Below are 144,179 nucleotides of genomic sequence, written 5' to 3' on the forward strand. Positions count from 1 at the left end.
ACACCTGTGCAAGACTGAAGGGGAGGCCGGAGGTTATAAATAATCTATATACAGTACTGTGTTCATTATGCAGTAAAAGAAAAGCATTAAGAAAAGTCCAGCCTCACAAACCTGATAGCCATTGGCTTCCATAGAACTAGTATTACTTCCAACAGGCTTTGCTTCTAGAAGCCACCCAATGAAAAACAACCAACAGACAGAAATCTTTCACATAAAATGTCATTTTTATTCCTCACAATATATCCTTTTAAATTTTTTTATTTTATATTAAATCTCAATCATTTCATTATTGACAATTTATATAAATATATATGTTTTCAGTACAAGAATCAGAACATTAAACAATCAGGAGGACCATTACAATGTAAACATGACCGGCACTTAAAAAATTTTTGGATTAAAAAAAAAAAATAGCATGTTGTCAAAAATACCCCTCTTGTATCTTTTCACAGAAACATAAAAAAAGTCAAAATTTAAAAAGTAAAAAAATTAAATTAAAAAAAATAAAGTTGGCATCCCAGAGGAGAAAGGTGTCACTGTGCGGTGAGGATGGCGTCTCTGCTGCGCAGGAGGGTGGCCTGCTTGTCCATGAGTTTACTGAACAGTCCGTCTTTGTTTTTCAGCAGCTGCTCGTGTTTACCGCACTCCACCACCCGGCCCTGGTCAATCACTGCCACCGCGTCCGCGTTCTGGATGGTGGAGAGGCGGTGGGCGATGATGAGGACCGTCCGTCCATCCATCAGCCGGTCCAGGGCTTCCTGAACCAGGAATTCGTTTTCTGCATCCAATGCGCTGAAAAAAAGAAAATATGTGAAAATAAATACAATTTTTTTTTTTTTTTTTTTTTCCAAGAGGATTTACTCCTCCACTTTGGGAATGCCCAAAAACCAATAATATGAAAACAGAGTCAGAAACTGGGACAGGAAAGATCTCACCACTCTCCAACATTGAAGGTGTTGACAGTGAATGGAAAAGAGCCTACAAAACTCCCCCTATAACTGGAACAGTGTTTCTCAACTCCGGTCCTCAAGGCGCCCCAACAGATCATGTTTTCAGGATTTCCCTCAGATGAAACAGCTGTGGTAATTACTAAGGCAGTGAAACTGATCAAATCACCTGTGCAAAATAATGGAAAGCCTGAAAACATGACCTGTTGGGGCGCCTTGAGGACTGGAGTTGAGAAACACTGAACTGGAATGTCACTTTTGGGTGGAGTGGCCATCATGAGAAAAACGTTGATTGACTACGTGCACACGACCTGGCAGCATATTCCATACTAGACATGTGCACTGACAAAAAAAAATTGTTTTCGTTTCATTTGTTTTTTGGCTTTTTTCGGAAATTCGGAAAACTGAAAATTCGGATTTTCAAATTTCCGAATTTCGGATTTCTGAATCTTTGGAATTTGAAAATTCAAAAATCCGAAAAAAAAGAAAGAAAATCAGTAAAATTCGAAATAACTATTAAATTATAGGTATTGGAATTTCCTTTCAAATTTGGCTATTTGTGAAGGTAAGGAATACAAATTTATAAGTTACGAACTATCTGAAATAATGAATGCTCTATCTAAACAAATGGAATGGAACAAATTAATAAAAATTATAAAAAGGTTTTATTATTATTGTTATTATTACTAGATCATTACGCTCCATTCATTTAGATACGGCATTCGTTATTTCAGATAATTCGTAACTTCGGATAAATTCGTACTCGTTACGTACACTAACAGCCAAATTTGAAAGGAAATCCCAATACCTATCATTTAATAGTTATTATTAGTTAGTTATTTCAGATTTTCGGGTTTTCAAATTTTCAGATTTTCATTCTCATTCTTGGATTTTCAAAATTTCCGAATTTTGAAATTTATGAAATTTCCGAATTCGAATTTCCAAAATGTTCCAATTTCCGAGTTTTTGGAAATGTGAAAATTCGGAAATTAAAAAAATTTGAAATTTTGAAATTTCGGAATTAACGAATTTGGCAAAATTGGTTAAAAAACTAATTCGGAACTAAAACGAATTGCACATGTCTATTCCATACAGGAGTGACTCACGTAAAGCTCCTGACACTCAAATAGAGCATGTTCTTCTCACCATGGGTGACTCTAGTCCAGTGGTAGCTGGTGATTAACTTTTTTGGGGGGCGGTGGCAAACAAATCCCCACCCTCAGGTCCGCACTCACCTCTCCATGGTGGGGGCACCATGGGTTTCTAGGCTTCTCCTCCCGACCAACCCAATCCACCTCCTGTTCTGATTGGCCAGGAGGAGAAGCCGTAAGCCAATAGTGAATTTTCATTCGCTAGTGTCAGAATTGGGTGGGTTCCCAGCCTTTTTCAAGCTAATGTGGCTTAAAAAAAATACCACAAAAAAAACGCGCACACACACACACACACAATCTCGCAGTGCATTATGGGGCGTTCCATGGCGCTCGAATTTGCCACGAACGCCCCATACGTTTGAATCGTTTGCGAGCAAACAAACACCTGATGTTCGACTCAAACATCGGGCTCATCCCTAATGAGGATGCTCTACCCTGCTCCTTCTGACCCATTTCACCTGCTACAGGTATATCTACAATTAAAGCCTCGTACACACGATCAGATTTTCCACAGACAAAGCGCCCGACTTTTGTCTGAAGGGCGTTGGCCAGGAACTTGTCTTGCATACAAACGGCACACAATTGTCGGCCAAAACAAACACGAACATAGTGACATACTACGTGGTTTTTCATCTTATTAGCGCCACCCTTTGGGCTCCTTCTGCTAATGTTGTGTTTGGCGAGCATTGATTCCGAGACTTTTGTCCGACGGACTTTGTGTACACACGCTCGGAAAATCCCACAACAGACCGTTGTCCGTGGAAAATTTTAAAGGCAACCATCCAACATTTGTCCGCAGAAAATCCAACACCTATTGTCCGATGGAGTGTACAAATGGTCGGATTTTCTACCAACAGGCTGTCATCACACAATTCCGATCGTGTGTACGAAGCTTAAAGGCCTAAAGCAAATGAGTGGGAAAGAAGAGCTAGGTGGATTATTCTCAATAACACTACAAAAGATAAAGTTGTTTTTCTACCAACAGAACAGCAGTGTGCAACTTTCTATTATGGCAGGAGGACTAGTTTGGGAGAAGCAGATCCTGAAGATGGGAGCCCTCATTGCTGGAGGTGGTGACAGCGAGGGACCTTCGAGTAGTACTGGGAACACAGTGAGCCCAATAACATGGGATACTTCCCCGATGGTGTTTGGACCTCTTTACCAGTCTACGAGAAGAGCGGATCAACTGGTTCACGTGAACTCTTGTTTGGAGAGAATTAGACTGATCCACAACGTATCACATGTGGAATACTGCCCACTACTTTAACAGTGTATTGGGGTGGCAATCAAAATGGATGGCACATTGGTGTGCATGCTGCCATGTCTTGCAGTAATGTTCATTTTAACCAGTACTACAGCAATGCTCAAAATGTGAGCTGACGCGTTTTCTTGCTTAGCACTATGGAGACTTTCTATGTACATCACTTTGCTTTATGCAAGAAAGATTTCTCCAGAATATGAAGGGGTTGTGATGTTTGGACTCTGGATATAGATCAGCTGAATCTCAGGCTGTTGTAATTCTAAATCCTTTTTTTTTTATTTTTTACAAAGCCGATATAAGATTATTACCTTGTTGCTTCATCCAGGAGGAGAATTCTGGGATCCTATGTAGAAGAAGAATACTAAGTTATAGTACACAGTGAGACAACTAGTGAGGAGCTCAACACATTTGGGTGAACATGAGAAAAGTTCAGGTGTCCAATCCAAACCCTACTGAAGTCAATAGGAACTAAATGTTAAAAAAACAGTTCTGCCATGTTCTCGGCCAGTGATGGCAAACCTTGGCACTCCAGATGTTTTGAAACTACACTGTAGAGGGCAAGAGCATCATGGGAAATGTAGTTCCAAAACATCTGGGGTGCCAAGGTTCACCATCACTGTTCTAGGCTAATAGGTAAGGGATTGTCAAACAAATGGAATGAGGAAGGGTGAAGGTGGTCTGCGGAACAAGTAACAAAGCAAAACACATTTTTACAAAATTTTGTTTGGCGGTCAGCAACAATTATAGTAATACTTAAAGTAAAAAAAAAAACATTAAAAATGAAAAACGATTAAAATAGCATGCTTGGGGGATTCCCTGGCCCTGCTTTATTAAGTGGTACATCTGTACAATGTATACAACCTACTAGAGCAACATCAACATTTACACAGAAAATAAACGTGCTTAAAGCGGGGTTCCACCCAAATTTTTAACATTATCTCTATGCATTCTCTTCCTTGCCTAGATGCTGACATGTTGTGTAAAAAAATTTAAATCGCCGTAATTACTTTTTTTTTTTCTAATCTTCTTAACACTTCCTGGTTTTCCTCCCATGGGAGTAGGCGTGTATCTAGCCTCTCCCAGACCTCCCACAGTCCCCTGGGAGCTAGTCTCAGGCTTCCCAGCATGCATTGTGCAACAGCGTCATCACAACATCTCGGTGAATGCTGGGAGCACAGCATTCACCGCATCCAGGAAATACATGCTTGTAGGCTTCAAATGCCCATAATAAAGATGGAAACCGCCTTCAGTGAATTTTATAAGTTATTCTTTACAACTAAATCGGACACAGGCGGACTTATTACACAGAACATGTGAGTAGATAATCATGAGAAGAAAAGTTTGTGAATGAACTCAAAAAAAAAAAAAAAAAACGATAGATAGGCGGACCCCCGCTTTAAATTGCTACCATTATGATTGTTCCTGACCTCTTCAAGAGGTTGTAAACCTCAAAAAAAAAAAAAAAAAAAAAAAATTCCTGCAAGACAAAAAGCATAATGAGCTAATATGTATCGCATACTAGCTCATTATGAAATACTTACCTTAGAACGAAGATGTTGCAGCGGTCCCCGCACACTGCTGTGACGGCTGACATGTTTCTCGGAGCTTCTTCTGGGTTTGCGGGCTTCCTGCGCTGTGATTGGCCAGAGCTGCGATGGCGTCACTCCTGCGCATGTGCACAGGAGCGGCCAATCATGGTAGGGGCCCTGAAGAAATGGCACCAGCGGGCCGTTTCTTCAGTGAGCATGCACCGATGACGTCGGCACGAGCGAATACCGTGAATATCTGTTATATCCATCTATAAAACTGTGCAAGTTTAGGAGCTATTCGCAGTACCTACAGGTAAGCCTTATTATAGGCTTACCCGTAGGTACAAGTGGTATAACAGGATTTACAACCACTTTCATTCTGTTTGTAAACCAAGCAACCAGGGTTTAAAAATGACCCTTGCCCTAGATGATTAAAGGCCTGATGGCCAAAACGCATTGGATTTGTTGATATAAGATGATGTTGTAGCCGACTTCCATGGCACATGACTTCCATGGCACTCTCTCCCTTTTTTTGCAGGGTTTCCCTTTATCTATTCCAGACCCTTGCCCTAGATGAGGGTCTGGTATAGATATTAATGGGGGACCCCCACAAAAAAACAAAAACACACACACAGGTTCCTTCTCTAATGCATACCAGGCCCTTTAGGTCTGGTATGATTTTTTTGGGGGGACCCAATGCAAACTCCAAAAAAAAAAAAAAAAAAAGGGAAGAAGAAGAAAGAAGAAGAAAGAAGAAGAAAGAAGAAGAAAGAAGAAGAAAGAAGAAGAAAGAAGAAGAAAGAAGAAGAAAGAAGAAGAAAGAAGAAGAAAGAAGAAACACAGCTTATGGTCTTTTCCAAATGGATTTCATCAGGGAACCCCACAAAAAAAAAAATACACATAGGGTATCCTTCTCTAATTCATACCAGGTCCTTCAAGCCTTGTGTATGTTTTATGGTGGGCCCAATGCAACTCCTCCAACCAAACAAACAGCTTGAGGTTCTCTCCAAATAGATTTTATTAGGGAAACCCCCCCCCCCCAAAAAAAAAAAAACACACACACGTGGTTCCTTCTTTAATGCATACCAAGCAATTCAGGTCTGGTATGAATTTCTTGAAGTCCTCGTCAAGTGGATTTTATTGGGGAACCCAAAAAATAAATAAAAAATAAATAACAAACAAGGGGGTTACTTCTTTAATCCAATGCCCTCAAGGTCTGGTATGAATTTTTGGGGGAATCAATGCAAAAAACACCCCTTTCAAAAAAGCATACCACACCCTTGTCATGCAACCAGGCAGGCCAGGAAGGGAGGGGGCACGAGTGTGCTCCTTCTCTCCTTAACCACATGAACCAAAAATAAATGGTTATCCGGATGCTCATACAGCCAAAGTTCTCTCCCAACTTGTGTTCAGAATAAACCTCAATCTCTTCTCTATTGACAGTTGAGCTGTGTAAGGTGGAAAGGTGAGGTGGTGAAGTCATGATCCTCACCTTATCCAATCAGATAACACCTTATATTCATTAAAAAAAACCAAAAAAAACACAAGACGTTTTATGAATGACAGCAGTGCCCAGCGACTGACCCCATGTGTTCAAAATGCAGAAGGGTAGCATCTTGGCACAGGACCCAGAAGACCACAGCAATTCTCTACTTCCACAGCTGTCCCACAGGTAAAGAATGTGTGTATATATACATACACAATATATATATATTCTCACACATACAGTATGTTTACAGCCATATATAGACTGTGCATTGGTCCAAGCCAGACCAATGTTTCCATGCAATAGAAACAATACATGGAGTTCAGCTTTAAGAATGTCCTCTTAAGGCATCCAGGTGTCCAGAGGTGAACAGGTATGGGTACCCACAATAAAAGTCAGCCAATGGTGTCAGCGACAGAGTAGTCCTACTTTGATCCTTTCCTCTAATCCACAGCATAGGAAGAATAGAATATAAAGTTGTATGGCACCAACTTGAACTGTACCATTGCCTTAACCTAATGGGATCTATAAACTGTTGAAGAACAGCGCCTCCTAGGGATCACAGACTGTAGCGCATTTTAGTTTACCTTAAGAAGTGCTCGGGCGATGGCTATTCGTTGTTTCTGACCACCTACAAATTGAAGAAAACACAGAAGTTCAGGAGAACAGTGCAGGAAAAAATAATATCTGTGTGCAGTGGCGTCGCTAGGGGGTGGCTTTTGGGGCTATAGCCCTGAATCTGGGGCCCATAGCCCCGAGTCTCTGCAGGGGTCCCCAAGGGGAGGGGAGGTTCTCTGGGGAAACTGATGTAAGGGGGGGCTCTCTGGGGACCCTGATGCATGGGGGGCTCTCTGGGGACCCTGATTTTAAGGGGGAGGCTCTCTGGGGTCCCCAATGTAAGGGGGGTCTCTGGGGACCCTGATGCAAGGGGGAGGCTCTCTGGGGATATATACACATGCACACACGTATATTACTGCTGTCCCAGATTATTTCCGAGGCTCTCCGGCGCCCCCCACCTCTGGCCACATGTGGTACTGCATGCAATAGAAGTCAAAGCGGAACTAATTATTTTCGTTTCCATTGACTTCTATGGGGAAACTCGCTTTGATATACGAGTGCTTTGGATTACAAGCGATCTCCTGGAACAAATTATGCTCGTAATCCAAGGTTCCACTGTACTTTTGGAGAGGTTGGGTGATTTCACTGCTTGATTTACAACAGGAAGTGGCAAGAAAACTCTCCAATTGTGAGGGAAACTCCCCTCTTAGACAGTTGTCACTGAAACAAAGTGCACTCATTTCAATGTTTTTCTAGATCTCCTGTGCTGGGGTCGACTATATACATGACAGGAGCTCTAACCCTTCCCTACTCCATTCAAAATGAAACATTTTGTTTAGAGATATATTTTAAGCTAGTGGTTCTCAATCTTTTCGAGACCAGGGTCTGGTAAAACATTCCAACTGTAAAAAAAAAAATTGTTTGTTCTCAAGCAATAAAAGAATGGGAATAAAAACTATGTATTGAAATGCTGGAAGGGGATGGGGCTGGGTGTCACTGTGGGAGGATGGAGGGGAGGTTGTGGGGTGGGTTAGGAAACTGCAGCAAACCTGGTGACCCTGTAGATTATGAGATCTATGGAGGAAAATGAAAATCACTGTGGATCACTGTTGGAGGTTGGGGGTACTATGGAGGACTGGAGGCTCTGCAGCAGGCTGGGGGGGGCATTGTGGGAGGCACTATGGGGGCCGAGGGCTTTTAAGGGGGCCCTATGGGAGGTACTATGGGAGCTGGGAAGCATTGGGGTGGGTTAAGGGATCTGCAGCAGACTGGAGGCCTGGGAGAAGGGAGGTCATGGCCTGGTAGTGTGCCACAGGCTGGTGGCTTATTGTGGCTGGGGGGGCATTGTGGGAGGCACTATGGGAGCTGGGAAGCATTTAGGTGGGTTAAGGGATCTGCAGCAGACTGGAGGCCTGGGAAAAGGGAGGTCATGGCCTGGTAGTGTGCCACAGGCTGGTGGCTTATTGTGGCTGGGGGGGGCATCGTGGGAGGCACTATGGGGCCGAGGGCTTTTAAGAGGGCCCTATGGGAGGCACTATGGGAGGCACTATGGGAGATGGGAAGCATTGGGGTAGGTTAAGGGATCTGCAGCAGACTGGAGGCCTGGGAGAAGGGAGGTCATGACCTGGCAGTGTGCCACAGGCTGGTGGCTGAGGCTGGGGGCTTATTGCGGCAAGCTGCCTGGCCCTGTGAAGGCTGATGGCTCTCAGAGGGTCCTATGGGAAGTACTATAGGAGCTAAGAGGTACTGTGGGAGGTTAAGAGATCTTCAGCAGACTGGAGGCCTAGGAGAAGGGAAGTCATGGCCTGGCAGTGGGCCACAAAACTGGTGGATGAGACGGAGGGGTTATTGTGGGAGGTTAGGTGGCACTATGGAGGCTGAGGGGGCACTATAGGAGCTGGGAGGCACTGAGGGAGGTTAAGTAATCTGAAGTGGGCTGGAGGCCTGGGAGAAAAGGAGGTCACGGCCCGGCAGTGGGCCACAGGCTGGTGGCCGAGAACCACTGTTTTTAGCTATGCTTAGGCTTTTTACAGGCTACAGAATCATCTCATCTCACTGCACAAAAAGCTTGTTAGACAATATAAAGCTGACAACCAAATATGGAAGAATGTGTTTGCAGGGCAATTGCTTGGAGTTTTGTTATGACAGGGCCTCTTTACAAAGTAAGTCACAAATCTACCTGACAGCAAGACGCCTTTCTCTCCAACCACCGTATCAAAGCCTTTCGGAAAGTTTTCTACAAAGCTCAAAGCATTGGCGATGTCAGCGACCCGCCGGATCTCCTCTTGGGTGACGGAGGATGGGTCTTCTGCCCCATATGCAATGTTCTCCGAGATGGAGCAAGAAAAGAGGACTGGTTCCTGCAACAAGAATATAGGAAATAGAAGACCGTTATTGTTAACTTATGTGTTGTCCAAACATTGATTAGCAAAAGGACCCCGACGGCCTTAATTTAGGAATCCTGATTTTTTTTTTGTAATGAGAGATTGTTACCCTCGATTTATTTTTTGCTACAGCCACTTTATTGTAAATAAACTTGGATATTCTCAATTATGAATTAACCTGATCAGCAAGGAAATGAAAGTGAGGTAGAATAGTAGGATAGAGTAAAGCCAAGGTTCCTCTTGGACTTGTTCCAGAATTTTTACGACTGCTCTGCAGAGCAATGTACCAGCCATATGACAATGCTTCCATTGTGGGATTATGGGAAGGAAGACATTGGACAATCGGGTGAAAATCAGATCCCAGAGGTGGTTGCTACATTTGTTCTCTGTACAGAGCAATTTTGCAAAAATGGAAAATTAACAAAATTGCCTTTAAAATGTAATTGAACTTGGACTTAAAAACTTTCACATGAGGAATTCTTATGCCCCGTACACACGAGCGGAATTCCCATCTGTAAAATCTTGGATGGCTTTTCCGAGGGAACTCCGCTCAAGCTTGGCTTGCATACACACGGTCACACACCGAAAAATAGAGAACCTGCTCTCAATCTTTTGCTGGCTGGAATTCTGCCAGAAAAAGTCCGATGGAGCGTACACATGGTCGCAATTTCCGACCAAAAGTTCTCATTGGACTTTTGCTGGCAGAATTTCCGCTCGTGTGTACGGGACATTGGACAAAATTTTTCTAAAGGGAAGATTATATGACTTTTTTTTCAAATGCCAGCAAGATTATCGCATGGCTTTGTCAATAAACAAAGTCGTGTCATACAGTTAAAAAAAAAAAACAACTGGTTGACAAGTAAATTAACAAATAAATTCACTGAGGCCAGTTCCCCAGTTTTCTCCATTGCAAATAATGAACTATACCAAAAATGTGGTGGTATTGGCACTGGTTTTGGTGAAAGTGAGCAGTAAATAGTTATCCAAAAACTTTCTGTAAAACAGATTTGTTTTTGACTGGCTGGTTTTAAAGGTTTAGGACTGGTCTGCCAATCACGGACTATGCGTTTTTTTACTGTTAAGAGCGATAAGGATGTGGAACCCGCATTGACAATTGGTGGTGTTGGCAGCGAGTGTTAATAATTTAAAGAAAATCATTTTTTTTGGATGATCATATTAGTGATCGCAAGAGATACAGGGATATTGGAAATGGTATTGAGATAAAAGACACATCCACACCCTCACAGGGTGAACTGGATGGACTGGTGGCTTTATTCAACCTTGACCAACTATGTACTGAAACTATGTAACAGTGTCTTGACACTTCATTGGCTGCATGCTTAGGGACTGAATAGGTAGTAAAGCAAGGATGTCCATGACAGCCCTGGAGATGGCAACTTCAAGAAAGTAGGCAATATCATACTCCCTATTCCTGTCCTGATATGTTGCGGTGTAACCAGTGGGAGCTGTTTTTTTTTTTTTTTGGGTTAGGGAGGGGGCAGCAAACAATGCACCCACAGCCACCTCCCCCCTCGTCAGTCGGGTCAACCACACGACCCCCCCGTGGGTCGGTTGGGTCAATTGCAACTCTACCCCCTCCTCCTGGTCGGTCAGCCCCTTCTATGGCACAGACAGCGCTTCCTTCCTCCCTCCTGGGCGGCAGCTTCCCGTGTCTCCTCATCGCGGTAGCCACACGTCTCCTCCCTCCTCCTGGGCCAATAGGATCACTTTTGGCCAATCAGGAAACGGGTCTCAAGACCCTCTTCCTGATTGGCTGGGAGAAGAATCACTGTCAATTCACTCGCTATTGTCACACAACTGGGTGGGCTCGGGGAGCAGAGCCCATCCTTTTTTTAAGCCTATTAAAGCCTCTGGCTCTAATCATGCTTCAAAAAAAAAAAAATACAAACACTCATTGGAATCCATGCGTCCAGCGCCCTGCATGTAGATTAGGGGGCCGGGCGCATGGATAGCTAGGCGGTGCCCCTAATGGAGCAGCCGCCACTGATTGCAACATTGATTTCGCTCTACAGTAAAACAGACACCATAATTCTGAAACATGTAGCGAAATTCTTCTGTGCATTTCCTGGTTATGGCCACTAGCTGTCTTGCTGCAAAGTCTCCTTCTTGCCTACTACAACGTGAGAACATTTTCAGTTCCTCCTTCTGCATTCATTGTTTTCTTTTACAGTCATATGACCAGGGCTTTTTTTTTCCTCGGAGAATAGGTTCAGGAACTCCCCCCATCTGAGTCACCCCTTGTCTCCACCCCCTACCCACCTCTGACCGTCCCTTGATTCCACCCCCTACCCACCTACCAGTACTGCTCCTTTTAGAGAATACTGAACCAAGTATCATTTTGTGGGGCTAAATCATTTGTATGGAACATGTTAATGATAAAAAGAAAAAGCAGTAAAATAGATCCCCTGCAGCCAGGAATAGAATCCCAGTAATAGATTCCCACACAATAATAGACTCCCACAGCAAAAATGGACCCCACCCCAACAATAGATTCCCTGCAGAAACAGTGAACTACCCACAACAAAATATCACACCCAGTAACAAAACATCCACCCAAGCAACTTTAGACCCCCCCAGTAGCAACAACAGATCTCCCAGCAGCCAGCATCAATAGATCCTCCAGCAGCCAGTAAAAATAGACCTCTCCCTCAACAGTAGATCCCTTCCAGTAACATAAGACCCCCCCCAGCAACAATAGATTCCCCATCAGCAACAATAGACCTTCACACAAAATCAGATCCCCACCAGTGACAATAGATCCCCCAGCAGCCAACATCAATAGACCCTCCAGCACACCCCACGCTATTACATACATTCAGTGCTGGAGGTTCCCACTGAAAAAAAGCCCTGCATATGACAGTCACCAGTCTTTCAACATTCATAAAGCTTCTGGAAACTAACATCAAAGGCCTCTTTAGGAATCAATCACAGAACCGCAGTCATACATTCTTGGATTGCTGCCACATACTCAAAATGTGCGCCTTTCAGGACACTCTTCAGTCAGGGAAACAGAAAGAAGTCTGCAAGCACCAGATCAGGAGAGTGCAGTGAATGAGAGAACAGGCACGCTGCACAGAGTCAAGCATTGGACCACACAGATCGCACAGTACGCAGGCATGCAATTGTGAAGCAACATTCACTGCCTAGTCCTGTGCAACTCTGGCCGAACACTGCGGATAAGTCATAGCAACCATTTCAAAACTTCCTCATAGAATGTGTTCATGGTTTGATCCACAGGAATAAATTCCTTATGGATGATGCCATCGTTGTCAAAGAAGGCCATCAACATTGTCTTGACCATGGACTTTTGCAGGGGACTCTTTTTGGGTCACGGGAAAGACAGTGAACGCCATTCCATTGATTTCCGCTTTGATTCCGGATTGATCTCGGAGCACCAAGTCTCATCCCCTGTGATGATGGTTCGCAGAAAGGATGCATTCCTGGTCACACATGGCAATTAAATCTCCAGAGGTTTCCACCAGTTTTGCGCTCGATCTTATGCTTACCCAAATCTTCGCAGGTGATGGTGCACATCATGTCCTTGCTAATGCCCAATTCCTCCAACATCAATCGTAGAGTCAGTCGCCGATCTCGTGCCATCATTTATCATGCTCGATCAGGTCTGGGGTTCTGCTTGTCAACGGCCGGCTCAAACGTGGCTCATCCTCAGTCATTTCCTTCCCATCGTGAAAGCATTTGAACCAGTGAAACATTTCCTGCTCACAACTTCTGTCCCCTACACCAACATTTCATGCATCTCTCCCTCACCGGTTTCCCCAATTTGTAGCAGAATTTGATGTACACTTGTTGCTCCATTGCACTGTGACCCTACCTCACAATGACTACATTCGCAGCAGGTTTATCCTGATTCTCACATGTACTCCACGCTAGGTGACCCTTTGACATTCCCGGGATAACCATGTGCATTCGCAGCCACATGCCCCATGTTGCCATTGAGATATTGGAACCACTGTACTTTTTAGACACACCCCGTAGAAGTGATAGGTCTCACCTGGCTGACTGTCCCGATCTTGGAGCGTAACCAGAGTGGATTCAAGTGGCGCACATCATGACCGTCAATGTGGATAGACCCTAAAAGAAAAGCCAATATATAAAAAAAGTTGTATGATGTAGACAATAGGGTTTACGGAAGAAGGTGACCCAATCTAAAGATTACCATCTAAGCCTAGACTTGTATGAATTTTCTAAAATGGAATAATTGACCTGTGGTTGTGAGCTAAGTGACAGCCAATCACAGTGGTCAAGTGATCACGCAGTTCTTCCCATCACCCTGGACGCAAGGACCCAGTTAAAGGGACATCAGGGCTTAATATCAAGTGATTAAAGTGAGTCTGTTCTTTATGAGGCAAAGTGGCAGGTTCAAAAATGTCATATCTCTACCCTGTCCATATTTACACCCCTTTACACTTCTGTCACCATGAATGCCAGTGGCAATGAAGAGAGGGACCCCAGTGTAAGTTCCAAGTCATCCCGATTTAAGATTGTTCCCCCACCCAAATGTGACAGCACTGGGTGCCCAAGCCGCCAATCTCCAAAGCGTAATTATGTAGAAGTAGAATTATACACACATGGGCAGGGCTTATGGTCCAAAGTGGGGACCCTCAGGAACATGTTTACAAATGCCCGGGATGCAGCCATGGTCATGTGAGCATCAGCATTAAGGCAGCATTCTACATAGAAGCAAGCCATTCACCTTACACAGTTCCATATTAAGCTCTTTACTATGAAGCGCTCTTCCCATGGCACTGTACATCTTTACTTTCTCAATGCAGCATTTTGAGGGGGCGCCACAAAGTCTGTGTCCCGCTCCACCAGCACAACCTTGATTGCCACCTCACTCCCAGTGACCATCTGTTTGTGCAGCAAACTATTAAACATTAGTGGATCTACTTCTTACTCTCCTCTTCTTCTCGTACCTCCAGACCAAGTGCATAAATTCTTCATGCTGTGATATCGGTCCTGAGTGTGGGGTATCGGCCACAAGGGAGGGTGTCAGCTCACCGACCCCCTTGCTACCAGGGTTACCATCACCCAGGCCAAGTACTAACTCCAACTGGCTGGCTGCAATAGCACTCTCCACCACTAGATCTTGGCAATGGCATGTTAGCCAAGTCTTCCGCCAACTCCTGTGCACACTGATCCCCTGTACAGTGGCCTTCTCTCCTTCATCCCCTTTCAGTTGTACAAGCCCTGGTTCTTTGGATACGACATTACATAGAACTTCAGACCAGGCACCATTGAGTTAAAGTGGCTCTAAAAGGTAAAAGGTTTTTTACCTTAAAGTGATTGTAAAGTCTTGTTTTTTTTTCTATAAAAATAACAAACATGTGCTATACTTAGCTACCCTGTGTAATGGTTTTGCATATGGCAGCCCGGATCCTCCACTTATCAGGTTTCTAGCTGGAGGTCCTGGCCCCTCCCTCCTGTCGAGTGCCCCCACAGCAAGCAGCTTGCTATGGGGGCACCCGAGCCGCCGCTCTGTGTATCCATTCATGACACAGAGCTGCTGTTTGCCCCCCCTCCTAATTGGCTAACTGAGTTTGATTGACAGCAACGGGAGCCAGTGGCGCCGCTGCTGTGTCTCAGCCAATCAGGAGGGAGAGTCCCGGAAGGCCGAGGCACTTGTGGACATCAAATAGATATAATAAGAGAAGCCGCGCTAAATTAGTCCCAATTATTGCAAAAGGACCCTTGATTGAATATTGTAACCCCCACCTCTGTAACCCCCCTGCTCATCTGCCCCACCTCTGTAACCCCCCTGCTCATCTGCCCCACCTCTGTAACCCCCCTGCTCATCTGCCCCACCTCTGTAACCCCCCTGCTCATCTGCCCCACCTCTGTAACCCCCCTGCTCATCTGCCCCACCTCTGTAACCCCCCTGCTCATCTGCCCCACCTCTGTAACCCCCCTGCTCATCTGCCCCACCTCTGTAACCCCCCTGCTCATCTGCCCCACCTCTGTAACCCCCCTGCTCATCTGCCCCACCTCTGTAACCCCTCTGCTCATCTGCCCCACCTCTGTAACCCCCCTGCTCTTCTGTCTCATCACTGTAACACCACTGCTCATCTGCCCCACCATTGTAACCTCCCTGCACATCTGCCCCACCACTGTAACCTCCCTGCACCTTTGGCCCACCACTGTAACCCCACTGCTCATCTGCCCCACCTCTGTAACCCCACTGCTCATCTGCCCCACCTCTGTAACCCCATGCTCTTCTGTCCCATCACTGTAACCCCCTGTACATCTGCCCCACCACTGTACCACCCTGCTCTTCTGCCGCACCACTGTACCCCCTGCACATCTGCCCCACCACTGTACCCCCTTGCTATTCTGTCCCACCACTGTAACCCCCCCTCATCTGCCCCAGCATTGTACCTCCCTGCACATCTGCTCCACTGTAGTATCTCTATGCTCTTCTGTCTCTCCACTGAACCATCTGCTCATCTGTCCTAACACTGAACCCATCTGCTCACTGTAACCCGCTTTCTCATCTGCCTTACCAATGTACCTCCTGCACATTGGTCTCACCTCTATACCCCCCTGTTCTTCTCCCCCACCTCTGTTCCTCCGCTCTCCTGCCCCACAACTGTACTCCCCTGCTCTTCTGTCCCACTGCTGAACACCCTCTCATCTCTTCCACCACTGTACCTCCCTGCACATCTGCCCCACCACTGTACCTTCCTGCACATCTGCCCCACCACTGTACCCGCTTCTCATCTCTGATATGTGTGATATGCAGAGTGGTGAAAGGAAGCTGAGATGAGACACATCTACCTGTCCTGGAACACTCATCCTCCTGATCCACCTCTCACATCCAGACCACGTGCTTGTATAGAATGTATGGGACGAATGGGATGTCCCATACAAGCATATGGAATGGATGCACAATAATGAGCTCAGCTCAGGGGCATGGAAGCAGTGGACAGGTGTACAGGATCATAAGTTGGGCCCCCGCAAAAAAAAGTTTCTGCACTGCAGCAAAAGTTGGGTGTGATTTTTATTGCGCTGAATACTGGCTGTGGCTTAAAAGGGACAGTATTAAGTGATGCAAATGTTCAGGAATATTGTCACCTAATTGGGGTTTTCTCAATCACAGTGAAATCCCTTCTTTCTGAGATTGGTAGTGGCAACAAAACGAGTCATCTTCCTCTAGATGGTGGGCGGGGCTAGCAGGATTGATTGGCTTTAGCAGTGGCCAATGACAGTCCTCCTGAAAATAGGGTCCGCCCCCCCTCCCTAGCAGAACTGCACCCAATCTCTTCCCCATCACCAAAGCTGACAATCGCAGCTACAAAGTTAGAGAACCAAACAGTGTTTCCCATCTTTTACAATGTGTGGGGGCGCAGTGCCTCCCCCTCAGTTCAGGTGCCCTCAGTTCAGGTGCGGTGTGGGGAACTCTGAGATTGAAATGCATTCGTGTCTCACTGAAACTTTCCTGTGCTACATTAAATTCACACTTCCCATGAGCACCTGCTTACACACGTAATACTATGCCAAGCCAAGGGTGATAGAGCGCTGAGGCTTTTCCTCCTGGAGAAACAGGAAGTGTGTCCTGAGACCCTATTGGCTTCCTGATTGGCCGGGAGGAAAAGCAAGAAGACAATAGTGAATATTGATGTGCTATTGTCACACAACTGGGTGGGCGCAGTGCTCTGGACCCTGAGCCCACCCTTTTTTGAAGCCAGTTAGAGCCCCAGACTCTAATCATGTGCTTCCAAAAAAAATAAAATAATAATAATTATATAAAAAACACACTATAGAAATCCATGCGTCTGGCACCCTGGCACCCACAAGGGCCAGGTGCATGAATTATGGGGGGGCGGAGCCCCTTATTGACAGGCCGCCACTGACAACACTACTAAGCATGTGTCTATCAGTGGTGGCCAATGATTGTGCTTTACTGACCCCTCTTCTGCGTCAGCTTAACCTTGACCATTAGAGTACTTCCTATGCAAGCAATCTGTAAAACTTTGACTTGGTTTTAGAACTATAATGGGGAGAAAGACAAGGCTAGGCACCCCTCTGTTTAATAGACTATTAATTAGGTACTGGCTAATGGTTTGTACTTCAAAGACCCAGACTAAAAAGGTAAGCAATAGTATGACCTCCTAATAGAAAAAGAGCAATGTATATAGGTTTGTGGGCTTTTATAACATGAAGACCCTTAAAGTGCTAGTTGGGCAGGTCTAGTCTAGTCTAAAATGAAAACCAAATAGGAATCATAATTACCACTTACCAGAATTAGGATCGTACAGTCTCAGCAACAAAGAAACCAATGTGGATTTGCCAGAACCGCTTGGACCAACCACAGCCATCACAGAGCCAGAGGGAATGGTGAGCTCGAGATTCTGGAAGATGGCAGCCTCAGGGCGGCTCGGGTACATGAAGGTGACATTGCGAAACTCCAGGGCACCTCTGAACTTCTCTGGAGCCAATATCTCCCCCTCTAGAAGGACACAGAACATTGAACCAGTCACATCAGTCTCTGCACCAGAAGAGCTTACACTCCAATGTCCCTACGCAGTCACACTATTATTATTATTATTATAGATTTATATAGCTCTGACATATACCGCAGTGCTGTACAGAGATCACTGAGCCAGTCAAATCAGTCTCTGGAGCTTACACTCTAATGTCCGCCCCCCCAGTCACACACTAATATTATTATACATTTATATAGCTCTGACATATACCACAGTGCTGCACAGAGAACACTGAGCCAGTCACATCAGTCTCTGGAGCTTACACTCTAATGTCCCCCCACAGTCACATACTAAGGATGAGCTCGATGTTCGGGTTGATCATCGGGTGTTCACCCATTCGCAGAACAGCTAATATGGAGCGTTCCTGGAAAATTCGAGCACCGCGGAATGTCCCATAATGCACTGCAATCTTGCAGTGCATTGCTGTATGATGATTGGCCAAAGCATGCACCTGACCTGCATGCTTTGGCCAATCACAGTGCTGAGAGAGCCATAATTGGCCAAAGGCAGTTAGTGGCAGTGTATTTGAGAACATATATCTCTCTGCATCCAGTGTAGCCTATCTCTACAGTGCATTCTGTGGTGTACTGTTTCTAATACAGTGCAGGCAGTATACACAGTATCTAATACAGTGTGTACAATTTCTACTACACTTCTGGTGGTGTACACAGTATACAATACAGTGCAGCCATTGTACAGTTTCTGATACAGTGCAGGCGTTGTACACAGTATCTAATACAGTGTGTACAGTTCCCAATACACTTCAGGTGGTGTACACATTATCTAATACAGTGTAGCGTGGTGTTGAAAAACAAAATATGCATCATGTCCGGAAGGCCACCAAGGAGAGGCAGACGCTCACAGGCCACTAAAAGAGGGCAGCCAGCCTCTGTGTCTACAGTCAACAGTGGGGGTCATGAACATGAGGCATCCTCTGCAGGTGGCCATGGAGCACGCTTGTCCTTTTTTTCTGCTGCTGGCAATGTTATTGAGCCAGAACATGCAGAAGAGTTGGTGGTGAGTGACAAGGAGGGAGGGGGATGATGAGGTTACTGACTGTACTTAGTGGAGGAGAGAAGAGAGGAGGAGGCACAACTCCAACGAGGCAGGATGTGCTCTAGGGGGCAGCTTAAGGGCAGCCACCCTATAGCATCACACCGCAGAGCTCTGCAGGTGCAGGGCACTGACTCCCTGCTGACTTTAAAAGTTCCTTGGTGTGGGCCTTTTTCGACACGTGTGCAGCAAATCACACCATTGCTATCTGCAACCTATGTCTGAAGCGGATCAAGCATGGCCAGAACAGAAGCCGCTTGGGCAACACATGCTTGACTAGACATATGACGACCTGCCATGCAGTCTGTTGGCAACAGCAACTGCAGTAAAGTTAATATTACTGCTGACTCATGGTCCAGCAGGCATGGGCAGGGACGTTACCTTTCCTTCACGGCACACAGGGTAACTCTGCTGAGAGCTGGGAAGGATGCAAAACAGGGTTCAGTGTTGTTGGAGCTTGTTCGGCCACCACGCCTCCAAAATGAGGGGGAGGAGGATTGTGTCAGCATTGATGTAGAGGATAACACTTAGCAGCAGTCTTCAAGGGATGGTTTTCAGTCCCCAGAAACCTAAGGCCAGAACTTGCTCAATATGCAATTGAGCTACTGGCCTGTCCTGCATCCAGCGTGCTTTCTGAATGCACATTCAGTACTGCTGGAGGGTTTGTAATGGATCAAAGAGTGTGCCTGTCCACAGACTCCATTGATAGGCTCACATTCATAAAAATGAATCAGTCTTGGATCAGCAGCCATCAAGCACCTGATGCGGATGTAACTGATTGAATTTTCTATGAATGTGGTATCCCTTGAAGACTGCCTATGCTGACTATCCTATTCCCCCTTAATCTTGATAATGCTAACTTCCAACAATATTTTTGGTTTAGGGCACCACCACCCAAGGCCCAATTTTTCTGTCCCTGTTTAACAGGGGCATGCATTTACAATTTTTGATCTAGTATTTAACAGCAGGGCCCGTTCCTGTGCCCAACAAGAGTAACTGTGAGGGGTTACAGTGTTCTGGTACCACCAACACCTAAGGCCCAATTTTATACAGAGTATATAGGGCAAGCTGTATAGTATATAGTGCCTGGGGGACCCCCCGCCATTTTTTTTATTTTGGTGCAGGGTTCCCCCAATTTCCATACCATACCTAAAGGGCCTTGTATGGATTTTTTTTTTTTTTTTGGGGGGGGGGGGGGGGGGGGCATCCACTCCATTCTTTTTGGTATTTTTATCTACATTTCCGGGATCCGACAATACATTACAGGCGCAAGCAGTTTTAAAATTACAATTTTTCCTTTAGAAATTTCATTTTGCTGTGGCACTGTTATTAACATGAAAGATGTGCTACTTTACAGGCATACTAAGGACACCCCCCAGGCATGATATTTAAAAGGAATATTAAATTTGTATTGTTTCACTTTAAGCATTATTAAAATCACTGCAAACGTCAGTTTTTAAAACTTTTTTTTTGCATTGATACATGTCCCCTGGGGTAGGACCCTGGTCCTCACACACTTTTTATGGCAATAACTTGCATATAAACACTTTTGATTTTTCACGTCCCATAGACTTAAACGGTGTTTGTGCATTTTTTGCCTGTTCGCATGTTCTGCTGCTAACCAAACCGGTGGGTGTTCGGCTCGTCCCTATCACACACTATTAATATACAATTTATCTCTGAACTAGGAGGAGCATACAATCTAATACCCCATCACATTCACACCTGCAAACAGTCAGGTAACAGCAGAATATTTCAATAGTTCTTAAAATATTCTGAGAGGAAATGCTCCACTCATCATACAAAAAATAAAAAATAAAAAAATAAAAAAAGGGCTCTCACCATTAAAAGCCATCTCTGGTTTCCGGTCCAGCAGCTGCCAAATACGGGTTCCGGCACCAAATCCCTTCATGAGCTCTGAGTAGAATGAGCTGAGCCCTGAGGATTGGAGTATAAAATTGGTAAATGATCCCCATTTCCTGTATCCGAGATAACCAAATGTTCTTTAGAGGATTCACAGATGGAGACCGGAGAGATAACGGGAAGAAATGTCAACAGTAACTGCCCGGTCATAAAAGACATTTGAAATCGCAACTTAAGTATCTCAGGAAAGAACGTGTGCAATTCAGGGATTACTGACCTTCTCTTTAAATTTTTTAAAATTTGGCAATCAATCATATTATTGGCTATTGTTCAAGCAAAATTAAAAAAAAATATAAACAGCAAAATGACCCCCATGGACCCTGTAGCTACAGTAGATAATGGGACACCCCCCCCCCCCCATGGGTCTTGTAGGTAATATGCCCTCCATGGGTCTTTTAAATAAGACCTCCATGGATCCTGAGGATAACATGACCTCCAACATAATGGGAATCCCCTCAGTTGTCCTCGTTGTAGGAGTTTCCCTCTGTTTTTGTTCTAGCGACAGCTTGGTAAATGTTGTGTTTCCCATCACTTTTTGTCCAAGTGTTGGTTCTGGTCACAGGACAAATAGAGAGGGTAAAAAGCAGAACATACCAGGTTAGTGTTGCAATCTTCTTTAAACTACTTAAAGACCGGAGGGATTTGCCCCCTTAACAACCAGGCCATATTTTGGCGCTACGGCACTGCGTCGCTTTAACTGACAATTGTCGTGCAATGTTGTACCCAAACAAAATTTAGGTCCTTTTTTCCCACAAATAGAGCTTTCTTTTAAAGGCATTTGATTACCTCTGCGGCTTTTTTTGAGCTATAAACAAAATTTAAAAAAAAAACAAAGCGCCAATATTGGGGAAAAAAAAATAAAAAACACACAATATTTTTTACTGTTTGCTATAATAAAATATCCATTTAAAAAAAAAAAAAATCTTCATCGGTTTAGGCCAATATGTATTCTTCTACATATTTTATGTAAAAAAAAAAATAATTGCAATAAGCGTATATTGATTGGTTTGCACAAAAGATATAGCGTCCACAAAATAGATGATAGATTTATGGAATCTTTATTATTTTTTACTAGTAATGGCGGCCATCTGCGATTTTTATCGGGACTGCGACATTGTGGCAGACAGATCGGACACTTGACACTTTTTTCAGACCAGTGACATTTATACAGCGATTAGTGCTAAAAATAGCCACTGAATACCGGTACTGTATAAATGTCACTGGCAGGGAAGAGGTTAACACTAGGTGGTGATCAAGGGGTTAAACGTATCCTGGGAGGTGTGGGGGGAGTGTACTGACTGGAGGAGGAGAGAGATCGCTGTTCCTGATCACTAGGAACAGCAGATCTCTCTCTCTACTTCCCTGACAGAATGGGGATCTGTCCGTTTACATTGACAGATCCCAGTTCTGGCTCTCTGAGGAGCGATCACGGGTCGCTGGCAGACGCGCATCTGCTCCGGCCCTTATTGCTCTTAAAGCGGCCAATGTATGCCTACGGCCGTTCGAACAGGCGTGCCAACCAGCCACAGTATAAGGTCGGAAAGCAGTTTACAAGAAGTAAAAACTTATTTTAATGTATTTATTTACATTTTAAAAACCTTTTAGTAACCAGTGTATAGGCGGGTTTCTGGTGTTTGTGACCACCAGCATCAGTCTCAGGCTGTGATTCTGATCAGATGGAGTAGAAACATTATATGGACTTTGTATTTGCCAGTTTACTTTGGCAACACATTGTTGCTAGCTGCCAGTAGCTTGGAACAGAGAACAGATCCAGATGATCTTTTTTTGCAACTAGAAAGTGAATGAGCTGAGCCCCGAGGGTTGGAGCATAAAATTGGTAAATGACCCTCATCTCCTGGCTTAGAGATAACCAAATGTTCTTTATATGATTCACAGATGGAGACCAGTGAGAGAACAGGACAAAATGTCAGCAGTAATGGGGAACTGCCTGGTCATAAAAGACATTTAGATCACACCTTATGTATGTCAGGAAAGAGTGTGCAATTTAATAAATACTGACCTTCTCTTTAAAAGTTAAAAAAAAAAAAAAAAAACAACATTCACAGAAATACTAACCCTTTTTAATACTATGGCTCCCATGGATCCTGTAGAAATTGTGTCCTAAATGGATCCTGTAGCCAATATGATCCCCATGGTATCTGTAGATAATGTGACCCCCCCCCCCCCATGGGCTCCTGTAGATAATGTGCCTCCCCCCATGGGTCTTGTAGGCAATATGACCTCCATGGGTCCTGTAGAAAATGTGACCTCCATGGGTCTTTTAAATAATGAGCATGGGTGCTATAGATAATGTAACCCCCAGGTGTCCTGTAGATAATGTGATTCCTATGTCTCTTTTAGATAAAAATTACTGCTATGGGTCCTTTAGATGAAATTACCTCCATAGGTACCATAGAAAATGAGACCTCCGTGGCTCCTGTAGATAATGAGACCTCCGTGGCTCCTGTAGATAATGAGACCTCCGTGGCTCCTGTAGATAATGAGACCTCCGTGGCTCCTGTAGATAATGAGACCTCCGTGGCTCCTGTAGATAATGAGACCTCCGTGGCTCCTGTAGATAATGAGACCTCCGTGGCTCCTGTAGATAATGAGACCTCCGTGGCTCCTGTAGATAATGAGACCTCCGTGGCTCCTGTAGATAATGAGACCTCCGTGGCTCCTGTAGATAATGAGACCTCCGTGGCTCCTGTAGATAATGAGACCTCCGTGGCTCCTGTAGATAATGAGACCTCCGTGGCTCCTGTAGATAATGAGACCTCCGTGGCTCCTGTAGATAATGAGACCTCCGTGGCTCCTGTAGATAATGAGACCTCCGTGGCTCCTGTAGATAATGAGACCTCCGTGGCTCCTGTAGATAATGAGACCTCCGTGGCTCCTGTAGATAATGAGACCTCCGTGGCTCCTGTAGATAATGAGACCTCCGTGGCTCCTGTAGATAATGAGACCTCCGTGGCTCCTGTAGATAATGAGACCTCCGTGGCTCCTGTAGATAATGAGACCTCCGTGGCTCCTGTAGATAATGAGACCTCCATGGCTCCTGTAGATAATGAGACCTCCATGGGTTCTGAAGACGTGACCTCTATGGGTGCTGTAGATAACATGACCCCCAGGTGTCCTGTAGATAAGGTGATCCATGTGGGGTCTGTAGATAATTTGATCCCTATGTCTATTTTAGATAATGTGATCTCCATAGGTCCCATAAAAAAGCCCCCCCCCCCCCCAGGGGTCCTGTAGATAAAATTGACCCCTATAGGTCCTGTAGATAAGGTGGCCATGATCCTTTAAATAATGTGATCTTCGTGGGTCCTGTAGATCACTGATGTGTGAACGTAGAAGACACATATATGTATGGCAAAAAAATGTAATTTAGTTCCGGACCAGGGAAGGGTTAAAACTACCATAAAGGTTTTAATTGTCACACTGTCTAGTTGCAAAACAGATCATCTGGATCTGTTCTGTTCCAAGCTACTGGCAGCTAGCAACAAATGTGTTGCCAAGGTAAACTGGAAAATACAATGTAACAAAATCAACTCCAAGGGGACCGATCACAATGATACAAAGTCCATACAATGTTTCTACTCCATCTCATTAGAATCACAGCCTGAGAATGCTGGTGATCACAAACACCAGTAACCCGCCTATACGCTTGTTACGAAAGGTTTTTAAAATATAATAAATACATTAAAAAGAAGCTTTTACTTCTTGTTAAAGAAAATTGCACACTAAGCTGGTATGCTCTGCTTTTTACCTTCTCTATTTCTCCGGATGCCCAGGACCAGCACTTGGCCAAAAAAGTGATGGGAAACCCAACATTTACAGAGGGAAACTCATTCAACAAGGCCAACTGAGGGGATTCCCATTATGTTGGAGAGCTAGCCACGTACTTTTCATGTCTCAGGGCCAGGAAATGAAGAGAAATCTCCCCAAAAGAAATACAACCAGCTAGAAAAGAAAATTTACCTTTCCCCACTCTATTCAAAAGTAAAGTACATTTTGGTGAAGTTAACATTATTTTCTCCAACATGGATTTTACTACGTACCTCCGATGCTGATCCCTACCCAAAAGGCATACATCAGGAAAGAGGAAAGTTCACCAACTGTCATCTGTGAGGCTCCAGTTAGAAGACCACCTTTGTACAACACAGCCAGGATAATGAAATTCCCTGATAGCCCAGTCTAGAAAATACAAAAGACAATCACTGGTCAAAAATGAATATCCTGGAATGAATATTGTGGATATCACAAAGGGGCTAGCCAGATTAAGGGAAAGAATCTACAAGGGGAACAGGACTCAAATCATCATCATCATAAATTTTGCAAAGGACAGAAGCAACAAGAAATAAAAAAGAAAAAGGGGGTCCTTTAAAAATGTTTATTGATTTGTTGTATTTTTCTTTGATCTATTTTTGTCAGTCCTACAATACACCATCTCGTCCACATAATGCTTAAAAGTGGGGTTCCACCCAAAAAAAAAAAAAACTACATGAAAAATTCTAAAAAAAAAATAAATAAAAAAAAAAAATATCCAAATGTTTTTTTGTTTTTTACTCACCTCTAAATGCCTGTTGCTAGGGGGTCCCTCATAGTCTGCCTCTTTCAGTGCCTGGGCTGGTGACATCACTTCCGTCTCGGCACAGGAAGGGCTCAGCTCCCTCCCTCCTGTCAATCATCTGGGACCCATAACAGGTCCCAGGTGACTGAGCGGCCAATCACGGCGCGCGGCGCCGCTCGCGCAGTGGGTGCCAGGCTGTGAAGCCACAGCCCGGCGCCCACAGTTGCAATGCCAGCGCCGCTGAACGGAGGAGGAGACGATCGGGGCTTCGATCCCCCGCATCGCTGGACCCTGGGACAGGTAAGTGTCCAATTAAAAGTCAGCAGCTGAGGTATTTGTAGCTGCTGACTTTTAATTTTTTTTTTTTGACTGGCCCTCCTCTTTAAGTTGTGAGTTTCTGCATTAATTTTTTTTTGCAATTAAATAAATTATTGCACAAAAAAATGTGAAAATAAAAAGCAACATTTGCCAATCTTCAAGTTGGGACCCATATCGCCAAAGATGTTTATAGAATTTACACTAAATGATCAAACATTTGTAGACATCTTACCTTCACACCTATATGAGCTGATTGGGCACCCCATTCCACAACTATTAATATAGAGTTTCCCCATTTGTGGTTATAACGACCTCTACTCTTCTGGGAAGACATTTTTGAGGGTGTTTGTGTCCTTTTGTGAGGTCAGGTGCTAATGTTGGATGAGAAGACCTGGTTCACAATCCGTGTTCATCCCAAGGGTATTCAATAGGATTGAGGTCAGGGCTCTGTGCGGGACACTCCAGTTCAGCCACACTAAACTGGTGAAATCATGTCTCTATGGAGATTGAGAAGACCTAACTTGTTCCAATTCGTCCCAAAGTTTAGCAGGGTTGAGGTCAGGTGCAGGACACTCCAGTTCCTCTACACCAAACTGATCACACCAGGTCTTTAAAACTTAGCTTTGTACAAGGGACATAATCATGCTGGGACAGGTCTTCCCCAAGATTAGAAGGGCACATGTGTCTAAAAGGTCTACGTAGATAATGTTTGCCAATGTAGATTGCGCTGGTGTGTGCCATGATTCAGAGATGTCCATTAATTCATATAAGTGTGATGGTCAGATTTCCACAGACTTTTGGACACCTAGTGTGAAAAGTCATCTATTACTTCTACTCAATATGAAGCCAAAGCCATCATGTTCATTTATAGTCTATAATATTTTTCACTTGATAGACCTCAAATTATATGATGTAGAGGGACAAATTCGACTCACCAATCCAAAGAACCCGGCCCGAGCCATGGCCTCTTTATAAGCCAAGTCCAGAACATAATCCACCTTGCTGTCATACTTCTTCATCTCATGCATCTCCTTCCCGAAGGCACGGACCGTCCTCACATTACCGATACGCTCTTCTGCCAACTGCGGGCATAAAACAGAGGAAGCTAAATGACTGAACTGTACAAGACCATTATACTACTAAAGTGTTTTGCCTGCAGTAGAAGAATAAATTCATCTACCTCTGTCTCAAAGCATAAGCTGTTTTAAATCTAATATAATAGCTCTTCTTGATTTGCTGCCCCTCAACTTGAATCCATGAATGGTTCCTTTTATACACTGAATGGTTTAGGAGGGAATTATGGTGTAAAGAGCAGCTCAGAACCATAGTATATAAAACTAAATCTCAAACTGATCGCTGCCATCCCATCCGTTTCCCGCATTGACATTGGTTTGCCCCCCCCCCCAAATATTGAGCACCAGACACCACTGGAACCCCATGTCATGTCCTCACCTGTGTGGCTTCTGCCAGCGAATCTTGGGTCAGTTTGGAGACCTTCCGCAAATATCTGCCATAGATGACTCCGACAACCGACAGGGGAGGGATGATGCTCAACACAAACGTAGCCAATTGTGGAGAGACAAAAAACTGCAAGAAAATACATTTACAGTGTTGTAGAGCAGACTGGATTGTTACAGTAATGGAAATATCCATGACAAAAAGCAAGCAATCATATTTTTCTCTCCAGAAGGATGGCGCCATCTCTGAACAGAGATGCTTCCAGGGTTACCAGCTGCTTACTGGACTGAGATGGCAGGTCAGAGATGACACAGTTGCATAAATCCTGATGCTTCTGCAATTTTTGGCTGTGTTCAAAAATTCCTGACACAGATCAGCCTCGTGCAGCAGTCTTCAGGTGCTATAAAGCCACAATGTTGCAGTCTAATGATTGGGGGAGACTGAGGAAATGCTTCCTCCTGCCTGCAGCAGACTGGTGACATTACTCAGCCTAGGCAGAGTCACTGACTACAGCTCTAAGGATGGCTTTTTAATAAGGATACACCAATACCATTTTTTTAAAATTCTTAATTCTTTTTTTTTTTTTTTTTTTTAAACAGCGGGTATGTGTACCAATACTTTTTCAGTACTCGCTGATATCAATTACTGATACCTACCAGCAACTGTTTTGTTTACACTTCAGCAATGGTACAAAGCATTGAAAAAAAATAAATAATATTTACAAAATAAATAAAAAAAAATTTGAATCAGATTCATCATTATCCTCCACCTTATCTTCCTTAAGCACCACTCAACCCAACACTTCATCTGCACTCAATTCTTCACGCAAGAGACTTCGTTTTGGGGGTAACACCCCACCAACGAACCCTAAAAAAGATAAGAAAGGCCCAAAAAGCCTTAGATCCACTCATGTACCCCCTGTACATACTTCACACGACACCAATACCCCTTTAGAAGGGGCAACTGGTCACTCCACATTGCACGGAACAATTCCTAAAATTTTAAACTCGGCCCTAATGACAAACAAATATACGAAAATCAATGAGGACGCTATTTTTTTAGATCTGAAAAAACAACAGAGCAATCTAGATGCTTACGTCCTAAAACCTCCACTGTCCCAACAGAACCCCCTCCCCCACACCACATCGACCGTAATGTCATAAACCTTATCCCCTACACATTCAATAGTGAGGAAATCTCTTTACTACAGTTAGGTTTGGGCTTCTGTCCTCTCGATGCACTCAGGGTCACTGAGACTATTAAGGACTTGTACCTTTTTGCACGTAATTTAACTTTCAGATTTATCTACGATAAGGATCGTGTCAATCTCGGGCTGGAGCGTGAGCTCGCGGAGCGTACCAAGGGCTTCTCTATGGAGGAGTTCAGGGCGCTCCGCGACCTGATGCTCCTGTTCGATGAAGGTGATACTGGTGACCCCACACCTCTACAAGATTGCGGGGGCCCTGATGATACCCCTTCAAGCAAGCCTACAACAGGGACAGTTCCATCTGCTCTCCCTGTACCCAATATGTCTGGTCCCCCGGTTACTCTTAAACAAACATCCTTGCCCAAGCCTTTTCGCCTACGTTCTCGTAGGTTTCCCGATCTTAACACCTGCCCGGAGATTTGGGCCTTTCTCCGAGCCACGATTAATGACCTCAAGAAGCAAAAATGGCCAGATTTCTCTCCAAATCTTGACCCTAGTCAAATCCGAGCTCTCCGGTCGTTGCAGCAACGCTCAGATGTCGTGATTAAACAATCAGACAAGGGCGGCAATATTGTCCTTATGGCCAATCACCAATACCAATCAATGTGTCTCGCTATCCTCAACAACAAACATTGGTATAGACCCATTTCTTCCACTCACGTATCTTCCTTTGCACAGGAACTCCGGGTTCTTTGCACTGAGGCCTACCTCACAGGCCTCATTGACAAAGACACCTTGGAGTTCCTGGTCCCCAAATTTCCCCGCACCCCCACCTTTTATTCCCTACCCAAGACCCACAAAGATGTGCATATCCCTCCGGGAAGACCCATAGTGTCGGGGATAGGCTCGTTAACAGATAATGCGAGTAAATTCGTTGATGCTTTCTTAATGCCTCATGTCCGTAGTCTCCCGTCCTACATTAGAGACACTACCGACCTATTGCAACACCTCGAGGGAATCCAGATCCCTCCGGACGCCCTGCTCGTGGCTGTTGATATTGAGGCCCTTTACTCTAGTATCCCCCACGAGCAGGGCGTACGGACGGCTGGTTCCTTCTTATCTGAACAAGATACAACTACCTGGCCTTTAAACCAGTTTATACTAACACTACTGTATTTTATATTGACAAAAAACTATTTTACTTTCAACGATCAGTTGTTTTTGCAAATACAGGGTGTTGCAATGGGGACGTCGTGTGCCCCAGCATATGCAAACTTATACCTAGGCGGCTGGGAACGATATATCCATGCTCATGACCAATACACGGAATTTCTAAACGATATCCTTTTATGGTATCGCTTTATTGACGATCTATTCATGGTATGGACGGGTCCTAGGGACAAACTTCTACAATTCTTACGCCTACTTGACAATAACGACCTAAACTTGAAATTTACTTTCAAAATTGAGACTGAGCAAATCCCCTTCCTTGATCTATTGATTATCAAACAACCGGATGGAAATCTGGGCACTGACCTCTACAGAAAACCTACTGCTGGGAATACCCTGTTATTTGCCACCAGCGCACATCCGAGCTCTTTGGTACGGAGCATACCCTATGCCCAGTACCTACGTTTACGTAGGAACTGTACACACGACAGTGACTTCATACGTCAGGCCAGAGCCTTACGCGAACGCCTTTTACGACGGGGTTACTCCTCTACCAATTTGCGTAAAGCATATAACAAGTCCTTGTCATGCTCTCGGACTTCCCTACTCTTCAAAGGCAGGGACCCTTCCCCTTCCACAGAAACCGTAAGATTCATCACGACCTATTCTGCACACCACAGTTTACTTCGTAATATTTTAACCAAACATTGGCACCTCTTGGCTGAACATCACACACTGACCAAATATATTCGACCCACACCGGAAGTGGTCTTCCGTAGAGCGCGGTCGCTACGTGATCAATTAACTGCCAGCCATTATAATCCCACCAGACCCTTGAGGAGTGGTCCCAATGGCACATTCCAATGCGGGGAGTGCCCCCGGTGCCCTTGGGTCCACGAAAGTAGAACTGTGGTTCTACCCAATGGGGAGACTCTGGTCCCACGGACTTATGCCAACTGTGGTACAAAAGGGGTGATCTATCTCATGAACTGTGTATGTAAAGCCTTTTATGTGGGCAAAACAATTAGGGAATTTAGACAGGGAATTGGGGACCACCTCTATGATTCAGAAAATGGCAAATTGACCACCATTGGCCGACACATTGGCCTTCACCATAGATTCGACAACTCCGTTGTCAGATTTCTGGTGTTGGAGGTGGTTCAACCCAGTCCGAGGGGTGGCGATTGGGATCGCTCGATACTCCAAAGGGAATCCCTTTGGATCGAGCGACTCAATGCCACCATTCCCCCCGGCTTAAACGAGTCAGTGTCTTACAGAGCCTTTTTGTGAGGCCTTGTGTTCCCCCCCCCCCCCCCCCCCCCCTCTCCCCCCCTGTCCCTTGTCATTATTGGGATTTACCGTTAAGTATTATGCCTTCGCTGCTTAAGGTTTACCCCTAGTGTCATTGCTTGTTGACACCCCGATGCTTATATATAGAACTAAAGTACTGTTTTCTCTGATTTACCATTGTTTCATTATGCTATAAATTTTATTGCTGTTCAAGGATAACCTCTTTTCCACCATCAGGCTCTGTCGGTCACTGTTTTGTTCCGGTTCTTCTCCCCGCGGCGGACACATGTTCGCCCTGGCAGCCTTCGGGCTGCTTGTGTCTCCTTGTCTGGGAACTAGATTCCCTTGACAGGAGCGCGCGCTTGCGCAGTAGCACTTTATTGTGCACCTGCGCAGTGCGGGCGAACAGACTCGGCTACGTCAGAGACCGCCCCCTTCACGCCATCTCTGACTTCCGGGTTGGGGTGCTTTTATAGCGGCCGGTTATGGCCGCTGTACGAGCCTACAGCCTCCCGACGCTGCGTTAGTGGAGGATCATTTCTCTGGGTAAGCTTTGTACCCCCTCTCTTTCCCTGTTAATTTTTAGATCTTTTCTTTTCCTTTTACCCTGGTCCCGCACCAAGGTTACCTAGTGCGGCCCCTCTATGCAACTCCAATTGCAATGTTATTGTATCTCTGCTCATTGCCATACTTATATTGCTTCCCTCCTTTTGGTAATTAGTACCCCTTAACTTGGTATTGTTTATTCATATCCACTGTTAGCCCGCATTATTCCACACACTGTAAAGTTTACTATATTTATCCTCAGTGTGTAGCAATTATAGTGCTTTTTATCTGTGGATTAACCCTTTGTATATCTGTGGATGGTAATCTTTATACAAACTTCGATTTCAGTTGCTGTTGTGGCCTTCCTTTCCCCCTATACATCAATGGTTCCAGCCGTGGGGGGCCCTCACTGTTAATAGCTTATGGTCTGTCCGACCTTTCTGCTATATGGTCCTCTCATTAGGATGTCTCCACCTATTTCAGCTCATGCGTCTTTTAACCAAGTAATTTTTTAAGTGGTGAGTGCCAGCCTTACAACACCTGGGTGCAGTTCCCTTTAGCTCTTACCTGTTCCTATATAGATGGAATTTTTGGTCCTCGTTCCTCTTGATGCCTCACCGTCCCCTCCCCTCCCTTCCCCCCTTTTTTGCCCAACAACCCCCCCTCCCCCCCTTTTTTTCCCTCTCCTTTCCCTCTCCCTTTTTCCCCCCCTTCCCCCCCTTCCTCCCCCTTTTCCCCCCTTTCCCCCCCTCTTCCTCCCCCCCTCCTCCCCCTTCCCTTCCTACCTTCCTCTTCCCCATCCCCTTGCACTTCTTTCTTCTCTATCACGATTTCTTCCTGCCCTTCTCCTGCACACTGACCTCGGAATTTTTATAGCTTTATCACTGGCACCCCTATATTCCATCTTTTTTTTGGAATCTTTTTTCTGGTGACCTGTATAATTCAACCATTTAAATTTATTCACCAGAGGCTGTGTGTTATCCCCTGTGTTCGCCGCAGGGGGAATTATATGGGGCCCTACATACCCACAGAGAATTCCTGAACGGGTGAGCTTATCCTTATTGTACATAATCTGTATGTATTTGTGTAATGTACCATTAATAATTTTGCTGCGATAATAACTTCATCATACACCTGTTGATTTGTTTGTATTTATTACAACCATTTTATGTCACACTATAGATATGGCTCTCCTGAGGAAGCGGTGAAAACCGCGAAACCGGTCGGGAATTCAAGCTATATATGTATCTGCCATCAATATTGGGTGTAATCCATATGGTTGTATATATTGGCTCTGTTTCGAATTACAACTGTATGTGATATTGTAATAACCTTTTAATATTGTTTCTATTAAAATTGAAATTTTATACAATTGTTATTTTCCTCTTTACCTCTCTTTGCTTAATACGTAGTTATACTGAGTACCGCAATAGTCCCCCCTTTTCTTCTATTGGGGGGTGGAGACATCGGCTGACAGGAGCAGCTAACTGCGGCCGTCCCCTACCCCCTTCCTCTCCTCGAATTTGACACTTGGGATGATGGTACCTTTACCCTTTAACACAATTCCCGTAACCTAGGCGTTCTCCTCTATAAAAAAAATTTATATATATATATATATATATATATATATATATATATATATATATATATATATATATATATATATATATATATATATATATATATATATATATATATATATATATCTAGATATATATATCTAGATATATATATATATCTAGATATATATATATCTATCTATATCTATATCATTTTTTTTTTTATTTTGAGCTTTTTTCAATGTGAAACATGTAAATAGATGTTAAAGGTGTAAAAATATTAATGAAGAAAGCAGAATGAAAAAAAGTTTTAATTATTATTAGTTTATAAAATAGAAAAGTGAACAAAAGATAAAAAAAATCAGCAGGAAAATAATAATTAAATGGAGAAGGAGAATAAAGAAGCTAATTAAGGCTGCTTAGAGTAAAATAAGGGTTAATAAGCGGTTAAGCGGTTAAACAGAGCAACATTTAATAAAAATATATATATTTTTTTACTTGACAGTAGGGATGAGCCAAACCCCCCCCCCGTTCGGTTAGCAGCAGAACTTGCGAACAGGCAAAAAATTTCTTCGAACACGCGAACACCGATAAAGTCTATGGGACACGAACATGAATAATCAAAAGTGCTCATTTTAAAGGCTTATATGCAAGTTATTGTCATAAAAAGTGTTTAGGGACCCGGGTCCTGCCCCAGGGGACATGGATCAATGCAAAAAAAAGTTATAAAAAACGTCCGTTTTTTCGGGAGCAGTGATTTTAATAATGCTTAAAATGAAACAATAAAAGTGTAATATTCCTTTAAATTTCGTACCTGGGGGGTGTCTATAGTATGCCTGTAAAGGGGCGCATGTTTCCCGTGTTTAGAACAATCTGACAGCAAAATGAAATTTCAAGGGAAAAAAAAAAAAAAGTAATTTAAAGCTACTCGCGGCTATTAATGAATTGTTGGTCCAACAATACACATAAAAGTTCATTGATAAAAACTGCATGGGATTTCCCCACAGGGGAACCCCGACCCAAAATGAAAAAAACTTTGACACTTTTTTTGTGAAATGGTAGGGGTACATTTGTACCCCATTACCAATTCACACGGGGGGGGCAGGATCTGTGTGTCCCCTTGTTAAAGGGGGCTTCCAGATTCCAATAAGCCCCCCGCCCGCAGACCCCCACAACCACCGGCCAAGGGTTGTGGGGATGAGGCCCTTCTGCCCATCAATATGGGGACAAGGTGCTTTGGGGGGCTACCTCAAAGCACCCTCCCAATGTAGAGGGAATGTGGCCTGGTAGGGTTCAGGAGGGGGGGCACCCTCTCGCCCCCCGTCTTTTCCTGCAGCCTGCCAGGTTGTGTGCTCGGATAAGGGTCTGGTATGGATTTTTGGGGGGACCCCATGCCATTTTTTTTTTTATTTTGGCATGGGGTTCCCTTTAAAAACCATACCTTTGGGTCTGGTATGGATTTTGAGGGGGACCCCCATGCCATTTTTTAAAAAAATTTTGGCGCGGGGTTCCCCTTAATATCCATACCAAACCTGAAGGGCCTGGTATGGAATTTAGGGGGACCCCCACGCCATTTTTTTTAAAGTTTTGGTTCGGGGTTCCCCTGTGGGGAAATCCCATGCCGTTTTGTTCAATAAACTTTTATGTGTATTGTCAGACCGACAATTCATTAATAGCCGCGAGTAGTTTTAAATTACTTTTTTTCCCCTTTGAAATGTCATTTTGCTGTCAGACTGTTCTAAACACGGGAAACATGCGCCCCTTTACAGGCATACTATAGACACCCCCCAGGTACGAAATTTAAAGAAATATTACACTTTTATTGTTTCACTTTAAGCATTATTAAAATCACTGCTCCCAAAAAAACAGCCGTTTTTAAAACTTTTTTTGCATTGATACATGTCCCCTGGGGCAGGACCCAGGTCCCCAAACACTTTTTATGACAATACCATGCATATAAGCCTTTAAAATTAGCACTTTTGATTTCTCCCATAGACTTTTAAAGGGTGTTCCGCGGCTTTCGAATTTGCCGCGAACACCCCAAATTGTTCACTAAGCCTATTTTTGAAATTTGGTGTTTACAAGTTAAAATCCATATTTTTTGCTAGAAAATTACTTAGAGCCCCCAAACATATATATATATATATATATATATATATGTTTGGGGGCTCTAAGTAATTTTCTAGCAAAAAATACGGATTTTAACTTGTAAACACCAAATTTCAAAAATAGGCTTAGTCATGAAAGGGTTAAAGTATAACTAAAAAGGTAAACCTTTTTTTTTTTTTTTAGTTTTTGGATAGAGTGGGGGTGGACGAGAACACCTGTCAGTTTTTATCGTTGTCTGTGCCCCCCGTTAGGGAGATTCACCTTCTCTATTTATCCTGTTTACTATCAGTATTGAAGTATTGAAAGTAAAAGAAAATCCCAAATGTTGGGGTTGTCCCCAGAAAAGTAAGAACATGCAAACTCCATGCAGGTACTGTGCTGGCTGGGATTCAAACCAAGGAGGCCAGTGCTGCCAGGCAGACTTGTTGAACAATAAGCCCACTGTGCTGGATCATCATAAGTCGTATAGCACACACAGTGCTGCAAAGTGCAGCTCATAGAAAAGAATAGAACCCACTTATAAAAACACATAAAGAGATCCCCCTCTTCATACAAAATGCATGAAAAAAATGAATTTCTTATCCAAATGCATTCATGACAAAACACAAGGCTCCAAAAACAAGAATTACCATCATCCCAATTCCAACCGTAGCCTGGGCCACTGCTCTGAGCCCATCCGAGAGGTTCTCCGTGACCGATCTACCAATCAGAACGCTGTCTGATGACAAGCGATTGATCAGCTCTCCGGTCCGCGTCTTGTCAAAGAATCCCACTTCCTGCCGCAGCACGGAGGAGAAGAGCGAGGAGCGCAGTTGGCGGACTATACGCTGCCCTAGGAGGATGGAAGAAAAGAAAAGAAAAAGGATTCAGATATTGGTTCTTGGTTTATTACACCACAAATTGTAATTAAATGTTACATCTATTAAAAGATGAAAAATCAACAATAAAAGTCAAGCTAAAATAAAAATAACACCTCTGGACTTTTTTTTAAATTATTTTTACATTACATATAAAATATTATAAAATTTACATATTCCTATAATTATTTATTTATTTATTTTTTAATTTTAGGGATTTGATTTTGTTTTCAAAAGTGATGCTGTAGCTTAGAACTGAATGACCTTTATTTTGTCTCCTCCAGGCTCAAAGTGCTTGCATCTCTTTATAGCCAACATCCGCTTTGATCGGCAGTTGGGGGGGTCGACACACTCCAGCCTCAGCACAATTTTCTTGGTGGTCTTTTTATGGAGGATTGGCTTGGTCTGCCCACCATATCTGCTCTGCTTGCGGTCGTATTGTCTTTCCCTGGGCATAGAGGGAGTCTTTCCCCTTCTTGTACTGGGTGACCTTGTGGGGATGATGCTTCCCACATTTCTTGCAGTAGGTTCTGCGGGTTTTAGGGATGTTCACCTTCTTGCCCGACTGTGTAGAGAAGGTGCTATTTATATTATTACTACTATTAATAATAATGCATATTATTTTTTCTCTTTTGTTATTATATATAGAGCAGGGGTCTTCAAACTATGGCTCTCCAGTTGTTCAGGAACTACAATTCCCATCATGCCTAGTCATGGTCATAAATGCCAGATAGAGAAATTATATATATATATATATACACATACATACAGTATCTCACGAAAGTGAGTACACCCCTCACATTTCTGTGAATCTTTTCTTCTATCTTTTCATGTGACAACACTGAAGAAATGACACTTTGCTACAATGTAAAGTAGTGAGTGTACAGCTTGTATAACAGTGTACATTTTCTGTCCCCTCAAAATAACTCAACACAGCCATTAATGTCTAAACCGCTGGCAACAAAAGTGAGTACACCCCTAAGTGAAAATGTCCAAATTGGGCCCAATTAGCCATTTTCCCTCCCCGGTGTCATGTGACTCGTTAGTGTTACAAGGTCCCAGGTGTGAATGGGGAGCAGGTGTGTTAAATTTGGTGTTATCGCTCTCACTCTCTTATACTGGTCACTGGAACTTCAACATGGCACCTCATGGCAAAGAACTCTCTGAGGATCTGAAAAGAAGAATTGTTGCCCTACATAAAGATGGCCTAGGCTATAAGAAGATTGCCAAGACCCTGAAACTGAGCTGCAGCACGGTGACCAAGACCATACAGCGGTATAACAGGACAGGTTCCACTCTGAACAGGCCTCACCATGGTCCACCAAAGAAGTTGAGGTCACGTGCTCAGCATCATATCCAGAGGCTGTCTTTGGGAAATAGATGTATGAGTGCTGCCAGCATTGCTGCAGAGATTGAAGGGGTGGGGGGTCAGCCTGTCAGTGCTCAGACCATACGCTGCACACTGCATCAAATTGGTCTGCATGGCTGTCATCCCAGAAGGAAGCCTCTTCTAAAGATGATGCACAAGAAAGCCCGCAAACAGTTTGCTGAAGACAAGCAGACTAAGGACATGGACTACTGGAACCATGTCCTGTGGTCTGATGAGACCAAGATAAACTTATTTGGTTCAGATGGTGACAAGCGTGTGTGGCGGCAACCAGGTGAGGAGTACAAAGACAAGTGTGTCTTGTCTACAGTCAAGCATGGTGGTGGGAGTGTCATGGTCTGGGGCTTTAGGAGTGCTGCCGGCACTGGGGGGCTACAGATCATTGAGGGAACCATGAATGCCAACATGTACTGTGACATACTGAAGCAGAGCATGATCCCCTCCCTTCAGAGACTGGGCCACAGGGCAGTATTGCAACATGATAACCACCCCAAACACACCTCCAAGATGACCACTGCCTTGCTAAAGAATCTGAAGGTAAAGGTGATGGACTGGCCAAGCATATCTCCAGACTTAAACCCTATTGAGCATCTGTAGGACATCCTCAAATGGAATATGGAGGAGCGCAAGGTCTCTAACATCCACCAGCCCTGTGATGTCATCATGGAGGAGTGGAAGAGGACTCCAGTGACAACCTGTGAAGCTCTGGTGAACTTCATGCCCAAGAGGGTTAAGGCAGTGGTGGAAAATAATGGTGGCCACACAAAATATTGACTCTTTGAGCTCAATTTGGACATTTTCACTTAGGGGTGTACTGACTTTTGTTGCCAGCGGTTTAGACATTAATGGCTGTGTGTTGAGTTATTTTGAGGGGAACAGCAAATTTACACTGTTATACAAGCTGTACACTCACTACTTTACATTGTAGACAAGTGTCATTTCTTCAGTGTTGTCACATGAAAAGATAGAAGAAAAGATTTACAAAAAAGTGAGGGGTGTACTCATTAATAAAAAAATCTTACAAAAGAATAAAAATAACTAAAAATTAATAAAAATAATAAAGAAGAAATTATAAATCTGCATCATTTAAATATCTAAAAATAAAAAAATAATAAAATTCACAACAAATAAATAATTTGAAATAATATTACATGATAATATAATGTAAAACATTATTAGCAAAAATCTTGATTCTGCCCGAGCTGCAGAACATCACACAATTTAGGAATCTGGTCCATCAGGAATTGTAGGACTCTCTGTAGGACAGACATGTTTGCATTCTTATATTCAGAAGAATAAAAAAAAATATGCAGTATATGGATTCACCTAATTGATTATCACTACCAGTAATCTCCCCTATATTCTCCCTCTGTGGGCGGGGATCCTACCTGAGGCTTGCATGAGGTAGACGCGGGCCCCGTTGGCGGCGGCTCCGCACAGGAAGACTCCGCTCAGAAAGGCGCACAGTGTGGTCAGGCTGGAGGAGAAATCCTCGGAAGGGTTGGAATAAATCACATCGATCACTTTCCCCAGGAAGAATGGCGCAGACATGGTGATGACACTGGACACGGTGAGGAATCCCAACGCCGCTGTGACACAAATAGAGAATACAAAACATTACTTATTATACTGCTACTGCTGAGAACATGGACCAACATTGCAACCCCCCCATACCTTCAACATTCCAACCCCCAATACCTTCAACATTCCATCTCTATACACCTCATTATAAAATGTATTGGATTGCCCTCCAGCAATCTGCATGTATTGAGTGCAAGAAACATCAATAAATAATCCAGAAAATAACGATCAAAGCAACCCTTTCCTCTTTCCTAAGGTGGCAGCGGGCTGCACTCTGCATGACTTGTAGGGGCAAGTTTGCTCTATACACATCACATGGTGTCTAGGTGATTAGTACTGCTACCTTACAGCACTGGGTCCTGGTTTGCATTTTCACCTGGGTACACTTACCTTACCTCCCACAATCAAAATCCAGCCAGGAATTTATGTTATCCATAAAAATGTTCTACATCCCACAACCAAACCATCTGGTCATATACAGGAAATATGTATGCAGGAAGATGTTGGTCTCCCATGCTATACCATGCTTTTAAAAGGTCTACTGCAATTATGTACAAAAATACGGGGAGCAGAGGTACAGATTTCAATAAAGAACTCAAGCAAAAAAAAAAACAATTATTATTATTATTAATAAAAAATGTTTTTTACTGTAAAAAAATTTTCTATGTAAAAAAAAATAAAAATAAATAAAAAACAGAAAATTGTTACAGTAAAAAAAGTGTTTTTAAAAAAAAATTTTTTTTTTTTTTTTAACATACTCTGAACAGAGCAGTTCACTGTACTGCTCTGGGGGATGTGTTCGGGTTTTTGTTTATCATTATGGTTGCTTTTTACAGTCATCTGAACATGGTTATAAGCAATCATTTTTATGAATGGCATCCATTCATGTGCCACTGCTTACTATTGCGATAGCTGCAACTGGCCACATTTATCACACAGTACAGGTCTGCTGTGATTGGCCACATCTCTCACATAGTACAGGTCTGCTGTGATTGGCCCCTGTACCAATCAGAGAGATCACAATAGTACACAACTAATGGCTATAAATGAAAACCATTGTGTACAACTGAACCGTGATCGCTGTGATTGGCCACATCCATCACACAGTACATGCCCACTGTGATTGGCCCCTGTACCAGAGAGATCACAGCAGTACACAATGAATGGCTATAAAATGAAAGCCACTGTGTGCAACTGACATGTGATCACTGTGATTGGTCCCATCAATCACATGGTACCAGGACCGGCCCGGTACAACGATCTGTCTTCCGTTGTGCCCGTTGGACACAACGGGTGACAGATCACGCTGCTGTACATCCCCTAGGGCGCTTGAGGAGCTCAAGTGGGAGGACTTCATATGACATCCCCCTGGGATAATGGTGCTTGAATGGTGGTTAAAGAGAACATAACAAAAGTAGCTTTTACTGCAAGATTTGCCTTCAATCAAGAGCGTTCCCTCTGCAGTGCTTTTTTCTGCCACTAGATGTCCTCATTTAACTCACTTCCTCTGAGCCAAGGTGGTCCTGAACCTGTCCCCATGCCTGTGATTGGGCAAGGAAAAGAGGAAGCAGCACAGTAATGAGCTCATCCCCCACTGCTCTTGCCCTCTTGCTTCTTCCACTCACACGCCAGCTCTGCTGTATAGGGAATGCAAACTTACACTGTATATATATATATATATATATACACATACACATATACATACACACACACACACACACACACATACATATATACACACACACACACACACACACACACAATTTATCTGCTTGCCAACCATCTTATAGTAGAGCAGAGCAGCTCTCCTGCACTGAATCACATCTAAACTGTTTGGACGGGAAGTGGTATTAGTCCATAGCTGACCCCTATCAGTGCTGGCCAGGAACAGAGCTGGTCTCGGCTACAAGCTTCAATGTAGCAGGAGAAATGTCCATATGCCGCACATTGTGACAAACCCCGGTGGTAACAGAGTGAATGGCAGCCTCAGAGTGAGCTCTAATCATAGGGATTAAGCTCCGGGGGTCGGAGCGAAACGCGTTGGGGGCGCGGCCTGGTTGGAGCTCAGGCTGAGGCTGCCATTCACTCTCTAACCATGGGGGTTTGTCACGATGTGCGGCATATGGGCATTTCTCATGATAGTATTCACAAACGACTGATAATATCCTGCCCTGGCCCATCGACTCGGCTTGATATGATCCAATCTAAAATCAATCGGCAGGGAAGTTATGGCTTTTCAATCGTTGGCAGATTCAATCAAAGTGAAAAACACATTGATCAGAAAATATAAATCAAAGTGTGTATGGCCACCATAACACAGCGTGACTCATTCTGAACATGGAATTAAAAGCCAAATTAAAAAGGAACATTGTGATTGTGGTGTGAAGGAGACTTCAAGGGTGTAGTGACCTGGACACAAAGGATCTCTGAATGACTTCAGACCAATTACTACACCACCCCATGTAGAACATTAATCTGAAGGCACTTATAGAGCTGGAATTCTCTTCTACTTCCACGTGATCCAGTTCATGGAGGAGATTATTGAGAAATCTCACGGGTCATGTGTCACCCCACCACCACGTACACATTGGGATTTAATACCAGGAATGTAGAGCTATTTTTTTTTATATAACTCCTTGGCGCTGGTCGCACACAAATATTGAATTAGTGAAAACACAGCTGTGCCGAGAGTACAAGCCCTGCGCCTTCCCGCCACAGTTACCGACGGCTAACAGAAGGATGACATGTGTGGTTCATTCCGAATAAAGTTAGGGTGAATTTTTATTGTGTGGAAATTCTGATGTATATGAATTTCCAAATTAGAATAGTACTGAATTTAAACGAATCCGAAAATATGAAAAAAAAAAAAAAAAATAATTTGGATGAAATTCTAATACTTTTCGAATTTCCAAAGAGAATAGAAAATAAAGGAATAGAAAAAAAAAAATTATTCTACTCCTTTAATTTCTATTCTATTTTATTCACTTTGGAAATTCGAAAACTATCCGAAATGGATCTGAAAACGAACGAAAAAAGAATTCCGAAAATGAATGAATCAAATTTAAGTAAACAAATCTAAAACTAATTTTTTTTGTTCTGCACGTGTCTAAGGGAAAGTAGTGATCAGGATCTTATCAGTCATGTGACCGCCGTGACAGCCAATCACAGCAGTCACATGATCCTAAACCCTTTTAAGGGGCCGGGAGGTGCCAAGAGGTTAATATTTGGTAGGTCACTTGACCAGAAGATTTACTCCCCCCCAATTTGATCATCTCTGCTTTTTTTTTTATTATTTTTTGCGCTATAAACAAAATGACAAAAATGTAATAATAATATCAATATATATATCTATAGATATATATCTATTTATTAGGGATGAGCTTCGAGTCGAACTCATGTTCAACTCAAACATTGGCTGTTCGCAAGTTCTCCGAACAGCGAACAATTTGGGGTGTTTGCGGCAAATTTGAATGCCGCAGAACACCCTTTAAAAGTCTATGGGAGAAATCAAAAGTGCTAATTTTAAAGGCTTATATGGAAGTTATTGTCATAAAAAGTGTTTGGGGACCCGGGTCCTGCCCCAGGGGACATGGATCAATGCAAAAAAAAGTTTTAAAAACGGCCATTTTTTCAGGAGCAGTGATTTTAATAATGCTTAAAGTCAAACAATAAAAGTGTAATATCCCTTTAAATTTCGTACCTGGGGGGGTGTCTATAGTATGCCTGTAAAGGGGCGCATGTTTCCCGTGTTTAGAACAGTCTGACAGCAAAATGATATTTCGAAGGAAAAAACCCATTTAAAACTACCCGCGGCTATTGCATTGCCGACAATACACATAGAAGTTCATTGATAAAAATGGCATGGGAATTCCCCACAGGGAAACCCCGAACCAAAATTAAAAAAAAAAAAAAAAAAAAAAAGACGTGGGAGTCCCCCTAAATTCCATACCAGGCCCTTCAGGTCTGGTATGGATTTTAAGGGGAACCCCGCGCCAAAAAAAAAAAAAAAAAAAAAAAAACGGCGTGGGGTCCCCCCAAAAATCCATACCAGACCCTTATCCGAGCATGCAACCTGACAGGCCACAGGAAAAGAGAGGGGGACGAGAGTGTGCCCCCCCTCCTGAACCGTACCAGGCCACATGCCCTCAACATTGGGAGGGTGCTTTGGGGTAGCCCCCCAAAACACCTTGTCCCCATGTTGATGAGGACAAGGGCCTCATCCCCACAACCCTGGCCGGTGGTTGTGGGGGTCTGCGGGCGGGGGGCTTATCAGAATCTGGAAGCCCCCTTTAACAAGGAGACCCCCAGATCCCACCCCCCCTGTGTGAAATGGTAAGGGGATACTTACCCTTACCATTTCACTAAAAAACTGTCAAAAATGTTAAAAATGACAAGAGACAGTTTTTGACAATTCCTTTATTTAAATGCTTCTTCTTTCTTCTTTCTTCCTTCATCTTTTTCTGGTTCTTCTGGCTCTTCTGGTTCTTCCTCCGGCGTTCTCGTCCAGCATCTCCTCCGCGGCGTCTATCTTCTTCTCCTCGGGCAGCTCCGCACCCATGGCATGGGGGGAGGCTCCCGCTCTTCTCTTCATCTTCTTCTCTTCTTCCTTCTTCATTTTCTTCTCCTGGCCGCTCCGCATCCATGCTGGCATGGAGGGAGGCTCCCGCTGTGTGACGGCATCTCCTCGTCTGACGGTTCTTAAATAACGGGGGCGGGGCCACCCGGTGACCCCGCCCCCTCTGACGCACGGGACATGACGGGACTTCCCTGTGGCATTCAACATGACGTCACAGGGAAGTCCCGTCAAGTCACCGTGCGTCAGAGGGGGGCGGGGGTCACCGGGTGGCCCCGCCCCCCGTTATTTAAGAACCATCAGACGAGGAGACGCCGTCACACAGCGGGAGCCTCCCTCCATGCCAGCATGGGTGCGGAGCGGCCCAGAGAAGAAATTGAAGAAGAGAAGAAGGAAGAAGGAAGAAGAGAAGAGGATGAAGAAGAAGATGAAGAGAAGAGCGGGAGCCTCCCCCCATGCCATGGGTGCGGAGCGGCCTGAGGAGAAGAAGATAGAAGATGCCGTGGAGGAGATGCTGGATGAGAACGCCGGAGGAAGAACCAGAAGAACCACCAGAAGAAGAAGAAGATGAAGAAAGAAGAAGCATTTAAATAAAGGCATTGTCAAAAACTGTCTCTTGTCATTTTTAACATTTTTGACAGTATTTTAGTGAAATGGTAGGGGTAAGTACCCCCTTACCATTTCACACAGGGGGGGGGCGGGATCTGGGGCTACCCCAAAGCACCCTCCCAATGTTGGTTCAGGAGGGGGGGCGCACTCTCGTCCCCCCCTCTTTTCCTGTGGCCTGCCAGGTTGCGTGCTCGGATAAGGGTCTGGTATGGATTTTTGGGGGGACCCCACGCCGTTTTTTTTTTTTTTTTTTTGGCGCGGGGTTCCCCTTAAAATCCACACCAGACCTGAAGGGCCTGGTATGGAATTTAGGGGGACTCCCACGTCATTTTTTTTTTTTTTTTTTGTTCGGGGTTCCCCTGTGGGGAATTCCCATGCCATTTTTATCAATGAACTTCTATGTGTATTGTCGGCAATGCAATAGCCGCGGGTAGTTTTAAATGGGTTTTTTCCTTCGAAATGTCATTTTGCTGTCAGACTGTTCTAAACACGGGAAACATGCGCCCCTTTACAGGCATATTATAGACACCCCCCAGGTACGAAATTTAAAGGAAAATTACACTTTTATTGTTTCACTTTAAGCATTATTAAAATCACTGCTCCTGAAAAAACGGCCGTTTTTAAAACTTTTTTTTGCATTGATCCATGTCCCCTGGGGCAGGACCCGGGTCCCCAAACACTTTTTATGACAATAACTTGCATATAAGCCTTTAAAATTAGCACATTTGATTATTCATGTTCGTGTCCCATAGACTTTAACGGTGTTCGAACGAACTTTTTTCCTGTTCGCATGTTGTGGTGCGAACCGAACAGGGGGGTGTTCGGCTCATCTCTATCTATCTATCTATCTATCGTGAGAGCCCCTGTCTTAGTGCGAATGTGTGTAAAATGGACACGGGACTCTCAAAGAAGCAATTTAAGAAGTTCCAGCAAAAGATTGGTGAGCAGAGAAAACTGTGCTTTAAAGAGGAAGTAAACCCTGACGGGTGTTACTTCCTCTTTGTTTCCCTGCAAAGGTAAAGCATAATGGGCTACTATGCATCACATCGCATCGCATAGTAGCCCATTATGTGACACTTACCTGCAGGAGAAGCCTGCGATGTCCCCGTCTTCCTCGCTAGTAGCGAGCGTCCATTCTTCACCCCTCTTCCTTCCGGGGCCGCGAACTCCGGCACTGTGACTGGCCGGAGGCGTGGGAGCAGCCTTTAACGGCATGACCCAAGCTAGAAATGGCACAGCGTGCCCTTCCTAACTCCAGCGCATGCGCAGAAGAAATCGCCCTATGGCGATTTGCAAATATCTCCTAGACCGCGCAGGTCTGGGAGATATTTCTTGCACCTACAGGTAAGCCTTAATCTAGGCTTACTTGTAGGTTAAAGTGGTTGTAAAGGGATTACAACCACTTTAAGTTTTCTCTGAGTTTTGTAAGTCTGGATTGGGGCTGGAAACTTGAAGACTTCAAAGAGCATCGGGAGGGATGGAGTCTTCACAGTCATGTGTCCAGGTTTTCCAGAAGCTCTGCAGGTAGTGTGTGTGTCCAGTTATAAGGCAGAGCTGAGCATAGCTCAGTGTGTGCGGGAAAGGAGTTGGTGTTGGAGCAGTTGCTGCAGACAGGAAGGAGGTTTGCTACCATTTAAGAACCCAGGCAACATCTTTGAGACAGCACTCCATGTGGGAGAGGTTCCAGGTCAGTAGAGAGTTGGGTCAGCTGAGAGAGTTGGGGAGACCATAGCTGAGACAACTGGAAGAGAGAGTCTTGGGGACCAGAGGGGACTGTGAGTCTCGGAGGAGTGTGGAAGCCTGGAGTGTCAGGAGAGCCCCTTCCTAGAGGCCAAGAGTGGGCCTGTGCAGCAAGGAACTGCGCCCAAGGCTGAGCGAGCCTTAAGAGCCAGGTGGATTGGCATTTTTCAGTTGTTGTTTTTGGGAGAAGAACCCCTGTTTGGGAAGTTTCATCTTTTTGTTACTTTCAATAAAAGTGGGCTACCACGTTCCTTTTGTCTGTGAACTCACTTAAAACTATCACTGAGCTTCATAAAAATTTAAACCAGTATGTATTTCGCTACAAGTTTTCAATAAAAAATCCCAATAAGCATACATTGTAGAAGCTATAACGTTTGCGCAAACCAATCAAACTATGGGATATATATTATTTATTTTTATTTTACACTAGTAATGGCGGGAATCAGCGACTTATAGGAGGGACTGTGATATTGTGGCAGAAAATCTGACACTAATTGTCACTTTTGCCACTTTGTGGGAACCAGTGACACTAATACAGTGATCAATGCTAAAAATATGTACTGTCACTGTACTAATGACACTGGCTGGGAAGGGGTTAAACATCTAGGGCAATGAAAGGGTTGCACTTAAGCAAACGTACGTGCCGTTACCGGCAGCTCCCACGCACATGCACGGAAGTAACCCCCCCCTAAGCTATGCATACTATCTCATTATGCCTTTGTCTAAAAAAAAAAATTGCAAAAGGGTTTACAACCACTTTAAGGCTGGTACACAATATAAGAAAATCGGGCGAACAATCATCCGGTTTTCCTCAACTTTTCACAGCGACTCGGAACCGGGCAAGGTTTTAATGTACGAATTGTATTGTTTCTGGTCATGCGCAGTATTTCGTATCGGATTTTTCTTGTTCGAAAATTGTACAAAAAAAAAAAACGTACACGTTAAAACGAAAATCGTTTGTTCTGTTCACATGCATGAAAAATTTGGGAGCTTTACCCTTCGAAAATTTTCATATAAAAAGTTGGAATCGGACGTCAAAATTTGTTTACACACTGTACGAAAATCGAACGATCGTGCCCCGTATGGAATTTTTCTTCCAGTTTCCTCTTAGTGTGTACCCCACCAATATACGTCGGCAGAAGGGCACGTACAGGCATATTAAAGTACCTGTACGTTGCCCTTTAAGCGCATGCGCGAGCTCCGTGAGTGTGACCGCGGGTTCCGCAGACTCGATGTCCGCGGGGGATACCCGCGATCGTCTCACAGGGAGGATGAACGGGGAAATGCCGATGTAAACAAGCATCTCCCCATTTTGCCTAGTGACAGGACACTGATCTCTGCTCCCTTGTGATCGGGAGCAATGATCAGCGATATGTCACACATAGCCCATCCCCCCCACGGTTAGAATCACTCCCTAGGACACACTTAACCCCTCCCCGCCCCCTAGTGGTTAACCCCTTCACTGCCAGTCACATTTACACAATAATCAGTGCATTTTAAACGCACTGTTCGCTGTATAAATGTGAATGGTCCCAAAATAACGCCAAAGGTGTCCAATGTGTCCATCATAATGTTGTAGTTGTGATCAAAATCGCTGATCGCTGCCATTACTAGTAAAAAAAAAAAAAAAAAAAATTAATAAAAATGCCATAAAACTATCCCCTATTTTGTAGACGCTATAACTTTTGCGCAAACCAATCAATAAACGCTTATTGCGATTTTTTTTTTATTTTTTTTTAACCAAAAATATGTAGAAGAATACATATCGGTCTAAACTGAGGAAAAAAATGTTTTATATATTTTTTGGGGATATAGCAAAAAGTAATGCGTTTTTTTTAAATTGTCGCTATTTTTTTTGTTTATAGTGCAAAAAATAAAAACCGCAGAAGGTGATCAAATACCACCAAAAGAAAGCTCTATTTGTGGGGAAAAAAGGACGTCAATTTTGTTTGGGAGCCACGTCGCACGACCGCGCAATTGTCAGTTAAAGCGACGCAGTGCCAAATCGCAAAAAGTGCTCTGGTCTTTGAGCAGCCAAATGGTCCGGGGCTGAAGTGGTTAAAGTGGTTCTAAATCCAGAAGGTACATTCTTGTCAAATTTGTTTATCAAGTTTCAACAATAAATATACATAAAATACATTTGGTGGCAGCATAAGAAAAGTTCACATGAGTGGTAAGATTATTATTATTATTATTATTATTATCTCCATAAAAACGAAAGACAGTTCAACTGAAATGGTTCTCGCATAGATCTAGCTACTCAAAATATTGAGACTAATGTTGTATAAGAGGGGTAAAAATCAGACTAAACCAAGTTAAAGGGGTTGTAAAGGTTCGTGTTTTTTCACCTTAATGAATCCTATGCATTAAGGTAAAAAAAACTTCTGACAAAGACACGGGCCTCCCAGCCCCCCCCCCCCCCCCCATTTTATTAACCTGAACCCCTTCATTCAGTCGGTGGGGACACGCTGGTTCCTTCTCCACAGGCTCCCAGCTCTTGATTGGATAGATTGATAGGAGCGCAGCCATTGGCTCCCACTGCTGTCAATCAAATCCAATGACGCGGGCACCATTCTGTGTCTATAGACGCAAATGCTGGACTCGGGAGCGCGCCCGCAAGGTAACCCCCTCAGGGAAGCGCTTCTCCTAGGGGGGGTTATCATATGTGGGGGAGGAGCCACCAGAGCCACCGAAGAGGATGTTCGGGGCCACTCTGTGCAAAACGAGCTGCAGAGTGGAGGCAAGTATGATATGTTCATTATTTAAAAAAAAAAAAAGTTACCCTTACAATTACTTTAATATAAGGTGACCTCAGGTAAGCAAGGTCATAACCATTATCAAGAATATAATACTTAAAAAGGGTTTTTTTTTTAAAGTCAGCAGCTACAAACACTGTAGCTGCTGACTTTTAAAAAGGACACTTACCTGTCCAGCGATCCCGCGATGTCGGCCCCGTCCATCGGATCGGCTGCCGGCGCCGTCATCTTAACAAGGGAAACAGGCAGTGGAGCTTTGCGGCTTCACTGCCAGTTTCCTACTGCGCATGCGCGAGTCACGCTGCGCTTTGTGAATGGCCCCGTTGTGTTCTGGGACACACACACACACACATGTCCCAGAAGGCAACGGGGCCGCTCGCCAAAGAGGAGGAAGAGCCGCAGATTAGGAAAACTACCTAGGAACAGGGGTTTCTGGTAAGTTAAACTTTTTTTTTTTTCAAATGTTTTTATTTTTTTTAAAGAATATTAATACTGTTTTTTTCTATTTTTAGGGTGGCCCTCCACTTTAAATATAAAATAAAAAGAAAAAAAAATTGTAGAATCAAAAATTATATTCTACATATTAGAATTATATCAGAAGGTACGTTCTATGCATTAAGATAAAAAAAACCTTCTGTGTGCAGCAGCCCCCCTCAGCCCCCCCAATATTAACTCCATCACCATCCAGCAAAATTGCAGGAGAGTCTCAGCTGCCCAGGACTCTTCCTCCTCATTGGCTGAGACAGCAGTGGGGCGCCACTGGCTTCTGCTGTTGCCAAAGTCAGTGAGCCAATGAGGAAAAGGAGGGGGCTGGGCCGGACTATGGCTCCGTGTCTGAAATGACACACAGAGCAGCGGCTCGGCTCAGGTGCCCCCACAGCAATCTGCTTGCTGTGGGGGCACTCGGCAGGAGGGAGGAGCCAGGAGCACCGGTGGGGGACGCAAGAAGAGGAGGATCTGGGCTGCTCTATGCAAAATAAACATTACACAGAGCAGGTAAGTATAACACGTTTCTTATTTTTAAATGAAAAAAAAACAAAAAACTGGGAATTTAGTATCACTTTATGGCAGGCCAAATGCAACCCGGGTTGGAGGAAGGAAAATTGCTTTGATTCCCCAAGTCAGTGTTGATTGGGGAAATCACTCCCACGGCTCTATTGTGCTCTGCCAGAAGGTAGTACCTGCCTCCCTGGCTGAATACAACGGTCACTGCAGGCAGCTATAGCCGACAGGCTAGGGTGACCACATTTCCAAACTTCCATTCAGGGACACCCCCGAAAAGATGGATTTTTGACTTTTTTTTTGGCCAATTTTTAGGCAGGGGCAGTGGCGTATTATGCAGACAGTGGGCCTGTGAGCAAGATCACAATTGGGCTCTAGGATCACTTTTCAGAGGGACTACCGCAGGGAGTACAGCAGGTCTATCCCCCTCTTACATCCTCCTCCAGGGTGCCCCCTTAGTACTACTGTACTAAGGGGCACTCCGAGGGTTGTAAGGGGGCTCTCTGGAGGATGTAAGGGGGCTCTCTGGAGGATGTAAGGGGGCACTCTGGAGGATGTAAGGGGGCACTCTGGAGGATGTAAGGGGGCACTCTGGAGGATGTAAGGGGCACTCTGGAGGATGTAAGGGGGCACTCTGGAGGATGTAAGGGGGCACTCTGGAGGATGTAAGGGGGCACTCTGGAGGATGTAAGGGGGCACTCTGGAGGATGTAAGGGGGCACTCTGGAGGATGTAAGGGGGCACTCTGGAGGATGTAAGGGGGCACTCTGGAGGATGTAAGGGGGCACTCTGGAGGATGTAAGGGGGCACTCTGGAGGATGTAAGGGGGCACTCTGGAGGATGTAAGGGGGCACTCTGGAGGATGTAAGGGGGCACTCTGGAGGATGTAAGGGGGCACTCTGGAGGATGTAAGGGGGCACTCTGGAGGATGTAAGGGGGCACTCTGGAGGATGTAAGGGGGCACTCTGGAGGATGTAAGGGGGCACTCTGGAGGATGTAAGGGGGCACTCTGGAGGATGTAAGGGGGCACTCTGGAGGATGTAAGGGGGCACTCTGGAGGATGTAAGGGGGCACTCTGGAGGATGTAAGGGGGCACTCTGGAGGATGTAAGGGGGCACTCTGGAGGATGTAAGGGGGCACTCTGGAGGATGTAAGGGGGCACTCTGGAGGATGTAAGGGGGCACTCTGGAGGATGTAAGGGGGCACTCTGGAGGATGTAAGGGGGCACTCTGGAGGATGTAAGGGGGCACTCTGGCTGTACTAACTTATCCATAGCCTCCTTACATCCTCCACAGTACCCCCCTGACATCCTCCAGAGTGCCCTCTTAGTGCCTCCTTACATCCTCTGGAGTGCCCCTTACATTCTAATCCAGAGCGCCTTTTTAGTACCTTCAGAGTGCCCCCTTACATCCTCCTCCACAGTGCCCCCTTAGTACTACTGTTCATCCATGCTGAAGGATGTCAGTGGGCACTCTGAAAAAAGTAAAGGGACACTCTGGAGGCACCCTGGAGGATTTAATGGGACACTCTGGAGGATGTAAGGGGACACTCCAGAGGCACTAAGACAGTACCTCCAGAGTGCCCCATTCAGAGAGTCCAGAGGAGCAATGGCCATTAATCATGCCATGTCAATGTTAGGAACAGAGCACACCGCCGACCTCACGGCCACCCTATTCCAGTCCTGCTTGTGCTCTCCCTGCCACAGCCCCATGTTTTCTGTACCTGTGACTGTAGCTCCTTGCCGGTGTCACTTGCTCTCTGTCTTTGCGGTGAAGTGCAGGGAGGAGGAGTTCCGGGACTGGAGTCTGGATACTTCATGCACCTCTGGGGTCAGCCTGACAGCCGCTACCACTCCTGCTTCCTCGTACTGTCATCGCTGGTAACCAGACCCACCGCCTGCCACCCGAGCAGTAGCAGCAGTCGGGCAGGCTGACACACAGTAGATGGGCTGGTCAGGGACTCGGGAGACACTGTCCTGACTCCCTGCTGCATGCCGCCGGGTGTCGGAGAAGGAGGAGGTACCGACTGCCGAGGTGGGTGGAGACAGCAGGGCAGCCTTGCTCACTGTCTGTGACGTCACTGGTTACTAGACGCCAGGCGGGGCCGGCCATAGCAACCAGATCTGCAAATGTAGTTAATAGGGTGGCTGAACTGGCTGTGTCCAGTATTTCATTCCGGGACACTGTATTGTCCCGGAATGAAGGTGCCTGGGACCCAGGACAGACATGTCCATTGCGGGACAGTCCCGGGCAATCCGGGACACGTGGGCACCCTACGACAGGCTGGTTGTACTGAAGTCAGTTGATTCCAATCCATCTATGGCTGGCTTAAAGCGGATCTTTACTGCATGTGAGCACCACAAATCAAAAACACTATTGAATTAGTTTTAAATATTCAAAGCAAACAACCCAGGCTTTATTTTAGTGAGAAATCACTTTGAAAAACATCCCCCCATAGCATTTCTGGCTGTGGCCATCTTGAGTAAGGGCAAATAATTCATGTAGCATTTACTTCCTGGAATCCATCAGCCCTTAGTTTAGACAGGCATGCAGGAGGGTGTGCTTAACTGAGAAAACCCCTCCATCTCACCTCCCCTTTTTTAAGGCTCCTGCGATGTATGATTAGGCAAGAAACCAGGAAGTAACTGAAGAAATGTAAAAAAAAAAAAAAATAAGTTTAAAACAATTAAATATGATATACTTTACTAATGCTAGCAGCATGAGGATTCAAAATAATCAATTTTGCTTGGGAGAGTGAAGTTCCACTTTAAATAATGGGACATCAAATACATCTTACACCAGAATAGGATAGAGAGGAAATCTTCCAATGGGGACACCTTTTCTGTGGTATTTCCTTTCCTTTCTGTAGATTTTCTCTCTTCCTGCTGTATCTCTTGGATAGAAAGAGAGATGGAAATACAAGAGGACACCAGTCCCTACTCTATATGGACTTTCAGTAGCGCCCAAATGAAATTTTAAATACCCTAGCTGCTGAATTTTGATAAATGGACCACCCATATAGTGTCCGCCCTGTAGTGGGCAGGCGCTGAGGAGACCATCGCATAGTGTCCGCCCTGTAGTGGGCAGGCGCTGAGGAGACCATCGGATAGTGTCCGCCCTGTAGTGGGCAGGCGCTGAGGAGACCATCGGATAGTGTCCGCCCTTTAGTGGGCAGGCGCTGAGGAGACCATCGGATAGTGTCCGCCCTGTAGTGGGCAGGCGCTGAGGAGACCATCGGATAGTGTCCGCCCTGTAGTGGGCAGGCGCTGAGGAGACCATCGGATAGTGTCCGCCCTGTAGTGGGCAGGCGCTGAGGAGACCATCGGATAGTGTCCGCCCTGTAGTGGGCAGGCGCTGAGGAGACCATCGGATAGTGTCCGCCCTGTAGTGGGCAGGCGCTGAGGAGACCATCGGATAGTGTCCGCCCTGTAGAGACCATCGGATAGTGTCCGCCCTGTAGTGGGCAGGCGCTGAGGAGACCATCGGATAGTGTCCGCCCTGTAGTGGGCAGGCGCTAAGGAGACCATCGGATAGTGTCCGCCCTGTAGTGGGCAGGCGCTAAGGAGACCATCGGATAGTGTCCGCCCTGTAGTGGGCAGGCGCTGAGGAGACCATCGGATAGTGTCCGCCCTGTAGTGGGCAGGCGCTGAGGAGACCATCGGATAGTGTCCGCCCTGTAGTGGGCAGGCGCTGAGGAGACCATCGGATAGTGTCCGCCCTGTAGTGGGCAGGCGCTAAGGAGACCATCGGATAGTGTCCGCCTTGTAGTGGGCAGGCGCTGAGGAGACCATCGGATAGTGTCCGCCCTGTGGTGCGCAAGAGCTGAGGAGATTCCGAAAGTCTCCGAACATCAACAGCTCATCATGATCTCTACACAACGCATGCACACTTATTACCACATTTTGTCACACGCTCCCAATGCTCGTACAACTTTACAAGGGGCGGTGTTCCTACAGAATGCACACAGCTGGGGCGGAGATAAAAGGCGTGTACTTCAATGTTACAATATATCTTACCCAAACAGCTGGGGCTGTGATAAAGGCGAGTACTTCAATTTTACAATATACGTTAACCCCTTCACTACAGTACAGGGCATGCATTTAAACATGTATTATGGATGGATACAGCAGCTATAAACACGCCCCGCAAACATCCGCCCATTTCACAAATCCACCCCCTTGAGCATCGGGAGCGTGTGACAGAATGTACTATTAATTGCGCAGGCGCTGTGTAAACCTCATGATCAGCTGTTCTTCTTCTGAGACTTTCGGTGTCTCCTTTGTCCTCCGTACTGCGCAAGTGCTGCGCCTGCACAGTACAGGGTGGACACTTCTCATCAGAACACCGGTGTGTGGCACTGCACTTTGGGAATGGTTGTGAAGCGTCCTGGGACCTGTGACTTGTCCCAGAAGACTGCAGACAAGGGGGGGGGGGGGGGGTAGAGTTCAGCTCAGTCTGCCTAGGTGACACTCCTATCAGATGGATCATCCTTTCAGATGGAGGCACTTTTCCAGTTTTTGACCCCCAAGTGTTGTGGCTGTCTGGATACAATAGCTGGTACTGCAGATTCCTCAATACATGACTTTTTGTATTATTGGGGGGGGGGGGGCTGTACCATCCAATCAGATGCATCATCTAATTAAATTGTGGGAGTAGCTAGTCACTAAAAACTTTATCTGACAATTTAAAGTGAATGGGTCTAGTCAATAAACTAGGGCTAGGTGCAGCACCCATAGCGGCCTGGATGATTTTATAAAAATGAGTGCTCAGCGTTATAAATGTATTGTGGTTGGGTGATATGGGTGCTGAACATTGCGTATTGGGTCTGAATTACCAGATAAGAGACTCCTTTGATATAAGATTCCCCCCCCCCCCCCCATATGCTGCACAGTCAAAGTCTATACAGCTCCTGAGAGGAAGAATTTCTTCAGAGCACATAAAGTAGAGAATTCCTATAAATATGGTATATATTTATTGGTTTCTTTAAATCACACATAAGCTGGCCATACACGGCTCACTTTTTTTTGTTCAGCCAATTTTCCCCATTCACACATTCAGGGTGGATGGGGAAATTATCCTCGCTGTGTCTTTGTCTTCTGAGAGCTGGATTCCCCCACCGTCAGAATACACGGATCAGCACTGCAGCTGATTGGCTGCAAGTGATGATTGAAGTAAAATTTTCCAGCAGGACTGTTTGAGAAGTCGATCTATCGATTGACTTCTCATGAATGGAGAAGCCATACACGGATCGAACCTCAGCCAGTTCCTGCTGAACCACCTGACTTTCAATCCATATATGGCTGGCTTTAGCTTCTTCCTATTCTGCTGGATTGAGAAGATAATATAATTTATTTCCTTATCCTGATAGATAAAAAGAACAGAGGCCAGACACACCAAGCTACAAAGGTTTTATCTGATAGGAGAGCTCCAGACATCTCATCTTCACTCTACACAGCTCTCAGCTCAGGCTGGTTGTGCAAAGCTTGCCGTTGGTGAAAGTTGCACAAAGCAGTTTCTTCAGTATTGCCAAATCCAACCTGGACCTCCGAGATAAGACGTTCCCCACCCCCAACACTGAGCCAACCAGACATTCAAGGTAGAGCTGTGTAGAGTGTATGAAACTACTCATATGTGTCTCTGCACCAGAGGAGCTTACACTCTAATGTCACCCCCACAGTCTCACACTTATTATTAGCCTATATTATTATACCCCTCACATATACTGCAGTGCTTTACAGAGAACACTGGGCCAATCACATCAGTCTCTGTAGCAGAGGAGCTTACCCTCTAATGCCCTCCCACAGTCACACATTATTATTATACATATATATAGCTGTGACATATACCGCAGTGCTGTACAGAGAACACTGAGACAATCACATCAGTCTCTGTACCAGAGGAGCTTACCCTTTAATGCCCCCCCCCACTGTCACACACCATTATACATTTTAATAGCTCCGACATATACCGCAGTGCTGTACAGAGATCACTGAGCCAGTCACATCAGTCTCTGTACCAGAGGAGCTTACACTCTAATGTCCCCCCCACAGTCAGCATAGGCTCAGATATAGGTTAAATCTGGTTACTCTGTGGAGGAAGATGGAAAACCCCAAGAAACCCCAGGAAGCAGAGATGTCCCTGGATGATGATGACCCCAATTGTGACATAATAATATAGATAAATGAGCGTTCTCCGTCTATGATATCAGTAGAACTCATATTACATCCATAATTCTCCCATCACTGGAAAGTACCTTCACTACTGAGACAAAAAAAAAAGTATTTTTATGGAGAAACCAATGACTATAAAAATAAATAATCAACCCCGAGTGTGCTGGAAAGGATTTTCTATAACTTTTCCTGGTCACAATATTTTTTCCGGGTCGGTTAATCAGACAGTATTGATGCCAGAGGATTGGCATGGCAGCCAGGCAATTTGGGATTTTCAGAAAACTGTTTTGTGCTTTCTCTAGGCGGATGTGAAGACCCAACGCCAGCTCGGCACAGGGAGCACACCGACATCACTTTCCCCAAATCTCACACACCTCATCCTACCAACCTCAACAGACACTCCACCAATAATTAAATGTTACAGTTACAGATGGACTCTGGTGGGCTGAATGTCTCATTGACTTCTTATATCTGGTGGAGAACATATCCTCCAAATCTCCCTGCAAAAGTCACCAAGTGCAGTCTCACTTCTGCAGCTGTAAGAGTGATTTCTTCTTCAAGTAAAAGAAAGGTCAGAGTGAAAGTAAGGACACCCATGTGATAGTAGAATGTGGGTGAAGCCAGTAACTGAGGAGCACAGGTCTAGTTATAGGATACTGGGGGGGGGGGGGGGGGGGGGTCTCTGATTCCTGAGGAAAAGCAGAGCACATGGAGAGCAGGTGTACAGAGCTAATCAATTCCTTCTCTCCGCTCCCCTGATTCCTAATTTCCTCTCTGGAGATTCTTGTTGTTAGAAACAACACAATAATTACTGAGCAGAATCAATAAGCAACAGACTGCTCACCTAGGACACAGTTCTCTCAGCTAATACACAGGTCCCTCACCTGGGACACAGAGCTCACACTTTATACACAGACCCCCTCAACTAGGATGGGCACAGGCTGTTTGCCTGGGACACCCAGACCCCTTACCTAGGATGGGCACAGGTTGTTTGCCTGGGGACACCCAGACCCCTCACCTAGGATGGGCACAGGTTGTTTGCCTGAGGACAGCTAGACCCCTCACCTAGGGGACACAGGCTGTTTGCCTGGGACACCCAGACCCCTCACCATGGGGGGGGGGGCACAGGCCGTTTGCCTGGGACACCCAGACCCCTCACCTAGGATGGGCACAGGCTGTTTGCCTGGGACACACAGACCCCTCACCTGAGGGGGGGGGGGGGCACAGGCTGTTTGCCTGGGACACCCAGACCACTCACCTGGGGGGAGCACAAGCCCCTCACCTGGGGGGCACAGGCTGTTTGACTGGGACACAGACCCCTCACCTAGGGGGGCACAGCTAGGCTCCTCGTCTGGGCTGAGACACACAGACCCCTTACCTGGCACACACAAAGCCCTCACCCGAGATCACAGACCCCTCACCTGGGACACAGGCCATTTGTCCAGAACACACAGACCCCTCGCCTGGGACACAGGCTGTTTGCCCATGACAGATAGCTTGCCCAGGACATAGGCCATTTACCCGGGACACACAGACCCCTCACCCGAGATACAGACTAAAAAAAAAAAAAAGTACAATTATTATTTTTGATGAGCAGATAACTTCCTCAATTGATGTGTTGTCTTTAACCACCCTGGGACCTCTGCGGTGACCTCTGTACTTGTTTTATCACACTGTGTGGATATTGCTCCTCACATTATATAAACCTGGACTTTGCTACAAAGGGAGTTTTTCCCGGGAGATTTCTCTCATATCTGGATATCCAACTTTTATGCACTGATAGCAATGAAGGGGAAACCTTTTATTTATTTTTACCATCGAGTCAAGAAGTCCTGAGAACATGCAGCTTGAACAACCAGTCAACCAATCACTCCCAACAACCAAACAGCACCCAATACTGGAATAGGGCAGCTGGGATGTGGTCTGGATTTAATTAACTGCAACAATGTAACAATGTCTTTTGGTGGGTCATAGAGATCCAAGCCTGATATTTTGTGTTATTTGATAATTTTTAAAATATTAAGATTCTGTGTAATCCCTAGAGTTCCTCTACTGGTTGCTTAGGTTTCCTTGAGAAGTGTACAGGGGCAAATTTACTGACCAATACAAGAGGGGTAATTATCACCAATACAAGGGGGCAGTTTTATACTGGTCACCAATTCAGAAGAGGGCAATTTTATACTGGTCACCAATACAGAAGAGGGCAATTTTATACTGGTCACCAATACAGAAGAGGGCAATTTTATACTGGTCACCAATACAGAAGAGGGCAGTTTTATACTGGTCACCAATACAGAAGAGGGCAGTTTTATACTGGTCACCAATACAGAAGAGGGCAGTTTTATACTGGTCACCAATACAGAAGAGGGCAGTTTTATACTGGTCACCAATACAGAAGAGGGCAGTTTTATACTGGTCACCAATACAGAAGAGGGCAGTTTTATACTAGCCACCAATACAGAAGAGGGCAGTTTTATACTGGTCACCAATACAGAAGAGGGCAATTTTACACTGACCACCAATACAAGGGAGACATTTTGTACTGACTGCCTAAACAAGGGGGTAATCTTATACTGACTATTCATTTAAATATAATAACTGAAAATCACTTTGCCCTATCCAGAAGGTGGGTGTTAATGATCTGCCCCAGGCACTACATTAGCCCTTTCACACTAATGCTGGCCATACAAGGATAGAAATTCATCCGGTTCAGCAGGTGAATCAACTAACTTCTAACAAATAGGACTGCTTGAAAATTTCAGCTTGATTAGGCTGTAATTAAGGGGGTTATACCTGCATTCACACTGAATGTGTGGATGGGGAAGTCGATTCAGTTTTTTTTTCTCACTCAGCCAGCTGGCTGAACGAAAAAAAAAAAAAAAATGACCCATGTATGAGCAGCTTTAAGCATTCTATTATATGTTAATGTGTGTTATGGCATGTGTTAGGCCTCTTTCACACGGGCGCCTCAGTTCTGCGGGATCCGCCTGCCCCCAGCTCCACTGATCCCTCGCTGAGCAGGCGGGTGACAGGTCCGTCTCTGCTTACTGAGCACAGCGTAGACAGAGTCCTACCCTCCTCTATGGGGAGATTGGATGAAAACGAACCGCTTGTCTGTTTTCATCTGATCCGATCCACCAGACGGATGGAAAAATAGGACCTCCATCCAGTGGCGGTAGGTGTTTTTTTTTTTGTGGGGGGGGTGTGACAAAATAAACCCGCTGCCATCCCCCCGGGTCAGTCGAGTTGGGTCCATGGACTGCACCCACCGTCTGTCAATCAGTAGCCGCACCCCACACTTACCCCATCTCGCGAGCAGCGGCGGCGGCTTCTCTGCGGGTGGCCGCTTTCACGGTTCGGCTGCATCTCCTCCCTCCTCCTCCTCGTGGCCAATCCAATCGGATCTCATTTCAGCCAAACCGGGTGACGAATCTCACGACCTGCTTCCTGGCCGGGGAGGAGAATCAGCGTTACGATAGCGAATATTAAATTCGCTATTAACACACAACTGAGTGGGCTTCCGGCGCAGTACTTGCCCCGAGCCCATCCTTTTTTTGAAGCCTATAAGAGCCTCTGGCTCTAATCACGTGCTATGACAAACCGAAACTCAACAGAAATATTCATTACAACCTTATTTCTGAGAAATCACGTGCTTTACAAGAAATGTGAAGTAACTTATGGGAAACAAATCTAGAAAGAAAGATAGCAAAAATAACGACCAGTACATGCAGCTGTCTGTGAAATAGAGTACAGGATAAAACACAAAATGGAAACTGAATATTGTAAAATGGATGTGGTTAAGCTAAATATGCCTTGACCCCCAACAGGCCATGTTTGCAGGTTTTTCCTTTAGCTTGCACAGGTGCTTTAAATCAGAGTCAATGGCTTTGTATGTTAGATCGCCATTTTTTCTAGAAATTCCCAAAACATGGCCTGTTGGGTTACTTGAGGACTGAGTTTGAGAACCAGTGGTCTACCATACACGCAACATAGTTGCATAGTAGAGGAGGTTGACAAAGACACAAGTCCATCAAGTCCAACCCATGTGTGTGATTATGTATCAGTATTACATTGTATATCCCTGTATGTTGCGGTCATTCAGGTGCTCATCTAATAGTTTTTTGAAACTATCAATTCCCCCCGCTGAGTCCACCGCCTGTGGAAGGGAATTCCACATCCTTGCCGCTCTTACGGTAAAGAACCCGCTACGTAGTTTAAGGTTAAACCTCTTTTCTTCTAATTTTAATGAGTGGCCACGAGTCTTGTTAAACTCTCTTCTGCGGAAAAGTTTTCTCCCTATTGTGGGGTCACCAGTACAGTATTTGTAAATTGAAATCATATCCCCTCTCAAGCGTCTCTTCTCCAGAGAGAATAAGTTCAGTGCTCGCAACCTTTCCTCAGAACTAAGATCCTCCAGACCCTTTATTAGCTTTGTTGCCCTTCTTTGTACTCGCTCCATTTCCAGTACATCCTTCCTGAGGACTAGGGATGAGCTTCGTGTTCGAGTCGAACCCATGTTCGACTCGAACATCGGCTGTTCGATCGTTCGCCGAATTGCGAACGTTATGGGCCGTTCGCGCTAAATTCGTGTGGCGCGTCACGGCCCATAATTCACTGCGGCATCGCAGTGCATTGCTGGCTGATGATTGGCCAAGCATGCACTATGACCCGCATGCTTGGCCAATCACAGCGCTGTCAGTAGAGAGAGCTGTAATTGGCCAAAGCCAGGGTGGCTTTGGCCAATTACGGCTCAGGGCATTTAGTACACACCCCACACTATATAAGGCCGCCTGCACGGCGGCCCTGTGTAGTGTGTGTTCCGGTGTGCTGAGAGATAGAGAGAGAGAGAGACAGTGTCATTTGATTTGAGTTAGATAGATTAGGCAGAACAGTCAGTCAGTTAGCTGCACTTACAGTGTATTGTGTATATATATGCATCCCAGGTGTTGCATATATATATATATACACTGTATTCAGTTTAGCTAGATCCGTTCCTGTTATCTTCTATCTAGACTATTTACATTTAATGCAGTGCGTCCTGCTCACAGTGTTCAGCTAGATCCGTTCCTGTTATCTTCTAGACTATTTACATTTAGTGCAGTGCGTCCTGCTCACAGTGTTCAGCTAGATCCGTTCCTGCTATTTACATTTAGTGCAGTGCGTCCTGCTCACAGTGTTCAGCTAGATCCGTTCCTGTTAAATTCCTACTGACCGGCAGGCTTGTCTGGTTACAGTATATAAAGCTACCTGAAGAAAATTACAGGTGTTCTATTTGATCCTATTAGTACCACGGTCAGGCAGCTAGACTATTTACATTTAGTACAGTGTGTCCTGCTCACAGTGTTCAGCTAGATCCGTTCCTGTTATCTTCCTACTGACAGGCAGGCTTGTCTGGTTACAGTATATAAAGCTACCTGAAGAAAATTACAGGTGTTCTATTTGATCCTATTAGTACCACGGTCAGGCAGCTAGACTATTTACATTTAGTACAGTGCGTCCTGCTCACAGTGTACAGCTAGATCCGTTCCTGTTATCTTCCTACTGACAGGCAGGCTTGTCTGGTTACAGTATATAAAGCTACCTGAAGAAAATTACAGGTGTTCTATTTGATCCTATTAGTACCACGGTCAGGCAGCTAGACTATTTACATTTAGTACAGTGCGTCCTGCTCACAGTGTTCAGCTAGATCCGTTCCTGTTATCTTCCTACTGACAGGCAGGCTTGTCTGGTTACAGTATATAAAGCTACTTGAAGAAAATTACAGGTGTTCTATCCCAGCTTAGTGCAGCTACAGGCCATTAGTATGTCTGGAAGGCCAAGAAGGAGAGGCAGACAGTCACAAGCCAATAAGAGAGGGCAAGCAGGCTCTGTGTCTAGTGCTGGTCGTGGAGACGGTGCATCCTCATCAGCACGTGGCCATGGGACACGCTTGGCCTTTTTTTCGGCAGCTGGCCATGTTGAGCCGCAACATGCGGAAGACTTGGTCGAGTGGATGACCAAGCCGTCCTCATCCTCCTCATCCTCTCTCACCCATGCCCAGGGTGCTTTGTCTGGCAAAGCAGCGGCCTCTTCCCTCAGCTCAATGTCATCAGTGACTCCTTCCCTAGCTCCACCATGTCCTCATGAGGATTCCCTCGAACTGTTTGACCACAGTGTTGGGTACATGCTCCAGGAGGATGCCCAGCGTTTGGAAGGCTCTGATGACGATACTGAGCTCGATGAAGGCAGTAACATGAGCGCGGACAGAGGGGGTGCCCAAGAAGGACAGCAATCTGGCAGTCATGCTCCCCCTGCTGCAGCATACTGCCAGGTTTGCTCCAGTGATGAGGAGGGAGGGGATGATGAGGTCACTGACTCAACGTGGGTGCCTGATAGGAGAGAGGAGGAGGAGGAGGAGGAGGAGGAGGAGGAGGAGGAGGAGGAGGAGGAGGAGGAGGCGGCAGCACATCACCAACGAGGCAGGATGCCCTCCAGGGGCCAGCCTAAGGGCAGCACATTGACTGCATCACACCCCAAAGCTCCACATGTGCAGGGCGCTGCAGTCTCTGCGCGTTATTCAAAAAGTTCTTTGGTGTGGGCCTTTTTTGAGACGAGTGCATCAGATCGCACCGCTGCTATTTGCAACATATGTCTCAAGCGTATCTCGCGTGGCCAAAATATCTCCCGCTTGGGTACCACATGCTTGACCAGACATATGTTGACCTGCCATGCAGTTCGTTGGCAAGCGTATCTAAAAGACCCACACCAAAGAACAAAGAGGATCTCTCCTTGCTCCTCATCAGCTGAGATTTCCAACCCCACTAGACCTTCAGTCCTCTCTGAGACCTGCAGTGAGAGGAATGAAGGTGTAGAATTAGGTGTGTCACAGCCAAGTACTTGTGGGCAATCTGCTTTTGGTACACCGACGTCAGATTGTACCAGGCAAATTTCCCTGCCCCAGCTGCTGCACCGCCGAAAGAAGTTTGCTCCCAGCCATCCACATGCCCAGCGGTTGAATGCTAGCTTGGCAAAATTGCTAGCACTTCAACTGCTGCCTTTTCAGTTGGTAGACTCTGCCCCCTTCCGTGAGTTTGTGGAATGTGCGGTTCCTCAGTGGCAGGTACCCAAACGCCACTTTTTCTCACGGAAGGCGATTCCGGCTCTCTACCGGCATGTGGAAGGCAATGTCCATGCCTCGCTGGACAGGGCGGTCAGCGGTAAGGTGCATATTACCGCTGACTCATGGTCCAGCAGGCATGGACAGGGACGTTACCTAAGTTTCACGGCGCATTGGGTGACTCTGCTGGCAGCTGGGAAGGATGCAGGACAAGGTGCAGTAGTGTTGGAGGTTGTTCCGCCACCACGCCTCCAAAATGCTGATTGTGACACACCTCTCTCCTCCACCCCCTCCTCTTCTTCTTCCTCCATGGCCTCTTCCTCGGAACCAGCGGTGCTCCGTAGGCGTTCAAGGGGCTACGCAAGTACGCAGGCCAAAAGATGCCATGCGGTGCTTGAGCTGGTGTGCTTGGGGGACAGGAGCCACACTGGGGCAGAGGTTCTGTCAGCTCTGCAGGGGCAGGTTCAGAGGTGGTTGACGCCACGCCAACTTAAGGCAGGAATGGTGGTTTGCGACAATGGCACCAACCTCCTCTCTGCCCTCCGACAGGGACAAATGACCCATGTGCCCTGTTTGGCTCACGTCCTTAACTTGGTGGTGCAGCGGTTCTTGGGCAGGTACCCGGGCTTACAGGATGTCCTGAGGCAGGCCAGGAAAGTCTGTGTGCATTTCCGCCGGTCATATAATGCCAGTGCTCGGCTGACGGACCTCCAAAAGGAGTTTAACCTGCCCAAGAACCGCCTAATCTGTGACATGCCCACCAGGTGGAACTCAACGTTGGCCATGCTGCAGCGGCTGCACACGCAGCAGAGGGCCATCAATGAGTACCTGTGCGACTATGGCACCAGGACAGGGTCAGGGGAGCTTGGTTTTTTTTCCCCACGCCAGTGGGCCATGATCAGGGATGCATGCACTGTCCTGTCACCATTCGAGGAGGCCAGGAGGATGGTGAGCAGTGACAGTGCATGCATCAGTGACACTGTCCCCCTTGTCCACCTGTTGGAGCACACGCTGCGTGGAATAATGGACAGGGCACTTGAGGCAGAACAGAGGCAGGAAGAGGAGGACTTCCTTAGCTCTCAAGGCCCCCTTTATCCAGACAGTGTTCCTGCGTGCCCGCCGATCACACAGGAAGAGGACGAGGAGGAAGAGGAGGAGGAGGAAGATTGTGTCAGTATGGAGGTGGAGCCTGGCACTCAGCATCAGCAGCAGTCTTTAAGGGATCAGTCCCAAGAAACACATGGACTTGTACGTGGCTGGGAGGAGGTGGCTGCGGACCATGTCGTTCTTAGTGACCCAGAGGACTCCGGACCGAATGCCTCAGCAAACCTACGCTGCATGGCCTCCCTGATCCTGCAAAGCCTGCGTAAGGATCCTCGTATTCGTGGTATCAAGGAGAAGGACCAATACTGGCTGGCAACCCTCCTTGATCCACGTTACAAGGGTAAGGTTGCGGACCTTATCTTGCCATCGCAGAGGGAGCAGAGGATGAAACATCTTCGGGAGGCCTTGCAGAAAGGTCTGTGCAACGCGTTCCCAGAGACTGGGAGGTTACAAACTCCTGTTTCTGGACAACGTGTTGCTGAGGCTTCGGTCAGTCAAAGAAGGAGCGGTGGAGAAGGTGGCCGTCTGACCGATGCGTTCAGACAATTTTTTGGTCCGCAGCCCCAAGGTATGATCGGTTCCAGCAACCATCGCCAGCGTCTGTTTTACATGGTGCAGGAATACCTAGGGGCAAGATCAGACTTGGACACCTTTCCCACCGAAAATCCTCTGGGTTACTGGGTCTTGAGGATGGATCACTGGCCAGAGCTTGCACAGTATGCAATTGAGCTACTGGCCTGTCCTGCATCCAGCGTTCTTTCGGAACGCACATTCAGTGCTGCTGGAGGCGTGGTAACCGATCACAGGGTGCGTCTGTCCACCGACTCGGTCGATCGGCTGACCTTCATAAAAATGAATGAGTCTTGGATCACCACCAGCTACCAAGCACCTGATGCTGATGTAACCGAATAATTTTTTTTGAAATCTCAGATCCCTTCAAAGACTGCCTATGCTGATGCTGAGTGACTATCCCTGAGTAATTATCCTCTTCCTCCTCAATCATCACGCTGATAGCTTGTAAGAACATTTTTGGTTCTGGGCGCCACCACCAGTGCCTAAGGCCCAATTTTTCAGCCCCTGTCTAACAGGGGCGTGTAATTACAATTTTTGATGCAATAATTTGCAGCAGGGCTCGTTCCTGCTTTCCAACTAGAGTGTCTGTGAGGGGTTGCAGTGTTGTGGCACCAGCACCAGTGCCTAAGGCCCAATTTTTCTGCCCCTGTCTAACAGGGGCGTGTAATTACAATTTTTGAAGCAATAATTTGCAGCAGGGCTCGTTCCTGCGTTCCAACTAGAGTGTCTGTGAGGGGTTGCAGTGTTGTGGCACCAGCACCAGTGCCTAAGGCCTAATTTTTCAGCTGCTGTTCAACAGGGGCATGTAATTACAATTCTTGATCTAATATTTCACAGCAGGGCCCTGTGAGGGCTTACAGTGTTGTGGCCACAGCAACACCTAAGGCCCAAATTTCTGCTGAGTATATAGGGCAGGACCCTACTTTCAAACATCTAACTTACAAACGACTCCTACTTGCAAACGGAAGGAGACAACAGGAAGTGAGATGAAATCTACCCCTAGGAAGGGAAATTCTCTCCTGTAAGAGTTAATATGGGAAAACAAGTTCTCCTTTCCACTGATGCTTTCCAATCCTTGTTCCACAAAAAAACCCAAATTTTCAAAAAACATTTTTCATTGGGACAAAAAAGTGAGGTGAAATCTTCTGAAGAGGAGGAAAGACAGCAAAACAAATGTCACAGGGGTGATAACCCTTCCCTATGTTTTCCAAAAAGCTTAGAAAAGATTTTTTGGCTGGAGCTAAACACGTTAAAAATGTTCAAAATTACAAACAGATTCTACTTAACAACAAACCTACAGTCCCTGTCTTGTTTGCACCGCCTGTATACTGCTGTTCAGAGTATATAGGGCCTGGTGGCCCCACACCTTTCCTTATTTTAATTTGGGTGCGGGGTTCCCCTTAATATCCATACAAGACCCAAAGGGACTGGTAATGGACTGGGGGGTACCCATGCCGTTTGTCTCACTGATTTTCATCCATATTGCCATGACCCGACATGACATTAAACCCGCAAGCAGTTTTAAATGAGATTTTTTCCTTTAAAAATGACATTTGGTGCAGGGACTGTTCTAAACATGGGAAACACGCGTCACTTTACAGGCATACTATAGACACCCCCCAGGTACGATATTTAAAGGAATATTTCACTTTTTTTTTTTTACTTTAAGCATCATTAAAATCACTGCTCCCGAAAAAACGGCCGTTTTTAAAAGTTTTTTTTGCATTGATACATGTCCCCTGGGGTAGGACCCGGGTCCCCAAACCCTTTTTAGGACAATACCATGCAAATTAGCCTTTAAAATGAGCACTTTTGATTTCGAACGTTCGAGTCCCATAGACGTCAATGGGGTTCTAACGTTCGTGCGAACTTTCGGTCCGTTCGCGGGTTCTGGTGCGAACCGAACCGGGGGGTGTTCGGCTCATCCCTACTGAGGACTGGTGCCCATGTGGGAACACAAAAAAAAAAGTAATCGCAGATCGCCACCATTACTAATAAAAAAAAATAAAAATAAAAAAATAAATATAAATGCCATAAAACTATCCCCTATTTTGTAGACACTGTAAATTTTGTGCAAACCAATCAATATACGCTTATTGCAATTTTTTTTTTTTTTTTTTTACCAAAAATATGTAGAAGAATACATATCGGCCTAAACTGAGGAAAAAAAAATTGTTTTATATATTTTTTGGGATATTTATTATAGCAAAAAGTAAAAAATATTGCTTTTTTTTTTTTTTTCAAAATTGTCGCTCTTTGTTTATAGCGCAAAAAATAAAAACCGCAGAGGCGATCAAATACCACCAAAAGAAAGCTCTATTTGTGGGGGGAAAAAAAAAGTATGTCAATTTTGTTTGGGTACAACGTGCAATTGTCAGTTAAAACGACACAGTGCCGAATAGCAAAAAACGCTCTGGTCTTTGGGCAGCCAAATGGTCCGGGGCTGAAGTGGTAAAGAGTTCCTCCAGGGTTAAGGGCTGGATCACACCATGAATCTCACAGAAATGCGCTGCGTTCCTGCGCAATTCATATGCAATCCGGGTGCCGTGCGATTTCAGCCTACTCATTCGAATGGGCTGGAATCGCACTAGACTTCACCAAAAAGTAATGCATGAACTACTTTAAAAAAAAAAAAAAAAATATGCAGCATCTGGATCGCATGATACTACTGTACCATTCGATCTGGTGCAGACAAATGCACTTGCCACCTGCAGGGGGTTAATTGAGACCTAGAAATTATTTCAAGTGCTCCTCCAGGGTTAGGGGCTGGATCACACAGGAATGCGCTGTGTGTTCCTGTGCAATTTACATGCAATCCGGGTGCAGTGCGATTTCAACCCATTTGTTCGAATGGGCCGAAATCACATCAAAAGTAGTGCACAAACTACTAAAAAAAAAAAAAATGTGCAGCATCTGGATCGCATGATACTACTGTACCATGCGATCTGGTGCAGGCAAATGCACTGTGCTTGCCCCCTGTGTTTGGGGTATCGTTAACGTAACACTGACACCCTCTGCAGATTGTAAGTGCAATGCGTTTTGAGCAAGGTGGGGGGGAAACCCTCATAGAACGCAGGTTTTCCACACTGCATTCTGGTGTGAATGGGCCCTAAAAGGTACAAGATATTTAGCAGAATGCAAAACGTCTGTATTTTCAATGCATCCAAATTGACTGTTTTTGATAATAATTATAAAAATAATAATTATAATTATTATTGTAATAATAATAAATGATAATATTATAATAATTATTATGCACATAAACCATACAGATAAATACATTGTACACATCAATAGAATAACACAATCAGGGTTATAAGGTTCCGGATCAGAACCAAAAATAAAATTAATTTGTAGATAAAGGATTTGATCAATTTTGGATTCTGTTGAAAGCACACACACGCGGATGTGTCTGGTCTGCAGAATATCATACCATTTAGAAACCGGCCAATCACAGTTCATAAACTCTACCATTCTCTGCAGATTGGACAAACCCAGACACACATACTCCATTGAATAGTAATCTGAAAATATTCCTGAATTTTAAGTTTTCTCTTTAGGACTTTTGGGAAAAAAACTTTTCTCCCAGCTAAGAAGTCAAACTATGTAAATCCCCAAAACAGGAACAGGCATGTTAAAGCCTCCAAACCAATAGTAAATATTGACTCCAGAGCAGTACAAGGACAATTACTCAACCAGTTAAACAGGACACCAATTCAGATTTCAACAAAAACAGACATACTGTACAATATAGAGAATGCAATCCATAATACCTGATAACCTCCATTTCTCTGGTTGGGCCAAGGCCAGCAGCCTCCTGACGTCCTGAGAGGCCAGGCTCTTTTTCCCTTTTCCGGAGTCCTTCTCATCCCTGGGCTCAGAGTCCTGCGCTCCTTGGCTGGAGGCTGATGTGCTGTACCACCTGTGGTTGGCAAAAGAAGAAGCTGACCAAGGAGAAAGCTGGGTGAGGGTCCTGGAGGGCACATACTGACCAGGCAAGGTGAAGGTCCTGGAGAGAACATACTGGCCAGGCATGGTGGAGGTCCTGGAGAGCACATACTGGCCAGGCAAGGTTAAGGTCCTGGAGGGCACATGCTGGCCAGGCAAGGTGGAGGGCACATGCTGGCCAGGCAAGGTGGAGGTCCTGGAGGGCACATGCTGGCCAGGCAAGGTGGAGGTCCTGGAGGGCACATGCTGGCCAGGCAAGGTAGAGGTCCTGCAGGGCACACGTAAGGTGAGCGTCCTACTGAGCACATACTGAGCAGCCAGGCTAGGGGTCCGAGTTGGCATATATTGGCCAGGCAGGGCCCTAGTCCCAGAGGGCACACACCGGTCTCTAGTCCTGAAAGAGCAGCAGACTGTAAAGCCAGCCTTCCTGTAGCTCTGCCAGGCTCTGTACCTACCACCCCCCAGCAGGTGAGGGACACACAGGGAGACTCTCATCATGTCTGCAGCTCCCTGTGAAGGTCAGCGTTGGCAGGGGTCACCTCCTGGGGGTCTCCTCCATGTGCTGAGCCCTGGATACAGATATGCCCAGTGTGGGCAATGCTGATAAGCCGGCACCGCTCCTCCTTGTGTTGGGTGTGAGGTGTCTCTCATTATCTGCTATGTCATGTTAGCTGCAGCTCTGTAATCCCTGTCCCCAGCATGTGTGCAATACAGACTACACCCCCCCTCCTCTGTATTACACCCTCCACACCCGCCCATCAGTCCCGCCTTAACCCCTTCCTGCCTGCAGCACAGATCTCACTCTACAGTCCTTGTGTGTCCCAGCAATGTCACTACTGACAGCTAATATTAGTAGTAATAATAGTAGTAGTTTTCTTGTTGTAGTATCTGTGCCTTGGGTTTGCACAGCACTGTACAAGGAGAACTACATACAGGGCTGTATTACAGAAACAAAGCAATGTTACATAGAAGACAGAAGTGGAAATGACATTACATTTACAAAGTAACAGACATCTGATTTTTTAAGAGGAAATCTAATTTCCAAAAACAGTGTATTCACATTGGAAACAATCGCTTGATGCATGGATATTTTAATTCAACTATTTAAAAAAAAAAAAAAATAATGTTATTGTTATGCGGAATTCAATTTTTGTTTAATATTCATATTACCTGCTCTTTTTAAGAAAATCTTCTACAGAAGAATAATTATCCTGCAAAAAAAAAAAAAAAACATACGTGTAAAACGACAATTAACAATTACAATTAAATTTCATTTGTTTTACTTTTTTAATGTATGTAATATTTTTGTTCTATTTTTTTTTTTTTTTTTTACTGTAGTAAAATGTGGCCATATTATGGATGTTATCACACCATGGTCCTCAGGGACTGATTAGAAAAACTGGAGTCTCAGCCCAAGCATGCAATGCAATCCCTTATTTTATCCAAGAGGTTCTACCTGACTGGTCACCCTAAAAAATCTCCTTCTTTTTTTTGCTCCAGTTTTTGTAAACCAGATAAGTGAGCACATAATGCTGCAAAACTTTACAATTCTGGCAACTATGCAATGCAAACATTTCTAAAGGGACTACAAATCCCAGCATGCTCTGCTCCAGCACAGCTGCCCTTTAACAAGGACTGCCTATTACATCTGTACTGAACTTACTGATAATATAGCGAATCATAACAATATCACATTCACGAAGCATGGCGATGTACACTCTATGCTGGGACTTGTAGTTCATTAAACATAATTCCTGTCCATTCTGTCATTTATTAAAACAGAGTGAATCGATGATATGTAAACTGGGGCCAGTAAAAACTTCCAACTGGATTCCAGTGCATAGGGGGTCAGGGCAATGAAGGTAGGTTGCTGTAAATGTTAAGTAAGCTTGATAGTTACAACAATAAAATATAACACAGTCATAAGGAGTTGTATCTTTTTTTGCTTGTTTTAAACATCAGTATCATAATACCAGCATCCTGTTTGCAATGAAATGTTACATTGTTACACCTCTCACTTACATTATTTACAAACAAAGTAAAATAGTTACAATGTATAAAACAAACTTCTGCTACTGTGTGCTAATGATACAAAATAACAATGTGGCCTCCCATACAATGACAGAGAGGTGGTGGAATCCTCATGATGGGTTGTGGAAGTTCCCTGGCTGGAAATAGCAAGCAGCCCCCTCCAACCAGGAGCTCAGATGACCTCATGAACCATGTGACTGGGCTGAGCTCTGACGTCATCAAGTCACGTGACCTCTGTACCAGAAACAGGAAGAGCACACAATATAAGAGAAGAATAGTTGTGTCCACAGCCCTTTGTCTGCTCAGACCTCATAGGGAGGTGTAGAATGTCTCTTCTAATTCCCAAGCCTTTTTTTTTTCCTGCTCAACCAGCCAGAAAAAATGTGTTATTTCATTCCAGATCTCCCAGATTATTTTGGAACTTAAAGCAGAGCTCCAGCTCCAGCCCCCCCACCACCACCACCACCACCAAAAAATGAAAAGTCAGCAGCTATAAATACTGTAGCTACTGACTTTAACCACTTCAGCTCTAGAAGATTTTACCCCCTTCCTGACCAGAGCACTTTTTGTCTTCACTCTTTAACTGACAATTGCGTGGTCGTGCGACGCTGTACCCAAACAAAACTGACGTCTTTTTTTTCCCCAAAAATAGAGCTTTCTTTTGGTGGTATTTGATCACCTCTGCGTTTTTTATTTTTTGCGCTATAAACAAAAAAAGAGCGACAATTTTGAAAAAAAACAATATTTTTTACTTTTTGCTATAATAAATATCCCCAAAAATTGTATAAAAAAAACAATTTTTTGCTCAGTATAGGCCGATACGTATTCTTCTACATATTTTTGGTTACAAAAAAAATCACAAAAGGTGTATATTGATTGGTTTGCGCAAAAGTTATAGCGTCTACAAAATAGGGGATAGTTTTATGGCATTTTTTAAATTAATTTTTTCTTATTAGTAATGGCGGTGATCTGCGATTTTTATCGGGACTGTGACATTATGGCGGACACATCGGACAATTTTGACACTATTTTAGGACCATTGTCATTTATACACCGATCAGTGCTATAAAAATGCATTGATTACTCTGTAAATGACACTGGCAGGGAAGGGGTTAACCACTAGGGGACAATAAGGAGGTCAAGTGTGTCCTAGGGAGTGATTCTAACTGTGGGGGGATGGGCTTCCACTCACATGACAGCTATCACTGCTCCCAATGACAGAAAGCAGTGATCTGTGTCATAACACAAGGCAGAACGGGGAAATGCCTTGTTTACATGGGCACTTCCCCGTTCTGAGGCTCCATGACACGATCGCCGGGAGACCGGCCGACATAGAGTCCGCCAGTCCCGCGAGCACGATCAGACTGTATGAGGCGGGTGCACGTGCACCTGCTAGCCCCGGCTCTTAAAGGGGACGTACAGGTACGCCCATTTGCCCACAGCTGCCATTGTTCCGACGTACATCGGCGTGTGGTGGTCGGCAAGTGGTTAAAGTACCGTATTTTCCGGCGTATAAGACGACTTTTTAACCCAGGAAAATCTTCTCAAAAGTCGGGGGTCGTCTTATACGCCGGGTGTCGTCTTATAGGGCGGGTGCTCAAACTTCCGAGCCGGACTGGAGAATCTGCAGTCGCCGCATACGGTGGGGGGAGCTCAAAAACGGCCGCGGCTGCATGAAAGCAACATAGCAACAAACTACGGTAGAAGAAAATCCAGGATTCGTGAGCGCTGGGTGTATGGAAAAAAGAGTGCGGCGCTGTGCTCAGAAAAACACGCCTCTTTCACCCGTCTGGCCCGCCCCTGCATCCTATCACCGTACCTCCCTCTCTGCCTCCCAGATCTAGCCCCTGGCGACTGCAAGTGAAGTGCGCAGGTGCACATGTGCGAGATCTGAGAGGCAGAGAAGGAGGTAATAGGACACAAGGGTGGGCCAGACGGGTGAAAGAGGCGTGTTTGCGCTGATAGTCTTGGAGACAGGGAGGGCTGGGCAGGCAGGGAGAGCTGACCAATCCAAGCAGGCTTTGTATACAGCCAATCATCGCTTGCCATGATTGGCTGGTTGTTATATACTGGGTACCACATACAGTACAGCACCAGTATCTGTACCTGTTCATACAATATAGTACCAGTATCTGTACCTGTTCATACAATATAGCACCAGTATCTGTATCTGTTAATACAGTATAGTACCAGTATCTGTACCTGTTCATACAGTATAGTACCAGTATCTGTACCTGTTCATACAGTATAGTACCAGTATCTGTACCTGTTCATACAGTATAGTACCAGTATCTGTACCTGTTCATACAGTATAGTACCAGTATCTGTAGCTGTTCATACAGTACAGCACCAGTATCTGTACCTGTTCATACAGTATAGTACCAGTATCTGTACCTGTTCATACAGTATAGTACCAGTATCTGTACCTGTTCATACAGTACAGCACCAGTATCTGTACCTGTTCATACAGTATAGTACCAGTATCTGTACCTGTTCATACAGTACAGCACCAGTATCTGTACCTGTTCATACAGTATAGCACCTGTATCTGTACCTGTTCATACAGTATAGCACCAGTATCTGTACCTGTTCATACAGTATAGCACCTGTATCTGTACCTGTTCATACAATACAGCACCAGTATCTGTACCTGTTCATACAATATAGCACCAGTATCTGTACCTGTTCATACAATATAGCACCAGTATCTGTACCTGTTCATACAATATAGTACCAGTATCTGTACCTGTTCATACAGTATAGTACCAGTATCTGTACCTGTTCATACAATATAGCACCTGTATCTGTACCTGTTCATACAATACAGCACCAGTATCTAAACCTGTTCATACAATACAGCACCAGTATCTGTACCTGTTCATACAATACAGCACCAGTATCTAAACCTGTTCATACAATACAGCACCAGTATCTGTACCTGTTCATACAATACAGCACCAGTATCTGTACCTGTTCATACAATATAGCACCAGTATCTGTATCTGTTCATACAATATAGCAACAGTATCTGTACCTGTTCATACAGTATAGCGCCAGTATCTGTACCTGTTCATACAATACAGCACCAGTATCTGTACCTGTTCATACAGTATAGCACCAGTATCTGTACCTGTTCATACAGTTTAGCACCAGTATCTGTACCTGTTCATACAATACAGCACCAGTATCTGTACCTGTTCATACAGTTTAGCACCAGTATCTATACCTGTTCATACAATACAGCACCTGTATCTGTACCTGTTCATACAATACAGCACCTGTATCTGTACCTGTTCATACAATATAGCACCTGTATCTGTACCTGTTCATACAATATAGCACCTGTATCTGTACCTGTTCATACAATATAGCACCAGTATCTGTACCTGTTCATACAGTATAGCACCAGTATCTGTACCTGTTCATACAGTATAGCGCCAGTATCTGTACCTGTTCATACAATATAGCACCAGTATCTGTACCTGTTCATACAATACAGCACCAGTATCTGTACCTGTTCATACAATACAGCACCAGTATCTGTACCTGTTCATACAATACAGCACCAGTATCTGTACCTGTTCATACAGTATAGCACCAGTATCTGTACCTGTTCATACAGTATAGCACCAGTATCTGTACCTGTTCATACAGTATAGCGCCAGTATCTGTACCTGTTCATACAATATAGCACCAGTATCTGTACCTGTTCATACAATACAGCACCAGTATCTGTACCTGTTCATACAATACAGCACCAGTATCTGTACCTGTTCATACAATACAGCACCAGTATCTGTACCTGTTCATACAATACAGCACCAGTATCTGTACCTGTTCATACAATACAGCACCAGTATCTGTACCTGTTCATACAATACAGCACCAGTATCTGTACCTGTTCATACAGTATAGCACCAGTATCTGTACCTGTTCATACAATACAGCACCAGTATCTGTACCTGTTCATACAATACAGCACCAGTCCATACAGTGCAGTATACAAATGTCCAACAGTCAAAACCCCATCATGGCTCCACCAGCAAGAAGAAAGAAATATGAAGCCAGTTTCAAACTTAAAGTTGTAAACTTTGCCATGGAACATAATAACTGCGCTGCTGCAAGACAATATGGAGTAACAGAAAAGATGGTTCGGGACTGGAAATCAAATGAAAAAAAAAATAAAGAGTATGCCAAGGGGTAAGTGCTGTGCATTAAGAAGAGGCACCCCACATTGGCCAGAACTCGAAAGACATGTAGCAGACCTGGTGAATGAGCATCGCCAAAACGGTTATTTAGTGACACAAAATGAAATACGTTTGTTTGCACTTCAGAGGGCCAAATCTAACCGAGATCACAGCAACTGATTTAAGGCCACTGTATCCTGGTGTACTAGATTCATGGGAAGGCATAATATGGTACTGAGGTAAAAGACGAAAATTGCCCAAAAATTACCTGCAGATCTTGATAAGTAAATAGTTTCCATCGATACGTAATACAACAGCGCACTAAACATGGCTACGCGTTAAGTAGTATTGGAAATATGGATGAAACTCCAATGAATTTTGATATGGTTGGAAATAAAACTGTCCATCAAAAAAGGTGAAAAAACAATTTTAATTAAAACAGGACATGAGAAGTCCAGTTTTACAGTGGTACTAGTTTGCACAGCTGATGGCACCAAACTGAGACCAATGATAATTTTTAAAAGAAATGTTCCCTGTTGGTTGTTTTGTACATGTGAAAGAAAAAGGTTGGATGGATGAAGAAGGGGTAAAGCTATGGCTTGATAATGTATGGAGCAGGCGACCAGGTGAACTTATTCAAAAACGTAGTCTACTGGTGTGAGATATGTTCAGGGCTCATTTAACTCCCAGCACCAAGCCAAGCAAAGGCTTGCAAGACTAAAGACATGCGGCAGTTATCCCTGCAGGATTGACATCGTTGGTACAGCCACTCAGGGGCGGATCCAGGGGGGGGCAACGGGGCAATTGCCCCCTCCGAGAATTCGGGTAAGTGAGTGGGAGAGTGAGAGAGCCGGCGGGTGGCTCCGCGGCTGAGATCATGGGCGGCTCCGTTGGTGAGAGGCAGCGACAGACAGGTGAACAGCCGTGCGGCTCGGTGACAGTGTGTGACTGTGAGCGGGCTGCTGGCCAATCAGGGAGCCGGCGGGCGGGGGAGCAGAGAGATGACATCATCTCCCACCGCCCGGCGCCCGCCCTGCATCCCTGCAGTTCCACTCTCGCTGTGCAGTGTGCAGACAGTCGTGGCAGCAGAGAGATTACATCACCTCTCTGCTGCTTGACTGGTAATCTGCTGCCTGACCCTGGGACACAGCAAGAGTCAATTATAGCAGGCAAGTGACAATCCGCAACGTGTGGCATGGGACGTGGCAAGTGACAATCTGCAACGTGTGGCATGGGACGTGGCAAGTGACAATCTGCAACGTGTGGCATGGGACGTGGCAAGTGACAATCTGCAATGTGTGGCATGGGACGTGGCAAGGGACGTGGCAAGTGACAATCTGTATCTGGTGACAGGTGACGTGGCAAGTGACAATCTGCAACGTGTGGCAGGTGACAGTGGCAAGTGACACGCTCGGGGCTCCCACTGATTCTGCATTATGGTGAGTTGAACCATTTCCTTTTTTATTCCAATGTAATTATAGTAATAATGCGCTTCAATCATCCTTACACCATAACAACCATAGTGCCATGATGATTGAAGCGCCAACACCAGCCATTGTCCCGATAAATTTACCCCAAAAAAACGTATTTTCTGGCAGTGCCCCTCCCGAGACTAGGCTCTGGATCCGCCCCTGCAGCCACTGGATGTGTGCCTAAACAAGCCATTTAAAGATCGCATTTGAGATCAGTGGAATGAATGGATGGTTAGCGGCGAAAAGACATTCACAAAAGGAGGAAACATGCATGCTCCACAGTTGGATGTTTTGTGCAAGTTTGTCATAAGAGCCTGGAATGATATTGATGCAGAAACAGTAATCAAGTCTTTCAAGAAGTGTGGCATATCAAATTCATTAGGCGGTATGGAGGACGACTACTTGTGGCAGGATGAAGAGGAAGCCGAAGCTGAGACCACACCATCTGATACGGAATTCGATCCACACGATGACTGACTTACAAATGTATCACAAGATGTCATTGATGTACTTATATCAGATGAGGAACAGGAGGATTTTGAAGGCTTTTAAAGGGAAACTGTCACGCCAGCAAAACCTGTAAAAGTACCGTAGCTTACAGTTATGATGGGCGATGCTAACTCACCAGGGACTTGCCCGGCACTTATCTTCCTCCTATCATCATCTGTTCCAGTTTGGTTGACAGCTTAGAAAACAGACAGCATGGCAGCTCCCATGGGTTTATTGTCTTATCCTTCCTTTCAGCTTTAGAGTGAATTAGGAAAAGTTTAATCCACTTGCACTGTTTTATGTTTACATGTTTGATGACAAACAGCTTTACGTTTATAAGTGACAGTTTTCCTGCTAAGTACCTGCATGTCATAAGCATTTGAATTAAAATTACCATATTGAAATCAAATCTGATGCACAAGCAGTTGATATTTTTGAATTATTATATAATCAACTAATAAATAGGGTAAGTTTTCCCCTCACCCACCTCCCTCCCCCCTTTTTTTTAAATTTTATTTAATTTTATTTAACTTTTTTTCTCCTTTTCACATAATACTTTAATAACATACACAAAGCACAAGCACTTGACATTTTTGAATTATTATATAATCAACTAAAAAATAGGGTAAGTTTTCCCCTCACCCACCTCCCTCCCCCCCCCTTTTTTTTAACTTTATTTTATTTTTTTCTCCTTTTCACGTAATACGTAAATAACATACACAAAGCACAAGCACTTGAATTTTTTTAAATTATTTTATAATGCATTCATAAATGAGGGGAGGGTTTACCCCCCCATCACCCCCCCCCCTTTTTTTTCACGCATAACAGGTCAATAATATATATAGAGCACTAATATTTGAATAATTTAAATAAGTTTTATTACACTTTCATAATATTGGAGTTTTTGGTTTTATTTTCTTTCACGTGTAATAAGTTAATGACACATATAGAGCACAGCACTTGAAAGAAGGTCTTTTCCCTTTCTTTCAAAAACATTTTTTTTTCCCTCTCCTTTAACACGTATTAAGTCAACAACGTATACAGAGTACAATATTGGAAGATCTTAAATTATTTTTATAGCACTCTTATAAAACTTTTTTTTTTTCTTTCTTTTCTTTAGGGTATGGGGGAGGGGGTGTGGAGGCGTGTTGTTGGCGTGTATGTATAAACCAGCATATTGAATATTGTCCTCTGTCTTGGGGAGATGAGCCATGTAAATGTTTATTGTAATAAGAGAAAAATGTTTAAAAAAGAATGAATTATAAAAAAAAAAAAAAGAAATCAAATCTGATGTTTTTTTTTTAATTTTTATTTGGTGTGCGTTGGAAGAGGGGTAGTCTTATACGGCGAGTATATCCCAAACTCTATATTTTAACTGGAAAAGTTTGGGGTTGTCTTATACGCCCAGTCGTCTTAAATGCGGTAATTGTAAAGCTTCGTTTTTTTTTTTTGTTTTTTTTTTAAATAACAAACATGTCATACTCACCTTCACTGTGCAGCTCATTTTGCACAGAGTGGCCCCGATCCTCCTCTTCTCGGCTCCCCCGGCGGCTCTCGCGGTTCCTCCCCACATCAGATAACCCCCTAGGAGAAGCGCTCTCCCGGGGGGGGGGGGTTACCGTGCGAGTCAAGCATTTGCGTCCATAGACAGGAATGCCGGACTCGGCCCCACCCCCCCGACACCCCCGTCATTGGATTTGATTGACAGCAGCGGGAGCCAATGGCTGCGCTGCTATCAATCTATCTAATCAAGAGCCAGGACCCTGTGCAGAGAGGGAGAGCGTGTCTCCGCCGAGTGAATTACGGGGATCAGGTAAGTAAAACGGGTGGGCTGGGGGGCCGGTCACTGCCAGAAGTAGTGCATAGGATGCATTCAGGTGAAAAACCACAAGGGTTTACAACCCCTTTAATATCAGGACACTTACCTGTCCAGGGATCCTGAAATGTTGGCACCCCAGCTGATTTTTAAATTGGCTCTCGGGTGCTGTACCATTCCTTGTAAGGGAAACCGGCAATGAAGCCCTGTGGCTTCACAGCCAGGTCCCTACTGTGCATGCGCGAAGGGTGCTGCATTTTGTGAATGGACCAATGGCGGGGGAAGGAGGAGAGGGGCCGAAATTATGGGGTAACTCGCGGTGGCAAGGTCTCCCAGAAGTGGGAACAGGTACCTGTCAAAAACAGGTACCAGCTCCCCCCTCCCCCCTCGAAAGGTGCCAAATGTGGCAGCTTACCGGAGCCGTCGGGTCCTCTCCTCTCTAAGACATGGAGCCGAGTGAGGGAAAGATGGCCCCCATTTGGTTCCATGTTTACATTCCTTGTAATAGGAATAAAAGTGACCTTTTTTTTTTTTTTTTTAAAGGACAGTGTAAAAAAAAAAAATAAAAAGTAAAATAAATAAGATTTTTTTTTTTAAAGTGCCCCGTCCTCCTCGCGGGCAGAGGCGAACGCATACATGAGTAGCGCCCGCATATGAAAACAAAGTTCAAACCACACATGTGAGGTATCGTCGCGATCGTTAGAGCGAGAGCAATAATTCTAGTCCTAGACCTCCTCTGTCACTCAAAACTGGTAACCAGTAGAAATTGTTAAACGTTGCCTATGGAGATTTCTAAGGGTCAAAGTTTGTCGCCATTCCACGATCGGGCGCAATTTTGAAGCGTGACATGTTGGGTATCAATTTACCCGGCGTAACATTATCTTTCACAATATAAAAAAATTGGGCTAACTTTACTGTTGTCTTATTTTTTAATTCAAAAAAGTGTATTTTTTCCCAAAAAAATTGCAATTGTAAGACCGCTGTGCAAATACGGTGTGACAAGTATTGCAGCGACCGCCATTTTATTCTCTAGGTGTAAGCAGGACTGTAAGCTAACCATTTTACTTAGTGACAGGAGCTTTGACTGGTGTTAAGAGAGCTTTAACAAAGCCTGTCGGAAGCCTTGTTTTGAAGCAAGTGTAAACTAGCCCTTAGGGTGGAGCACCGCTTTAATGTAAATCAAAACCAAAGCAAAACTTCATTTACACCGAAACAGTGTAACTGATACTAAATGTTATTTAGTTTTGTTTTTTTATTTGTATTTGTCTGAGCATACACCTAATTCCTGCAACCTTGGGTTGCAGAAAAGAAAATCGCTCGATTCCCCCATCAACACAGGATGTGCTACAGCAAAAATGACATTCAAGAGGAAAACAAAAAATGATACTGTTTTAATTGCCAGCATATTAATTTTATTGGCAGCTTCTAAAAAAAAAAAAAAACAGCACACAATCCCTCCAAAGGCCCCCCAAAAATACATAGCAGGCCCTTCAATGCAGAAGCTGTCAATAAAAAGTAATTTCCCCGCAATTGTACATCTGTTTCCCTTTGTAAATGTCAGCGCTCGCTGCTGCAGCACTCTCTGTACATCACGGAGATGCCCCCCTTCACAGGCAGGATTAGGTCACCACCCCCAGCCATAGTATTTAACCACTTAATGACCGCCTACCACAGATATACTGCGGCAGGTCGGCACTATTGTGCGAAACAACGTACCTGTACATCATTACATGTAATAGACACAGAGCCGACTGAACAGAGGGGAGCCAATCAGCGGGTCCAGCAGACCCAATGTACGCCAGCCACCCACGATCGTTCTCCAAAGAGGAAGAACGCCAGTCTGCCTATGTAAACAAGGCAGACCGCCGTTCTGACAGGGAAGAAGATAGAGATCTTGTGTTCCTGCTAAGCAGGAAACACCGATCTCTGTCTTCATCCAATCAGACCATCCCCACCCACACAGTTAGCAAGCACCCCCCTAGGCACACACTTAACTCTTTGATCGCCCCCTGATGTTAACACCTTCCCTGCCAGTGTCATTAGTACAGTGACAGTGCATTATTTTAGCACCGATCGCTGTATTGGTGTCAATGGTTGCCAAAAAAAAAAAAGTGTCAGTTAGGTGTCCAATCTGCAATTTCGCTGTCCCACTAAAAATTGCTAATCACCACCATTACTAGTAAAAAAAATAAAAATACATAAAAAGTCTATAAATCTATCCCACAGTTTGTGGACATGATAACTTTTGAGCAAACCAATCAATAAATCATATACCAAAAACAGCAGTAGCAGAATATATACTGGCCTAAAATTATGAGTACATTATTTTTTTTTTTTACATTTTTTTTATTGGATGCTTAAAGCAGAAAGTATATAAATATATATATATATAAAAAGAGGGGCAATTAAAAAAAAATACAACAATAAATAAATATATATATATATATAATTGTTTTGTTTTTTTTAATTGTCCTGCTTTTTTTGTTTATAGTGCAAAAAATAATAACCACCAAGGTGATCAGATACCACCAAAATAAATCTCTATTTGTGGGAAATAAAAGGACATCAAGTTTATTTTTGTACAGCGTTGCGCGACCACGCAATTGTCAGTTAAAATAATGCAGGGCCATATTGAAAAAAAATGGCCTGGTCCACAAGGGGGTAAAACCTTCAGAGGCTGAAGTGGTTAAAGGGATTGGACTTTTATTTTTTTTATTTCTTTATTAAGAATTTATAAATAGATACAGGGTACAGTGAAGAGGTCAAACCATGTACAGTATATGAGGACATACAGTTATATAACAATTCCTGGAAAGGAAGGCAATAACATGGAGCAACTGACAATGTCACAGACAGTAAGGGACCCCAATCTTCTCTACAGGGGGGGGGGGGAAGAGAAGGGTGTGGAGGGGAAGGGTGTAGGGAAGAGGTGAAGAAGGGGAAGCACCAGTCAAGTATTTTGTAATGCAGGAAAATAACAGGGGAGGATCCAGGCACTGTGCATTAGGAGACATAATAGCATTTATCAATCTTTGATAAGTCCACCATACGGACCACAGAGAGTAGTTACATTTTTAATTACTAGTAATCTTTCCATTTCACATCGGTGATTTAACCACTTCAGCTTCGGAAGGTTTAACACCCCCCCCTTTCCTTTCATGACCAGGCCATTTTTTACGATACAGCACTGCATTATTTTAACTGACAATTGCGCGGTCGTGCGACGTTGTACCCAAACACAATTGACGTCCTTTTTTCCCCACAAATAGAGCTTTTTTTCGGTGGTATTTGATCACCTCTGCGGTTTTTATTTTTTGCGCTATAAACAAAAAAAGAGCGACAATTTTGAAAAAAAAGCATTATTTTTAACTTTTTGCTATAATAAATATCCCCCGAAAATAGGTTAAAAAAAGTTTTTCCTCAATTTAGGCCGATACGTATTCTTCTACATACTTTTGGTAAAAAAAAAAAAAAAAGTGTATATTGATTGGTTTGTGCAAAAGTTATAGCGTCTACAAAATAAAAACAAAAAACAAAAAAAGACCAACAATTTTGGGGAAAAAAAAACAAAAAACAATATTTTTTACTTTCTGCTATAAAACATTCCCCCTAATTTCTTCATCAATTTAGGCCAATATATATTCTGCTACATATTTTTGGTAAAAAAAAAAACAAAAATACCCCAATAAGTGTATATTGATTGTTTTGCGCAAAAGTTATCGTGTCTACAAACTTTGGTATATATATTTTTTTTACTAGTAATGGCGGCGATCAGCGAATTATAGCGGGACTATTATATTGCGGTGGACAAATTGGTCACTAACTGACACTTTTTGGGGACCAGTGACACTAATACAGTGTTCAGTGCTAAACAAAATGTGTTCTCTGGGTGTGCTTACTAACTGGGGCGGGGGGGGGGGTGCTTTGCTTGTGTTTGCTAAGAACACAGGACGGCGGTCTGCCTTGTTTACATAGGCAGACCATTGTTCTGCCTTTCTCAAGAACGATCGGTGGGTCAGGCGAAAACAATATCCACCGATCGTTCTTGAGAAAGGCAGAACAGCGGTACGTGATCTGGCACAGAGCGGCGGTTAATCTACGGTGGGTCAGTCGCTAACCGTTTAAAGTGTATGTTACCCTAAATATTTTTTTCTATGTGTGTGTGTGTTCATATATGTGTATTTTATAAATGATAATCTCGATCATTTTCCAATATATGTATTCTATCTGAAGTTCCTGGTTGATCCTGCCAGTCACCTTTCTTCCTTGTTCTAAACTGACCACGCAAAGCACAGAAGCTGATCTATGTTAGCATGGTCAGTATTCAACCTTTGGCTGATCAGTCAGAGGTACAGGACACTGTGCAGACACACGGCATGCCTGTATTGGGTAGCTTTTTTTAACCACCATGCAGGGCTGGCGCTCCGATTAGGCAAACTAGGACACATTGCTGCCTAGGGGCACAGCCACAACCCACTCACTTCCCCGTTAGCCTGGCTGGGGAACATGAGGTGGAGGAGTTGGGGTGGAGGAGGTGGGCACAGCTGGGGAGGAGGAGGAGGCAGGCATGAGGTCAGCAGAAGAGGCGGGCATGAGGTCAGCGGAGGAGGCGGGCATGAGGTCAGCGGAAGAGGCGGGCATGAGGTCAGCAGAGGAGGCAGGCATGAGGTCAGCAGAGGATGCGGGCATGAGGTCAGCAGAGGAGGCGGGCATGAGGTCAGCGGAAGAGGCGGGCATGAGGTCAGCAGAGGAGGCAGGCATGAGGTCAGCAGAGGATGCGGGCATGAGGTCAGCAGAGGAGGCGGGCATGAGGTCAGCGGAGGAGGCGGGCATGAGGTCAGCAGAGGAGGCAGGCATGAGGTCAGCAGAGGATGCGGGCATGAGGTCAGCAGAGGAGGCGGGCATGAGGTCAGCGGAAGAGGCGGGCATGAGGTCAGCAGAGGAGTTGGGCATGAGGTCAGCAGAGGAGGCGGGCATGAGGTCAGCAGAGGATGCGGGCATGAGGTCAGCAGAGGAGGCGGGTATGAGGTCAGCGGAAGAGGCAGGCATGAGGTCAGCAGAGGAGGCGGGCATGAGGTCAGCGGAGGAGGCTGGCATGAGGTCAGCAGAGGAGGCGGGCATGAGGTCAGCGGAGGAGGCTGGCATGAGGTCAGCGGAGGAGGCGGGCATGAGGTCAGCGGAGGAGGCTGGCATGAGGTCAGCGGAGGAGGCTGGCATGAGGTCAGCGGAGCAGGTGGGCATGAGGTCAGCGGAGGAGGCGGGCATGAGGTCAGCAGAGGAGGCAGGCATGAGGCGCTGGCGCTCCGATTAGGCAAACTAGGACACATTGCTGCCTAGGGGCACAGCCACAACCCACTCACTTCCCCGTTAGCCTGGCTGGGGAACATGAGGTGGAGGAGTTGGGGTGGAGGAGGTGGGCACAGCTGGGGAGGCGGAGGAGGCAGGCATGAGGTCAGCAGAGGAGGCGGGCATGAGGTCAGCGGAGGAGGCGGGCATGAGGTCAGCGGAAGAGGCGGGCATGAGGTCAGCAGAGGAGGCAGGCATGAGGTCAGCAGAGGATGCGGGCATGAGGTCAGCAGAGGAGGCGGGCATGAGGTCAGCGGAAGAGGCGGGCATGAGGTCAGCAGAGGAGGCAGGCATGAGGTCAGCAGAGGATGCGGGCATGAGGTCAGCAGAGGAGGCGGGCATGAGGTCAGCGGAGGAGGCGGGCATGAGGTCAGCAGAGGAGGCAGGCATGAGGTCAGCAGAGGATGCGGGCATGAGGTCAGCAGAGGAGGCGGGCATGAGGTCAGCGGAGGAGGCGGGCATGAGGTCAGCGGAGGAGGCGGGCATGAGGTCAGAAGAGGAGGTGGGCACAGCTGGGGAGCTGGATAAGTACAGCAGTAGGTGACTCTGGTGGCTGATACGGGCTCTACAGAAGTGTGGAATCTAAGCACTAACTGATATTCACCAGGGCTACTAATGATAGAGATGGTTTTGCTGTGTGTTAGTACCAGGTCGCGGTCCTCAGGATCCCCCCCACCAGGAGGTGAGAAAGCCGGGATCCTGTAGCAGATATAGAAGGTAGGGACAAGCAGAAGTGTAGTCGATGAACAAGCCAAGTGTAATTAGTGTGGTAGTGAAGATACGGATGGCAGCAGGAGTGACAAGAGCGAGATATTGCCTGGAGAGAGACAATAATCTGGCAAACAGGAAATGAGGAGGCATGGCTTAAATCAGGAAGTTCATGAGAGGAGCAAAGTGTTTAAAGTGCACCATAAAAACACGAGGCAAGGCAGGGAAGTCCTAAACAATCATAGAGGAAGCTGTACAGCATCTCAGGGGGCTCAGCAAGAAGATTTACTGCCAGACACAGCAGAGGTCCGGGGTTCAGATCCAGGCCCTCACACAGTAAGCGGGGAGATCAACAAGTTTTTTTTTATAGTATTCATTGGAAAAACCATTGATTCCTGGAGATTTTTGATTCAGGTCCCATTGATTTTAGTGGGGTTTGGGTTCAGCATCTGAACTTCAGTCGCCAGTATTTCTATATGTAGTCAATAAAGACTATAGGCAATAGGCTATACTCTCTTTGGGTGGACTGTATTTCATTAATACAGAATAGGAAAGGACCATAAGTGTGCGCAGCCTATTGCATTAGGGTGTGCACCCCAAACACACATGCACAGTAGAGCAGTGGGCGGTGTCAGAGCAGTGGATGGTGTCAGTTTTTTTAATTATTATTATTTATGTTTTTTTACAATATTATTGTTTTTAATTATTTTTGTATAATATTATTTTTAATAATTTTTTATTTTTTTTACAATATTTTTTTTATTTCTGTATAATATTATTTTTAATATTTTTTTTTAGTTTTTTTATATTCTTATTTTTTTTAAATTATTTTTGTATAATGTTATTTTTAATATATATTTTTTTTCTCAATTTGTTAGGAGCCCCATTGGGAGTCTTTGGTGAAATAGCAGAGAAAGGAACTGAGGACAGAGATTCTCCAATCCCTTTCTCTGTAGCCTCAGCTGCCACGAGTGTTTAGCAGGGGGAATCTGCTTCACACAGGGTGATTAGGGTGTGCCTAGGCACCCCCGGCACACCCTGTGTGCATGCCTATGGAAAGGACTGCGCTGTGGCCACTAGATGGAGTTGATGATCATAGAAAGTAAATGCCTATATACACTACATGTACATAAAGGTGGGAGCCCTTAGAAGGGCCGAGGCACAGAGTCTAAGGAGCCACCTTGTATTCACCTGAAATGGGTTTTGCTTCAGACAATTTCTAGGTTGTGACCCTCTGACTCACTTGGGAAGGCAACTACTGGAAACTGAGTGCTGATAGGCAAGTAAGAGCCCCTTGCAGAGCTTAGATGCTGGGACCATGGGTCAGTAGATAGTACAGTGCTGATAGGCAAGTAAGAGGCCCTTTCAGAGCTTAGATGCTGGGACCATGGGTCAGTAGGTAGTACAGTGCTGATTGGCAAGTAAGAGGCCCTTGAAGAGCTTAGATGCTGGGACCATGGGTCAGTAGGTAGTACAGTGCTGATTGGCAAGTAAGAGGCCCTTGAAGAGCTTAGATGCTGGGACTATGGGTCAGTAGATAGTACAGTGCTGATAGGCAAGTAAGAGGCCCTTGAAGAGCTTAGATGCTGGGATCACGGGCAGTGGCGGAATTACCAGGGTTGCAACAGTCGCATATGCGATGGGGCCCTGGCATTCCGTCACTGTGGGGAGTGCCTCAGCTGGGTTGCTATTCACAGGGCTCTGAGCCGAGAGCGTGTCTCTCATGTAACAGGAGCACAGATAATTGACATTTTATGTCCCCCTCATCCATCTTCTCTCGCACGGGATGACACAGGACACACAGCTGATCTGCTCCCCCTTCTCCCCCCTCACCTGGGCACTGATAGGGGACATTGATAGGGGACACTGATAGAAGGCACTGATAGAAGTCACTGATAGGGGACACTGATAGAAGGCACTGATAGAAGTCACTGATAGGGGACACTGATAGAAGGCACTGATAGGCACTGATAGGGAAAACTGATAGCAGGCACTGATAGGGGACACTGATAGGGGACACTGATAGAAGGCGCTGATAGGGGACGCTGATAGGGGACACTGATAGAAGGCTCTGATAGGAGACACTGATAGGGGACACTGATAGAAGGCTCTGATAGGGGACACTGATAGGGGACACTGATAGTGGGACCTGATAGGGGGCACTGATAGAAGGCACCGATAGGGGACGCTGATAGGAGGCACCGATGGAAGGCACTAGGGGGCACTGATAGGGGGCACTGATAGGGGGCACTGATAGGGGCACTGAGAAGGCACTAGGGGACACTGATAGGGGACACTGATAGGGGACACTAATAGGGGGCACTGATAGGGGGCACTGAGAAGGCACTAGGGGACACTGATAGGGGACACTGATAGGGGACACTGATAGGGGGCACTGAGAAGGAACTGATAGGGGACACTGATAGGGGGCACTGATAGGGGGCACTGAGAAGGCACTAGGGGATACTGAGAAGGCACTAGGGGGCACTGATAGGGGACACGGAGAAGGCACTAGGGGACACTGATAGGGGACACTGATAGTGGACATTGAGAAGGCACTGATAGGGGGAACTGAGAAGGCACTAGGGGGCACTGATAGGGGGCACTGATAGGCACTGATAGGGGACACTGATAGAAGGAACTGATAGGGGGACACTGATAGGGGGACACTGATAGGGGGACACTAATAGGGGGCACTGATAGGGGGCACTGATAGGAGGCACTGAGAAGGCACTAGGGGGCACTGATAGGGGACACTGATAGAGGAAACTGATGGGCACTGATAGGGGACACTGATAGAAGGCACTGATAGAAGGCACTAATAGGGGGGCACTGATAGGGGGCACTGATAGGGGGCACTGATAGGGGGCACTGAGAAGGCACTAGGGGGCAAACATAGGGGGCACTGATGGGCAGCACTGATGGGCAGCACTGATAGGATTTACTGATGAGCACTGATAAGGGGGCACTGATAGGGGGAATTGATGGGCACTTATAGGTGACACTGATGGGCATTTATGAGCACTGATAAGCAGAACTCATAGGCTGCACTGATGGGCACTGAGGAACACCGATAGGCAGAATCAGGCATTATTGATGGGCACTGATGGGCAGCATTGAAGAGTACTGATAGGTGGCGCGGATGGACACTGTCCATGGACACCCTCCCAAAATTGGAAGCCCGGGGCTCGGATGGAAGGGGGGGCCCATCATGGTTTCTTGCACCGGGGCCCTGAAGGTTCTAGTCATGCCTCTGATCATGGGTCAGTAGGTAGTACAGTGCTGATAGGAAATGCACTTGCAGAGCTTAGATGCTGGGACCATGGGTCAGTAGGTAGTACAGCCTCAGCTGGTAGGTATGCACAGAAACACAGAGAGGCACTGCAAGAGGTTTAGTGTGCACCGAGTCACAGGGAACACTGGAAGCAGACTAATGCCCTGTACACACGAGCGGAATGTCCGACAGAAAAAGTCAGACGTAGGCTTTTCATCATCTATTCTGATCATGTGTAGGCCTCATCGGACTTCTTTTTTAGAAAATTCTGACGGACCTAGAAATGAAACATGTTCTAAATATTTCCGACGGAACCAATTCCTATCGGGAAAACCGATCGTCTGTATGCTGTTCCGACGGACCAAAAACGACGCATGCTCTGAAGCAAGTACGAGACGGAAGCTATTGGCTACTGGATATTAAACTTCCTTTTTCTAGTCCCGTGGTAAGTGTTGTACGTCACCTCGTTCTGGACTTTGGGTTGACTGTGTGTAGCAAGACCGCTTGAATGGAGTTCCGTCGCAGAAACCTTCGGTGTTTATTCCGACGGCTAAACCGGTCGTGTGTTCGTGTGTACAGGGCATAAGAGTCCAGGGAAAAACACTTAGGGCCCATGTCACCCCCACCATGAGCCCCCTCCATGCTGTATAACCAAGTTATTTTTTTAATTTAGATAATCTTTATTCATTTCTTCGTAATATACAAAATACCAATTTTTAAATCACACCGTATATCATATACATTACAACTAAAATATATAAAACAATTTCTATCCGATTTTTCCCTTTTACTCTTACCCCCCACCCCTATAAATACAACTTTTAACCCTCCCCCCTACCATTTTCACATTTAGTTATTAACTACACTTTCGCATATTAGCACAATTACTTTAGTACCGTAGAGCCACCTCCTTCATCTCTTCGTTGCACACCTTACATAGGGTATCCCAATTCCTCTAGCCAAGGCTTCCAGATTTTTTTAAACTCTCTCATATTTCTTCTCCTTGCATATACTACTTTTTCCTTCCACACTGTTTCAGTTACTGTTCTAATCCAATCTTCCTTCGAGGGGGGTTTCTCTGCCTGCCATCTCTGCGCTATTAATTTTCTTGCTTGGAAGAGACATCTCAACACCACCTTAGTTTTAACATTACCTCTGCCTATACCCTCCCCTACTCCCAAAATACATAATTTCGGATCCATTTTAAGTCCTAAGGTGAAGATCTTATTTATGGTATGTAGTATCTCAGACCAATAGAGGAATAGTTTTGGGCATTTCCAGATCATATGTATCAGATCCCCAGTGTCCTGACATCTAGGGCATCTGGCATCCGCCCTCCGCCCAAATTCAAGCAATCTTTTAGGAGTATAGTATGTCCTATGTAACAACATCAAATATGAGACCTTCTGTGCAGGTGAAACCGAAACCAGGTGTCCTCTCTCCAGATTTTTTTTTCCATTGTCCATCCGATACTATGCCCAAATCCTCTTCCCATTTACTTCTACTCCTAAGCCTTTCTGGGCCCTCAATACTACCTCCACATATTTATGTGTAAGTTTCAGCTATAAATCCACTAGACCCACCTGATCTACCTATTCTTTGGTATATGGGAGAGTTACTCCAAATCGGCCCTTGTCTCCCGAACTGTGTATTTAGGGCATGTCTTATATGTAAATATTTATAAAATGAATGGTTCGGTATATCATATTCCTCCTTTAGTGAAGAGAATGTTTTTAAAATACTCCCGTTATATAGTTGAGCCAATCTATCTATTCCCTTTATTTCCCATGTTTTTATTTTCCCTATTGGTTCTAGCTCTCGTAAGTTCTTATTATTCCAAAGAGGGGTACACTTAGTCATACCTCCCATTCCCTTCATAGCCTCAACAGTTTTCCAAACATTTATTGTTAATTTTACCGTAGGAGTTCTTAAGATGAAGGAGTTTGCCTCTAATACCTCCGTTAGTGTCTTACGTGGCGCCCCTTCAATCATTAATCCTCTATTAATGTCACCTTCAAGGTCAGGAGGACCCATCCCTAAATGCTGTAACTGGGCAGCTAAAAAGTAGCTCCGTGGGTGAGGAACTGCCATTCCCCCCTCTCGTGTTGAAAGTTGTAAGGTTTGTAAACTTATCCTAGGCTGCCCACCTTTCCATATAAGATCTCTAAACATTGTATCGATTTTTTTAAACCATTTCCTACAGTACTTCAGCACTTTCACAAATAAAGACTCTTTGTCATGTTAAATTTCTGCCACTAGGTGGTGGGAGTCGCCCATAGAGAGAATTAGACTTTTAAGTTATAGTTTAGCTCGTTTGCACTTAAAGTATGAAGGAAAGTTTCATTTCTTAGGAAGTGCAGCTTTGCTTCTTGATGTACAGAAATGCTGTTTTATGTTTTGCTTATGTGTCTTTGTGTTTCTTTTTCAGGTAAACCGGATCTTCTGTCAAGCTGCTGGAGAGTGGGTGGTTTAGACAGAGAGTGAGGGGTTGTAATGTATATTAATGTGATCTTATTGTGTGTTCATGTTTTAAATCTATAACTTTCTTATTTCTTACCCTCCCCTCTCCCATCCAAGTTTTGTGGTTCAGATACTGACTCTCAGGATTGAGAGCCATTTATTTTTCTCAGACGCTGAGGACATCATCTTTTTGTAGTGGGGGGAGTGTGTAGCGCCCTGCTCCTGTTGATCAGGCGCTTGCATGTAAATTTAGTGGGTTATCTGTTCTGTACACAGTTCAGATTCAATGTTATGGCTAAATTAGCCTCTGTTGCAGCATTGGCTGTGTTGCGTGCAGTTCCACACTGTCGTCTGTAGGTGTCGTTGTCACCACAGGCCAGTGATGAAGGGACAACAGGCTAAGGTGTATTGAGTGTCCTTCTTTGCCAGAAACAGCCCAGTGGGAGTGGTTCACCGCTGTGCATTCTGGGAAAGGATACTTAAGGGACAGACGCCATTTTCTTCTCGATCTCACCTCATGGCCCACCTGGCCTAAGGTATGTGACAACTCCTTTTCTGCCTTGGGGCCCTGCTGGCCCGAGGCTACATGATTGCAAGTAGGCCCAGAAGCTGCCTGGGGCTACTGGTTCAGAGGTGGTCCTGTGCTGTCTGTCCTGCGGGAAGAAGCCGAGCAATTGAAAGATCCGGGGTAGGACTTATCTTGGAGAGGACCGAGCGAAAGGCTGGTATCTCAAGAGGGGCCTGGTGACTCAATTGGTAGATGTATCCTAACCAATCTACCTCACAGTACTGCCGGACGGCTTAAAGGAACTTTGGTACTGTGTTGCTGTATTCGTTGCCATTACTAAATCCTGTGGCAGAGGATCATCCAATTAACTCTAAATCCTGTGGCAGAGGATTGTTCAACATTTATTGTTTTCATTAAGTCTGTGGCAGAGACTTTTGTCCGTGCATCATTCCTGGCTGCTAGGCCAGTGAGAGAAGCCTATCCAGGGGAGCAAGATCCGTTGACTGAAGGTGTACTTGTCTCCGGGATCTCAAGTTCCTCAGTGATCTGCAACTTTCCCCTAACTCTCCATCCCTCTACTGCTTAAGTTGTTTAATAAAAAGCATTGGAAAAATAATTGACTGGTGCATACATCGGTGGGCAAAAGGCCCAGTATAGACTCTAAGCTTCCGGTATGATGAACTGTGGGTAAGGGGTGACGGCAAAGACCCAAAATAATAACCAGCAGCTCCTTCGGGGGTAAGTGCTACACTACTATCGCTAGCACCGGCTATAATGAATTGTCGGTCTGGCAATACACAAAAAAATTCATTGATAAAAATGGCATGGGATTCCCCCACAGGGGAACCCCGAACCAAAATTAAAAAAAAAAAATGCGTGGGGGTCTCCCTAAATTCCATACCAGGCCCTTCAGGTCTGGTATGGATATTAGGGGAACCCCACGCCAAAATAAAAAAAAATGGCATGGGGGTCCCCCTCAAATTTCGAATTTCTGACTGTGTGTACGCGGCATTAGCCTTTTTTCTCAAACTTTTCTCCTGGTGATCCTGCCAGTAACATACTCCATGTCTTAGGGCCTATCCACTTTGGATGGAAGAGCAATGGAACCAGGGTAGTGTTAAGCTGGCCATGTTATGCCGCTTATTCTGCCTCCTTGTTCACAGCTATTCCTGCCATAGCCCCAGCATCAGGCATGGAGGAGTCAGCTGTGTTATTTGAACACAGCATCAGCCACTTGCTCCTTGATGATGCACAGCCATTACTGAATTCAGATGTTGGTTCCGAGGTTGAGGAAGTTAGGAACATGAGCCTACAGAGAGGGGAGAAATTCTGGTACACAAATTGGCAGTCATGTTCCCCCAGTCGCAGCATATTACCAAGTTGTCTCCAGTGGTAATAAGGATGGAGGCAGAGGCGGTTCTTTAATTAGGCAAATTAGGCGGTCGCCTCAGGCCTCACCCTCACAAGGGCCTCGCGGGTGGCCGCCTAATTTGCCTAACAGGACAGTGGGACTCGGGAGTGCAAGGAAGGAAATATCCCTCATATAATGGAGGAGATGATGATGATGAGGAGTAAGGATGTGCTCCGGCGTGTTTGCACAGCACACGTGCAGAGCCCACCAGGAAGTCTGCACTGCACTGTGCTGCGCTAATCACAGACAGTGAGACATTTCCCGATCTCTGCAGCCGCGCATTGGGACAATGTCTCACTGCCTGTGATTAGCGCAGTACCAACTTCCTGGCGGGCTCTGCACATGGGCGTTGCGAATACGCCGGAGCTCATCCTTAATGAGGAGGTCACTGACTCGACTTGGGTGCCAGATAGAGCAGAGGAGGAAAGTGAGGGTGAGTCACAACCCCTACGAGGCAGCCATCATGGAAGAGTAGAGAGCAGCCATCCTATTTCATCACATTGTGGAGCTGTTATCCACACCTCCCAACTTTTTGAGATGGGAATGAAAGACACCTATCAGCAAAAGTATGCAGGCATAGGACACACCCCTTGCCACGCCCCCTTAAAGGAGAATTGTACAAAAAAAAAAGCCAAGATTGGCTAAACCCACAAGTGCTTTTTTTTTTTTACCACTATTATTCCTTTATATTGGCTTTTGGAGATTACAAATGCAACAATTTAGAAATCAGATGAAAGGTTTAGTGCTTAAAAACAGTTTTTTAATGATAAAAAGTTCATTTTGTATACATCTCTATAGATCAGACCAAAATGAGAGACAAATGAGGAGGAATGAGGGACAGAGGGACATTGCTCCAAACCAGGGACAGTCCCTCGAAATCAGGGACAGTTGAGAACTATGCTGTTATCTCCCGGCCCACCATGGAAGAGGGTAGTGTTAAGCTGGCCATACACAGTTAGGTTCTCGTTCAAACATTCATATGGAAATCATGAAAAATCATTTGTGAGAACATTTTCCCTTGCCATTATTGAGTCAACTAAATTTGTTTGAGCCCAGGTTCACATTGGAGCGATATGGTGATTCGGTGTCGCTGACATCCGGGTCCATCGGTTCCAGTAATGCCCTGTACACACGATCTGTTTTGCCGTCGGAATAAACTCTGAAGGTTTCTCCGACGGAACTCCGACGGAATTCCGCTCAAGCGGTCTTGCCTACACACGGTCACACCAAAGTACAACCGTCCAGAACTCGGTGACGTACAACATGTACAACGGGACTAGAAAAAGGAAGTTTAATATCCAGTTGCCAATAACTTCCGTCTCGTACTTGCTTCAGAGCATGCGTCATTTTTTGGTCCGTCGGAACAGCATGATAGGAATTGGTTCCGTTGGAAATATTTAGAACATGTTCCATTTCTAGGTCAGTCAGAATTTTCGAAAAAAAAAAAAGTCAGATGAGGCCTACACACGATCGGAATAGACGATGAAAAGCTTCATCTGACTTTTTCTGTCGGACATTCCGCTCGTGTGTACGCGGCATAAGAGTGTTTAATCTCATCCACTTAGAGAGGACTCACCATCCTGGATCTTTCATATTACATCTCATTTTACTTGTTTGAAGATTATCACTTTATGGTTGTGGACTCCCACTTAGTTTTCCTTTCTAGGATCTGATTTGTACCATGGGACTTATTTTTTATATTACTTATTACACCATGATGGACTCTATCACTATACTGGATGCTTATTAGATCATTTATTATTTGTTCGTGCACTTTACTGTGTTATTACACTTAGCGCTACATTTCATCCACTTCAGAATTGTGAGAGAAAAAAACTCCATTCTGCACCTTCACATTTTCTCGTCACTGATTGAAAATGAACGTTGATCTGACCCCACTAACCATGAGAAAATCAAACCAACGTTCCCGAAAAAAAAAAGGGAAAATTTGGGGATTTAAATTCCACTGGTGTATGGCCAGATTTTAGATGGTCTTGACTAACAATTTAAAGCTGAACTTACAGCATCACTTTTTATTTTCCTTTTTGGATAAAGGTTTTACAAATGAATAATAAGCGACCACTGTAATCACCCCTGCAAATGGTTTGGCTCAACCGTCTAATGCCGTGTACACACGAGTGGACTTTTCGACGGACTAGGTCCGGCGGACCAGACTCCGTCGGACAATTCGACCGTGTGTGGGCTCCAGCGGACTTTTTTTCCCAAAAGTCCGACAGTCCTAGAAATAAAACATGTTTCAAATCTTTCCGATGGACTCGAGTCCGGTCGAAAAGTCAGTTCGTCTATATGCTAGTCCGACGGACAAAAAACGACACTAGGGCAGCTATTGGCTACTGGCTATGAACTTTCTTATTTTAGTCCAGTCGTACGTCATCACGTACGAATCCGTCGGACTTTGGTTGATCGTGTGTAGGCAAGTCCGTTCATTCAAAAGTCCGTCGGAAAGTCCGTCGGAAAGTCCGCCGGACCTAGTCCATTGAAAAGTCCGCCCTTATGTATGCGGCATTACACCTACTTTTACTGGACAGCTCGGTCTGTTAAAAAATAAACCTATTGTCAGGATCAACGGGTTCAAAGAAAGAAAAAAAAATCTAAAAGGAAGAAAACAAATGCAGCCACCACATCTAAGGATTGGTAAGCTGCAATATATTACATTTGTGTTTCTGGATTTAATACAGTTGTTTATAAGTAGAACATTTATACCCAATTAGCTAAGTAAATTAAATTAATGATAATATTGATTATATTGTTGGTATCCCATGTTGTAACGAGTGGTATTCAATTCTTGTCGTCTGTGCAAAAAAGAATACAAAAAAGTTTTCTGTTTGGCCCGTTCTTTTTTTTTGTCAATTCTCTTCTGCATTTTGAAGTTGACGTTTTGTATAGCTTTGTACATCAGGTTCAGGAATTGAAGGTGTCTTCCCCGGGTCTCGGTGTGGTCCTCGGCTGTGTAGTTCTCCACGGCAATTATCTCCTCCGCCCCCATCCCTTCAAACAGGTCACGGAACTTGGTGAAGTTACCGCTTGTCTTGTGGGTGAGGACGATGATCGGGAAAAATTCTGAGGGTAGAGAAGACTATTACCTTCAGTGTCAGACCTGGAATTTGTTTAAGATCAATAAAAAAAAATAGATACACAGATACAACATATGTTTTGTAAAAGTCTGGCTTGGCTCTGCTCCTAATCAATAGAGAAGCCAACCTCTGTGCGCAGGAAAACTTATCTTCAACGTACGCCACTTAAGAAAATTGACCAGCCTTTCTCAACCTTTTCAACACCGAGGAACCCTTGAAATAACTTTCCAGTCTCTGGGAACCCCGCTTCATTGAGTTGGCCCACCCTTTGCCATCTATAACAGCTTCAACTCTTGGGAAGGCTGTTCACAAGGTTTTGGAGTGTGTCTATGGGAATGTTTGACCATTCTTCCAGGAGCGCATTTACTTTCTGGCATGCATTCTCCACTCCAATTCATCCCAAATAGGCATGGGCTCGATGTTCGAGCTGAACGTAAGTTCGACTCAAACATCAGCTGTTCGTTTGTTCATAGAACAAACATATGGGGCGCTCGCGGCAAGTTCGCCTGCTGCAAAGCGCCCCGTAATGGACTGCGAGATAGTCATCGCAGTGCATTGACGGCTGCTGATTGACCAAAGCATGCACCTGACCTGCATGCTTTGGCCAATCACAGCACGAAGGCCAATCATGGCTCAGGGGCTAAGACCATTCCCCACACTATATAAGGCTGCTTACACGGTGGCCATATATAGTGATTGAATAGAGATTAGGCAGGTAGTGTATAGTGCAATTAGTGTAGTATATATAATACAGTTCAGAGTATATAGTGCAGTCCATGTAGTACATATAATACAGTGCATAGTATATATTGCAGTCCATGTAGTGTATATATAATACAGTTCAGAGTATATAGTGCAGTCCGTGTAGTATATATAATACAGTTTAGAGTATATAGTGCAGCCTGTGTAGTATATATAACACAGTTCAAACTATATAGTACAGTCTGTGTAGTATATCTAATACAGTGTAGAGTATATAGTGCAGACCATGTAGTATATATTGTATAATACAGTTCAGAGTATATAGTGCAATCCGTGTAGTATATATAATACAGTTTAGAGTATATAGTGCAGTCCGTTTAGTGTATATATAATACAGTGTAGAATATATAGTGCAGTCCATGTAGTATATATAATACAGTGCGAGTATATAGTGCAGTCAGTGTAGTGTATATATAATACAGTGCAGAGTATATAGTGCAGTCCATGTAGTACATATAATACAGTACAGAGTATATATTGCAGTCCATGTAGTGTATATATAATACAGTTCAGAGTATATTGTGTAGTATATATATAATACAGTTCAAAGTATATGGTGAAGTCCGTGTAGTATATATATATATAATACAGTGGAGAGTATATAGTGCAGTCCGTGTAGTATATATAATACAGTGGAGAGTATATAGTGCAGTCATTGTAGTATATATAATATAGTTCAGAGTATATAGTGCAGTCAGTGTAGTATGTATAATGCAGTATAGAGTATATAGTGCCATCAGTATAGTATATATAATACATTGCAGAGTATATAGTGCAGTCATTGTAGTATATATAATACAGTGGAGAATATATAGTGCAGTCAGTGTAGTATATATAATACAGTGCAGGGTATATAGTGCAGTGTATTGAAGTGGTTAAGGGGAAACCTATGACAGGATTAAGAAAAAACGGCGTGAGGTCCCCCCCAAAATCCATATGGATTTTAAGGGGAACTTAGTTCCAGTGAAGGGAACTCTTAACCACTTCCGGACCGCCGCACGGCTATATACGTCGGCACTTTGAAGAGGGGTATCTCTGTTATGGCAGCAGCTATCTGCCATAACCCAGGTATCCTTGTCTTCAGTCGGCGGTCCGGTTTCTGATAATGATGGTATCTGTGGCGGATTTTCCGCGAGAGCACGTTATCGGTGGCGGGAGAGGGTCCCCCCCTCCCGCTGCTCTCCAGTGCCCTCCGCCGCTTACCGGTGGGCAAGGGATGTTTACATTCCTTGTAATAGGAATAAAAGTGACACCATTTTTTTTTAAATAGTTTAAAAAATAAAGGGTAAAATAAATTAGATTTTTTTTTTTTAAACGTGCCCCGTTCCGCCGAGCTTGCGTGCAGAAGCGAATGCATACGTGAGCAGCGCCTGCATATGAAAACGGTGTTCAAACCACACATGTGAGGTATTGCTGTGATTGTTAGAGCAAGAGCAATAATTCTAGTCCTAGATCTTCTCTGTAACTCAAAACATGCAACCTGTAGAATTTTTTAAAAGTCTCCTATTGAGATTTTTAAGGGTAAAAGTTTGTCGCCATTCCACGAGCGGGCGCAATTTTGAAGCGTGACATGTTGGGTATCAATTTACTAGGTGTAACATTATCTTTCACAATATAAAAAAATTGGGCTAACTTTACTGTTGTCTTATTTTTTTAATTCAAAAAAGTGTATTTTTTCCAAAAACAGTGGGCTTGTATGACCGCTGCGCAAATACGGTGTAACATAAAGTATTACAACAACTGCCATTTTATTCTCTAGGGTGTTAGAAAAAAAATGTATAATGTTGGGTGTTCTAAGTAATTTTCTAGCAAAAAAACTTGTTTTTAACTTGTAAACAACAAATCTCAAAAAGAGGTTTGGTCCTTAAGTGGTGAAGACGTCAACCTACCAAGACATTTTGGACAATTTCATATTCCCAACTTTGTGGGAACAGTTTGGGGTTGGCCCCTTTGACTACACAAAGCAAGGTCCATAAAGACATGGATGAGCGAGTTTGGGGTGGAGGAACTTGACTGACCTCAACCCAATAGATCACCTTTTGTGCCTGACCTCACAAATGCACTTCTGGAAGAATGGTCAAAAATTCCGAAAGACACATTCCTAAACCTTGTGGACAGCCTTCCCAGAAGAGTTGAAGCTGTTATAGCTGAAAAGGGTGGGCCAACTCAATATTGAACCCTACGGACTAAAACTGGGATGCAATTAAAGTTCATGTGTGTGTGAAGATCGGCGTCCCAGTACTTTTGACAATATAGTGTAACCCAGACACTCCTGGGGCACTGTAATTTGGTCAGCTCGATGTAGCAGCTTCCCCAAATCTATATCTAGACCTAAGAATAACAATGTTTTCATTTTGGTGGTAGCAAATTACGAGACACTCCATGAATCTGTACCTGTTAAATTGCGGCAGTTAGTAAGGAACGTTTTGATCTCCTGTTCCTCGTGTGGTGCAAGGTTCCTCTTCACGCTGTAACAAATATTGCACATTTTATGAGAGGCTGATACATGAGGACAGTAAGGGCCATCTGTAATATTTTGTTAAAACAAATTGTACTTGGCCCTGAGATAATGATGGTGCTGATGATGGGGTCATAATGACATACATTTGGCTTAAAAAATCTACTCAAATAAATTCATATTGTGAATGGGGGATCATTGGCCCGTGTGGTAGATGCGTAATAAGTGAAATGTGTCAGTCCAACTTCAGTTTAGAGGCGTGGCAGCCCACTTTTATTCAAAAGAAAATTAATGTTTCATGTAAAATAGTTGCTCTCACAAGGGTTTAATTTTCACAAAGCAAGCAACTGGAAAATGTTGAGCCACCTGGCTCCCTGGATGGCAGCACCACTCCTTTCGGTTTCCAGCAAACACAAAATAAAAACTTGGCTGTACAGGCTTCTGTCTTGAGATGCCCCGTCTCACAGAATTCTGTGTCTCTTTCGCCTCTTCCTTGGTTCTCTTACTGACAGCTTTGTGCTGCACGGGTCAACACTATGACCTCTTGATAGCAGCTCACCTTATTCCTGTTCTGAGACCTCCTGTCTCCTGGCTAGAACACACCTGACTGCTGGATGGAGCCTTGTCTCCAACATGGGAGCCCTGAGCTCTCCTGAGGTTTGGCTGATAATGGTCAGGCACACCAGGTGTAGGTGACACAGGATTGAAGGTTCTGTCCCACCCAAGGCACTTTTGGAACCTTTAGGTTCCAGGCCCCAGATTACAAAACCCGGAAAAAGATGAATCACTTATGGAACGCCCACCCGAAATGTACTGTGGACAGGCAGCATGTGCAGGCAAAGCGACATGCACTGTGATTGGACACAGAGGGAGTCTGTCAGCATGTCCTGGCCAATGATTCATGGCCGAGACCTGCTGATCGGCTGTGTCTAATCACAGCCCAGAGCCCTGTGTCGACAACCTAACACAGAGCTATGTACAGAGGGAACAATTTCTCTGTTTCTTATCCCTGCAAAGCAGAGATAAGAAACAAAGATCTGTTAGTAAAAGCAGCACACATTACACATAGTTAGGCACACATTTAAGCCCTTGATCACCCTAAATTTTAAAGTGCAGCTCCACCCAAAAGGCAAAGCTCCACTTGATTGTACCCTCCCCCCTCCACTGCCACATTTGGCACTTTTTGAGGGGGAGGGGGGAGCGGGTTCCTGGTTTTGACTAAAACCATCTCCCACTTCCGGTTCAGATTGCCGCGGCAGCAACAGTGAGAGAAGGCCACCCGGAACAAAGCAATAGCATCAACCCGGGGGCTTCGTGGTCTCCCCCGAACACCGGCTCATCAAGATTGACAGCTAAGGATAAGGTAAGGCCATGGGTTGCTGCCTTCCCATTCGATTGATCAAGCGCCAGGGGTGAGGGTAGTGCGAGTGAGGGGGCCAGGTTTGTTTACCGACCCCCCCCCTACAAAAAAATTGAGCTTTGTGTATCTCTGAGTAAAGATTAGCAAATGAAAAACGTGTTCCACTAATGATCCAATCCACTCAATCAAAGATTTGCAGCCACAAGCCAAATGCTATGGTGGTTAAAGCACAGTATTTCAATGTCAAATTTTCCTTGGAAATGAAAAACAGGCATTCGGGAGGTGACATTATTGCCTCCTAACCACCTGTAAACCGGCTGCAAACCATGGTCGGAAAAGTGATCCATACCTCCCCTGACAAGGAAGGATGTAACCATGATCACAGTTTAGACAGTTGGCTGACCAAGTGTCCATAAAATGACTAGTAGGACATCTTCACACATTTGCTTTGCTTACCTAAAAACAAATATTGGCACAGTGATGTCAGTGTAATTCGGCTGCACGTCTGGGTCTTCCATACTTTTGATTATTTGCTCATACTGTTTTGTCCAATCCACTTTTTCATCTAGAGGAACAAAGTTACCTGGAAAAAAAAATCAACATTTTCTGATAATTTAGGCAGCCTGAGCAGAGAAAGAGTAGGCTGGTGGGCGTTTCCCCCTGAACCAGCACTACTAAGATATGTGGGGCTTGGGGTCCTAGTAGGCAGGTAGAGGTCCCTTTAAAGGGTTGCTCCTCTTAATGGTGGAGTATTTTGTAGGTATACCTATATACAGTGAGTAGAGCTAGGGCTCAAGGCTTCTCTAGCAGGGAGTTTAGGTCAGAATGAAGATCTGCTGAGGGTGGGGTCATGCTCTCCTTTTCAGGGAAGGGGTCGGAAGAGCAACTGGAGGCTAGAGCAGAAAGGGGGAGGAAGATGATGTGTCCCTTTGCTCTCCTCTTCTGAAAAACTTGTCAGCTGTAAGAGCTTACAGCCTGTGGATAGAAAGTGACTGAATTACAACTGCTGAAAGCCACAAGAGAACCAATGCCTATTAGACACGTGCAATTCGTTTTGGTCTGAATATAAATTAGAACAAATTTTTGGTTATTCGGAGAGCCTGATGTATCTGAAAATGATTGACCGATTCAAATTCTGTGTGAAGAATAGCTGGTTGTTAAGGAACGGGCCGGAAAGCTGGACGCCGCATCCTTAATAACGGATGATTCGTCAACCGCATGTAAACAAAGAAATGCCGGCAATAGAAAATTCTGAAAAAAACAGCTTTGCCCTCCCAACCCCAATGCACCCTCTCCCCATGTTGGTGGGGACAAGGGCCTCTTCCGCACAACACTGGGTGGTTGACGATAAATCTACATTATTTAAATGTTTTAATAAAGGAATTATCAGAAACTCGTGTTGTGTCTTTACTCACTTTTTACACGTATGGGGGGGGGTGGAATCTGGGGGCCCCCTTGTTAAAGAGGGCTTGCAGATTTCGACAAGCCCCCTGCCCACAGACCCCCACAACCAGGGTTGTGTGGAAGAGGCCTTTGTCCTCTTTAAATGGGGAAAAGATGCTTTGGGTTAGGGGGGTAGAGCCCCCCCTGCCCCAAAGCACCCCCCCTTTGTTGAAGGCATGTGACCTGGTATGGTTCAAGAGGGGGGGCACTCTCTCGCCCCCCCCTTTCCTGGCCTGCCAGGCTGCATGCTCGGATAAGGGTCTGGTCCCCCCCACGACGTTTTTGTTTTCTACATTTTGGAGTGAGGGGACCCCACGCTGTTTTCTGTCTGAATTTTCTATTTCCGGCACTCTTTTGTTTACAGCTTATGAGTCATTGTTTAGGTAAGGATGCAGCAGCCGGCTTTCCGACCCGCTCCCTAAAAACCAGCTATTCTGAACACAGAACTTGCATTGGTCGATCATTTTTTGACCGATCCGAATTTGAATCGTTCCGAAAATTTGAGATTCGTTAGAAAATTTATAAACTTAACTAAATGAAATGAATTCCAAAATAAATCAACGAAACAAAATTAGTAACGTAACGAATCTATCCGAAACAAAACACATTTTCCATTCTGCATATGTCTAATGCCTATGCGTATTGATTGACCTCAAGCCTGAATGTGGAGTATAACTGCACCAATATTAGTGAAGAATTTTTTTTTTTTTGCAATGACAAACCTCCGTGTGTTACTGCCAATACTTGGGGAGAAGAGTGTCATGTTAACTGTGAATTGTCTGGTGCAAACCCAGTCGGCCACAGAGCTGGCGTTGGTTGGAAGAACAGAGTGGGGACAGATGACCCTTTCAGGTAACGTGTGTAACACCCTCCTAGATGGGTGCTAGGATTAGATAGATAGATTTAGTGATGGCTCACTGTGTTTTGTAGAGCTGTGTTTTTGATAGGTAAATTTAGCTTGTCACCCTATATTCAATACTGTGGCTGCAATTGCTGTGTTGGGTACATTTAGTTACTCACTGTATTTAGTGCAGCTGCAATTGACTAGTTAGGTCTGCTGGGTGTTCTCAGGTGCTGCTAGTCTGTTTACTCCCTTTGCTGTCCAGATAAGCTGTGAGAACTTTCTGGGTCATAGGTGTGAAGTAGGGATGAGCCGAACACCCCCCGGTTCGGTTCGCACCAGAACCTGCGAACGGACCGAAAATTCGCACGAACATTAGAACCCCATTGACGTCTATGGGACTCGAACGTTCGAAATCAAAAGTGCTCATTTTAAAGGCTAATTTGCATGGTATTGTCCTAAAAAGGGTTTGGGGACCCGGGTCCTACCCCAGGGGACATGTATCAATGCAAAATAAACTTTTAAAAACGGCCGTTTTTTCGGGAGCAGTGATTTTAATGATGTTTAAAGTAAAAAAAAAAAAAGTGAAATATTCCTTTAAATATCGTACCTGGGGGGTGTCTATTGTATGCCTGTAAAGTGGCGCGTGTTTCCCGTGCTTAGAACAGTCCCTGCACCAAATGTCATTTTTAAAACTGCTTGCGGGTTTAATGTAATGTCCTGGCAATATGGATGAAAATCAATGAGACAAAGGCATGGGTACCCCCCAGTCCATTACCAGGCCCTTTGGGTCTTGTATGGATATTAAGGGGAACCCCGCACCCAAATTAAAATAAGGAAAGGTGTGGGGCCACCAGGCCCTATATACTCTGAACAGCAGTATACAGGCGGTGCAAACAAGACAGGGACTGTAGGTTTGTTGTTAAGTAGAATCTGTTTGTAATTTTGAACGGGTACATTTTTAACGTGTTTAGATCCAGCCAAAAAATCTTTTTTAAGCTTTTTGGAAAACATAGGGAAGGGTTATCACCCCTGTGACATTTGTTTTGCTGTCTTTCCTCCTCTTCAGAAGATTTCACCTCACTTTTGTCCCAATGACAAATGTTTTTTGAAAATTTGGGTTTTTTTGTGGAACAAGGATTGGAAAGCATCAGTGGAAAGGAGAAATGTTTTTCCCATATTAACTCTTACAGGAGAGAATTTCCCTTCCTAGGGGTAGATTTCATCTCACTTCCTGTTGTCTCCTTCCATTTGCAAGTAGGAGTCGTTTGTAAGTTAGATGTTTGAAAGTAGGGTCCTGCCCTATATACTCAGCAGAAATTTGGGCCTTAGGTGTTGTTGTGGCCAAAACACTGTAAGCCCTCACAGGGCCCTGCTGTGAAATATTAGATCAAGAATTGTAATTACATGCCCCTGTTGAACAGGGGCAGAAAAATTGGGCCTTTGGTGGTGGTGGTGCTGGTGCCACAACACTGTAAGTCCTCACTCGCTCTTGGTGGGTGCAGAAATGGGCCCTGCTGTGAAATATTAGATCAAGAATTGTAATTACATGCCCCTGTTGAACAGGAGCTGAAAAATTAGGCCTTAGAGCCCTTTCACACGGGGGGGGCGGCGTCGGCTATTATTAGCGGCGTTTTACCATCGGTATGCGGCCGCTAGCGGGGCGGTTTTACCCCCTGCTAGCGGCCGATAAAGGGTTAAATACCACGGCAAAGCGCCTCTGCAGAGGCGCTTTGCCGGCGGTATAGCCGCGCCGTCCCATTGATTTCAATGGGCAGGAGCGGTAAAGGAGCTGTATACACACAGCTCCTTCACCGCTCCGAAGATGCTGCTGGCAGGACTTTTTTTACCGTCCTGCCAGCGCATCGCTCCAGTGTGAAAGCCCTCGGGGCTTTCACACTGGAATGCAAGCAGCAGCACTTTCGGGTCGGTTTGCAGGCGCTATTATTAGCGCAATAGCACCTGGAAACCGCCCCAGTGTGAAAGGGCTCTTAGGCACTGGTGCTGGTGCCACAACACTGCAACCCCTCACAGACACTCTAGTTGGAACGCAGGAACGAGCCCTGCTGCAAAGTATTGCATCAAAAATTGTAATTACACGCCCCTGTTAAACAGGGGCAGAAAAATTGGGCCTTAGGCACTGGTGCTGGTGCCACAACACTGCAACCCCTCACAGACACTCTAGTTGGAACGCAGGAAGGAGCCCTGCTGCAAAGTATTGCATCAAAAATTGTAATTACACACCCCTGTTAAACAGGAGCTGAAAAATTGTGCCTTAGGCACTGGTGGTGGCGCCCAGAACCAAAAATGTTCTTACAAGCTATCAGCGTGATCATTGAGGAGGAAGAGGATAATTACTCAGGGATAGTCACTCAGCATCAGCATAGGCAGTCTTTAATGGGATCTGAGATTTAAAAAAAAATTATTCGGTTACATCAGCATCAGGTGCTTGGTAGCTGGTGGTGATCCAAGACTGATTCATTTTTATGAAGGTCAGTCGATCGACCGAGTTGGTGGACAGACGCACCCTGTGAATGGTTACCACGCCTCCAGCAGCACTGAATGTGCGTTCCGAAAGAACCGTGGATGCAGGACAGGCCAGTAGCTCAATTGCATACTGTGCAAGCTCTGGCCAGTGATCCATCCTCAAGACCCAGTAACCCAGAGGATTTTCGGTGGGAAAGGTGTCCAAATCTGATCTTGCCCCTAGGTATTCCTGCACCATGTAAAACAGACGCTGGCGATGGTTGCTGGAACCGATCATACCTTGGGGCTGCGGACCAAAAAATTGTCTGAATGCATCGGTCAGACGGCCACCTTCTCCACCGCTCCTTCTTTGACTGACCGAAGCCTCAGCAACACGTTGTCCAGAAACAGGAGTTTGTAACCTCCCAGTCTCTGGGAACGCGTTGCACAGACCTTTCTGCAAGGCCTAGCGAAGATGTTTCATCCTCTGCCCCCTCTGCGATGGCAAGATAAGGTCCGCAACCTTACCCTTGTAACGTGGATCAAGGAGGGTTGCCAGCCAGTATTGGTCCTTCTCCTTGATACCACGAATACGAGGATCCTTACGCAGGCTTTGCAGGATCAGGGAGGCCATGCAGCGTAGGTTTGCTGGGGCATTCGGTCCGGAGTCCTCTAGGTCACTAAGGACGACATGGTCCGCATCCACCTCCTCCCAGCCACGTACAAGTCCATGTGTTTCTTGGGACTGATCCCTTAAAGACTGCTGCTGATGCTGAGTGCCAGGCTCCACCTCCATACTGACACAATCTTCCTCCTCCTCCTCCTCCTCTTCCTGTGTGATCGGCGGGCATGCAGGAACACTGTCTGGATAAAGGGGGCCTTGAGAGCTAAGGAAGTCCTCCTCTTCCTGCCTCTGTTCTGCCTCAAGTGCCCTGTCCATTATTCCACGCAGCGTGTGCTCCAACAGGTGGACAAGGGGGACAGTGTCACTGATGCATGCACTGTCACTGCTCACCATCCTCGTGGCCTCCTCAAATGGTGACAGGACAGTGCATGCATCCCTGATCATGGCCCACTGGCGTGGGGAAAAAAAACCAAGCTCCCCTGACCCTGTCCTGGTGCCATAGTCCCACAGGTACTCATTGATGGCCCTCTGCTGCGTGTGCAGCCGCTGCAGCATGGCCAACGTTGAGTTCCACCTGGTGGGCATGTCACAGATTAGGCAGTTCTTGGGCAGGTTAAACTCCTTTTGGAGGTCCGTCAGCGGAGCACTGGCATTATATGACCGGCGGAAATGCACACAGACTTTCCTGGCCTGCCTCAGGACATCCTGTAAGCCCGGGTACCTGCCCAGGAACCGCTGCACCACCAAGTTAAGGACATGAGCCAAACAGGGCACATGGGTCATTTGTCCCTGTCGGAGGGCAGAGAGGAGGTTGGTGCCATTGTCGCAAACCACCATTCCTGCCTTAAGTTGGCGTGGCGTCAACCACCTCTGAACCTGCCCCTGCAGAGCTGACAGAACCTCTGCCCTAGTGTGGCTCCTGTCCCCCAAGCACACCAGCTCAAGCACCGCATGGCATCTTTTGGCCTGCGTACTTGCGTAGCCCCTTAAACGACTACGGAGCACCGCTGGTTCCGAGGACAAAGCACAGGAAGAGGCCATGGAGGAAGAAGAAGAGGAGGGGGTGGAGGAGAGAGGTGTGTCACAATCATTAGCATTTTGGAGGCGTGGTGGCGGAACAACCTCCAACACTACTGCACCTTGTCCTGCATCCTTCCCAGCTGCCAGCAGAGTCACCCAATGCGCCGCGAAACTTAGGTAACGTCCCTGTCCATACCTGCTGGACCATGAGTCAGCGGTAATATGCACCTTACCGCTGACCGCCCTGTCCAGCGAGGCATGGACATTGCCTTCCACATGCCGATAGAGAGCCAGAATCGCCTTCCGTGAGAAAATGTGGCGTTTGCGTACATGCCACTGAGGAACCGCACATTCCACAAACTCACGGAAGGGGGCAGAGTCTACCAACTGAAAAGGCAGCAGTTGAAGTGCTAGCAATTTTGCCAAGCTAGCATTCAACTGCTGGGCATGTGGATGGCTGGGAGCAAACTTCTTTCGGCGGTGCAGCAGCTGGGGCAGAGAAATTTGCCTGGTACAATCTGACGTCGGTGTACCAAAAGCAGATTGCCCACAAGTACTTGGCTGTGACACACCTAATTCTATACCTTCATTCCTCTCAGTGCAGGTCTCAGAGAGGACTGAAGGTCTAGTGGGGTTGGAGATCTCAGCTGATGAGGAGCAAGGAGAGGTCCTCTTTGTTCTTTGGTGTGGGTATTTTAGATACGCTTGCCAACGAACTGCATGGCAGGTCAACATATGTCTGGTCAAGCATGTGGTAACCAAGCGGGAGATGTTTTGGCCACGCGAGATACGCTTGAGACATATGTTGCGATCTGATGCACTCGTCTCAAAAAAGGCCCACACCAAAGAACTTTTTGAATAACGCACAGAGACTGCAGCGCCCTGCACATGTGGAGTTTTGGGGTGTGATGCAGTCAATGAGCTGCCCTTAGGCTGGCCCCTGGAGGGCATCCTGCCTCGTTGGTGATGTGCCGCCTCCTCCTCCTCCTCCTCTCTCCTATCAGGCACCCACGTTGAGTCAGTGACCTCATCATCCCCTCTCTCCTCATCACTGGAGCAAACCTGGCAGTATGCTGCAGCAGAGGGAGCATGACTGCCAGATTGCTGTCCTTCTTGGGCACCCCCTCTGTCCGTGCTCATGTTACTGCCTTCATCAAGCTCAGTATCATAATCAGAGCCTTCCAAACGCTGGGCATCCTCCTGGAGCATGTACCCAACACTGTGGTCAAACAGTTCGAGGGACTCCTCAGGAGGACATGGTGGGGCTAGGGAAAGAGTCACTGATGACATTGAGCTGAGGGAAGAGGCCGCTGCTTTGCCAGACAAAGTACCCTGGGCATGGGTGAGAGAGGATGAGGAGGATGAGGACGGCTTGGTCATCCACTCGACCAAGTCTTCCGCATGTTGCGGCTCAACATGGCCAGCTGCCAAAAAAAAGGCCAAGCGTGTCCCACGGCCACGTGCTGATGAGGATGCACTGTCTCCACGACCAGCACTAGACACAGAGCCTGCTTGCCCTCTCTTATTGGCTTGTGACTGTCTGCCTCTCCTTCTTGGCCTTCCAGACATACTAATGGCCTGTAGCTACACTAAGCTGGGATATATATATATATATATATATATATATATATATATGTACTGATACTGCAGCTAGCAAAATCAACTGCCTGCCTGTAGTATGAGAACACCACCAACCTTCTACAGGTAGCTTTAGCTGAACACTGTGAGGTGGACGCACCCCACTAATTTGTAGGTTTAGCTGAACACTGTGAGCAGGACACACCCCACTAACATGTAGGTTTAACTGAACACTGTGAGGTGGACGCACCCCACTAACTTGTAGGTTTAGCTGAACACTGTGAGCAGGACGCACCCCACTAACTTGTAGGTTTAGCTGAACACTGTGAGCAGGATGCACCCCACTAACTTGTAGGTTTAGCAGAACACTGTGAGCAGGACGCACTGCACTAACTGTAAATAGTCTAGCTGCCTGACTGTGGTACTAATAGGATCAAAAGAACACCAGTAATTTTCTTCAGGTATCTGTAAATACTGTAACAAGACAAGCCTGCCTGTCAGTAGGAAGATAACAGGAACGGATCTAGCTAAACTGAATACAGTGTATATATATATGTGCAACACCTGGGATGCATATATATATATACACAATACACTGTAAGTGCAGCTAACTGACTGACTGTTCTGCCTAATCTATCTAACTCAAATCAAATGTCACTGTCTGTCTCTCTCTCTCTCAATGAACGCCGGAACACACACTACACAGGGCCGCCGTGCAGGCGGCCTTATATAGTGTGGGGCGTGTACTAAATCCCCTGAGCCATAATTGGCCAAAGCCTCCTTGGCTTTGGCCAATTACGGCTCTCTGTTCAGGCGGCGCTGTGATTGGCCAAGCATGCGGGTCATAGTGCATGCTTGGCCAATCATCAGCCAGCAATGCACTGCAATGCCGCAGTGAATTATGGGCCGTGACGCGCCACACGAATTTGGCGCGAACGGCCCATATCGTTCGCAATTCGGCGAACGACCGAACAGCCGATGTTCGAGTCGAACATGGGTTCGACTCGAACACGAAGCTCATCCCTAGTGTGGAGTAGGGATGGGCTCAGGCATGTTCAGATGTAATCCCAACCCACCTGAGCAACCCCGCCAGGAAGCCTTCATTGCACACTGCCAATCATAGGCAGCACGTGTACATGTAGCTGAGGGCCAGGAAATTCCTCACTGCCTATGATTGGTGGTGTGCAGTGAGGGCTTCCTGGCAGGATTGCTCAGGTGGGTTGGCACTACGATCTGAACACGCCTGAGCCCATCCCCTGTGTGGAGCTATGCAGATGGCTGCATAAATATTTATACAGTCCTGGCCAATCCTAGAGAGGCAGGCCCTAATGGCAAGCTGGGGAACTGTACATATTCTTTGAGCACACTGGGCCCTGAGTCTACTCCTCTCCTTTCCTGGAGAGGATCAGTCCAGCCTGGAAGGACTTGCTGCCCTCCAAAGCATTGCTGCCACATGTCTGCTGTTGCGAGGTCTCAGGTAGGCAACTTGAGTGCCTGGATGCTGATACTCCAGGAAGAGCTAACTAAAGGGCTGTCTGCTCAAGATCTGGTCTGGTATCACTGAAGATAGGCGACGCTTGTAAATTGGAAAGAGGCAACCAGCTATCCATGGGTCTTGTGTGAGTATAGATGGTTCTGGGAGATCTTAGAGAATTTTGGGCTGGAAAAGAGAGAGATGCAGCTCACAAACACTCTTGTTCTGAAATGACACCGCCCTAGTGAGAACTGGTTCCAGGTGCTGGCTTTGCTGGGTTGCAATGAGACAAGAAGAAATCCTGGATAGCCGCACTCCGGAATAAGGACATTTTTATTGAAGTAAAATCCAACAATACAGGCAAATGCAGAGAAGTACAGGGTGGTAAACCGCTAACGCGTTTCACATCATTTGGATGCTTATTCGTAACTAAAGAGGGATAGTAATAGTGTGATTATAAATAGAAAAGTAAAAAAGTAAAAGAGGGAGGGTGGAGTATGCATGCCGGTAGAACAACCAATCACCGCGCTGCATATTAGACCCACCTTCTTGGTGTAATTAAAAAGATAATGATCCCATTATAAAAACCCACACCTACAAGATGAGGAGGGAAAAAACATCCAATAATAGCCAAACAAGTATATAAAAAGAATTTTGGGCTGCTACCACCTCTCTGATATGGGGAGAGAATCAACTCTCTTTAAATATGACTCACCTAGTTGAGCGTAGACCTCTCCAGTTTCGTAACCATTGAGAGTGGAGCATCCTCTGTTGTCCACAATGGTAATAGTTTTGGTTAACTTATAAGATTTCCTCTCCATGGTCAGCCCTCCATCCGCTGCTCCAGCTTTGGCAGCTTCCCTATACACATTGTTTCTATCTCGTAGGACATGTATACATGAGTTGATTAGAGAGGATTTGCCGTGTCCTAGATAGCCAAACAATTGCAGAAGGATTCGTTTGAAGCCCTGGTTGCTCAAGGCACAATCATCCAGGCTATACTCAACTATGAGTTCCTTCAGCTGGTTCTCGCTCATCTCTCCTGACTCCTTCTGTCTCCGGCTTGGAAGTTCTTCTGCTCACACTGTAAAAAAAAAAAAAATGGATGTTGCAAAAGTGAAAGATTTTTCTGTATAAATAGCCTATAAAAATGTGAGCTGTAGGAATTGGCTGCTGTCCAGGCACATACCCAAATCCCTGTTCTGACAGGGGAGGAGAGACAGATCGTCTGTTCTTAGTAATTAGGAACAGCGATCTGGCTCCTCCTCTAGTCATGTCACCTCCCCCCCACAGTTAGAAACACCTCCCTAGGAAACATTTAACCCCTTGATCGCCCCCTAGTGTTAACCCCTTATCTGCCTGTCACTTTTACACAGTAATCAGTGCATTTTTATAACACTGATCGCTGTATAAATGTCACTGGTCCCAAAAAAGTGTCAAAAAGTGTCCGATCTGTCCGCCATAATGTCGCAGACATGCTAAAAATCACTATTAAAAAAATAATAATAAAAATGCCATAAATCTATTTCCTATTTTGTAGACACTATAACTTTTGCGCAAACCAATCAATATACACTTATATAGAAGAATATATATCGGCCAAAACTGATGAAGAAAAATGTATTTATTTTTTAAATTGGGATATAAAATATTGGGGTTTTTTTTCAAAATTGTCGCTGATTTTTGTTTATAGCGCGAAAAATTAAAACTGCAGAGGTGATCAAATACGATCAAAAGAAAATTCTATTTGTGGGAAAAAAAGGGACGTCAATCTTGTTTGGGTACAGCGTCGCATGACCGCGCAATTGTCAGTTAAAGCGACGCAGTGCCGTATCGCAAAAATGGCCTGGTCAGGAAGGGGGTAAATCCCTCTGGGGCTGAAGTGGTTAACCTCCCAGCATGTCTTTGGAGTGTGGGAGGAAACCCTTGCAGGCGCAGGAAGAACATACACACTCCAGGAGAAAGTGTCACAGCTGGGATTTGATCCAGCGACCCCAGTGCTGATAGGTTGAAATGCTAACCACTTAGCCACTGGGCTGCCCCTATGTTTTCAACTGTAAGGACAAGAACATTTGAAGGAGTAGGATGACATTTTTTTTTTCTTAAATTAACTAAATTTTAAACTGTGAATATGGTTTTCGTTAAGGGAAAATCACATAATGAAATTTTCATGTTCTAGGCATTAAAGAAACCCACTGATTACATCTGGAACTCTACTCAGAAAGCCGGTCTGGATGAAATTGTTTTCACATGAACAATGGCAAGATTGAATGTTCTTACAAACAATTTATTAGAATTTTCATACAAACTGTTGAACAAAATTCTACTGGTGTATGACCAGAAATAAAGAACCGACATGATGGATTATAGCGGTACCAGAGAGGACCTTTTTACACCAATTAATTAAAAATAAATGTATTATAACAAAGTTTATACATAGAAAAAACACATAAAAACATCCAATTCAATCTGAGGTTCAATACAATAGTTACAAAAAGTATCACAGAGAAGGTTGACGCGTTTCACTTATTAGCTTCTTCAGAACCGATTACTCAGTGATTAGTAACATCAGAACTCTTAACATCTGATAATGATGTTTAACTGCTTCCCAACAGCCCAATGTACATTTACTGTGGTAGGGTGGCCGTTCTGCATGAAATCACGTACATGTACGTCATTACATTTCCCAGGTCTGGGGTGCGTATTCGTGCCTTAAAATGTAATAGTAAAATACAATGTAAATAAATAACAATTCTCACGATAAAAAAAAAAAAGCTGTTAACCCATCCAGAAAAGTCTAAAAATAATTAATGGAATAAATTTACAGAGAAATCATACTGCTGGACTCGGGAGCGCGCCCGCTAGGTAACCCTCCCCGGGAGAGCGCTTCTCCTGTGGGGTTATATGATGCGGGGAGAAGCTGCGAGAGCTGCCGGGGGTCCCCAGAACAGGAGGATCGGGGCCAAGCTGTGCAAATCAGTGAATAATGGTGACTCCAATATAAAAGTCCTTAAGGTAAATGGATCCACAGACAGTGATTGAAAAGTGAATCAATGAATATTAGTGACTCAAATATAAAAGTCCTTAAGATGAATCCAAAGATAGTGATGGAAACTTGATCAGCACACACCCAGTGAGAAAATCCACCACCTATAACGATGCACGCTTACCAGAGGTAAGCTTTAACCCAGCTTGTATTAGAAATCCACTCTGCAGGGACACCACCATCAGTCTCATCGCAAGGGAAAGACAAACTGGAACTCTCCATCCGAGGGAACCAAAGATCAACAGGGAGTACCCAGGGGAATGAGAGACACAATCTCCATAGTGTAAATCCATATAGACAATTTATTAAAATGAAAAATAATTGCACTTACATGGAAAGAAAAGTTTAAAGCATGTATCATAGAACAGCCGGCCGGCCTGCATTCACCCGTTCACAGTGGGATAGAAACGATGACGTCAGCGCGTCTGCCTTCCGACGTACGCTTCGTTCTATTGGACGTTGTCATAGGAACGTGCGACGCACTGATTCATCGCTCCTTAAATACAAGTGGAAAACCACACCTCGTTCTGAGACTCTGGTGGCCACATCCTACCTTCCAAGAAACCAGGAAGTAATCTAATTAAAACCAAGCCTCGCTTTAGCGTTCGGATGATGACCCTACTCGATCCACCGAAGAGCCAGGAAGCATGTATACATATCTCTACATATGTTAAAAATAGGCAGAATAGTGTTATCGGAATATACAATAGATTTTACACCCTATCAAGCTGATTAATTCCAAAAAAAGGATTTGAAGGTTGTGAAAGTAAAAACGCCACAAATAAAATTAATAATCAAAAACGCCACCTAGTGGGGAATAATCAAAAAAGCAAGTATCCCCTATTGGCACACACCATCTTATGGAGATATCAAAGAGGCAAATATTGAGTATGAAATTCCTGCAGTTACGGGTATACTCTATAATAGAGGCTCAATTGGTAACATATACCACCCCAATAATATAATTAACTTAAAAAAGGGGAAAGACACAAGAGCCTTATAAATTAGATATGTCTTCATAGATAAAATCTATCAAAAACATGTATATAAAAAATCATTGAAATAATCAATGATAGAGAAGACATAAAGGCCTCATGCATATAGTATGCCTTCCTAAACTACTTTTAAAACATTCCACGCAATAAGTAAACAACGCTTAAATGAGGTAAAGATAAAATACTGAAAAAGTGTTACACCAAAAAAATGTGTAACACCCCAAACCAAGGATAATGATCATAAAAAAAATACTAGATAACACTTGAGGTTGTGCCTCTAGAGGTTTACAACAAAGAAATAATACCAAAATGGAACCACTAATGGCTAATAAATAATAACGAAATACCATTCAAACTAGGCCTCCAGAGGTTCAAAGCGGGTTTACAACGAAACATTCATTTCAAAATAAGGCCGCCAATAGCTAGTGATCATACATTATATTTAGGTTACTCTATAAATCATATAACCCCCATATTCCAATATACGTGGTACATAAAACCACTATGGTACATAAAACCACCATTATGGTCCATAAAATGGAAAATCATGAATTATCTAGGAAGGCATTAAGGTCTATCTCGACGTTGAGCCCAAATGGAGTATAGCACCTCAATTTATATATCCAAGCCAACTCAAGTCTAGAGATCCCCCTTAGGAGGGAGCCCCCCTCTAAGGTGTATTATATCTATCGATCCCCAAAAAGATGGTCTTACTGGGGTCTCGATTATGTGTCTCAAGATAATGTCTAGAGACCGGATGTTTAGGGAAGCCCATCAAGATATTGGTTATTTGTTCATTAAGCCTTACAGAGAGAGGACGTTTAGTCCTCCCCATGTATTGCAATCCACAGGGACATTGTAAAAGATATACCACGCGTTCAGTGGAACACGTAATAAATGATCTAATTTCAAACTCAGCCAAAGTACTGGTAGAGGTGAACTTATGTGTTCTTCTATGGGTACATCCACTCAGGGAACATACCCTACATTTTCTACACTGGTAGAAACCAGTCATATATTCAAATAATCCCCTCTTCACAGGAGGAGGATCCAGAACATTGGGGGCCACTCTCCCTCTGAGCGAAGGGGCACCCTTATATACCATTTGTGGTTTGGCTGGAAGAATAGTACCCAATATATGATCGTTTCTGAGAACATGCCAATATTTCTTGACCAGTTTCGCCACATTTCTATGTTGTAAGGAATAGGTGGTAACAAAAGGAACTGACGGTAACCTATCCGTATTAGGAGCTTTATTTCTAAGTAAGGTACTCCTATCGAGGGTTATAACTTCATCCAATGTGGTTTTAAGAGACGCCTCAGGGTAACCTTTCTCCAGGAAACGTCCTATTAGGACATCCGCCTGAACCAAAAACTCCTCATGATCAGAGCAATTACGTTTCAGGCGTATGAGCTGGCTTTTCGGCACCGACTTTAACCAGGCCTCATGATGGCAACTATCAGTGGATATATAGGAGTTACGATCCGTATTTAAAGAAAGTTGCCGTAGTGAATTGTCCATCTCTTATTCCAATCCTGAGGTCTAAGAAATTAATCTCAGTTTGGCTTGCCTCATAGATGAGTCGTATACCACGATTATTATCATTCAACTCACTCATAAAGGAGTCCAAATCCTGACGATCTCCATTCCACAGGAGGAGGATGTCATCTATATATCTACCCCACAAGACCACCTGGGGTCTCTGGTGGGCATAGATGACATCCTCCTCCCATAGGGCCATAAAAAGGTTCGCCAAACTGGGGCATATTTAGCCCCCATGGCAACTCTTCTATCCTGCCTGTAAAACTGACCCCCAAACCAAAAATAGTTCCGGGTGGCTACAAAATGAAGTAATTGCATGTTACCCATAGAAGAACACATAAGTTCACCTCTACCAGTACTTTGGCTGAGTTTGAAATTAGATCATTTATTACGTGTTCCACTGAACGCGTGGTATATCTTTTACAATGTCCCTGTGGATTGCAATGCGTGGGGAGGACTAAACGTCCTCTCTCTGTAAGGCTTAATGAACAAATAACCAATATCTTGACGGGCTTCCCTAAACATCCGGTCTCTAGACATTATCTTGAGACACATAATCGGGACCCCAGTAAGACAATCTTTTTGGGGATCGATAGATATAATACACCTTGGAGGGGGGCTCCCTCCTAAGGGGGATCTCTAGACTTGAGTTGGCTTGGATATATAAATTGAGGTGCTATACTCCATTTGGGCTCAACGTCGAGATAGACCTTAATGCCTTCCTAGATAATTCATGATTTTCCATTTTATGGACCATAATGGTGGTTTTATGTACCATAGTGGTTTTATGTACCACGTATATTGGAATATGGGGGTTATATGATTTATAGAGTAACCTAAATATAATGTATGATCACTAGCTATTGGCGGCCTTATTTTGAAATGAATGTTTCGTTGTAAACCCGCTTTGAACCTCTGGAGGCCTAGTTTGAATGGTATTTAGTTATTATTTATTAGCCATTAGTGGTTCCATTTTGGTATTATTTCTTTGTTGTAAACCTCTAGAGACACAACCTCAAGTGTTATCTAGTAATTTTTTTTATGATCATTATCCTTGGTTTGGGGTGTTACACATTTTTTTGGTGTAACACTTTTTCAGTATTTTATCTTTACCTCATTTAAGCGTTGTTTACTTATTGCGTGGAATGTTTTAAAAGTAGTTTAGGAAGGCATACTATACGCATGAGGCCTTTATGTCTTCTCTATCATTGATTATTTCAATGATTTTTTATATACATGTTTTTGATAGATTTTATAACCGTAACTGCAGGAATTTCATACTCAATATTTGCCTCTTTGATATCTCCATAAGATGGTGTGTGCCAATAGGGGATACTTGCTTTTTTGATTATTCCCCACTAGGTGGCGTTTTTGATTATTAATTTTATTTGTGGCGTTTTTACTTTCACAACCTTCAAATCCTTTTTTTGGAATTAATCAGCTTGATAGGGTGTAAAATCTATTGTATATTCCGATAACACTATTCTGCCTATTTTTAACATATGTAGAGATATGTATACATGCTTCCTGGCTCTTCGGTGGATCGAGTAGGGTCATCATCCGAACGCTAAAGCGAGGCTTGGTGTCAATTAGATTACTTCCTGGTTTCTTGGAAGGTAGGATGTGGCCACCAGAGTCTCAGAATGAGGTGTGGTTTTCCACTTGTATTTAAGGAGCGATGAATCAGTGCGTCGCCCGTTCCTATGACAACGTCCAATAGGACGAAACGTACGTTGGAAGGCAGACGCGCTGACATCATTGTTTCTATCCCACTGTGAATGGGTGAATGCAGGCCAGCCGGCTGTTCTATGATACATGCTTTTAATCTTTTCTTTCCATGTAAGTGCAATTATTTTTCATTTTAATAAATTGTCTATACGGATTTACACTATGGAGATTGTGTCTCTCATTCCCCTGGGTTCTCCCTGTTGATCTTTGGTTCCCTCGGAGGGAGAGTTCCAGGTTGTCTTTCCCTTGCGATGAGACTGATGGTGGTGGCCATTTTATATTTGATTCACTAATATTCATTGATTCACTTTTCAATCACTGTCTGTGGATCCATTTACCTTAAGGACTTTTATATTGGAGTCACCATTATTCACTGATTTAATTATTGTTTATTTTAAGTCACGAATGGTTTTCAAGCACTAACATCTGGATTGCAATATTTATTGTGTTTTTTAATTTTGTCACATTTTGTGAGATTATATCAATTTCTCCTAATTTATTCACAATTCTAAATTTATTTGCTAGCGCGGTTCTGTTAATTATTTTAGTTTATGTGTTTTTGTTACCTACAAAATTGAACTGCAGCTTGGGGTATTGGGAGCACAGTAATTTTGTATTTCCAAGCTGTGCAAAACTAACTGCACAGTGGAGGTAAGTATGACATAGTTACATATCGTTACATAGTAGGTGAGGTTGAAAAAAAGACACAAGTCCATCAAGTCCAACCTATGTGTGTGATTATGTGTCAGTATTACATTACATATCCCTGTATGTTGCGGTCATTCAGGTGCTTATCTAATAGTTTCTTGATGCAATCAATGCCCCCCGCTGAGACCACCGCCTGTGGAAGGGAATTCCACATGCTTGCCGCTCTTACTGTAAAGAACCCTCTACGTAGTTTAAGGTTAAACCTCTTTTCTTCTAATTTTAATGAGTGGCCACGACTCTTGTTAAACTCTCTTCTGCGAAAAAGTTTAATTCCTATTGTGGGGTCACCAGTACAGTATTTGTATATTGAAATCATATCCCCTCTCAAGTGTCTCTTCTCCAGAGAGAATAAGTTCAGTGCTCACAACCTTTCCTCATAACTAATATCCTCCAGACCCTTTATTAGCTTTGTTGCCCTTCTTTGTACTCGCTCCATTTCCAGTACATCCTTCCTGAGGACTGGTGCCCAGAACTGGACAGCATAATCCAGGTGCTGCCGGACCAGAGTCTTGTAGAGCGGGAGAATTATTGTTTTATCTCTTGAGTTGATCCCCCTTTTAATGCATGCCAATATTCTGTTTGCTTTGTTAGCAGCAGCTTGGCATTGCATGCCATTGCTGAGCCTACTAGGACCCCCAGATCCTTTTCCATCCTAGATTCCCCCAGAGGTTCTCCCCCCAGTGTATAGATTGCATTCATATTTTTGCCACCCAAATGCATTATTTTACATTTTTCTACATTGAACCTCATTTGCCATGTAGTTGCCCACCCCATTCATTTGTTCAGATCTTTTTGCAAGGTTTCCACATCCTGTGGAGAAGTTATTGCCCTGCTTAGCTTAGTATCGTCTGCAAATCCAGAGATTGAACTGTTTATCCCATCCTCCAGGTCGTTTATGAACAAATTAAATAGGATTGGTCCCAGCACAGAACCCTGGGGAACCCCACTATCCACCCCTGACCATTCTGAGTACTCCCCATTTATCCCCACCCTCTGAACTCGCCCTTGTAGCCAGTTTTCAATCCATGTACTCACCCTATGGTCCATGCCAGCGGACCTTATTTTGTACAGTAAACGTTTATGGGGAACTGTGTCAAATGCTTTTGCAAAATCCAGATACACCACGTCTACGGGCCTTCCTTTATCTAGATGGCAACTCACCTCCTCATAGAAGGTTAATAGATTGGTTTGGCAAGAACGATTCTTCATGAATCTATGCTGATTACTGCTAATGATACCGTTCTTATTACTAAAATCTTGTAGTGTATAGTCCCTTAACATCGCCTTGAAGAGTTTACATACTATTGATGTTAGGCTAACTGGTCTGTAATTCCCAGGGATGTATTTTGGGCCCTTTTTAAATATTGGTGCTACATTGGCTTTTCTCTAATCAGCTGGTACCATTCCAGTCAGTAGACTGTCTGTAAAAATTAGGAACAAAGGTCTGGCAATCACTTGACTGAGTTCCCTAAGTACCCTCGGATGCAAGCCGTCTGGTCCCGGTGATTTATTAATGTTAAGTTTCTCAAGTCTAATTTTAATTCCTTTCTCTGTTAACCATGGAGGTGCTTCCTCTGTTGTGTCATGAGGATAAACACTGCAGTTTTGGTTACTGAAGCCCCCCGATTGCCTCGTGAAAACTGAGGAGAAGAATAAATTCAATACCTTCGCCATCTCCCCATCCTTTGTAACCAGATGTCCTTCCTCATTCTTTATGGGGCCAATATGGTCTGTCCTCCCTTTTTTACTGTTTACATACTTAAAGAATTTCTTGGGATTTTTTTGCTCTCCTCTGCTATGTGTCTTTCATGTTCTATCTTAGCCATCCTAATTGCACCCTTACATTCCTTGTTGCATTCTTTATAAAGTCTGAATGCTGATGATGATCCCTCAACCTTGTATTTTTTTAAGGCCTTCTCCTTTGCTTTTATATGCATTTGTACATTGGAGTTAAGCCATCCAGGACTTTTGTTCGCTCTTTTAAATGTATTACCCAATGGGATGCTTTGGCTAATGCCCTTATTTAATATGCTCTTAAAGCAAACCCATCTCTCCTCCGTGTGTTTTGTTCCTAATATTTTATCCCAATTTTTGCCTTCTAGCAAGGCTTGTAGTTTAGGGAAGTTGGGTCTTTTGAAATTCAGTGTCTTTGTATTCCCTTTGTTTCCTATTTGTGTGATTTATACTGAAACTAATTGACCTGTGATCGCTGTTACCTAATTTCCATATCCGTGATCAGGTCTGTATTGTTGGTAATCAGTAGATCCAGTAACGCTTTATTTCTAGTTGGTGCATCTACCATCTGACCCATAAAAATGTCCTGCAAGACATTTAGGAACTGGCGAGCCTTAGATGAACGCGTGGTTCCCTCTGCCCAGTCTATGTCTGGATAATTAAAATCCCCCACTATGATAACACTTCCCATCCTTGCTGCTAATCCAAATTGTGATAGGAGATTGGCCTCCCCTTCCTCCCTCAGGTTAGGGGGCCTATAGCATACTCCAAGTATTATTTTCCCATTAGCTTCATCCTCGTGGACCTCTACCCATAAGGATTCCACCTCCTCCCTAGCTCCCTTAGTGATATCATCGCTCTCATTCACTTGTACATGATTCTTGATATATAGGCATACCCCTCCCCCATTTTTACCCTCTCTATCCTTGCGGTATAGGGTATACCCTTGAATGTTTGCCAGCCAATCATGAGAGCTGTTGAACCAGGTCTCTGAAATTCCCACAAAATCCAAATCCTCCTCGTACAACAGTATCTCTAGTTCACCCATCTTGTCCGCCAGGCTCCTGGCATTGGTGAACATGCCATGCAGTTTAGACCGGTCGCATATTGTCCTCATATTGGGTGTACCGAGATTGCAACTAGGACTTGCTACTATACTTACCTTGGGTTTTTGTGCTTTGGTTCAACCTACCACTAATGTCCCCAATACTGCCCTCCGGAATATGTTCCGCACTGACTATCTCTACCTCTGGACCCTCCCCCCATCACATGACATGTTTGTTATTTAAAAAAAAAAGCAAAAGATTGAGAGCAGGTTCTCTATTTTTCGGTCAGGAAAAGGTCCTAGTTTAAGTGTGGGTGTGGCGCTATTCTGGTATCAGGTGAGGTGTTATACCACTGTGATGATCACCTCTAATAAGTAAGTGACTTGGATTCCTAAAACCCTTTATCCCAAAAAAGGGGAGTTTCTCAGACCAAAATTAGTGTAGATAAAATGGAAATAATGTATGTGCGATTTCTATCAGATAGTGGCTGACTGTTTTCAGCTCACCATTTACCATGTGAAGCTATTGTAGCAAAGTGCAACCATACATTCATAACGTGCATTGGACAAAAACTAAAGTATTTAGGAAGGATAAGGGGGGGGATAGGAGAGAAATTGGGGGAAAGGGGAGGGGGGTAGGAAAACCAAGACAGTAATAAAGTGACTTGTGCTCAAAATTAGCAAGTGATATCCAAAAAGACAATATTGTTTTTTTATAGTCCAAATTGAAAAACCACAGTCCCCCCCCCCGTCCTTCCTAAATACTTTAGTTTTTTGACCAATGGCGCGAATCGTCTCTCACCAAACTTCTACTAACACGAGATAAACACGAGATTAGCAGAAGGAGCCCAAAGGATGGCGCACTGGATATTGAACTTCCCTTTTATAGTGCCGTCGTACGTGTTGTACGTCACCGCGTTCTTGACGGTTAAAATTTTGTGTGACCGTGTGTATGCAAGACAGGCTTGAGCGGAATCCCATCGGAAAAGCCATCATACCTTTTTCCGACCAAAATCCCGATCGTGTGTATGTGGCATTAGTGTCCAATTTGTCCGCCGCAAAGTCGCGGTCCTGCTATAAGCCACTGATCGCTGCCATTACTAGTCAAAAAATAAAATAAATAACAAATCCATAAATATATCCCATAGTTTGTACTTGTAGACGCTATAACTTTTGTGCAAACCATTTTTTTTTTTAAAGTGTTCTGGTTTGGCTTGAAGAAAAGGTGGCAACCCCTAGGGTATGCTGACCAATGAGTGCTTGCCATTGTGAGCATCATGCTGGATACTCACTCTGGGGCTGTGCATTGGAGTGTATGGACCACTACACCAGTAGTGCTGGGCATCACAGCTGCTATATGTAGTAGGGTCCAGAGGAGTTGGTTCACCTTTTTCACTTTCCATTAAAAAGCGGACTTACCCTTTAAAGTTGCCCATAGATTGGTCCTTTTTTTTTTTTCAGCCAACCTAAAACAATTACAAAACCGTAACGAACACACAATCACACACACTTACATTATTGCTGGATTGATTGTGTTCTCCTTCCACTCGTCCAACTGTCGTGGTGTGATAGGTCTCAGAGGTGCAAAGATACTGTATATATGTGGTACAAGGTTTGCTATGACGGAGTTTATGACAGATTTTATGACAGAGTTGACAATGTACTTTGTCTGAAGCTATAAACATACATTGATCAATAGGAATAAAGGTGGACTGTTCCTTCTATTATCCCCTCCCTTTAGATTGTAAGCTCCATGAGCAGTGTTCTCCTTAATTCTCCTTCTGTATTGAATTGTGTTGTAATTGTACCGTCCCCCTTCATATTGTAAAGTACCGCGCAAACTGTCGTTGTTAAGTAAATCCTGTATAGTTATAATAATCTCTGGCTGAACAGTAAATCTTATGTGAGTGGATAACTTGGTGCTCCATAATGATGAAAATATTCTACCTTCCGGTGAGAATGAAATCACCTGAATGCCATTGCTGGTCCTGTAATGACACACATTTTTTTTTTTATCCTTATAGTAGTTGTAAACCCTTACAACACACTTTTACCTACAGGTAAGCCTATATTAAGGCTTACCTGTAGGTGCTGTAAATAACTCCTAAACCTACACGGTTTAGGAGATATTTACAATTCCCCGTACAAGGATTTCTTCTGCGCATACGCCGACCTATTCGGCGCATGCGCACTTTAGAAATCTCACGCTGAGCCGTTCCAAGTAAAGGTCATGCCGTGACTGGCGGCTCCCGCACGCACGTGACTCCGGCCAGTCACAGAGCCAGAGTGCGCGACCCCGGAAGAAAGATGGACGCTTCCAGCCGGCGAGGAAATTGGGGACATCGCAGGCTTTGGTTTCAGGTAAGTGACACCTAATGGGCTACTATGCGATGCGATGCGATGCATAGTAGCCCATTTTGCAGGGAAACAAAGAGGAAGTAAAACCCATCAGGGTTTATTTCCTCTTTAAAAGAATCCCCTAAACATCCTTATAGCCTAAAATATCGCAATCTATTCCATTTTCTTATCCTCCTTATACCCTAATAGATTGTAAGCTCTTCCATCATCTGTATTCTCCCTAATAGATTGTAAGCTCTTCTATCTTCTGTATCCTCCTTATACCCTAATAGATTGTAATCTCTTCTATCTTCTGTATCCTCCTTTTACCTTATTACAGTGGTCAGCGACCCTGTTCTCAGGACCCACTAACAGGCCAGGTTTTATGTATTACCTTGGGGGAGATGCAGACTAGAATACTGCAATCACTGAGCAGCAAATGATGTCACCTGTGATGTATTTCAGTTATCTTGCAAACCTGGCCTGTTAGTGGGCCCTGAGGACAGGGTTGATGACCACTGCCTTAACAGATTGTAAGCTCTTCTACCTTCCGTATCCTCTTTATACCCTAATAGATTGTAAGCTCTTCTACCTTCTATATCCTCGTTATAGGACAAGAACAAGGTGCGCCAAACTCAGTGTAGTATATAGGTATTCATTTAATAAGAAAAACAAGCCAAATGGCTACTCACAAAAGGATAATGATATCAGGCACATAAGTAATTTATATTTTTTTTCCTTTATATTTTCTACATCATGATAGCACCCCATTCTCTCCCCAATGAGGATCTGGGCACTTTCACTGGTGAAATGAGAATCTTCTTCCACAACATCCACATCAGCTAAAAAAAAAAACAAGCCATGTATTATAAATATGCATGCATCCATCTATTACCTGAAGCTGTGGTCTCAGACACTCACCTGTTGTGGTGACAATTTTGCCCACTTCATAAACCTCTCCCTCCTCATTCTCTGGTTGTGGTGTGGGGATTTCCCCTACTTCAGAGATGGGGGGTCCCTGGTGTCCTCAGTTGTCCTGAGTCTTTTCTCCCCTATGTGAATACAAAATTGGTATACTTAGCACACAGATATTTGAGGGCAGAAATAGGAATCTGAAACATTGCTTGGAAGTGTCGTACAATTGTCTGTTTTGGCAGAGTTCCAAGCTGAAGAACATTTTATTTTCTTTCTAAAGCTGGAATACTTCCCTTTTTTTTAAAGTATCACACATGGAGATACCCCTATAGTATCCACTGGAGCACCTGTGTGGGACACCCTAAAAAGTTTGTTCTGGTGTCCCACACTAGTGCTCCTGTGTCCAGATGTGTAAACAGCTGCTAAGTGTCCTCTCCTTACACAGAATCATGTTTACATTTCATTGTAGTTACAAACCCATCTAGACACCAAACTTATTTTTATACATGAACAAATGTAGTTTACCTGTATCTGCCAAAAACATGTTAAAGTGGGTGGATAAACGATGTATCCTACGACCGATTACTGTGCCCATGAACATGAAAGTAGCCATTTTAAAATGTACAACAGTAAAGAAAAGCACATGGGAAAGCACGAACGTTTAGAAGGAGAATAGGAACACACAACAAAATACTTACTTTTTTGCAGCACTCTCTTGATTCTTCTGTACTGATCCTGCTCCCTCAGTTTGAGGTCTGACCAGCTTTTCCTCAACTGATCCTTGGATCGCCGTACCCCAAAATTCCTGTGCAGGTTCTTCACAACTTTAGGCATGATCTTGGCCTTTCTTACATTTGGGTTTGGGTAAGGTTCATGCCTCCCATCATAGTCGGCCCTCTTCAAGATGTCCATCATCTCCACCATCTCTACAAAGGACATATTTGAGGCCTTCAATCTCCTCCGGGATCGTGAGGTTCAGGGCTCCAGCCTTTCGTCGTTGCTGCTCTCCTCTACATGCATCTGTTGTCTCTCCACCGAGTGCTCTCCCACTGTGCCGAAAGAGAAGGGGCAGGGAATAGACTACAAAGAACGTCAGGGGTGGGCGGAGTTTCACACATGCGCAGTGCATATAAAGCGTAACACGCGTGCGTCGTACATAGTTCTGTGAGCGGAGGATGAAGTAATGGAAGCAACGATCGTTATAACGAAGGTACAATTTTAAGTTGGTGCATCAGTGGCCTATACTGCTTATAGATTGAGGCCTATATTGGGTCAAGATTAGGAGAGTTTCGCCTGACTTTAGGGTTTGTCTTGTGTTGTGTCTTGCAGAGAAAATGTACAGGGAGCTGTCCTGTCTGTGGCAGGTAAACCACCTGTTTTATAACAATAAACCAAAGAGGAAGGCAGCGCTGGATCAATTGCTGGAATTTGTGAAGCCGGTGATCCCCACGGCAGACATCCCCTATTTGAAGGGCCTAATTGGTGGCATGAGGAGCACTTTTAATAGGGAGTGCAAGAAGGTCCAGGAATCCCTGAGATCAGGAGCTGCAGCAGATGACATTTATGTCCCCAGGCTGTGGTACTATGAGAGACTGCGTTTTCTGGCAGGCCAGACTGAACCCAGGCCATCACTCTCCAGTCTTCCTTCAAGGCTTCCTTCCCCCCCAGCTGAGGCTTATGATGACCAACCTGGGCCTTCCAGGCAGCAACATGTGGAGGAGCGCAGCTTGAGTCAGGTATAGCATTCTTCAAAATATTTCTGTTTGTCAAATTAATGATGTTAAATATATGTTAGTTTTGATAACTAATGCTGTTGTCAGAATGATAGTCTTTTCTATTTATTAACATTCAATTTGCAACAGTCATGAGCTGACAATTGTGTGTGATTGATGAACCAAAAACTAAAACTATGTCCCTTTTTCATACACAGGAAAGTCTCAGCCAGGAGGAGGTTGTGGAAAGTGGCAACCAGGAGGTGGCAGGGTTAAGTGGCAGCCAGGAGGTGGCCGGGCCCAGAAGCCTGCCCCAATCCAGGTCCCTCCCCTCGGCCTTCCACAAAAAAGTGCCAGGAAGAGGAGTAACCTGAAGGAGGCAGCAATTGGCCTATTTCTGAAGGCTACTGCGACCCTCAGAAACCCCCCCAATGTTCAAGAGGACTATGCTTACATGACAGCCTGAAAAATGCTGGAAATGGAGGAGGGCCAACGCCCATTACTTGAGGAAGTTATGTTACAAGCCCTAAATAAGGGGTTGAGGGGCAAACTCACAAGCCAAATCCACATTTGTGAGTTCAACTATGGTCTTCCTCCTCCTCCAGGTCATCCTCCTCCTCCTCCACCTCCTGCCACAACTCCAACACCAGAGCCACAGCCTGGAAGGAAGCATCTAAGGAAGACAAGAGAGTGAGAGCCACAGCCTGGGTTCAGTCTGGTTGGGCAAAAGAAGCAGGCTGTTGTTTGACCAAAGCCTGGGGACATAGATGTCATCTGCTGCTGTTCCTGATCTCTTGTAGTCCTGGACCGGATTGTGCTCACTATTATATGGACTCCTCAGGCCATCATTTTGACTGTAAAATAATTGATGTCTGCCCTGGGGTACAAAGGCTTTGCAAATTTCAGCAGTTTCTCCAGCGTTGCCTTCCTCTTTATTTTGTTATGACCCAGTATAAATGGCTATTTCTTTTTTACAAATACTTGCCTATGTGTTTTAGTTCAAAAAGGACAGCTTGTTTGTGAGTAGGCAGGTACATTTCAAAAATACAAGGTCAAATTAACAAGGGACACCATTTATGTGGTACAAGGTTTGCTATTGTTAAATCCAATTTAGGGGTCTCCAAACAAGATCTGGACTCGTTATCTCATCATCTTGTCTTAAGATAAGATAGGTGCTTTTATTCACTGCAGTAGAGAAATACAACACAGTTCTCGTAGCGAGCAAAAGTGAAAGTGTTTCTGAGCTTACATTTACGGGTTATACATTAGGGGTGCGCATCTTCACTGGCCTCACGATTCGATTCGATTACGATTATCAGGTCCACGATTAACGATGCATCACGATTACTGCGCGCGGTTTTCATCCAAAAAATTTAAGTAGTCAGAAGAACTCCATTTTTTAAATTTTATCTGTTCTTAAAAAAAAGACAACACTCCTTGCATGTAGCAAAGTGTAAACAGTGCAGACAACTTAAAGAGGAGCTCCAGACTGCCCCCAAATGACTACAGGAGATGATCAGAGACTGCAGACATGCTACAGGAGATGATCAGAGACTGCAGACATGCTACAGGAGATGGTCAGAGACTGCGGACATGCTACAGGAGATGGTCACAGACTGGGGACATGCTAAAGGAGATGGTCACAGACTGGGGACATGGCACAGGAGATGGTCACAGACTGGGGACATGGCACAGGAGATGGTCACAGACTGGGGACATGGCACAGGAGATGGTCACAGACTGGGGACATGGCACAGGAGATGGTCACAGACTGGGGACATGGCACAGGAGATGGTCACAGACTGGGGACATGGCACAGGAGATGGTCACAGACTGGGGACATGGCACAGGAGATGGTCACAGACTGGTGACATGGCACAGGAGATGGTCACAGACTGGGGACATGGCACAGGAGATGGTCACAGACTGGGGACATGGCACAGGAGATGGTCACAGACTGGGGACATGGCACAGGAGATGGTCACAGACTGGGGACATGGCACAGGAGATGGTCACAGACTAGGGACATGGCACAGGAGATGGTCACAGACTGGGGACATGGCACAGGAGATGGTCACAGACTGGGGACATGGCACAGGAGATGGTCACAGACTGGTGACATGGCACAGGAGATGGTCACAGACTGGGGACATGGCACAGGAGATGGTCACAGACTGGGGACATGGCACAGGAGATGGTCACAGACTGGGGACATGGCGCCCCCCCTCCCCCTCTGTACTTACATGCTGCTCCGCCGGTGCTGGTGGCAACCTGTAATGAGCAGGGCGATCTGCCTGCTCACCATCTCCCCCCGATCTCCACTCCAGCCGCCGGTGTCCCGCCGGTTGTCACATCTCTCCTGAGCAGGGAATTCTCCAGGGAGAGCGCTCCGTACGTAAAGCTGTTACTAGTGTGTGTATTTTCCGCTCATGTGACTCCCGGCCCGCCTCCCTCCTCTCACGTCTCTCCTGATGTCAGCCCCGCCCGCCTCTCTTCTGACCTGATAGCTCCAGTCAGTGGGCGGGGCTGAAATCAGGGGACTCAGAGGAGGGAGGCGCGGCCGAGAGTCACATGAGCGGAAAATACACACACTAGTAACAGCTTTACGTACGGAGCGCTCTCCCGGGAGGGGGCGGGGCCAGACATCGATTTTTCGGGTCGCATGCATCGATGCCGCATCGGGGACACCCGAATCGCGATGCATCGATGCTGCGATTAATTTCAGCAGCCCTATTATACATATACAGTGGGGACGGAAAGTATTCAGACCCCCTTAAATTTTTCACTCTTTGTTCTATTGCAGCCATTTGCTAAAATCATTTAAGTTAATTTTTTTCCTCATTAATGTACACACAGCACACCATATTGTCAGAAAAACACAGAATTGTTGACATTTTTGCAGACTTAATAAAAAAGAAAAACTGAAATATCACATGGTCCTAAGTATTCAGACCCTTTGCTGTGACACTCATATATTTAACTCAGGTGCTGAGCATTTCTTCCGATCCTTTTTTTTTTTTTTGCTCTACCTTCTCTGGTTTCAATTCCTTGGAAAACGAAACTACAGGATATGTGATGGTACGAGTTGCTGATAAAGAATACAGGAGGCTGTTAAAAAATGACTTCCTTATCAAACCCAGTCTGAACCGACCAAATATTGTTGAATTATCTTTTTTTTAGAGTCACATGATGTAACCACCCATTTAACTGTTACCTTGCTACTAAGAAGATATGGACTTTCATTGAACTAAACTATACGATCATACCTATATCATGCCTAGAATACACTTAATACACACAATATATCTCATGCATATTCATACGTGTATATACAATAGGGATGGAAAGTATTCAGACCCCCTTAAATTTTTCACTCTTTGTTATATTGCAGCCATTTGCTAAAATCATTTAAGTTCATATTTTTTCCTCATTAATGTACACACAGCACCCCATATTGACAGAAAAACACAGAATTGTTGACATTTTTACAGATTTATTAAAAAAGAAAAACTGAAATATCACATGGTACTAAGTATTCAGACCCTTTGCTGTGACACTCATATATTTAACTCAGGTGCTGTCCATTTCTTCTGATCATCCTTCAGATGGTTCTACACCTTCATTTGAGTCCAGCTGTGTTTGATTATACTGATTGGACTTGATTAGGAAAGCCACACACCTGTCTATATAAGACCTTACAGCGCACAGTGCATGTCAGAGCAAATGAGAATCATGAGGTCAAAGGAACTGCCTGAAGAGCTCAGAGATAGAATTGTGGCAAGGCACAGATCTGGCCAAGGTTACAAAAAAATTTCTGCTGCACTTAAGGTTCCTAAGAGCGCAGTGGCCTCCATAATCCTTCAATGGAAGACGTTTGGGACGACCAGAACCCTTCCTAGAGTTGGCCGTCCGGACAAACTGAGCTATCGGGGGGGAGAAGAGCCTTGGTGAGAGAGGTAAAGAAGAACCCAAAGATCACTGTGGCTGAGCTCCAGAGATGCAGTCGGGAGATGGGAGAAAGTTGTAGAAAGTCAACCATCACTGCTAGGATGGAAAAAGACTTGGGGGTCCTAGTGGATGATAGGCTCAGCAACGGCATGCAATGCCAAGCTGCTGCTAATAAAGCAAACAGAATATTGGCATGCATTAAAAGGGGGATCAACTGCAGAGATAAAACGATAATTCTCCCGCTCTACAAGACTCTGGTCCGGCCGCACCTGGAGTATGCTGTCCAGTTCTGGGCACCAGTCCTAAGGAGGGACGTACTGGAAATGGAGCGAGTACAAAGAAGGGCAACAAAGCTAATAAAGGGTCTGGAGGATCTTAGTTATGAGGAAAGGTTGCGAGCACTGAACTTATTCTCTCTGGAGAAGAGACGCTTGAGAGGGGATATGATTTCAATTTACAAATACTGTACTGGTGACCCCACAATAGGGATAAAACTTTTTCGCAGAAGAGAGTTTAATAAGACTCGTGGCCACTCATTACAATTAGAAGAAAAGAGGTTTAACCTTAAACTACGTAGAGGGTTCTTTACTGTAAGAGCGGCAAGGATGTGGAATTCCCTTCCACAGGCGGTGGTTTCAGCGGGGAGCATTGATAGCTTCAAGAAACTATTAGATAATCACCTGAATGACCGCAATATACAGGGATATGTAATGTAATACTGACACATAATCACACACATAGGTTGGACTTGATGGACTTGTGTCTTTTTTCAACCTCACCTACTATGTAACTATGTAACTGCAGCCCTCCACCAGTCGGGGCTTTATGGCAGAGTGGCCCGACGGAATCCTCTCCTCAGTGCAAGACACATAAAAGCCCACATGGAGTTTGCTAAAAAAAACACCTGAAGGACTCCAAGATGGTGAGAAATAAGATTCTCTGGTATGATGAGACCAAGATAGAACTCTTCGGCCTTAATTCTAAGTGGTATGTGTGGAGAAAACCAGGCACTGCTCATCACCTGTCCAATACAGTCCCAACAGTGAAGCATGGTGGTGGCAGCATCATGCTGTGGGGGTGTTTTTCAGCTGCAGGGACAGGACGACTGGTTTCAATTGAGGGAAAGATGAATGCGGCCAAGTACAGGGATATCCTGGATGAAAAACCTTCTCCAGAGTGCTCAGGACCTCAGACTGGGCTGAAGGTTTACCTTCCAACAAGACAATGACCCTAAGCACACAGCTAAAATAATGAAGGAGTGGCTTCACAACAACTCCGTGACTGTTCTTGAATGGCCCAGCCAGAGCCCTGACTTAAACCCAATTGTGCATCTCTGGAGAGACCTAAAAATGGCCGTCCACCAACGTTTACCATCCAACCTGACAGAACTGGAGAGGATCTGCAAGGAGGAATGGCAGAGGATCCCCAAATCCAGGTATGAAAAACTTGTTGCATCTTTCCCAAAAAGACTCATGGCTGTATTAGATCAAAAGGGGCTTCTACTAAATACTGAGCAAAGGGTCTGAATACTTAGGACCATGTGATATTTCAGTTTTTCTTTTTTAATAAATCTGCATAAATGTCAACAATTCTGTGTTTTTCTGACAATATGGGGTGCTGTGTGTACAATATGGGGGGCTGTGTGTACAATACGGGGTGCTGTGTGTACAATATGGGGTGCTGTGTGTACAATATGGGGTGCTGTGTGTACAATATGGGGTGCTGTGTGTACAATATGAGGTGCTGTGTGTACAATATGAGGTGCTGTGTGTACAATATGGGGGGCTGTGTGTACAATATGGGGTGCTGTGCGTACATTAATGAGGAAAAAATGAACTTAAATGATATTAGCAAATGGCTGCAATATAACAAAGAGTGAAAAATTTAAGGGGGTCTGAATACTTTCCGTCCCCACTGTATATACACGTATGAATATGCATGAGATGTATCATGTGTATTAAGTGTATTCTAGGCGTGATATAGGTATGATCATATGGTTTAGTCCAATCAAAGTCCATATCTTCTTAGTAGCAAGGTAACAGTTAAATGGGTGGTTACATCATGTGACTCTAAAAAAAAAGATAGTTCAACAATATTTGGTCGGTTCAGACTGGGTTTGATAAGGAAGTCATTTTTTAACAGCCTCCTGTATTCTTTATCAGCAACTTGTACCATCACATATCCTGTAGTTTCGTTTTTCAAGGAATTGAAACCAGAGAAGGTAGAGCAAAAAAAAAAAGGGAGAACGTCTAGAAGAAAAAAAAAAATATATATATAAACAAGTGAATAACCAATTCTTATAGTGATATTCTATAGTTATATATATACAGGGCTTTTTTTTTTAGCGGGAACGCGGGGAACGCACTTCCGGCACCTCCACAACTGAATGTATTTTTAGCAAGGATTGCTGGGGTGTGCTGAAGGGTCTATTGATGTTGGCTGCTGGGGATCTGTTGTCATTGTTGGGAGTCTATTTTTGTGTGGGGGGGGGGTCTATTGTTATTGGGCAGGTCTATTGTTGCTGTCAGGGGGTCTACTGTTGCTGGGAAAGATCTACTATTGAGGGAGAGGTCTACTGTTGCTGGCTGCTGGAGGATCTGTTGTTGCTGGTGGGGTCTATTGTTGTTGGGGTGGTATTTTGTTGTGGGAGGGCCCATTGTTTCTGGAGGGGAAGGTCTGTTGTTGTGTGGGGGATCTATTGTTGCTGGAGGGTCTACTGTTGCTGGGGTGGGGTCTATCAAATTCCATACAAATTATTTAGTAGCACAAAATGATACTTGGTTTTGTATTCTCTAAAAGGGATGATTTGGGGAAGTGGGTAGGGGTTGGAGCCAAGAGACAGTGCCCAGAGGTGGGTAGGGGGCAGAGACAAAGGGTGACTCAGGTGGGGGGAGTTCCTGCACCTATTTTCTGAGGAAAAAAAGCCCTGTGTATATATATATATATATATATATATATATATATATATATATATATATATATATATATGTATATAGCTCAACATTATTAGACCCTTATAATTCTACTCATTTCCCTCCTCTTGACCCCTATGGTGTTGTCACTACCATATCTTCCCTACCTAGTATGATACCAGAGGGTCCACAGTACTACTTCACATCTAAGTGGAGCAAAGTTCTTCTTAGGGTGTAAGTGGATAGATATCTTTACTCATTCATATCACCCTTGGCATCATACGAATCTGCTAATCTGACTACAGTGTAGACTACAGTGTAAGCTCTTCAACCTCCTGTATCCTCCCTTATACCTTAATAGATTGTAAGCTCTTCCACCTTCTGTATCCTCCCTTATGCCCTAATAGATTGTAAGCTCTTCTACCTTCTGTATCCCCCTTTACCCTAATAGATTGTAAGCTCTTCTACCTTCTGTATCCCCCTTTACCCTAATAGATTGTAAGCTCTTCTACCTTCTGTATCCTCCTTATACCCTAATAGATTGTAAGCTCTTCTACCTTCTATATTCTCCCTTATACCCTAATAGATTGTAAGCTCTTCCACTATCTGTATACTCCCTTATACCCTAATAGATTGTAAGCTCTTCCATCTTCTGTATCCTCCCTTATACCCTTGTAGCACCCTCTACCTTTAGGTAGGTGCTAGAATAGAATTTTTATGGGTTCAAGCTATCAGTATAGGCAAATTTAGCCAGGCCTGTGCCGTAGGCTAGGCCTGGTTGTTTTGATTTGGGATTGGGAGTGTTTGGTGTAGTGGTGGGTGTGACCACCTGTGCTCTGACTCAGAGGCGCCTCCTCTACTTTCAGGAAGATTGTTCTGGAAGAGAGGTTGGACCTGAGGTTTGAGTGGCAGGCAGCTCATTTGAGGAGCTCTGACCAATTATCTTTTGGTATTGGCAGGGGGCAGGCCTCCCATATAAGCTAAAGTCACATCCTGCCAGGGAGGAGTTCTGATGGTGCAGGAAGAAAGAATGGAGTTTTAGGAGGTTACCACAGGGTGGCCCCAGGTGGGGGCGCACCGGGCACGGAGGAGGAATGGAGGAGCAGCCAGGATGTATCCATGGATAAAGATCTTCATCATGGAATCGGTGTCAAGCTGCTGTGACCGGGGAACACAGGACCTGTACACAGGAGAAGATTAGTGGAGGAGAAGTAACAGTAAAACAGAGGAGAGTAGATCAGCGTTCTGTGACCGGGGAACACAGAACTTGCCCTTTGGAGAATGTCAGTGTGAGAGAAGCAAAAGGAGAAGTTGTTGAGAGTAGTGCAGAATGCTGTGGCCGGGGAAGGCAGCGTTTGCAGTTATGGACCTCCTGGGAACAGTAGTCCGTCTATTACCATGTGCTAGGCCGTCGGGGGAGGTACCAAGTATCTCTGGCTTCGTAAAGCACACTGGTAATAGCTTCCAAAAGACTGTGTAGCTACCAAACTCACTGAGCCACCGGGGAGAGGTTTTCCATGCCTTTGGCTTATTGATTTGCTGAAGCCACATCATTCAAGATACTCTATTGCAGTAATAAAGTACAGCCAGCAAGCTGGAGTTATTCAGAGTGATCCCTTCTTGTTTCAATGGAAGTGAAGTAACAGGAATCTAACAGTTTTTCAGTGGAGGATTTGTACAAGATGAGAGAGAAGAACTCAGAGGAGTGATATTCTGCAGGAGTCAGTGCAGAGGAGGAGGAGCAATAGTCTGCAGAGGAAATAGACTGTGAATGTTAGAGGTGCATCATTTCAAGGCTAAAGCTGCTAATCAATGTCTTACCAATGTGATGACAATTCTATAAATGCTATGGGCAGGGCCGGCCCAACCATGGGACCCAGAGGGACCATTGTCCCAGACAGCACTTCAAGAGGGGCGGCAGCCGGCCAGGGTGCAGTGAAAAGTTGTCAGGGGTACCCGCCGCCCGCCGCCGCACACCCTAATCACCGCACTGTCTTCCGATATCTGCCCGCTGGGATGCTGTGAAAGGCTGCATCCAAGGAATGTGTAGCCCACTCTGCCTGTGAAACAGTATGCAGGGAAATAGATCTGCTGTCACAACTCAGCGGTGATGTCGGGAGTGGGCGGGACCGAACAGCTATCAAACACATGCCAATGGGAGGCGGGCCGCTACATTTATGTGGCTCCACCCCTTTCTTAAACAGCCCTATGACTGGCTGGTGTTTGATAGCTTCTCAGTCCCGCGGCTCAGCTCACCCCCGACATCACCGCAGAGTTGTGACAGCTGATCTCTCTCCCTCAATGCAGTTACAATAGCTGACAGTTTCACATACTGAGAGGCTCTGGCAAGCCTTATGATCTGCTCAATGTGAAACTCCCCCTCTCCTCTGTTAGTGTCCATCAATGCTGATGCCTATCAGTGCCACCTATCAGTTCTGCCAATCAGTGCCACCTATCAGTGCATATCAGTGCTGACTATCAGTGTCCATCAGTGCTGCCTATCAATGCCAATCAGTGCTGCCTATCAGTGCCCATGATTGCTGCCTATTAGTGCCAATAAGTGCCACCTAACAGTGCTGCCCATCAGTGCCCATCAGTGCTGCCTATCAATGCCAATCAGTGCCATCTATCAGTGCTGCCAATCAGTACCAATCAGTGCTGCCAATCAGTGCCCATCAGTGCTGCCTATCAATACCAATCAGTGCCCATCAGTGCTGCCTATCAATGCCCATAAGTGCTGCCTATCAGTGCCCATCAGTTCTGCCTATCAATGCCAATCAGTGCCATCTATCAGTGCTGCAAATCAGTACCAATCAGTGCTGCCAATCAGTGTCCATCAGTGCTGCCTATCAATACCAATCAGTGCCCATCAGTGCTGCCTATCAATGCCCATAAGGGCTGCCCATCAGTGCCCATCAGTGCTGCCTACTAATGCCAATCAGTACCACCAATCAGTGCCCATCAGTGCTGCCTATCAGTGCCCATCAGTGCCATCTATCAGTGCTGCCAAACAGTTCCAATCAGTGCTGCCAATCAGTGCCCATTAGTGCTGCCTATCAATACCAATCAGTGCCCATAAGTGCTGCCAATCAGTGCCGCCTATCAGTGCCCATCAGTGCTGCCAATCAGTGCTGCCAGTCAGTGGCACCTATCAGTGCCAACCAGTGCCGCCTATTAGTGCCACCTATCAGTGCCCATCAATGCTGCCAATCAGTGCAGCCTATCAATGCCAACAAGTGCCCATCAGTGCTGCCCATCAGTGCTGCCCATCAGTGCCATCTGTCAGTGCCAATCAGAGCCCATCAGTAGTGCCAATCAGTGCTGCCTATCAGTGCCAATCAGTGCCATCTATCAGTGCTGCCAATCAGTGCTGCCAATCAGTGCCCATCAGTGCTGCCTATCAATACCAATCTGTGCTGCCTATCAATGCCCATAAGTGCTGCCAACCAGTGCTGCCTATCAGTGCCCATCAGTGCCGCCTATCAGTATCCATCAGTGCTGCCTATCAGTGCCAATCAGTGCTGCCAGTCAGTGGGACCTATCAGTGCCAACCAGTGCTGCCTATTAGTGCCACCTATCAGTGCTCATCAACACTGCCAATCAGTGCAGCCCATCAGTGCTGTCCATCAGTGCCACCTGTCAGTGCCAATCAGGGCCCATCAGTGGTGCCAATCAGTGCTGTCTATCAGTGTTGCCAATCAGTGCCCATCAGTGCTGCCTATCAGTGCCAATCAGTGCTGCCAATCAGTGCCCATTAGTGCTGCCAAATAGTGCCAACCATTGCTGTCTAACAGTGCCACCAATCAGTGCCTATCAGTGTCCATCAATGCTGCTGATCAGTGCCCATCAATGCTGCCAATCAGTGCCAATCACTGTTAACGATCTGTGCTACCCATCAGTGCCCATCAGTGCTGATCAATGCTAACAACCTGTGCTACCTATCAGTGGACATCAGTGCTGCCTATCAGTGCTGCCAATCAGTGTCCATTAGTGTAGTGAGTCCAGGGATGGGGAGATGAACTCTGCAGCCAGGCACATTGTCCATGGGGGGGAGGTTGCTGGCCTGGTGGGGCACAACTAAGTGCAGCCCTGACTTACTAATCAATAACTTAACAATAATGGTGAAACCCTCTAATGTATGGAAATCTCATTAAACTTCAATTTTACCACAATACCGATCTCTGTGATACACAACTTCATATCTAATTCAAACTGAGAATAAGACATAACAAATGAAACTTAGCAGGGATGGTGGAAACCCCTCTACAGATAATTGTCATGCAAATTAACTTCAAGTGCAACAACTTTTTAGTTGGGGGGTTCACACCATTATAACACTTTGGAATTTTTATTTTTTAGATTGTTACACTTAATTTTATATGTTTTAGTCACTATTATAATGTGAATTATTGCACTTGAAGTTAATTTTCCACCACCCCTGCTAAGTCCATGTCTTTATGGACCTTGCTTTGTGCACTGGTGTGCAGTCATGTTGGAACAGGAAGGGGCCGTCCCCAAACTGTTCCCACAAAGTTGGGAGCATAAAATTGTCCAAAATGCCTTGGTATGCTGACGCCTTAAGAGTTTCCTTCACTGGAACTAGGGGGCCAAGTCCAACCCCTGAAAAACAACCCCACACCATCACCCCCCTCCACCAAATGATTTGGACCAGAGCACAAAGCAAGGTCCATAAAGACACGGATAAGCGAGTTTGGGGTGGAGGAACCTGACTGGCCTGCACCTCAACCCGATAAAGCACCTTTGGGATGCATTAGAGCCAGGCCTTCTCATCCAACATCAGTGCCTCACAAATGCACTTCTGGAAGAATGGTCAACCATTCCCATTGACACACTCCTAAACCTTGTGGACGGCCTTCCCAGAAGAGGTGAAGCTGTTATAGCTGCAAAGGGTGGGCCGACTCAATATTGAACCCTACGGACTAATACTGGGATGCCATTAAAGTTCATGTGTGTGTAAAGGCAGGTGTCACAATACTTTTGACAATATAATGTGTGTGTGTGTATATTAGGGGTGCAACGGATCAAAAAACTCATGGTTCGGATCGTTCCTCGGATCAGGAGTCACGGTTCGGATCATTTTCGGATCAACAAAAAAAAATCTCCCCCACTGTAATATCCACAATCTCCCTATTGGCAGGGTGTGGCAGAGTATTGGCAGGGTGTGGCAGAGTATTGGCAGAGTATTGCAGGGTATTGCAGGGTATATTGGCAGGGTATTGGCGGGTATATTGGCAGACTATTGGCAGGGTATGGCAGACTATTGGCAGAATATGGCAGACTATTGGCAGAATATGTCAGACTATTGGCAGGGTATGGCAGAGTATTGGCAGGGTATGGCAGAGTATTGCAGAGTATTGGCAGTTTATGGAAGAGTATTGGCAGGGCATTGCAGAGTATTGGCAGGGCATTGCAGAGTATTGGCACTGCTGCCAACCGATCTCTCCCCTCCACTGTACAGATCAGTACACAGAGGAGAGAGAGGAACCGGCATCATGACATGACGCCGGTTTGTTACAAGTGATCGCTCCGTCATTTGACGGAGCGATCACGTGCTAAACGGCTGCCGGGTGTACCAAGATGGCCACCGCTCTGGAGCTAGGCCAAAGCCGAGGCCACAGAGCGCTCCGCGGATCGCGGGTGTCCCGTACGGATCAACCTCCGCGGATCGGATCACGGATCGATGATGATCCGTTGCACCCCTAGTATATATGGGGGTCTGGCAGCAGGGTGATTTAGCGGATTGTTTGTCAGGAGTGCTTGTCACCATGGCTACAGTTATATAGGGGAGTGAACTTCCTGTCTTGAGTATGCCAGTGTCCATCACCTGAAGGTGGCCTATATTACCCATATAGTTACTACTATGGCTTTGTGTCCTGTGATGTACGATGAAGAAAAAAGGTTTAAAACAAGAAAATATAATATACCTTCTTATCTATTTACTAATGCTATCAGCATAAGGATTAAAACAGTTAAGGATGACTGATGGAGTTTAGTTCAGCTTTAATTATTCAATCTGCAGAGGCTGCCAAAAAGCATGCAGGCATTAGAAAGCCCAGCATGCGTTAGAACCATCTGATGAGTTACACTGATGCACCTTCTAATCAATGTTTATTTGTAGAATAAAGATTTTACACAAGCAATTAAAAAATGGTCATAAGCTTGCAATTGCAATAAATCAGTTCAAATACAATTATAGCACCTGATTAAAAATGTTAGCTACATACATTAACAGTTGCATGTTGATAGAAGATTCCAGACATTTAGAAAACAAAGTGAATAAGGTATTTAAAGGCTAAGTTCCCTTTTTTTTTTTTGCTAAATTCCAGCCCCCCCCACCCCCATGTACCAATATATCATTAATGTATGGTACCTCTTTTGCAGAAAAACAAAAGCTTTCTTTGATTATTAGAACAAGGCCATACCTCGGCCCTTGGTGCGTTCCATAGATAAGTTCATGACTTCCTGGTATAGAAGTATAGTAGATTTAGGAAATAAAAGCTGTGACGGCCCGTCCATAAGCCCCCTGATCCATGCGCCCGCCCTCCTGATTCATGTGCCCGCCCTCCTGATTCATGCGCCTGCCCCCCTGATGCATGCGCCTGCCCCCCTGATCCATGCGCCCGCCCCCCTGATCCATGCGCCCAGCACCTAATCTACATGCAGGGCGACGGACGCATGGATTCCAATGGGCTTTTTTTTTTTTTTTTTAAGCACGTGATTAGAGCCGGAGGCTGTAATTGGCTTCAAAAAAAGGGTGGGCTCACCCAGTTGTGTGACAACAGCAAATTATTATTCACTATTGTCTTCCTGCTTCTCCTCCCGGCCAATCAGGAATCGGGAGGAGTGCGATTGGCCGAGAGGAGAAGCGATCGTATTGGCTGAGCAAGGGGGGAGGATGTACCGGAAAATCCAGGAATCGGGAGATGGCTGCCCAGAGCGACCTCTCAGTGCTCTGCATTGGTGCCGATTGAGAGCCTGACCACGTGAGTACCACCCGAGGAGGGGCTGGGGGGGGAGTTGATTGGTTTGTTTGCCACCTCCCCCAGCTGGAGCACCAGCTGCCACTGAAAACCAATAAAACACAGGAAGCAGCTCGCCAGCTGACCTCATTAGCACCCACAACCTGCACCCATCAACTATGTTTGCACAGCATCCCCGGCATCCCTCCAGGCGTGCACTTAGCTGGTTTGTCAATGTAGACTGCCACAGCTGCTATGTTTGCCCGGCATTCCTCTAGGCGTGCATTTGCCTGAATTGTCAATGTAAGTGTCAGGGCTGGGCTCAGCACTTCCTTCTCGGAGCTGGCAATTAGCTGACAGGAGAGCGGCCAGCTCTGAGAAGGAAGGGCTGAGCCCAGCCCTGACAGTAAGATGCCACAGTTGCTACATTTGCACAGCCTCTCTCCAGACATGTACTTTCCAGGCTTGTCAATGTAGGCTGCCACAGCCGCTACCTTTGCTTGGCATCCCTGGCGTCTTTCCAGACGGGCCCGAGCAGCATGCTAAACTCGACAGCGAGCTGAAGTTGCAAGGGCCTGCCTGATTGGATACAGAGTGAATAGATAGATAGGTGGGTCCTCCTATTCCATAGTTTTAGTAAGTTCACCTTTTTTTTTCTAATTTCCAGCTCCGCTATGTACCAATGTACCATTAATGTACTTCTTTTGCAGAAAAATTAAAGCTTTTTTTTATTTTTTAGAACATGGCCTTACCTCAGCCCCTGGTGTGTTCCATAGGAAAGTTCATGACTTCCAGGTATGTAGATTTATGGAATAATAACCAGTAAGACACAGGAAGAAGTTCACCAGCTGACCTCATTAGGACACCCTGCACCCATCAACTAAGTTTGCACGGCATCCCCAACATCCCTACAGGCGTGCATTTGCCTGGCTTGTCAATGTAGACTGCTGCGGCTGCTATGTTTTCCACGGCATCCCCGGTGTCCCTCCAGATGGGCCCGAGTCGCATGCTAAATTCTCTGAGGCCGCATGTGGCCTACGGGTTGGACACCCCTGATGTAGTGCAAGGGCCTGCCTGATTGGATAAAGAGTGAATGAATAGATAGGTGGGTCCTGATATTACACTTTTTCAGTAAACCTAAAGGAAATTGTACAGAGATTGTATTAGGTATGGCCACCTTTATACACCCAAAATGAACTAGTTACAATTTCAGTGTTAATAATTTATTAATAGCTTATTAATTAATAATAAATTATTATGTTATAACATATAACATATAAATATATGATTTAGCTTGAATATAACAGTACCTTTTCAACAGAATCAGTTTCTCCCTCTTAACTGAAAAACATGGGATTGTGGGTAAATCTTATACACATAAACACATGTATTTCCTTGTAGATAAGTGGGCTGGGCTGGAAGGGAGCATTTGTCTTTTAGACACGCCCCCTTCTATGACACTGCAGTGAGAGGCGTGCCTCCACTGCAGCATTTTTATTGGACAGCTGGGACCAATGGTGCTTTACCATTGGTCCAAGGCTCCAAGCTGTCCATTGAGCTCAGCGCCTCTGACAAGAAGTGTGGAGAGGCACTGTGAGCTCATCCTCTCAGTCTGCTGCAAACAGAGTGTGCCAGCTTGTATTTAAACTGGCCACTCTGTATGTAGCTTCTGACAGGCTGAGCAAGGAGTTCCGTATCTCTGTGACTCCAGGTTGCCAAGCTACGACCCTCAAAGCTCGATTTTTTTTTCTTTTTTTTAATGTTCATGGCTATGCCTCCCCTGATTGCACGTCCCTGCTATGCATAAGCAGAAAAGCAAAAAAAAAACATGTACAGAGATGTGAATGGAGATTGACAGATGAGTGTCTGTCTACTCCCTCCTATGTACATGTATAACGGTGGCCATACAATATACCAGGGGTCTCCAAACTTTCTAAACAAAGGGCCAATTTACTGTCATTCAAACTTAAGAGGGGCCGGACTATGGGCATTGGGAGTCCTGACATCAATGGGAATAAACAATGCCTCATCTTTGGTGTCAGTGAGAGGAATAGCATTCCATCAATGGTGTCATTGGAAGGAACCGGGCCTCACTGTTGGTGTCACTGTGAGGAATTGTGCCCCATCTTTGGTGTCCTTGGGAGGAATTCTGCCCATTCATTGGGATTATGTTCCATTGTCTTTATCAGTTATCAGTGGATGAAAATAGTTCCCCAAGGGCCAGGTAAAAGGCAAAGGCCCCCCACCCCCAGCCATAGTTTGGAGACCACTGTACTATACAATCTGATTGTACAATCTCTGTACAATTCCCTTTAGATTTACCAAAACCATGGAGTAGGAGGACCCACCTATCTATTCATTCACTCTGTATCCAGTCAGGCAGGCCCTTGCACTACATCAGGGGTGTCCAGAGAGTTTAGCATGCAGCTCGGGCCTGTCTGGAGGGAAGCCAGGAACGCCGTGCAAACATAGTACCCTACATTGACAGGTCAGGCAAATTCACGCCTGGGGGGATGCTGTGCAAACCTAGTTGATGGGTGCAGGGTGTGTTCTAATGAGGTCAGTTCAGTGGCGGCTGGTGGGCTTTTTTTGGGTAACTGCACTAGCACATGGTTAGGGAGGGGGAGGCGGTGTTAGGGGGGCCCATGCGTCCACAATGCACGGGTCGCCACTGGGTCAGCTGGTGAACTACTTCCTATGTCTTACTGGTTTCTCCATCCAAACCTACATACCAGGAAATCATGAACTTTTTATGGAACGCACCAGGGGCTGAGGTAAGTCCTTGTCCTAAACAACATAGAAAGCTTTTATTTTTTTCCAGCAGAGGTACATTAATGCTATATTGGTACATAGGGGGGCTGGTGAACTTAGCCTTTAAAGTAGAGACCTAACGTATTGATGCTACTACCTGCTATGTAAAAAAGAATAGAGAAACATTTTCTGTTTGGCCCGCTATTTCATTTGGTCAGTTTTCTTCTGCATTTTGAAGTTGACATCTTGTAGGACTTTTTACATCAAAGCCAGGAACTGCAGGTGTCATCCCCGGGTCTCCCTGTGGTCCTCCACCCTATAGTTCTCCACACCAATGATCTCTTCCGCCCCATCCCTTCAAACAGGTCATGGATCCTGGAGAAGTTGCCGCTTGTCTTGTGAGTGAGAACGATGATCGGGAATATTCCTGTGGAAGAGAAGACTATTATCTTCAGTGTGAGAAACTAAGGTTAATTTAAAGTGGACCTGATTATGTTTAATGCAGCAAGGTGAGTAATACCTACAGGTATTAATACATTTCACCATGTCAGTGTTTCTCAACTCCAGTCCTCAAGGCGCCCCAACGGGTCATGTGTTCAGGATTTCCCTCAGATGAAACGGCTGTGGTAATTACTAAGGCAAGGAAACTGATCAAATCACCTGTGCAAAAATAATGGGAAGTCTGAAAACATGACCTGTTGGGGCGTCTTGAGGACTGAAGTTGAAAAACACTGCATATGTGACTCCAAAGTTACAATATTGCAGCCTGATCACCAGGGGAGCACGGCTCTGAGCGGAGAGCGTGTCTCTCCAGTGGCATCACTAGGGTTGGTGTCATACGGTGAGGAAAAAATTGGTGTCGCCCCCCTTCACCAACTATAGCCCCCTCCTCAGTACAGACCCCCTCCACTAACTGCAGACCCCCCTCTCAGTATAGACCCCCCACTAAGTACAGACCCCCCTCTCGCAGTATAGATCCTCCTCACTAAGTACAGACCCCATCCATCAGTATAGCCCCCCTCATTGCAGACCCCCATCTATCAGTATAGCCCCCCTCTATCAACATAGACTCCCATCTATCAGTGTAGACCCCCTTAGTGCAGACCCCCATCTATCAGTATAGACCCCCCTCTATCACTATAGACCCCAGTGTAGACCCCCACTCCATCAGTGCAGACCTCTCCTCCATCATTGCAGACCCCCCTCCATCAGTGCAGACCTCCCCTCCATCAGTGCAGACCTCCCCTCCATCAGTGCAGACCCCCCCTCCATCAGTTCAGATTCCCCCCCCTCAGTACAGACCCCCCCCATCAGTGCAGACCTCCCCTCCATCAGTGCAGACCCCCCTCCATCAGTTCACATCCCCCCCTCAGTACAGACCCCCCCTCCATCAGTGCAGACCTGCCCTCCATCAGTGCAGACCCCCCCTCCATCAGTTCACATCCCCCCCTCAGTACAGACCCCCCTCCATCAGTGCAGACCTCCCCTCCCTCATTGCAGACCCCCCCTCCATCAGTTCACACCCCCCCTCATTACAGACCCCCCTCCATCAGTGCAGGCCCCCCACAATGCAGACCACCCCCCCTCATTGCAGACCACCCCCCTAGATTAGCACACCCCCCCCTCAGTGCAGACCCCCCATCAATGCAGACCCAAATCAGTGCAGACCCCCCTCCCTCCATCAATGCAGACCCCCACCTCATCAATGCAGACCCCCCCTAGTGCAGACCCCCACCCCATAGTGTTCCCCCCAGCACATGTCTATTTGCATACAAACTTTACAGACCTCAGAACAGCGTTCTCCCTCGGACTCCTCTTCCTCCCCCTCCGTAACCAGAGAGGAGGGGGAGGCGGCTTCGGTCCGCTCCGCTGTACGCCTGTGTGTCTCTCATCTAACAGCAGAGAGAAACCGGCATTGTTTGTTTTATTTCCCTGCTCTCCGTGTGTCCTCTCTCTCTCTCACACGGCATGACAGGACACACAGCTGATCTCCCCCCTCCCCTCTCTGTGTGCTCCGCGGGCAGTCAAGTGTGAAGCTAAGGAGCTCACATTTCCCGCGGAGCACACAGGAGAGGGGAGGGGGGAGATCAGCTGTGTGTCCTGTCATGCCGTGTGAGAGAGAGGACACACGGAGAGCAGGGAAATAAAACAAACAATGCCGGTTTCTCTCTGCTGTTAGATGAGAGACACGCTCAGCCTAAGAGCGCTGTGAGGAGCAACCCCACTGGCCCCCCCTGGGTTTTTTCCTTTGAAATGTCATTTTGCTGTCAGACTGTTCTAAACACGGGAAACATGCGCCCCTTTACAGGCATACTATAGACACCCCCCAGGTATGAAATCTAAAGGGATATTACACTTTTATTGTTTGACTTTAAGCATTATTAAAATCACTGCTCCCAAAAAAGCGGACGTTTTTAAAACTTTTTTTGCACTGATCCATGTCCCCTGGGGCAGGACCCAGGTCCCCAAACACTTTTTATGACAATAACTTGCATAAAAGCCTTTAAAATTAGCACTTTTGATTTCTCCCATAGACTTTTAAAGGGTGTTCCACGGCATTCGAATTTGCCGCGAACACCCCAAATTGTTCGCTGTTCGGCGAACTTGCAAACAGCCAATG

General features: G+C 45.1%; 1 protein-coding gene and 1 pseudogene across 1 annotated transcript; both read right to left on the reverse strand.

Annotated features, from left to right (window-relative positions):
- Positions 1-205: 205 nt before the first annotated feature.
- Positions 206-69,115, reverse strand: ABCB10 (ATP binding cassette subfamily B member 10). The gene is made up of 13 exons (XM_073635387.1): positions 68,207-69,115; positions 38,620-38,820; positions 35,617-35,819; positions 27,161-27,295; positions 26,644-26,790; positions 24,879-25,014; positions 20,737-20,832; positions 17,595-17,804; positions 13,350-13,429; positions 9,112-9,292; positions 6,962-7,005; positions 3,668-3,702; positions 206-792 (listed from the first exon to the last, which is right to left on the reverse strand). The coding sequence occupies exons 1-13, from the start codon at positions 68,877-68,879 to the stop codon at positions 534-536; spliced, it is 2,400 nt and encodes a 799-aa protein (XP_073491488.1). The 5' UTR covers positions 68,880-69,115; the 3' UTR covers positions 206-533.
- Positions 35,971-38,502, reverse strand: LOC141101755 (large ribosomal subunit protein eL42-like; annotated as a pseudogene).
- Positions 69,116-144,179: the final 75,064 nt, after the last annotated feature.

This window comes from Aquarana catesbeiana, linkage group LG06 (genome assembly GCF_042186555.1).
Source record: "Aquarana catesbeiana isolate 2022-GZ linkage group LG06, ASM4218655v1, whole genome shotgun sequence".
In the NCBI taxonomy this organism is placed as follows: Eukaryota; Metazoa; Chordata; class Amphibia; order Anura; family Ranidae; genus Aquarana; species Aquarana catesbeiana.

What these genes read in the sequence shown, in the direction of transcription:
- ABCB10 (XM_073635387.1), bottom strand. Translation starts at nt 68,879, where the DNA reads ATGATGAGAGTCTCCCTGTGTGTCCCTCACCTGCTGGGGGGTGGTAGG. An exon ending in CGGTTGGAATTGGGATGATG is followed by an intron (nt 27,296 to 35,616) that starts GTAATTCTTGTT and finishes ATTTTCTTGCAG; the next exon opens with TTTTTTGTCTCTCCACAATT. An exon ending in CTCCTGGATGAAGCAACAAG is followed by an intron (nt 793 to 3,667) that starts GTAATAATCTTA and finishes TCTTTTTTTCAG; the next exon opens with CGCATTGGATGCAGAAAACG.